The sequence below is a fragment of the Mobula hypostoma genome, chromosome 10 (genome assembly GCF_963921235.1).
Source record: "Mobula hypostoma chromosome 10, sMobHyp1.1, whole genome shotgun sequence".
Taxonomy (NCBI): domain Eukaryota; kingdom Metazoa; phylum Chordata; class Chondrichthyes; order Myliobatiformes; family Myliobatidae; genus Mobula; species Mobula hypostoma.
This window is the reverse complement of record NC_086106.1, coordinates 33,184,861-33,329,039: the sequence shown is the minus strand read 5'-3', so window position 1 is coordinate 33,329,039 and position 144,179 is coordinate 33,184,861. Positions and strand designations below refer to the sequence as shown.

Here is a 144,179-nt window from a genome sequence, read left to right as displayed (position 1 = left end):
ATCTAAGCCTCTAATGATATTGTGAACTTTTATCAAGTCTCCCCTCGGCATAACACTCTGGAGAAAACACCCCAAGTTTGTCCAACCTCTCTTTTATCACTCATATTCACTAATGCAGGCAGCATTTTTGTAAACCTGTTCTGAACCCTTTCCAAAATCTCCACCTTTCTTGTAAAGTCATTCTGAATTTGACACAAGTGCAGAGTACACAAAGCTTTATATCTGCAACGTGATTTCCTTATTCTTATAATCAGGGCCCCAATCAATGTAGGCAAGCATGCTATACATCTTATTTCCCGCACTCTCCACTTGTACGACAACTTTCAGTGAGCTCTGGACTTGGACCACCAAATCCCTCTGGATATCAATGCTGCTACCCTGCAGCCTAAATAACACACTCCTACCAATACGCTCTGTCATCTAGTAGTAGTCATAGTCATACTTTATTGATCCCGGGGGAAATGGGTTTTCGTTACAGTTACACCATAAATAATAAATAGTAATAAAACCATAAATAGTTAAATAGTAATATGTAAATTATGCCAGGAAATAAGTCCAGGACCAGCCTATTGGCTCAGGGTGTCTGACCCTCCAAGGGAGGAGTTGTAAAGTTTGATGGCCACAGGCAGGAATGACTTCCTATGATGCTCTGTGTTGCATCTCGGTGGAATGAGTCTCTGGCTGAATGTACTCCTGTGCCCGACCAGTACATTATGTAGTGGATGGGAGACTTTGTCCAAGATGGCATGCAACTTGGACAGCATCCTCTTTTCAGACACCACCGTCAGAGAGTCCAGTTCCATCCCTATGTGCAATCCAATTCCAGGTATGAATTATCAATTCACTATGGATCCCATGCTTCTTATTCTCTGGATCAGCCTGCCATAAGGGACCGTGTCAAATTCCTTACTAAAATCCAGGCAGACAACATGCACTGTCTAACTCTCATCAATCACCTTGGTCACTTCAAAAATCTTGAAGTTGGGAAGACACAAGAAGAGAATTCCAAATTTATTGCAAACTTTGTGCAAGACAATGTGGTTTCTCTAATTGTAAATTCTACCATAAGCAACTGACTAGAAGTTTTGATCATGTTCTGGCCTCAACTCTTCAATCCTTGTTTCAATCATTTAGTCAAAAGTTAAAAGGAAGCATTTGTAAGGTTTAGTGTGTTGAAATCAGAATGAGCCTGGGATGAATATAGAGGAAATAGGAGAGAACTTAAACAGGGAATCAGGAGGGCTAAAATAGGCCATGAAATGTCCTTGGCAAGTCAAATTAAAGAGAATACTGGGGCATTTCTTTCACATATTAAAAATAGGGTAATTCAAAGCGAAGGGGGGAATTTGTACCTGAAGGTACGGTGGGTGAGACACTAAGATGTGCAGGGAAATAAGATCAGGAAGTTAATGTTAATATCAAGAAGCAGAAGATATTAGGGTTCTTGAAGAACGCCAAGGAACAAGACTAGAGATTGTTGAGACTTTGATAGAGATCTTTTTACTTGCTTTAGCTGAAAGTGAGATCCCAGAAGACTGGAGCACAGGCGGTGTCGTTCCTCTATTTAAGAAAGGTGGTGGAAACAAACTAGGAGATACTAGGGCACCACGGTAGTGTTGTGGTTAGCGCAACACTATTACAGCTTGGGATGTTCTGGAGTTCCGAGTTCAATCCTAGCACAGTCGGTAAGGAGTTTGTACGTTCTCCCTGTTGTGATGGTGTTGGGTTTGCTACCACAAATTTCTAAACTGAAATGAAGACCTTAAGCCCTAATAAACATAAATAGCCACAAGTAGTCTCACTAAAGGGAGATTATAGTGTAACTACCCAATATACAATGTCTAATTTACTTCACTGTTTATGCTCCATGGCAAATTTAGCTGCCAGTGTCCACTATTCGAATGGTGGGTGCCCTTTCCCTACTAAGGAGAAGATGCTTCCAGTTAACAATATACAGAGTTTAAAACACGGTTCATTTATTTACAGTGATATACATTAATTCCATACATTCTTAAAGCATATTTAAAACTCAGAGGATTTCTATCTTATCTTCAATCATTGAATCATCTTGAATCTTGAAACATTATGAAGTATTTCCAAATTATAAACCATTTCCAAAGCACAAAACATAATGCATAAAGGATTTCTTAGACTCAAAGGATTTCCAAAACACAGTTACAATCCTATAGACCAAAAACACATACCAACAAGTTGCAGACAACAAGTCATTCATCGCAGAAACCGAAGCAGAAGAAATAGATTCCAATTCAAAGGTTCAAAGATCCAATTTAATGTCAGAGAAATGTATGCAATATACATCCTGAAATCCTTTTTCTTTGCAAACGTCCACGAAAACAGAGTGCCCCAAAGAATGAACGACAGCCAAACGTGAGAACCCCAAAGTACCTCCCCCCAGCTCTCCCCTCCCGCACGTGAGCGGCAGAGAGCAACAATACCCCTCCCCCCACCGTCAAAAAAAAAGCAAGAATTACACTCGAGCGTCAGCAAAGCAATAGCAAAAAACACAGATGTGCAGTTACCCCAAAGACTTTACGTTTCACACTGGCATTCAATATACCACAGGTTCTCTCTCTCCCTAATAAGGGAGAGGGAGGTGTCTCCATTTTTCAAAGCAAGCGGGGAGACATAACAAACAACTCGCTGGTTTACGATGTTAAAAGTCCGTTATCTCGCTTTTTTCGAGCTCTGTGCCTGAAGATCGCAAAGATCCTTGGTCGTCGGGCCCACAGCAGAAGATTTTCCGACTCCCCTGACGACACTCGGGTCTGCTGCCGTGACACCAACCCTCGATCCACCTGTCTCCAGAGCCCTGAGATCTTAGGCTTCTGAATTCGAACCAGACTCTCAGGCTGAACCCCTGGCATGCTGAACAATGGCCAGTCCTGAAACTCCGAGAACAGGTCCCATTCCTGTAAAGAACCGAAGTCAGCGTATAACACGAGGTCAGGGTTTTCAAAAGAACCCTGAAAGGGAAAAATAAAAGTATTAAAGATGGAAATAGAGCTGTTTCCAAAGATGCAAGCAAAGGAGTTGCCGTTTACCGCCATCTGAACTCCACCTCCGTCTTCACCCCTTGTTTCTTTCATGGCTTCTTAATGTTCTTTACCCTATTCCTAATGAGCTTGAACCACTCTCTACACTTATACCCTTTTCTCCCACTTGGGTGACTTAACAAGCATATGATATTTTGTCAGCTATCCTTTCAACACAAATGGCCTAAAAGCATTTTCTGGCGACACAGACCTCAGCTTAATGTTCCCAGGTCACAAATAATGCTGTAAAACTAACTTTCTTGAGCAAATCAGCTACATGCACATCAATTATTGATATGATAAACGATATTATCCATCTGTTCTGCAAGTTTCCTTGAACTAAGCAACTTAGAGTCAGCTTCTCCATCTGAAACAACCAAATTAAACAATCCATTTTCTTATAAACTACTCTCGAGCAGTAAAACAGATGCAGTAACTAGTGTTGTTCTACTTTCAGATAGCGTCTGCAAAATACAGAGCTTGTTTGCAAATCTGTGTTTTTAACTTCAAACTCATTACTGCTTTCTATTTAAGAACTGAAGACTGTCTTCCATTTATGTCCAGAACTTAAACAAACTGTTGTTGGAAGTTTACATACATTTTCTTTAGATTTTTCAAATTGCAGCTATTATTTAGAAAGCAAGGTTTGCAAAAAAAAACCCAAAACACCCATCACGCCCATGAACTATGTGGGTTTTCTCTGGGTGCTTTACCCCCACAGTCCAAAGACATGACATTTAGTAGGTTAACTGAAAATTGTAAATTGTCCTGTGATTAGGCTGGTGTTAAATAGGTGAGTTACTGGGTATCATAGAGTCATAGAAAAGTACAGTACAGACACAGGCCCTTAGGGCCATCTAGTCCTTGCTGACCCATTTAAACTGCCTACTCCCATTGATCTGCACTGGGATCATAGCTCTCCATGGTTTGTCCTACCGAAGTGCAACACTTCGCACTTGTCTGCATGAAATTCCATCTGCCATTTTTCAGCCCATTTTCCCAGCTGGAGCAGCTCATTGAGCAGGAAAAGTCTGTCCCATACTGTATCTCTAAATGAAAAATATAAAATTGTAGGGCGCTGAGTCTAGTTATGTAAATTGTTAGAAAAGATTTTAAAGACAGGATCTGGGAAAGCATGGACATATTAGGGATAGTCACTATAGATTTTTGGGAATAATCATTCTGACAAACTGGAGAAGCCAATGGGCACATGGACTACAATAAAGTCTTTGTAAATGTCCTTTACGGTAGGTTGATCCAGAGATGAAGGCAAATGGTATCCATGAAAATGGATAGGTTAGATTCAAAATTGTATTAACTATAAACGACAGAGGTCGTGTTGGAGGGGTGTTATTCTGACTGGAGGTCTGTGATGTGGTTGTTCTGCAAGATCAGTTCTTGGACTTCCGTTGGTTGTAATATACAGTATATGTAAATGATCTGGACCGCAATATAGGTAAGTTGACAGGCAAATTTGGAGATAACTTGAATATTTGCAGAGATTCAGATATTGAGGAAGGTTATCAAAGTATTCAGCAGGTTATAGGCCAATTGGAAAAATGGGCAGAGAAATAGCAGATGGAGCTTAAGTCAAAAGTGTGAGGTTTTATCCTTTGTAAGGTCAAATATCAGAGAAAAATATACAGTAAATGGCACAACCCTCAAGAAAATCAACATACAGATGAATATTGGGATTCATGTCTTTAGCTCTCTGACAGTGGCATCACAAGTAGATCAGATGGTAAAAATGGAAAAGGCATACATATATTCATCATTTGGGGTGTTGAGTATAAAAGAAGGGATGTTGTGTTGCAGCTGTATAAAACTTTGATTAGGTTACATGTAGAGTTTTGCATGCAGTTCTGATCATCGAAGAAGGTAGAGGCTTTGGAGAGGATACAGAAGAGGTTCATCACGATATTGTCTTGATTAGAGTATTTGCAAAGGGTAGAGTTTGGACAACTTGGATGGTTTTCTCTGGAGCATCAGAAGTGGATGAATGACTTGATGAAAGTACATAAAATTATGAAAGATGTAAATAGGGCAGATAAACTCAGGGTTTTCCCATGATCAAAATGTCAGCCAGTAGAGGGCATAGCTTTAATGTGAATCAAGGAAACTTAGAAAGAAATTTTGTCACTATTAAGTGCCAGCAACTTGGGTTCAATTCTGCTACTGTCTGTGGTTACAGTCTCCCCATGACCACACAGGTTCCCTCCCGTATTCCAAAGATGTATGGGTAAGGGTTGATAAGTTATGGGCATGCTATGTTGGTGCTTGAAACATGGTAACACTTGTAGACTGTGCTATTGTTGCAAACAACACATTTCACGGTATGTTGTGATGTACGTGTGACAAATAAAGCTTAACTTTTAAAGATGTTTTATCCTTTTAGGCTTTTTTTACACAGATGATAAGAGCCCAGAATGCACTGCCAGGGTAAGGTGTGGAAGCAGATACAATTAAAAACAACTAAAAGGCATTTAGACTGCCACATGAATGGACAGGAATTTCCCATGTACAAGCAGATGGGATTGATTAAAATTTGCTTGTTATGGGTTCTGTGTACTATGTGCTGTACTGGTCTATGTTCTATGTACTTACGTTGTGTTCTTGTGGCAGAGGCTCAGGTGGTGTTTGCAGATAATGACCTTTACCCAAGAGTGTTGGTAGCACAAGGACCTTGGCCCAAAGTATCAACAGTTTATTCCCCGCCATAGATGCTGCCTGACCTGCTGAGTTCCTCCAGCATTTTGTGAGTTTTGCTCAGGATTTCCAGCATCAGCAGAATCACAGGCAAGGTTTTTTTCTATGAATCTGTTCACCAACAGAGCAGTGACGTGTCAGGGTGCCTAAATGGTCAGAACTAAGGAAAGGAATCGAAGCACACAGCCCTATTAAATCACATTTTCTGGGAGTGAATTTGTTGCCTGTCACTTCCATGAGCAAATTAAATTTGAGATTAAGATCTTTTCTTGGTTCAAGTCTGACTGAAATCCCTCTGTTCTGTAGAATTTTGGATTCCTCCCTGATAAAAAGGGAGAGGAAGAATCTACATAGGGAGCCTGCTCCTGGTCGAAGCAGTTGGGTTTCTGTGTTGATCTCAAGAAAGTGTGTCACAGCTTTGGATAAAGTTCCAGGCTATGTACCTAGAAATGGAATTTCACTCTCATTTTCCATCTGTTGAAAGGAGCTGCCCTGGATCGAAGACACCACCACAACAAAACCAGCGATATCTGTCACGATAATGTACCAGAATCACATATGTGCTACAGATTAGTTCTGAAGCTAGTTCACTACACTATTGAAGATTGTCTTCCTCCAAATGAGATCTGTTTAGATTTCTGTTTCACCCTCTCCATTATTTTTGATCCAAAGACATTGTACTGCTAATATTCTTCTTCTGATCAGCTGCAACATTACCCTACCTCATTTCCCAGTGGTTGAGAGATTAATAAATATTTATTAATATTTGTCTGTCCCATGACTATGGGTCGCCTTGTGGCTCGTCTCTCCATTCTTTCCCCTTATCCCTCAGCATGACAACACCTCAAATACTCCGCTCTTCCCACATGTTCTTTACCTCACTGCACTCTGAGAATATTCCCACCGCTGCCTGTAAGGAATTTGTATGTTCTCTCCATGACTGCATAGTTTTCCTCCAATTTCCTCCCACAGTCTAAAGATGTACTGGTTGGTAAGTTAATTAGTCATTGTAAATTTTCCATGATTAGGCTTGGATTACAACAGGGGTTTGCTGGGCACTCTGGCTCAAATGGCTGGAGGAGCCTATTCTGTGCTGTAGCTCAATAAATTAAAATAAATCCTTGAACTGTTTCCTCTGTTTTCTTGTTCATCTCTCACCACAATGGAGTTTGCAGCAAAGTTTGTATATTAGCAGTTTGGTGCTGATAGGGTCTATCCATTGGAGCAGGATGAGAGAAATTGGTGCCTTGGTGCTGTATTTCACCTGGAAGAGGCTGCCAACATTGATTCTCTTACAATGCTGATGAAGTTGGATGATATTGTGAAGACAGAATTGGAAACGTCTCAAGGCGCCCTCTGTAAGTAGACAAATCTCACAGTGCATGGGACAGGGATCACTGCTGCCCATTAGACCATGAGCTTCAGCAAAGTTTGAGGTCTTGCTCTTTTTCTCCCATTTGTTCAGGTGCACAATGCCTGTGTTAGTCCTGAAAATGATGACCATCAATACCTGCTTTCCTTCAAGGTGGCTCCCAAGAAATAGAATGAAGATCACATTTTCCAGTGATATTTCATCGAACTTTACGGTCAGGGGCCGGTTGTTAAGTAGTGGCAGTACTTTTGCAGATGTCTGCTTTGTGGATTCTAAATATTCTGTTAAATGCTTCACTGAACAAGTTGGTGACAGCTTGAAGCTTGTCCTCTGTGCATTGTGCATATGTATGCGTCACCTGCTTATTGCAGATTGACAACCACTGTTGCAGGGATGTCGGTTCTAGTATTGGTTACCATCAACTGAAGGAGAAACTTACTGCATTTGGGTTTCCTTACTCCATCCTCATCTCTGTAGAGGTAATGTAACTGAATAGTTTCCCATTTCTTCTGCAGTTTCAATGCAGCTAAACAACTGTTGGGGGCAAGGTGCAGTGTTGATGCAAGAAGGATTACCGGTAAGTATTAGGGTGATAATGCAGCTTTAAGAACAGCTTGGTCTATTGGTTGTTCTCATAAGGTCAGATTGCTGGAATTCCCATTGCTTTCATGTAGTAACACTAGGCAAATGAAAGGTTACATCACATTGTGAGGTGGATAGTCTCAGGCTACAGTGAGGTTAGAACAGATAGGTTGTCATGGAATATAACCAAGGACGCTCATGTCAAAAGTAGAATTGTGGTTGAGGAGTTATTCAAAATTCTCCTTCCATTGAGCAATGATTGCCTTTCACTCCATGCTGTTCAGTTCTGATTTGGCTTTCAATGGCATGGATCCTTATGTTTATGGACTGTCAATGTCTTCATAGTGCTGAGGAATTTAAGTCAAGTCAAGTCAAGTTTATTGTCATTTCGACCATAAGCTGCTGGTACAGTACACAGTAAAAATGAAACAACCTTCCTCCAGGACCTCGGTGCTACATGAAACAACACAAAACTACACTAGACTATGTGAGACAACACAAGGCTACACTAGACTACATAAAACAACATAAAAACTGCAGTAGAATACAGACCTACACAGGACTACATAAAGTGCACAAAACAGTGCAGGGCAATACAATAATTAATAAACAAGATAATAGGCACAGTAGAGGACAAATTACAATATAATAATAAATAATGTGGATGTCAGTCTGGACTCTGAGTATTGGGGAGTCTGATGGCTTGGGGGAAGAAACTGTTGCACAGTCTGGTCGTGAGAGCCCGAATGCTCTCATACCATTGGAGCATAAGATATCAGAGAAGAATTGGGCTATTCAGCCCATCGAGTGTGTTCTACAATTCAATCATGACTGATTTATTTTCCCTCTCAACACCATTCTGCTGCATTCTCCTGTAACCTTTGATGTCCTTTCTAATCAAGAGCCTGTTACCCTCCACTTTAAATACACCCTTTGGCATGTCCTCCACAGCTGTCTGTGGCAGAGAAAACATCTCTGTTTTAAAGGGACGTCCTTATATTCTGAGGTTGTGCTCACTGGTCCTAGACTCTCCCAATGTTGGAAACATCTTCTCCACATCCATTATATCCAGACCTTTCAATATTTGAAACACGTAGAGGTCATTAGCAGGTTGTTGGTAGTCCTACTTGCTGTACCATTACCACTGTTCTTTAAATTTTAATTATAAGTTTCACCTCACCTTGCCTCCTGTGCAGCTTCTGAGTTTCTTTCAGCTGCAGTGAGGTTTCAAATCCAGGAGCACAATGTGTTGGCCGTTAATTTACTCTTGGTCATTCTCTTTAAACTGGGCCTTCAGCATTATCTTGCAACAATCTGACAAATTTGATTGTGGTAACACATAAAGGGGTGTTCTTTTTGCCTGGCACAAATAAAGTCAAGATCAGACTCCTCTTTAACCACTTCCTCCTTGTGGTCAAAGAGCTGCCCCTTGCATTGCAGTGTGAATTTACAAACAATAAAAAAAATCTGCAGATGCTGGAAATCTGAGAAACACATACAAAATGCTGGAGGAACTCGGCAGGCCAGGCAGCAACTATGTAAAGAATACAGTCAACGTTTTGGGACAAAGGGTCCTGCCGAAGGGTTTCGGCCTGAAATGTCAACTGTACTTTTTCCCATAGATGCTGCCTGGGTTGCTGAGTTCCTCCAGCATTTTGTGTGTTGCAGTGTGAATTCGATCTGTTTTCATGCACAGTAGGAATGATCTTCATTGTGCACCAACACAAAAATGAATGTAGAGTGCACCATCCAATATGACACATGCCTTTCTGGGCTCTGAACAGCCTATGACTTTGTAAGATAAGAGAGACTGGAGCAGCCTTCTCAATTTTTTTTTTCTGTTCCCATGAATAAAATCTCTGCCTTAAGTCTACTTCATTATATAGTACCAATTAACAATTAGCTGACTTAAGCAACAATTATTTTGTTCTCTTTTACACTTGTATGCTGGAATTAACGTTAAACAATCTTGAATTCATGATGTAGGAAGTTGTGATCTTAACCTATAGGTCCACTAAAGACACAATCTTACTACTAAAAGATTCTTACAAATGTAAGGAAGATGGAGGGATATGGTTATGGTGTAGGTAGGAAGGATTAGTGTTTGGGTGTTTTTTGATGTTTTAGCTGGTTTGGCACAACATAAAAATGGTCTGTTCCTGTGCTTTGCTCTTCTATGTTCTATGTATGATGTGTTGGGATTCATTAGTCAGGGGAATTGAGTTCGAGAGCTGTGAAGTAATGCTGCAGGTTCAGTTCTGGTTACCTCATTGTAGGAGGGATGTTGAAGCTTTAGAGAGGCTGCAAAGGAGATTTACCAGAATGATGCTTGGACTAGAGAGCATATCTTATGAGCAAAGGCTGAAAGAGCAGGGGCTTTTCTCTTTGGAGTGAAGGAGGATGATAGGTTGTTTGATAGAGATGTACAAGATAATAAGAGGTATAGATCAGGTGGACAGCCAGAGACTTTTTCCCAAGGTGAAAATGGTTACCACGTAGGAGCATAATTTTAAGATGATTGGGGGATGTCAGAGGCAAGTTTTTGTACACAAAGAACGCTGTGGGCATTGTAGAGTCAGTTATCATAGAAGCATTTAAGAAGCTTTTAGATAGGCAGGTGGTCACAGGAAAATAATGGACTTTGTTGAAGTGAAGAGTTAGATTGATCTTGTAGTAGGTTGAAAGTTTGGCACAACATTGTGGGCTGAAGGGCCTGTGCTATGATGTAATGTTTTATGTTCTCTGTCTCTTTCAAATCTCTCCCCTTTTCTTATTTTTGTGCCCTCTCATTTGTACTCCCTGGCCTTGAGGAAAAGACTATGACCTTTCACATTATAAGACCATTATCCATACTCCTTACGATTTTGTAAAATTCTGTGAGGTCATGCCTCTACCTTCTATACTCCAAAGATGCAGGATGGCAATATATAAGATTGTCAAACATCTCTAAAAAGCCTCCAATGTATTGGCCTCTACCATCACACCAGGAGGTGCATTCCAAGCATCCATGATTCTGAGTAAAAACTTAACCTCACATCCCCTTTGAACCTACCCCCTCTCACCTTCAATGCATGCCCATTGGTATTAGACATTTCAACCCTGAGAATAGATACGCTCTGTCCACTCTATGTTTCCTTCTCATAATGTTGTAAAGCTCTGTCAGATCTCTACTCAGTGTCCGGCGCTCCAGAGAAAACAACCCGTTTAAAACAGGCTGGTTAAACCACGCCCACCGCCCCCCCCCCCGTACCCTCTCTAAGGCATCAACTTCCTCCCTATAGTGTAGAGAGCAGAACTGTATGTAATACTCCAGCTGCAGCCTAACCAAACCTTTATAAAACTGCAATAAAGATCATGGCAAAGTTAAAGTAGATACTTAATGGTTGATTCAGATTTTCACTTTAACATTCCTTGCCAAAAATAAAACAGCTGGTGGAAGTCAGTGGGTCAAGCTGCATCACTGGAGCAAAAGGATTGTTTCTGCAGCTTGAGATTCCAGCATCGACAGTGTTCTCTCCATTCTAATTCCTATGTGCTCCTTCAGGTTTTGAATAAGATGCTTGTGTACTGATGAGGGATAATAAGCCCCCAACCTTCGAGTCCCAGAATCATTGATAAAACTCCAATTGGCAGGTCCTCACACTTTAAGAGGAAATATTCCAGGTGGATTATTGAAGTGATAGTACCTTAGTCTGTAGAAATTTAGTAGGTGGAAACATGAATATTGGCATTAAAGGTACCTCAGTGAACAAAGTGATATTGAATTCGACATATCTGCAGCATTCTGCATTGTAGACATTTAAAGGAAGAATTATTTGGAATAATGTTCCCATAAGATGATGTGGCGGTCTCTATTGTTGAATCTTGAATTCAGAATGGTAATTCCTGTATTATTTCTTCCAATCATTTAATGCAAATGAAGAGTGTGGCTTTGATACTGTACACCAGTTATCCCCAACCACCAGGCCACAAAGCATGTGCCACCGGGCCACGAGGAAACGATATGATTTGGCAATATGAAACGATATGAGTTAGCTGCAGCTTTCCTCATTCCCTGTCACGCACTGTTGAACTTGAACACCCCCCCCCCACTCCACCCCCATCGGTTGGTCCGCAAGAATATTGTCAATATTGAACCGGTCCATGGTGCAAAAAAAGGTTGGGGACTCCTGCTGTACACATTCTCTGCCTACTGGTTCAAAGAGGAAGTGTGGAAAAACTCTTCTCAACCAATACGTCTCAGTGGCAGAGTACATCAACAAATTTTAACATTATACACAACCCAGAAGGTGCAGACAGCCCGTTTTGCCAAGAAACACTAGCTACTGCACTTGACTCTATCCAGGTTCCACTGATTGATACACCATCTGACTTTTGATCTAACTGGTATTTTCTATTGCCATTTTTAAAATTAGTGAATATCTTGGCAAGGAATCTAACGTTGCTTGCTCAAGTGCATCTTGTTAAATACATTGCATTCTGCACATAATTCAAACCGAGCCTGAGATGAAATGGTTTCTCCCTTCCTGTGCTTGCAGGGCTCAGGCAATAAAACATCCAGGAATAACTGAGTGAATCTATGTGGAAGTAGATACATGGGATTGGAACATAGTGAGTTATCAAAATGCAGCTGGTATCTGTCTCCCTGAGACAGGAGAATGGAGTTTCTTAATTTTCTCCATTCTTGAACAATTGGACCAGAATTGACTCAATATAATCTAAAGTGTCTAGATTTTTGAACGAAATTACTTTGCACTATTTTGGTTAACCCAGTCATGGCTTTTAACGTAGACAGTCAGGAAACATTTCATGTGTTAGGTAAAAATTAACACAATGGGTGAATCTACACAATGTCATTTTAATTGTTAAAACAATACATTTTATCTGACAATAAGACTCACCCTTTGATGTCTTTAAACAACTTTTTCAATAGCACTGTCCGAAAGTGAATACTGTAATGAATTTTAAAATTAAGAACATTTGAATAAAGGTGACAATGATATTTAACACTAAATGGCTGAAGTGTGTTTTAAGCTGCGATAGAGATTTTGTGTTGTGATTAAGATGTGGGATAAATGAGTCCCAATCGGTATAGTTAATCTTAGATCCTGTTGCAATGCACAAATAGTTTTCCGAAAATTTTTGCCAATTAATCTTTCTTACAAGTAAGCAGTGTTCGTTGAATCCCTTATCCTCATTTGTTGGAAGGGGAAGTATGGAAATAAGCTGTTAAGGTATCATATACAGTGGATTCAGGTTAATTGATCCATCATTTAATTAGAGCAGCTGCTTATTTGAGCCAACTCTTAAAGAATAAAGACTATTTAAGGAAGTAGCCAGAATTCCCTTCATTTATTTGGGACACTGTGTCACTTAATTTGGGCAGAAGACTGTGCTGCTAACTAGCATCAGTCGTGGGCAATAGTGGCCATTAGACACTACACGGTGCTGAGAGTGAACACATTTTAAATAGCGTCAGTTGCAAGTATTTATGTTCAAAGTCAATTGTGTCTGTTTATGTCCAAAAAGCAGTGATTTCTGTCACTGATAGTTGGTGAGAAGAAAGCACTAAGACAATTCAGAACTGGTTTGCTCACTGTGATTTCAAGTATTCAAGCCTGGAGAAGCAAGAACAGATGGACAGTTTGCACCTGAACTGCAGGGGAACTAATAGCCTTGTGGGAAGGATTGCTAGTGACACTCTGGGGTGGTGAAACTAGAGTTGCAGGAGGGTGGGAACTAGAGTTCTCGGGCAGAAAGTGGAATGGTTTTGGGGAAGCAGGTTGTTAACCCCACATACAGAAACAGAAATTGAAAGGTCGAACTAAAGGACATGATGTAAGGAATCAGTAAGGCCGACGATCTTAGAGCATGGATCTGCATGTGAAATTATAACATTGTAGGCAAATGAGACTTGTTTGCAGGAGGGGCAGGACAGGCAGCTCAGTATTCCAGGAATCTGTTGCCTTTGACATGATAGAATTGCTGGGAGAGGGGTGTGGATTAGAGAAGGGGTGGGATTACTCTTTGGAGAAAATGCTCAGACAAGACAGATTGGAAGTCTCGTTTACTAAGGCTATTTTGGTGGAGGTGAGAAATAAAAAAGGGATGACCAGGTTAATAGGATTATATTATAGACAACCCAGTAGTCAGTGGATTTGGAAGAGCAAGTTTGTAGAGAGAGAGCTAGCAGGCAGTTACAAGAAAAATAAGGTTGCGTTAGTAGGTGATTTTAACTTTCCACTTTGAGAAGGGCTCCCATTCTGTGAAAGGGTTGGATGTGATGTTTTTTCAAGTGATTAGAGAAGTTTCCTAAACATATAGAGGTTCACATTTAGAGTGTGATACTAGATCTTATTAGGGAAAGAGATTTTGCAGATGACAAATGTGTACCGGTAACACTTCAGATCTGGTGATCCTGATTCCACTAATATCCAGAAAATTATGGAAAAGGACAGCTCTGGTCCTGAAGTTCAGCTTCTAAATTGGAGAAAGACCAATTTAGATTGCATCAGAAATGATTTGGCAAATTTGAATTAGGATAGGTTATTTTCTGGTAAAGGGATGCTTGATGAGTGGAAGGCCTTCAAAAATGAAATATTTAGAGTACAGAGATGAGAAGATCTGCAGATGCTGGAAATCCAAGCAACACAGACAAAATGCTGGAGGAACTCAGCAGTCCAGGTAGCATCTACGGGAAAAGAGTAAACAGTTAATGTTTTGGATTGAGACCTTTCAGTCCTGTCAGAATAAAAGGCAAAGCTATAGGTTTATGGAACTTTGTTTTGGAAAGATATTGAGACCCTGGTCAAGAAGGGGTACCGCAGGTATAGGCAGCAAGGAACAAATTAGGTACTTGAGTAAAAGAATTCCAAAAGACTTAAGAGGGAAATCAGGAGGGCTAAAAGAAAGCAGACAAATTGAAGGAAAATACCAAGGGCTTCTGTAGATATTTTTGAGAACAAAAGGATAACAGGGAACACAATTTATCCACTCGCAGATCAGAGTGGTCATCTATGCATGACACAGAATGAGATGGGGTGATATTAAATGAGTAGTTTGCATCTGTATCTAGTCAGGAGATAGATAATTTACAGAACTACAGCAAAATATCAGTGAATTCATGGACTGTATATGGATTGGAGGATGAGATGTTTGCCATCTTGAAGCAAATTGGAGTGGATAAATCCCCAGGGTCTGACAAGGTGTCCCCTTACACCCCTTAGAGGCTACAGCAGAAATCGCAGGATACCCAGAACAGGTATTGAAAACATCTTTTGCCATAGTTGCGGTGCCAGAGGACAGAGGATAGCTAATATTGTTCAATTAAGGTTCTAAGAATAAGATGGGAAATTATAGGCTGGTGAGTCAGACATCAGTAGTGAGTATTACATTATTCTAAGTATTCTAAGGGACCAGATACAAGTATTTGGATAGGCATGGCCTGATTAAACATAGTCAGCATGGCTTTATTCAAACTTCAAAGTAAAGTAAATGTATTATCAAAGTACATATATGACACCATATACAACCCCGAGATTCATTGTCTTCAGGCATACTCAATAACTCCATAGAACACTAACCAAAACAATATCACAGAAAGACCAAATCAACTCTGGTATTCAGCAAACTGTGCAAATACAAAAAGAAATATGTAATAATGATAAACAAACAATAAATATCAAGAACATGAGATGAAGTGCCCTTGAAAGAGAGCCAATAAGTTGTGGGAAGATTTCAGTGATGGGGGAAATGAAGTATCCACTTTGGTTCAAGAACCAGATGGTTGATAACTATTCCTGAACCTGGTGGTGTGTGTTCTGAGGCTCCTGTACCACCTTCCTGATGGCAGTGGAGAAGAAAGCATACCTGAATGGTGGGGGTCCCTGATAATGGATGTCCCAGTCCTGTGACTGCATTTCATGTAGATGTGCTCAATGGTGGGAAGGGTTTTACTCGTGATGGACTAGGCCATATCTACTACTTTTTGCAGGATTTTCTGTTCAAGGGCATTGGCGTTTCCATACCAGTCTGTGATGCTGCCAGTGAATGTTCTCTGCAGTACACATCTATAGAAATATGTGAAAGTTTTTACAAACGTAAGATGATGTGCCAAATCTTCACAAGCTCCTAAGAAAGTAGAGGTACTGCTGTGATTTCTTCATAATTGCATTTACTTGCTGGGCCCAGGACAGGTCCTCCAAAATAATAACACTACGGAATTGAAAGGTGCCGAATCTATCTACCTCTGATCCTCCAATGAGGACTGCCTTTTGGAAATCCCATTTCCTTCTCCTGAAGACAACAGTCAGCTCATTGGTCTTGCTGACATTGAGTCAGAAGTTGCTATTATGGCATCTCAACCCGATTTTAAATCTCCCTCCTATATACTGATTCATCTCCACCATTGGTTCAAGCTATGACAGTGGTATCATCAGCAAACTTGAATATGGCATAGGAGCTGTGCTAAGCCACACAGTCATATGTGTAAAGCGAGTAGAGCAGGGGGCTAAGCACACAGCTTTGTGGTGCACCTGTGCTGATGGATATGGTGGAGTAGGTGCTGTTGCCAATCCGAACTGGCTGGAGTCTGCAAGTGAGGAAATCGAAGACATGTGTGTGGTAGGTTATGTCTAACCAATATTATACAGCTTTTCAAGGAGGTTACCAGGAATGCTACTGAGGGAAAGGCAGCGAATAACAACATAGACAACTACATGGAGTTTAGCAAGGCCTTTGATAAAGTCCCATATGGGGTCTTTTCAAGAAGGCACTCAGGATGAGATTGGAACCTGAATTCCACATTGGCTTCATCGAGGACCCAGAAAAAGTTAGTAGATTGTTGCCTCTCTGACTGGAATCCTGTGACTACTGGTGTGCCGGATAGATCAGTGCCACACCATCATTGTTTGTCATCTATGTCACTGATCTGGATGATAAGGTGGTAAATTAGGTCAGTAAATTTGCAGATAGCACCAAGATTAGGGCATGGTGGATAGGGCAAGCAAGACTATCAAAGCTTGCAGTAGGATCTGGACCAGCTGAAAAAGTGGCCTGAAAAATTGCAGATGAAATTTAATGTAGACAAGTGTGATGTGTTATAAAGGACAGACTAGAGTAGGACCTTACACAGTGAACGGTAGGGCTCTGGGGAGTATGGTAGAATGAGGGATCTGGAAACACAGATCCATAATTCACTGAAATAGGCATTATAGGTAGATAGGGTTGTAAAGAGAGCTGTTGACGCATTGGCCTTCATAAATCAAAGTATTGAGGTCAGGAGTTGGGATGTTATTTTGAAGTGGCATACGATGTTGATGAAGCCTAACTTGGAGTAAGGTATGCAGTTCTGGTCACCGAGCCACAGGAAAGGCATCAACATGGAAAGAGTACGGAGATAATTTACAGGGCTATTACCTCAGTTAAACAGAAAGGTTAAATTGCTTAGGACTTTATTCCCTGGGGGGAGATTTGATAAAGCTATACAAAATAATGAAGGTTATAGATGAGGTAAGTGCAAGTAGGCCATTTCCACTGAGGCTAGGTGAGACTAGGTCCAGAGGTCATAGGTTAAGTGTGAAAGGTCAAAAAAATTAAGGAGGACCTGAAGGTGAACTTCTTCACTAACAGGGTGGTGAATGTGGTACAACCTGCCATCCGAGGTGGTGGATGTGAGTTTTATTTCAACATTTAACAGAAATTTGGGATAAGCGCATGAATGGGAGCCGTATGGAGGCCTATGGCCCAGGTACGGATCAGTGGGACTAAGCTGAATAGCAGTTTAACATGGATTAGATGGACTGAAGGCCCTGTTTCTAGACTGTAGTGCTCTATGACCATATATGCAGGGCTGAAGTGGTAAGGAAATCAGGTTCTGCAGTGCCTTGGTTAACAATTTGTCTGTTTAGATTACCTCCTCATAGAGGCAAGGATTAAATTCTTAATTGGCAGGATGGCTGTGGGAGGCAGATAATGTTATTCTGTAATGAGTAATATTTTGGCAGGGTGATGGTGCCCAGTGCACAAGATCAGTAAGTGTGGTTATTAAAAGAACAGTAGATATCATGAGCAGCTAGTCCATAAAGATGGATAGATAGGAAAACAATGTAACATGCCCAGTGGAAAAGTATTGAAGTGTTTATTTTTAATAAGGAGAGTTTAAGGGTAGTAGAAACTTGGCTTGAGGATAAATTTTGTGGCCACTGGAGTCTTGGTTGGGAGAGAGAGGCAGTACTAGATGTTTAATGGTTCAATGTTTTAGGGGTGGAAGCAATCAGATGAGGAGTACTATTGAACAACATCACAGATGCGTCTGGAAAGTACCAACAGAGCATTCATCCACTGAGCCTGCATGGGTAGAACTGAAATGAAAGTAAAGTCACTTGGGGAGACTATAGCTTAATGTACACCCACCCCATTGCCACTACAGCAGAGGAACTGATATGCAGGCAGAGTAGGGGGAGGGTTGTTGAAGTAGGTGCCTTCAACTACACCAACACTTCCAATTGTTCCTGGCACAAGGAATTTAGAATATTAGGTCATCCAAGAATTTATGGATAATCCAACTAGAGGGACCATACTGGATTTTGTACTCAGCAATAAGCCTGGCCAGGTGACCTTGCAATGGGAGTGCATTTAGGAAATTCAGATTTGTCATGTGTACATCAAAACATACAGTGAAATGCATCATTTTTGTTAATAACCAAGACACACAAGGATGTGCTAAGGGTAACCCAGAAGTGTCACCACAAACTCTGGTGCCAATATAGCATGTACAATGCTCAAACGAAAGTGGCCTCCACTCCTTGACCCCAAGCTTTCTGACATTGGGCTTCCTACCTCCAGTCTCCAGTTCAGGCTTGCAAAGTCAACCTTTTGGGCTATCAGCTCCTGAAATGCCAAACTCTGGCCTTCGACCTTTGGCCTTCCTCTGTATTTCACTGAACTCTATGTGAAGACTCTCAAGTCACAGGTCTAACCACTGGACCTTGACTGAACTGACCTCTACTATTGATGACCTTTGACCAGGGAGCACCTGCAGCTTCTACTTCTAGACTTGCACAGAGCTCCAATTATGGTGAGCTTGGGGGGTCGGGGGGGTGGTGGTCACCAGCTTTTATGACTCCCACCTGTATGTCCCCTGACTCATGGTTCAGCAATGTGGGGATTGCTGGACTTCGCAGTGCCTGTTGACCTGATCAGAACTCTGGATCATTAACCAACCAGTGAGCATTCCAACTTGAACTCTGAACACAGAGTCCAGACCCCGGCTAGAACTACCGATGTTGTCCATACGGATTTCTGTAACATGTTTGACAATGTCCCTCATGGGAGACTCATCCAGATTAAGATGCTTGAGCTCTACAGTGACTTAAATTTGGATTTAGAATTGGTTTGCTAGACAGTATAGTGGCCGATTGAACTTTTCTGGCTGGAGGTCCATGACAAATGCTGTTCCTCAGGGATCGCTACTGGGACCTCCACTGCCTGTGTAGATAACTTGGATGAAAACATGGAAGGCTAGGTTATGTGGGTAGTGTAGAGGGTTGTCAAAGGAAATAATGTATCCACTTAACTAGCTTTCTCTGGAAACTGTGGAGTCTAAACTCCCAGACTAGACTGCCTTGTGTGACCTTGACAAAAGGCCTTGCTAAAGTTCATAGACAAGCAACACACACGTTTCCTGCATCGGCAGATTTTCTCATCTTAGTCCATAGGTAACGTTTACTACCCCACTCCCATCGATCCTCTTACAAAGAAACAAATTTGAGACACTATTTTACATGCACAATTCTGTGCTGGCTGTGCCTAACTGAGCCATTTCTACCCAAATGCTGGTAGATCCTCTCCCTCAATCCCCTTCAGTAACTTCCCACCACTGATGTTGGGGTGTGTAGCCAGTAGCTTCCTGGTTTGTTTGTTATTCTTGAATAATGGTACACCATTAGCCAACCCCCAGCCCTTCACAACTTCACCTGTAGCTAAAGATGTTGCAAATATTTCTGCAAGAGCCTCTGCAATTTCTTCCCTCTCTGCCAACAAGGTCTGAGGATGCATGTCAGAATCATCTTTATTATCACTGACATATTTCATGAAATTTGTCATTGTGACAGCAGTACAGTGCAAAATACATGAAACAATTTTTATAAGTTACAAGATTAAAAAAATTAAAATCAGTGCAAAAAGGGAACAAAAATTGAGGTAGTGTCATGGTCCATTCATAAATCTGATGGCTCAGGGAAAGAATCAGTTCCTAAAATGTTGTGTGTGTGTGTCTTCAGGTTTCTGTACTTCCTCCCTAATGGTTGTAATGAGAAGAGTGGCTGTCCCAGATAGGAAAGGTCCTTAATGATGGAAGCAGCCTTCTTGAGACATTGTCTTCTGAAGATGCCCTTAATGATGGGAAGGCTGACGTCCTTGATGAAGAGTTTACAGCCCTCTGCAGCTTCTTCTTAACCTGTGCATGAGCACCTACATACCAGACAATGATGCTATCAGTTGGAATGCTCTCCACGATACATCTACTGAAATTTGCTGACCTTTGGTAACATACCAAATAACCTCAAACTTCCAATGAAATATAGCTCGTGTTGTGCCTTCTTCATCACTGTATCAATATGTTTGGTCCAGTGTTGATCTTCACAGATGCTGACAACCAGGAACTTGAAACTACTTACCCTTTCTACTGCTGACCCTCGATGAGGACCATTGTGCATTCCCCTTTCTGAAGTTCACAATCAATTCATTGATCTTACTGATGTTGAGTGCAAGGTTCTTGTTACGACACCTCTCAACCAGCTGATCTATCTTGCAACGGCACACCTCATCGTCACCATCTGAGATTCTGCCAATAACGTTGGTGAATCTATAGATGCTGTTTGAGTTGTGCCTAGTCACACTCCCATGAGTGTTGAGAAGTTAGAGCAGTAGGCAAAGCATGCTTCGTTGAGGTACTCCTGGTATGTGGTCAGGCCCTGGGGATTTATCAGCCTTAAAGTACTTTAGACCCCTATATTATCTTTGGTAATTTGTGTGTGGTCCAAGAGATCACTTATTCACCTCAGTTCCTTGGCTTCCTTAATTTTTTTCCACATTGAAAAATATTAAATATCTCACCCATCTCCAAATGCAGACAGCCATGGTGGTCTTCAAAGGAAATTATTCTCTCCCTAACCATTCTGATTGGCTACAAATCCCCTTTGGTCCTCCCTAAGGAAGCAATGTTCCAGGGGTGAGAAACTATTCCATACGAGGTGAGACTAGCATCAGTTTTCTGAATGGTCTATGAACATCACCTTGCAATTCCTCCTTTACACTAGTTACTTATTGTTATTGACAGTCATTTTTATGTTTGGAGGTCACATACAAGAGAAAAGTATACAGTGTAGGATATCAAAGTTCAAAGTAAATTTTATTTTCAGAGTACATATATATCACCACAACCCTGAGATTCTTTTTTTTCTGCGGGCATATTCAGCAAATCTATTGAACAGTAACTATAACAGAATCAATGAAAGATCAAGTAGAGCATAGAAGATAAATGTGAAATTGAAAAAAATAAATAAATGGCAATAAATAATGAGAACATAAAATAACTAGTCCACAAAGTAAGATAATTGGCCGTGGGAACATCTCAATAGATGAGTGTAGTAATTCCCTTTTGCACAGGAGCCTGATGGTTGTGGGGTAGTAGCTGTTCTTGAACCTGGTGGTGTGAGTCCTGAGGTTCTTGTACCACTACACAGCTGTAGAAGTTTGTCAAAGTTTTTGATGTCACGCCGAATCTCTGCAGACTCCCAAGGAAGTAGAAGTGCTGACACACTTTCTTTGCAATTACATTTATATGATGGGCCCAGGACAGGTCTTCTGAGATAATAACACGAAGGAATTTAAAGTCGCTAACCATCTCCACCTCTGATCCTCCAATGAGGATGGGCTCATGGACCTCTGGTTTCCCTCTCCTGAAAACTATAATCCTTTGGGTACAGGATACCAGTCTATAGCTCCATGAAAGGAACAAGGCAAGTGTGGAAAATTGTGCAGTATGCTTGCCTTTATTGGCTAGGGCTTTGAATATGAAAGTCCGGAAGTCATTGCCATTGTATAAAATATTAGGGTGCACTTAGACTAGAACTAGAAAACAAAAGCTAGGATGTCATACTGAAGCCTTATGAGGAATTATTCAGACTGCACTTGGAGTATAGTGAGCAGTTTTGGCCCCCTTATCTGAGAAAAGATATGCTAGGATTGGAGAGGGTCCAGAGGAGGGTCACAAGAATGACCCCAGGAATGAAAGGGTTAACATCTGAGGACCCAGGAAAGATATATGAAGGTTGTTTGATGGCTGTGGGTCTGTACTCATTGGAGTTTTGAAGAATGGGGAGGTGGGGGGGGTGTCTCATTGAAATCTATTGAATATTGAAAGGCCAAGATGGAGTGGATATGAAGAGGATGTTTCCCCATAATGGGGGAAGTCTTGGACCAGAGGGCTAAGCCTCAGAATAGAGAACATCCATTTAGAATAGAGATAGAAAATTTTTCTTTAGCTAGTGGATAGTGAATCTGTGGAATTCAGTGGCAGATGGCTGTGCAGGCCAAGTCAATTTTTAAGGTGGGGTTAAGTAGTTCTTGAGTAATCAGGGCATCAAAAGTTGTGGGGAGAAAGCAGGAGAGGGGGTTTGAGCAGAAAAATAAATCAGGAATGGCAAAGCAGTCTCAATGGGCCAAATGGCCTAATTCTGTTCCTATGTCTGATGTGTGTGCGTGTGCATGCACTTACATGTACTCCCTTTGAAGTTTCCTCCCGGCTTGCCTTAGACTATATTCTCTAGTTTTAAACATTCCTACTTGAGGAAGAGGGAGGAGAAGAAATGGTGATAAATCTCCATAGCAACACACACAAAATGCTGGAGGAACACAAAAGTGTCAGGCAATTCTCCTCGTCTATGTCACTCATGATTTTTTTTAACCTCCTCTGCCAACTCTTGGACTCGTAGTTTCCAGAGTAAATGTCGTGATCTCCTTACAACTTGTCAAAGCCATGCGCTGTGCACTTATTGTGGTCACTAGTCACATCAGAGAGGGAGTGGTAAAAGTGAAGGGAATAAGTTACGTATTTATGCTTATTTCGCAGCAGTTTGTAGCTTGGGGCTGGCGGAGGTCATAATTTGCTGATTGCTGAGATAATGCTCAATGATGCTTAATTGTATGTTTGCTAATTGTTAATAAGGAACTTGCTTTCAGAGCAATCAATGGAGCTGTGGGCACATCACACAAGTCCACACGTTCGCAGGCCAGTGGCAACTGTTTTGTTTGATTTGGGATCAGTTTTGCCGTTACATTTTGAAAGCAAAGATTTTGAAAGTTATATCCAAACAGATAGCAGCTTGTGGGAAGTACGACCCTTTTGTAGTGTGCGCTGTGTGTGTTTGAATTTGAAATACAGTTGAAGTAGTTAAATGTTGCTGTGTCCAACTGGGTCGGACTGAAAAGCTGTAGTGGTGCTTGGCCGAAGTATTCGACCCTTGGGTCTGTTTGAAATGCTGAAGAATTGAAATAATTGCTTCTATCGTTGAAAAGCTGAATTGAATTTGTCATTGTTTTGTCTCAGTGCGCACTTGGAAGACAAATTGAGTTCTGCCAGAAGCAGTGACCTTGAAGCGGAGGAAAACAATTAAACAAACATGCAATATTGTAGGTCATTGTCCTGGGAGAAATGAAAATATTTACAAGACAAAGACGAGGCTGTGACAACTGATAAGTTACGGGTTGCATATGTGCTGAGGACAGCATGTCTAATATGCATAGAGCAAGTTAGTAAGACATCCTGTGCCTCCAATAACACACTGGTACGCATTAACATGAAGGCTGATATAGCCCAGTTATACGCAAGACACAGATAGTGAGGGAAAAGCACGCCTTGAAGGAAAAGGTGGAACCGCTTCGGAGAAATCAGGAAGATCAGGCAGAGCAATTCAAAAGACAAATGGAGCAGCTTTGAAGAAGCCAGGAGCAACACGTCTCACCTAAAGCTTGTTTATTTGCCGGGAATTGATTCAGAAATTCAGCTGCTGGTAAGGATGAATGTGCCCAAGGTGTTTGAGCTCCTGCAGGTGATTTTAAGTGTTAATGACGGGCCCTATGCAATCAGAACAATTTTAGTCTGGACTATTAATGGAAAGGAGACTGTGATGGTGAAAGAGACTATGCTCAGACAGTGCTGAGATTTAATGCTTCTTGCTTCACTAGAATCTCATTTAAATCTAAGGGCACAACTTTTATTCCCTCAATGCTAGGTGAATCCTTGATTCATCCACATCCTGCAGTATTGAGTACCACAATCTTGCTGCTTCTTAAGAAGTCTTTTCCAAATTCTTTGTTGGATTTTTTGATAGCAGTTTTATCCATCAAGGCAAATGGGCCCTCTTCACCTGCCATCTCCTTATCACCAATCACCCATATTATTCCTGTTTACCAGAGATGGGTCTGTAACTTTTTATTTCCCGTGCTCTCCTCATTACAAATGTTGTGACTACCAGCCTCCACCACCAATTTTATTACTGCCTCTCATTGTTTCTTTTTCCACCCTTCCTTCTCCAATGTGAAAATGTTCTCTCTGCATTCAATTAATCAAAACCATAACATGGTGACCCTTGACCTGCTCTCAAGTGTTTAAGTGGCCCATGGATATAAAGGCAGCCTCTTCCATGGTCTAACTAACAGTTGGCTTCTGTTCCATATTTGGATAAACCCAGAGTTGATGGCAACCACAAACTTCTGTCAGAACTCAAATGGTAATTTATTAGCGAATGGATATTGCCTGATGTGATAAATCTGACAGCGCTGACTGCTTCTAGTAAGTTATTGAGTGCGCAGGACATCCTGGGACAGTTTTGTAAATTTTTGGGCATTTAGCAATTGCAGAAATTAGACTGCATCATTCTGCTTCTGATCTTGAACCTTTCAGTGTCCACTTGCAATATGGTTGATTTCTATCCTCCTTCCTCATCCCTTCATCTGCATGTATCAAAGATCGATTCAAATATGCTTATGTTTTAGCTGCCTATTAACATAGAACAGCTCAAGAACATGCCTTTTAGTCAGAGGTGTCTGCAGCAACTAAACACAGTTAAACTCCTATTTGCATTACCATACACTCCATTCCTTGTATATTTGTGCATCTAACTAACAGCCTCATAAACCCCAATATAATATCGGTTTCTACCACTACCCCCACACATCTCCTTTATTTTCCCCTCTGCCCTGAAATATATGTCCTCTTTGTTTTTGACACTTCTACCCTTGCTAAAAGATTCTGATTCAACTGTTCTATCCCTGTTTCAACTGTTGTGTACCCATAGATCTCAATCTATGCGCATTCACCTCAATACTGAATCCATTTATCATCAGAGAGCTTACTGTATCTATAAAAAGGTTCAAACACATTTTCCAGAATTGGTTTGTCATTAGATAGCAAAACACTAAAGAAAACATATAAACTATAGCTGCTTGAAATCTGAAAACACCACTGGATTCTGGACCTAAAATAGCAAGTGCTTCTTTTCACAGAACCTGCCCAATTAATCTGTTAAGGTTCTTTTCCAAACAGCCCAGAAAAAGGCCCTTTCTAGGACATGCTGAACAAGGTCCCCAACTAAGAAAGTACCATTTGCCCATGTTTGGCCCGTATCTCTTTCGACTTTTCCTATATGTACACCTGTGTGTTTTTTTAAAATGTAAATGCAACAATTACTTCCCGACGAAGGGTCTCGGCCCAAAATGTCGACTGTAACTCCTCCTAGAGATGCTGCCTGGCCTGCTGCGTTCACCAGCAACTTTGATGTATTTTGCTTGAATTTCCAGCATCTGCAGAATTCCTCGTGTTTAGAAACATAGAAACATAGAAAATAGGTGCAGGAGTAGGCCATTCGGCCCTTCGAGCCTGCACCGCCATTTATTATGATCATGGCTGATCATCCAACTCAGAACCCAGCCTTCCCTCCATACCCCCTGACCCCTGTAGCCACAAGGGCCATATCTAACTTCCTTTTAAACATAGCTAATGAACTGGCCTCAACAGTTTGCTGTGGCAGAGAATTCCACAGATTCACCACTCTCTGTGTGAAGAAGTTTTTCCTAACCTCGGTCCTAAAAGGCTTCCCCTCTATCCTCAAACTGTGACCCCTCGTTCTAGACCTCCCCAACATCGGGAACAATCTTCCCGCATCTAGCCTGTCCAATCCCTTTAGGATTTTATACGTTTCAATCAGATCCCCCCTCAATCTTCTAAATTCCAACGAGTACAAGCCCAGTTCATCCAGTCTTTCTTCATATGAAAGACCTGCCATCCCAGGAATCAATCTGGTGAACCTTCTTTGTACTCCCTCTATGGCAAAGATGTCTTTCCTCAGATTAGTATTTTTAAAATTACTTCCTCTGGCAGCTTACTTCATGTAAAGACCACCTTCTGGATGAAAAGGTTGCCCCTCAGTTTCTACTAAATCTTTCCCCTTTCACCTTGAACTTGTACCCTCTAATTCATGATTCCTCAACTCCGATGGGGGAAGATATTTTTATTATAATATTAATTTCATGATATTTTTAAACCTACTATAAGGTAACCCATCATTCCCCTGTTCCAGTGAATAATGCTCATCTTCTCCCTACAACTCAGTCCTTCTCATCCTGATCAACCTCCTCATGAATCTTTCATTTGTGTCATTCTAGCTTCAGCAGATAGGGTTCCATGTACAATTATGCACACTGATGATTATAGCTGTCAATGCTTTCATTCTGAACCAGAGTCATAGAGCTACAGACCAATTGGATATGAATACGGGTCCTTTGGCCCAATGAGTCTATAAGGACTCTGCTGCCCATTTTCCTGCATTTGGCCCAGGTTCCTCCAAGCCCTGCCTTTCCATCTACCTATCCAAGTGCTTCTTAAATGATACTGCTGTACCTGCCTCAACCACTTCCTCGGGCAACTCGTTCCATCACACCACCCACTGTGTGAGAAGTTTGTACCTCATTTTTTTTTTAAATCTTTCCCCTCTCCCACCCCCCCCAAACTATGCCTCTAGTTTTAGACTCTCGGGGAAAAGGCATTACTGTCCACCTCCATGCTTTTTCTAACATTTCTCTAAGATGACCCTTCATTCTCCTATATCTTCAGGAATAAAGATCTAGCTTGGCCAACATCTAACTTTTTCTAATCCTAGCATAATACTTTTACATTTTCTCTGCGTTCTTTTAATCTCACCTTTTTCTACAATAGGGCAAACAAATCTGTGTACAATACTCCAAGTGTGGACTCACTAACAACTTGTACAACTCCTCTACTTTATGCCCTGACTGATGAAGTGTGCTAAATGCCTCTCTCCACCACTTACTCTGTTTTTAAATGAGCAATGCACTTTCCTGCTTGGTCCCTCTGTTTCAGTACACTCCCTATTGCCCTGGTATAAATCCTACACTGGTAGGACTTTCCCAAATCACCTATGCTGCATTGAAAACACTCTTCAGACCACTTCCCTAACTGATCAAGACCACCCTACAATCTACAATAATCTCCTTCACTATCATCAACAACACCTCCTCCTAATTTCATTTCATCAGCAAACTTATTGATCAAAACTGGGAGTGTTTGTAATAGAGATGGGGTCCTTTGAATTTGTCCACAGATAGAAAAGCAGCTAAATAGTCTTATGGATCCCATCTTATCTACTCTGGAGATCTCCCATCCAACCTTATAGTTCCCTTACCACCACCACTGCTTGTTTCTACCTCCATCGCAAGATTCACAGACTTGACTGTCTGGGTGGGCCCATTGTTTCTGTCTGCTCCTGCCCCACTGAACTCATTGTTCCATAGCCCAACTCTTTTATTCCTCTTCATCCTTCCCTTCCACCTATGTACATCCAGAAGAGTTCACATGCTTTTGATGTCTGCAGCAACTTCCAATTCCCTGGCCCTGGTCACCTCATTTTCTCCATGGAAGACCAGTCACTTTACATCTCAATTCCCCCATCAAAAGGGCTTAAAGCTGTCCACTTCTTTCTCAACAACAGGCTCGACCAATTACCCTCCACCACAACCCTCCTCCATATGGCAGAATTGGTTCTCACCCTCAACAATTTCTCTTCGGGTTCTTCCCACTGTCTCCAATGCTAGGTGTAGCATGGGCACCCACATGAGTCCCAGCTATGCCTGCCTCTTCACTGGCTACATGGAACAGTCCATGTTCCAAGCCTTCTCTGGTACTGCTTCCCAACTCTTTCTGTGCTACATTAACAGTTGCTTTGATGCTGCTTTCTGCACCCAACGCTGAGCTCACCAATTTCATCAGCTATCAACTTTGCCTTCCACTTCCACCCTGCCCTTAAATTCATTTGATCCATCTCTGACACCTCTCTCCCCTTTCTCCATCTCCCTGTATCCATCTCTGGAGACAGACTGTCTATTAATATCTTGCATAAACCTATTGACTCTCACAGCTAACATGACTGTACATTCCCACCCTATCACTTGAAAAAATATTATTCCCTTTTCTCAGTTCCACCATCTCTGCCACATCTGTTCTCAGGATGAGGCTTTCCTTTGATAACATCTGAGAAATCTTCCTTCTTCAAAAGAACAAGACTTCCCCTCCTTTACCATTAATGCTGGCCTCACTAGCATCTTCCCCTTTCCTACACGTCTGCCCTTACTCCAGCTTCCCACCAACTTAACAGGAATAGAGAGTTTCCCTTGTCCTTGTCTAGCACCCCATGCCTCTCCATCCAGCACGTCATTCACAGCCACCTAACACATTTTTACCCCCCAACCCTCCACTTTCCACAGGGATCGCACTCTGTGATTCCTTTGTCCATTCGTCCCTCCGCACTGATCTTATCCCTGCAACTGGAAGAAGTGCTACACCTGCCCATTCATCTCATCTCTCGCCACCATTCAGGGTCCTAACAGATCTATCAAGTGAGGCAACACTTCATCTGCAAATCTGTTGGGGTCGTCTATTGTATCTGCATTGGTGAGGATAGGCATAGATTGGGGGACCACTTTGTCAAGCACCTCCACTCAATCTGAAAAAAAAAACGGATTTCCCAGTGGCCAACCATTTTAATTCCTATCCCCATTCCCATTCTGACATGTCAGTCCATAGCCTCTTCTTCTGCCATGATGAGGCCACTCTCAGGCTGGAGCAACACTTCATATTCCAACTAACCTGATGGCATGAACATCAGTTTCTCCAGCTTCCAATAGATTTCCCCTTCTGCTTTCCTCTTCTTCAATTTCTCACTCTGGCCTCTTACCTCTACTCCTCACCGGCCTATCACCTCCCTCGGTGCCTCTCCTCCTTCCTTTCTCCTCTTCTCTTTGAATCTTTCTTCTCCAGCCCTTTACCTTTTTTCACTTATCACCTCCAGCTTCTTTCTTCATCCACCCCACCCCCCACCATCCAACTTCTGGCTTGTCCTCCTTCCCCTCCCTCCACATTCTTACTCTGGTCTCTTCCCCCTTACTTTCTGGCCCTGAAAAAGGATCTCATCCCAAAACATCAACCATTAGTCATTTCCATAGATACCGCCTGCCCTTCTGAATTCCTCTAGCATTTTGGGCATGTTCCTTTGGATTTCCAGCACTGGCAGAATCTCTTGTTTAGCAAAAAGTGTAGACAAGTTTTAGTGCATTGTCTAAAGAGTGTATACTTTGAGTCAAGGGTCACCAGTCAGGCAGGAGCATTGGTCCAGTATTATATTCAAATTAATTTCTGCTCTGCCAGCTCATCTAAGCAAGAAGCCAGTAAGGAATGGCAAGTCATGCAAGTGAAATGAACATCCAGTGACCTATGAGGACCTAGGATGCTCCCCACGTTCCAGACAACCCCAGCAGCAAGCACTCAAGGGGTGTGAGATTGGCATTTGGAGCCAAAGGTACTTGGTCCATTTATGAGCTGAATGCTTTAAGGATAACATTATTGAGGATGTGGACATGCCACATACAGAAAGAAAACTGATGACTGCTAGTCATACAATAAAGAGTAGGCAATATATTCACAGACCATCTTTCCCTGCCAGGGCTCTTCTCCTAATTACTGGTAAGGAAAGTGCTTACCCAAAATTGCAGCCAGACCTCAGGTTGTAGCTCAAGTATTGTCTCAAATGAAAAGAGAATCTGACAAATGATAAACACAATGGACCAGTGCTCCTGCCTCACTGATGCCCCTTTACTCAAAGTATACACTCTTTAGACAATGCACTAAAACTTGTCTAGACTTTTTGCTAAACAAGAGATTCTGCCAATGCTGGAAATCCAGAGCAACACACACACAAAAGTGCCAGGAATCTCAGCCAGTCAGGGAGCATCTACAGAGGGGAATAAACAGTCAACATTACGGGTGGAGACCATACATCAGGACTTAACGTCAACTGTTTATTCCCCTCCACAGACATTGTCTGACCTGCGTTCCTCCAGCGTTTTGTGAGAGTTGCTCTGAATCAGATGAATGGTTGCCTTGTAATCTATTCACAGCAGTATCTTGTTCTGAACTTTCACTGCATTACTCAGCACCTCGCCAGCAATAGGACCTTGCCATTAGAATTAGAACAGCACTTGGTAGCAAGTTTGAATCTTCAGGGTATAAGTATCTACTTGCAAAGCAAATGAACGACAAGCATGAATAGCTTGCTGCTGGCAGCAATTCCTAGCCGAACATACATGAATATTGAAAACGCATTTGAAAAGGTATCAGAGCAAAGGTTGTTGTACAAAATCTAGGTTTATAATGTTGGGGTAACATACCTGCTTGGAGTGTATTCATGCATGGTGTCATGAATTGGATGTGGTAGGAACCAGAATTATTCACAGCCTATAGTGACGGCCTGATGAAATTAGTGTATTGACTCCAATATTTCCCCACAAAATGGGAAACCGAGCTGTTGAAAAAAGCACAAGTTCATGGAGAAGTACAACACAGAGGCAGGCCATTCAGCCCATCTTGTCCATGCCGAACCATTTAAACTGTCTATTGACATCAACCTACACTGGGACCAAGCGCTCCATATCCACAGAACAAGAACAATTTCCTATCACATGACAGATGCTTCACAACACACAACTAAATCACTCTGGCAACCAGCATTAGTGAAGCTGTTTACCATTTTCTTGGCACGAGTGGATGTTATAAAATAACTTCCATATATACTCTGAGATTCAAAAGGTTTTTACTAACTATAAATTATTCTATCACTGTTCTAAACCAAATGAAAATTCTTTGCTGAATTCTGCATCATACCATATTAGGGTATCCCCATTGAAGGATAGAGGGAAGGGGAGAACATGAAACAAAAAATCATGCAACGACTCTGGAATTCAGTGCGTGACACAAGTTAAAACTATGGTTATGGTGAAAGCATTAACTTGGGAACACTTTGGGAACCATGACCCTATTTATGCAAGTTTCAAGGTAGCAATGGAAAGAATAATATTGATCCTCCAGCTAAGGTCCTAAATTGGCTGATTTTGATAGCACAGGAGAGGACCTGGTGGAAGTTGACTGGAAGGAGATACTTGAGGGTAAAACAACCTCTGACAAGTGTTAGTCTTTTCAGAGCAACAGTTCAGGGTCAGCATGTTGTGGTTAGGGTGGCAGGAAATGATGATAATATTAGGGAATCTTACATAACAAATGTTTGAAGGTTTGAGCTGGAGGTAAAATAAGAACATTTGACAGGTATTGGCAACTACAATCAAGTGAGCCCCTGGGGAATGTAAAAATGTTGGGGCGTTCTCAAGAAATTTATTAGGACGGCAAGGTACATTAGTCTGGAGTAAGATGGGCATTATTATTTTTCATGACCTCATGTGGGAGAACCATATCTCCTTCATCAACAAAATAGTTTGGCAGAGGATATACTTGCGGCAATTGGTAAAATTCCATCTTCCCCAGAAGATACAGTTGCAGTTCTACACTGCCATCTTAGACAGCATCCTCACATCAGCCATGACTGTCTGGTTTGATGCAGCATCCTCTCAATATTCAAGAACATCAATGAACTGTCAGGTCAGCAGGAAAGGTCATTGGCCACAGTCGACCAGCACTGCAGGACTTGTACACGTCCAGCATAAAGAAGCGGCCGGGAAAAAAATATTGCAGACACCACTGAGCCCGCAAACTTCCTCCCCTCCCCCCCACCAAAGGTTCCCTTCTGGAAAGCCCGTAGGGCTATTAAAACAAAAACTTCACACCACCTTAAAATTTCCTTCCCCCAGGCAACTAATCTGATCAACCATTCTAATAAACCCCACTCTCATCTATCTATTGAACAGTCACTACACTGCAAACACCAAATCATTTTTTATAATGCTGTTTATATTATAAATACATAAAGGTATTTGTGCACATTTTATTCCATATTGTACTTTAACCTCTAATTGTATTTTTATATATAATGCTTTGTAGTTGTTGAATGCTGTTTTAATGCATGTTGCAGCCAACACAGCACAACAAATTTCCAATAACTGTAAATATATATGGTGAATAAAATTCCAGTAAACAACAGGTCTGTGAGCCTTACGTCATTGGTAGGGGAATTATTAGAGAAAATTCTAAGGGACAGTATGTTCATTTGGAAATAGAGGGACATTGAGAATAGTCAGCATGGCTTTGTGCAGGTGAAGTCCTGTTTCACTAATTTGGTTCCGTATTTGTTCTGAAGAGACACCCAGGGAGACTGATGAAGACGGGGCTAGCTATATACACACACACACACACACACACACACACAGCAAGATCCTGCAGGGTATGCCTCAGGATCTACTTGGGTAAGACACATGGGATCTAAGGGGAGTTGGCTGATCAGAATCAAAAAGTAAAAGGAGGAAGGGAGTAGTGGTAGAAATATTTTCTGACTGGTAGTCTGTTACTACAGATGCACCACAGAGACTGGTGTGGGAACCCATGCTGTTCGTGACATAGTTATGATGTGAATATCGCAGGAAAGATTCGTAAGTTTACGCATGATGTGAAAATTGTGGCACTGTCTGAGGCTATGGTGAGATACAGATGGTGGATGAGTTGGCAAAGAGGGCGTTAAAGAAAGAAAATGTGGAAATGCACATTAGTATCAGTAAAGCAGAGGTTAAGTGTGTAATCTGGGAAAAAGTCAACTGAATGTGGCAAGAAAGATGGGACAGGGAGGGGAAAGGGAGGCATTTATATCAAATACAAAAGAGTGTTGCAGGTACTAGGGTAGGTAATGGAAACACCCCTACATGTGCTGGAACCCATAGGAATTTTACCTGACCTCCCTGATTTGCAATTCTTGTAACTAACTGATGGACTTCATAAAGAACACCTTGCCGACTGTTTGTGTGAAAAGACCTTAAACTTGCTAGAACTGAGGATGAATCTGAACATATCAATACTTTGACTTGTCTGGCTTTCTGCACCCATTGCAACGCAACCAACACTGCCAGCATCTCCACTACGCAAGTGACCTACGCAGAATTCCCGTTGTTTGTGAGCATTTATACTTGTGCGATGGTGTACCTGCGTCGCTCGGCAATTCGCGCTCGTCACGCATGCGCAGTCACCTGCCCGCGCAAGGCTTCATGGTCATGGTAGTCTCGGGGTAAACAAGACGCGAACAACAGGAATTCTGCAGATGCTGGAAATTCAAGCAACACACATCAAAGTTGCTGGTGGACGCAGCAGGCCAGGCAGCATCTCTAGGAAGAGGTACAGTCGACGTTTCAGGCCGAGACCCTTCGTCAGGACTAACTGAAGAAAGAGTCTTTTTTCGTGCGAAATGAGTCCTGCATAATTTCGGAGCTCTGTAAAGCTTTATGGAAAGCATTACAGCCAGAGTTCCTTCCCTGCCCTTCGATGGGAAGCTATTGCAGCGTAGGATGACATGCGATGCTACCAAGCGGACCAATCACAGCTTCCTTCAGTTAGTCCTGACGAAGGGTCTCGGCCTGAAACGTCGACTGCGCCTCTTCCTATAGATTCTGCCTGGTCTGCTGCGTTCACCAGCAACTTTGATGTATGTTGCTTGAATTTCCAGCATCTGCAGAATTCCTGTTGTTTCCAATCACAGCTGTTGCGTTCTGCGTTGCCGCGACGTGCGGTTACATTTTGGGAGAGGTGCGCGTCGCAGCAACGCAAGCTCTCGCGTAGGGTTCCGCGTCTGCTTTGCGTAGTGTTTGCGGCGACGCGTTGACGCAGGCTTTACCAAACGCAAACGCCGAGACCCTTCGTCAAGACTAACTAAAGGAAGAGCTAGTAAGAGATTTGAAAGTGGGAGAGGTAGTAAGAGATTTGAAAGTCTCCCACTTTCAAATCTCTTACTAGCTCTTCCTTCAGTTAGTCCTGACGAAGGGTCTCGGCCTGAAACGTCGACTGTACCTCTTCCTAGAGATGCTGCCTGACCTGCTGCGTTCACCAGCAACTTTGATGTGTGTGGCACGTGGAGTGTTGTGTGCAGTTCCAGTCCTCTTGAAATGAATGCTAAGAGGTGCGATTTAATGGAGATACGCATACAAAATTGAGATGTATAGATAGTGTAAATGGATAAATGCAAGTAGGCTTCTATCAGTAAGGCTGGAATTAGAGGTCATAGGTTAAGGGTGAAATGTGAAATGTTTAAGGGGAACCTGAGGGGGAGCATCTTCACTCAGAGGGTGGCGAGTGTGGAACAAGCTGCTAGCACAAGTGGTAGATGTGGGATTTCAACATGGAACAGAAATTAGGATAGGTACATGGATGAGATAGGTATGGAGGGCTATGGTCCAGGACTGATGGGACTAGGCAGATTAAGAGTTTGGCATGAACTAGATGGGCCAAAGGGTCTCTTCCTGTGGTGCAATGTTCTATGATTCTGTGACCATAGGAAGTACACGACTGCACTGAAGAGTGCAGAGAAAATTCACCAGAATGTCGACTGGATTGAATTAATTTAGTTGTGGAGAGAGACTGGACAGCTAAGCTTGAGTTCTCTGAAGTAAAAGGAGACTGAATGATGACCAGATACCAAGTAAACAAGCTTATGAGAGGAATAGACAGGAAAAATAAGAACATAAAAACTAGGAGCAGGAGGAGGCCATCGGCCCATCGAGCCTGCCCCGCCATTCAATAAGATCATGGCTGATCTGTCCGTAAACTCAGTTCCATCGACCTGCCTTTTCCCCAAAACCCTTAATTCCCCTATGTAAAAATCTATCTGACTGTATCTTAAATATATTTAGTGAAGAAGCCTTAACTGCTTCCCTGGCCAGAGAATTCCATAGATTCACCACTCTCTGGGGAAAAACAGTTTTTCCTCATCTCTGTTCTAAATCTTCTCCCCTGAATCTTGAGGCAATGTCCCCAAGTTCTAGTCGCAGCTACCAATGGAAGCAACTTTCCTACTTCTATCTTATCTATCACTTTCAAAATGTTGTATGTTTCTATAAAGGTTCCCTCTTATTCTTCTGAATTCCAGAGAGCATAGTCCCAGGCCACTCAATCGCTCCTCATTAACCCCTTCATCTCTGAAATCAACCTGTTGAACCTCCTCTGCACTGCCTCCAAAGCCAGTATATCCTTCCTCAAGTATGGAGACAGACTGCACACAGTATTTCAGGTGCGGCCTCATCAGTACCCTGTATAGTTGCAGCATGACCTCCCTGCTCTTGAATTCAATCCCTCTAAGCAATGAAGACCAACATTCCGTTTGCCTTCTTAATAACCTGTTGTACCTGCAAGCCAACATCTTGCAATTCATGAACAAGCACTCCCAAGTCCCTCTGCACAACAGCATGCTGCAATCTTTCACCATTTAAATAATCTTCTCTTCTATTATTCCTTCCAAAGTGGGTGATCTCGCATTTACCAACATTGTATTCCATCTGCCAGACCACTTAACCTATCTATGTCCCTCTGCATACTCTCCACATCCTCTGTACAATTTGCTTTTCCACTCAGTTTAGTGTCATCAGCAAATTTTGCTACGCGACACTCAGTCCCCTCTTCCAAATCATCAATGTAAATGGTAAACAGCTGCGGGTCCAGCACCAACTCCTGTGATGCCCCACTCACCACTGACTGCCAACCAGAGAAACACCCATTTATACCAACTCCCTGCCTTCTATTGGTTAACCAATCCACTATCCATGCCAATACACTTCCTCCTTCTCCATGCATCCGTGTCTTATTTATAAGTCTCTTGTGCAGCACCTTATCTAACGCCTTCTGGAATTCCAAGTACACAACATCCACCTGTTCCCCTTTATCCACTGCACTCATTATGTTCTCAAAGAACTCCAGTAAGTTTGTCAAACAGGACCTGCCCTTTCTGAATCCATGCTGTCATCAAAAACTTTTACCACAATATTCTGTATACTGTGTGCATTCACATATAACACCTTCAGTCCAGTATTTATCAACCTTTTTGATTTTGTGTCCATGTTACACTGCAACTCATCCCACTGACTGCAATTTTGCCCCATCATCTGCCGCTTGTATACCAACTGCCCCATCCTCAGTCCCATCACTGTTTCCCATCCCCAGTCAAATTAGTTTAAACCCTCCCCAATAGCCCCAGCAAACCTGCCCAAGGAAATTGGTCCCCCTCGGGTTCAGGTGTAATCTGTCCTTTTTGTACAGATTGTACCTTCCCCAGAAGAGATCTCAATGATCTAGAAATCTGATGCCTTGCCCCCTGCACCAGTTCCCCAGCCACTCATTCATTGACAAATCATCCTAAGCTTACCCTCACTGGTGCGCAGCACAGGCAGCAATCTGGAGATTACTACACTGAAGGTCCTGCTTTTCAGCTTTCTACCCAACTTATTATGAGAGGCATAGATAGGAAAGGTCATGATTTTTTTTTAAACCACAATAGGGGTATCAAAAACAACAGGAATAAATTCAAGGTGGATGGAGAGAGTTTTTTTTAGGGAACCTGAGGCTTGCCCCACCCCACCCCCAAGAATGGCTGATTTCTGGAACACACTGCTAGAGGAGGTTATGGAGTCAGTTTATACACATTCACATAAATAAGCAGAGCATAGATGCTTATTTGTCCTGAAGAAGGGTCTCGGGCAAAATGTTGACTGTTTATTCATTTCCATAGATGTTGTCTGACCTGTTGAGTTCCACCAGCATGTTGTGTGCATGAAGTATTTAGGTACTGTGTGTTCCTAATGAAGGAAAATGCAATTATTGTACATGGTAAAAAGATTTGCCACATTTTCTGTGTTGTATAATTCTGTGAATCTATCACTTACAGACCTTAACCAATCAACAAGAGGGATTTACTAGAACAACAGCATCTATGGAAAAGAGTGAACAGTTGATGTTTTAGGATGAGACTCTTCATCAGGACTAGGGGAAAAAAGATAAGTCAGTAAGAAGGCAGGGGGGTGGAGGAATTAATACAAGATGGTAGGTGATAGGTGAAACCAGGAGAGAGGGAGGGGATGAAGTTAAGAGCTTTTCCATTTCCTGGTTTCACCTATTACCTACTCCCAACTCTATACTTCACCCCTCCCCCGGTTTCACCAATCACCTACCACCTTGTACTACTTCTTCCCCTCTCGCCATCAACTTCATCTAACTTCTCTTTTTTCCAACCCTGATGAAGGGTCTCGACCCAAAACGTCAACTCATTACTTTCCATAAATGCTGCTTGGCCTGCTGAGTTCCTCCAGCATTTTATATGTGTCGCTTTGGATTTCCAGCATCTGCAGATTTTCTCGTGTTTGTGGACAAGAGGGATTTTACAGCTATTGTGAATAATAATGAGTAAATAAGGCATGCAATCATTGCAGAATTGTCAGAAAATATTTCAATTTTTGAAATAAATTAGACACTTAGCGTCAATACCCTCAAAGCAAGCTTGTGAGATTCCTGAGAGTACAGAGACTAGACACTACAGATGCTGGAACACGGAAACATATAGCTCAGAAATCCATTTGACCCTTATACAATCTGTTTAGCAATCTAATCACGCTATGAATAATCATAATACATTTCCAAACTGGTAATTTGAATTCGGCTGAAAATTACTTTACAGATTAAGTTCAGTCGTTACTGCTTTATTTATAGTTTGCGGAATATTGCTGTAGCTAAACGCTTAAGAGATGGCGGCATAAGAACCCACAATTCTCTTCAGCACAGCAATGGTTCTATACAGTGCTCGTATACCTACTGCATGCTCACCAGGACCGCGGTGTAGAGCGATGATTTTTGTTTGTGCAGCGCAGAATTAGAAGCGGTAGCAGGAAAGGAGAACTACACCGACTCACCGTCTGGCTCTGATCAAAGGTCCGCTCTACTTCCCGGAGCCGAGTCTTCACACGTGGTCCTCTCTATTTCAATAGGGTTCCGTTTACGCCGCAGAGCATTCTGGGTAGTGATAACCACCATTTTAAGCGTAATAATTCATATATTCAAGTTTGATTTGCTACGCCGATATTTTAGGCGGGGCAACAGATTATGTTTAACTGCCCCGCACCGCCTCGCCATTCTTGTAATTGTTTTCTCTATTGAAATTTTTTTTCTCTATTTATATATACAGCGTGGAGAAGGCCATTCCGGCCCTTAAAGCCACGCCACCAGCAATCACCGATTTAACCCTAGCCTCTTCACGGGGCAATTTGAGGGGTTTTTTTTCACCTAACTCCCTAAATTCACTTTTCAGGGTCCCAAACCTTTCCCTACCTCCTCATTGGTGCCAACATGTGCCTCTATCTGCTAAGACTCCCCCTTTAAAATGTCATGGACCCCACCCGAGACGTCCTTGTCCCTGGCACCTGGGAGGCAATACCTGGGTGTCTCTTTCACGCCCACAGAATCTCGTGTCGTCTCCTCTAACCAAGGAATCCCTCATCACTACTGCAGTCCTCTTCTCTCTTGGATAGGTGGATCCAAGTGATAAGGGGTGATAGGCAAGAGAATTTAATAGAAATAGTGAACTATACAAGTGTCGTGTGAAATGTGATTGAATGTCAAGCACAATCCTTTGGAACCTTCACACAAGAGAGAGTCCATTAATTTGTTCTGACTGTGGGGATTCACTTGTTTGTCCCAAATATGCCCACCAATGAGTTTATATTGTGGAGAGATCATTCACTTGATCCAGCTATGGAGATTCACTTAATTATCCAACTTTTTAAAGACACCAACTTGTTTACACTGAAAAAAATCTAAACGCATAAACAGCATTTTTGAAGCACCAATACCTTGTACATCTGCTCCAAGCATGGGGCAGTAAATATAATAAAAATTAATTTGCACGGTTTTACCATTCATCTCATCCAGGACTGAACTAGCAAGCATGAAACTGGAGTATGCCCTCTTATTGTCAATATCTCTGGGATATTCTTAATACGTCAACTAAATCACCTTTACTATAAATATAATTTGGAAAATCTGCAAAACAACTGGTTGTTCAATGTGTAGATTGCAAATTGGAGAAATGGGACTGCTGGGATTGCTTTACTAGAAGCTAAATTGGATCCGATGGGCCAAATAATCTCTAATATCACAGTACATTTAGCTCTAGTGAGAGGGACATTTTATACCTTCAGTGACAGCAGGTTCTTACACAAGCAAATCTTGTGCCAGTTGAGAGAACCAGGAAGGCCAATGCAAATACAGGGAATACACTGAGATTCTGGGAAGATGTAAAACTACAATGAGTTCCTAACCGAATATGAAGCAGCAGACTTTAAACTTCCAGTTTAAAGTAATTTTGGTAATTATTCAGCAAAGATTTAATGCACCTCTGTAATAATACCAAGTCTACAATTTTATGGCACGTATAACCCCTTTCACATCACCAGTGTTATGGAAGTATGTTTGCTTTATATGGCTATAGAACAGTATTATGTTTTAATATATCCCCTTGGATGATATGCAATTCATACTTTTTATTTCTTGTGCATTATGAAATGGGTCCTTTCATTTGGTGTTTAGAAATCAAATTTCAGTGATAAGTCAGTCAAAAGCAGTCTTCCCCACCACAAGTCAGAAACTACTTCTTAAAGAAATTAGTGAAAATCAAGGTCTGTTATCATAAAAAGCTATTGTGGTAGACAGTCTCATTGAGAAATCTCCAAACAAGAGAGATAGAATTTGTCAGTTCATTATTTACAGTGATCTGTGTGTAAATTGAACAGTTGATATAATTAAATGGCAGAACTGGACAACCTGTTCATTTTGCTTTGCTTTTGATTTCAGTTCCCTGAGAGAATTTTCCAATCAGAGCTCCCACAATGGAGCCCATACCCAGACTGCTCCCTCTCAACGCAACAGAAGCCCATGTACTACCCTGGACAGCCTGAGGTGAGCTTGCATAACCAAAAAAAATTTCAAGCTCCCACAGTTATAAGGGTCCCTGGTTCATCTTTCCACAGATGCTGTGAAAGTGACTCTCTTCTAGCAATTTCTATTCTATTCCACATTCCAGCAGCTGCAGTTTTATTTGGGATCAATAAAAAGGCCTGGCCAGATACATTTGTGGTACATTTATCTCATATTTAGGAGGCCATTCAATGCACTGAGTCTATACCAGTTATCAGAGCAATCCCATCTCCCCACTTGTTTCCCTGCAACCACTTCTCTTAGAAACGTCGTCATCTCCACCCAGATTCTCCTATCACCCATCTATGTTAGGGGTAATTTACGGTCGCCAATTTACCTACTTTCTGCCAGCCAGTGGTGTAGTGGCATCCGCACTGGACTTTGAGGTGACTGGTCCCAGGTTCGAACCTGGCTGGCTCTTTGTACGTTTTCCACCTGGGCTGGGTTGAGCGTCGAGCTAGCAACTCGGCCTCGTTAAAAAAAAGACAAAACTGGTAAAGAAGCGGAAAGGTTGCCGCCGATGTGACACAAAGGCGCAGAAAGGAGCAACAACAACTTGCCTACTTTGGGATACAGGAGGAAATTAGAGTACCTGGGGGAAATCCACATGGAATGGATAAATTCCATGTGGCATTGCAGGCCAAAATCAAACACGGCTTGCTGGAGCCGTGAAGCAGCACTGCACCGTGCTGCCCCTTTTATTTTCGGATTTAAAGACTTTAAAGAGCTTTGCAACAAAATCAGTTTAATGTCAGTAACACAATGCATCATCACATATCCCCCAACTGGGAGCCTCCCATTTTATACTCCCACCCACCCTCCAGCATTGGTAAACACATCATTTTGACCTCTCAACACAGATCACAGTTCAGCAGCACGAGATAGGAGCCAATCCTTGTCAACTACCCCACCTATTGAACATGCACACAGCTACAAGTGGAACACGTCCAAAACTGCCAACGGGCACCATGTCACAGGCCAATGGTGTACGATCTGCCAGTAGGGTTGTGGATGGCAGAACACTCTGGCGAGGTCACTGCCCACTCATACCACACCTTCTTGGGATTGGCACACCTCCAGAAGCGGGCGCACACCATTTCCCCTGCCTTCACAGGAATGGGTTGCTTCAGGGGGAAGAGGATGGGGAACCAGGAGTACATGCCCGGGGAGTGAGTCTCTGGGCGGATGCTCAGCGTCACCTCCTTGTACAGGGTGGTCTCAAAGTAGCCGGCAAACCCGTGCAGCACAGTATTCAGCTTGATGTCAAACTCCAGGCACTTGTAGCGGTTGTTGTTGAAGACACCCCGGTTAGGGTGTGTGAAAGTGAAGCAGGGCTGAGGAGCAGCCAGCTGGTGGAAGTTGTGCAGTCGAACCACATAGGGCATTTCAAACTGAGCCTCCGGGTCGCGGTCCTTCTCTCTGCTGGCGCGCACCTCGTTGTAAAGCTTGGACGAGGAGATGGGAGCGAGGAAAGAGGTGTACTGGCTGGGTATGCTCACTCCGTCCTCCTTCAGGAACCTCTGCGCTCCATCCAAGCATTCTGGCGACAGCTCGTTGTCTCCAAAGGAGCCCAGCAACTCGCTAACGATGATGTCTGCCTTCACGGGCGCCTGCCAGTCCCTCATATCAGAGGAGACCACTGTCACCTGGTCCCCCCACTCCTCATACTTCCAGTTCTGAAGCGTGACGACAGCATTGATGTTCTTCTCAATGGCGAACACTTTAATCTTCCGGTCAGCCTGTCGGGCAGCTCGCAGAGAGGCATTGACCAGGGGGCCCCGGCCCGCTCCCAGAACCATCAGGATATGAACGTTTGTGTCCTTCTCACTCTCCGGGATCCTGTCCAGCAGACACCTGTAGACAGCCTGTTGGTACTGCGAGTATTTGATCGGGTCTTTCTCGAAAATCTCGTAGGTCTGAGACTCCAAGTTATCCATGAGGGGCTGTAACGGGCACTGCAGGTAGTCTTCGTATCCCTTGGCGTAGGTTTCGTACGAGTTGGGCGGGGGTCGGTGCTGGTTGAGATATTCGAGGTACTGCAGGTAAGAGCGGAACTCCTTATCCGAGTGACGGTTTGACCCGGTGATCACGAACTGCACCTCCAGCTTGAAGAACCGGTAGACCAGGTTCTGATGCATCTTGGACAGGACGGGGAAGCCCTTCTTGTTGGTCAGGAAGATGCTGGTGGGCAGCACGGCCGCCTTGATGGGCTCCCCGAGCCAGCGGTCGATGACAGCGTCGGACGGCAGATCTGGCCCGACCTCGAGGGCCAGCGCGATCCTCTTGTTGTAGTCGCACAAGGAGCGGAAATGGTGCCACCACAGCCAGGTCGTCTCCTCCTCGCTGCAGTCCTCCGAGCGCACCACCGGGTCATTCTCTACTAGGTCCTCCCGCATGTCCTCCCAGGAGATGAGCGGCACCCGGATCCAGAAGATCGTGGAGTGGTGTCCGGTCAGCAAGTGGTTGATCAGCACCCTTGCCAGGTTACTGTTGTTCATCTGCCGCAGCGGCAGTAGGAACGCGGGGACACCGAGGTAGGCCGCAAAGTTCAGCTCCTGCAGCAGGGCCTCTTCCGAGTTTCTCCTCACCTGCTCGTCCTCTGAGTCCGCCTGTATCCATGGCGACAGCTTGCCCACGATGAGCGTGTTCCAGTCCCGGCCAGACAGCAACAGATCGGAGCGGGTCAGGGCCGCCGGCCGGTCCTTAGCCGGCCCCGCGCAGAACTCCCGCCTGAAGCGGGGGTGCACGATGGGCATGCAGAGGAAATCGAATCCCTGCCCACCCGCTGTACCTAGGCTCTCCCCGACGTCTGGAACTGCATTCACATCGCGACCACTCGACACACGCGCCCCTGCCGCCATCTTCACCCGGAGGAGTTGCTCGGTGGCCTAGTCCGCCAATAAACAGCGGGGGTCGGCTCAAACCCTACCAATCAACGACGAGAGATGCAGTCTCCACCAGTCAATGGCAGACAATGGATAACCCAGTCATCGGCGGCGGGCGACAGGCTCCACCAATCAGCGACGGGCAGCTGCGACCTTCGTCAATCAACAACGAGCGAAAGGCTCTTAGCCAATCAGCGTCGTCCTCAAGGAATAACTCCCTCCCAGTAACATGAAAAGAGCAGAAACGGCGGACGCCGGATCCGAGAAAAGGCAGTAAATACCGGAGACGGTCATCAGTACAGGCAATAACTTTGAGAAGAGGATCGGCATCATGGAGAATATAGCACAGATTGGCCCTTCGTCCCATTTTCCTGTGTCTGGTCTATATCCTTTTCTATTCATGTATCTGCGCAAATCTTTTAAAACCTGTAATTGTACCCGGCGCTGCAGCTTTCTCTGGCAGCCCATCCAGCAACCTCTGTGAGAAAAAGCTGCTCCCCGTCGCCTTTTTAAACTTTTCCCCTCTTACATTAAACTTATGTCCCTTTATCTTTGAGGGAACTGTTCTGGGGAAAATAGCATTTAACTGAAGTCCTCCAATCCTGGTAACATTCTTGTGAATCTTCTCCGGAAATTTTCTAACCTTTCCAATAGCTGAATGACCCAAACTACACAGAAAACTCCAAGTGTGGTCGCCAATGACTTGTCCGGTTGCAACATGAAGTCCCATTGCCTGTACAGTACTCAGTGGCCTGATCAATGGAGGCAGGCATGCCAAATGCCTTCTTCTCCGACCAGCATTAGACAATCTTGAATCTTGTCCACGCTGGCCACAATGCTTGCTCTTATTTGCCTGCATTCGACCCATACTTCTCTATGCTTTCCTACTTCTCCAAGTGCCCTTTAAACATTGTAATTAAATCTGCATACACCACTTCCTCTGGCAAATGGTCCCATCAAACCAGTCCCCTCCATATGAAAAACCTACCTTCCAGATCTACTTTAAAAATATCCCTCCTCATCTTACGCAGGTGCCTCCTAGTTCTGGCCTCACGGTTGGACAATGACTCTCGATTAACAGATGGATCCATGAGGCAGATGACCTGTTTCAAGGCACCTGAGGCCCTTCAGATACACTGCACCCAAGTCCTGTTTTTTCTCTGCCCTGTTCATCAGTCAGCCAGTTATGCTTACCCCAGTGATGACATCCTACTCCCTCAAAGCCCAATCCAACCCTTGAGATCCAAATCACAGCCCTTCCTGATGCTCATGGGCTCCTACTCCCACCCCAGGGCACATGTTATTAAGCTTAATCATGTAAGGCCTAGAACCACAGTGAATGGGTGCCTTGGACATCAGCCACAATACCATTTTGCAGCAAAGAATGTCAAGAGAGAAACATATGTGGTTCCTCAGATATCCAAAAGAGTATGGATCCAATAAACTAACAATAATTCCAGCTAAATGTTCAGCGGACTCAGAGAGAGGAAAGGGACACCAAAGGACTCTCACCTAGGACTGGAGGTGAAAGTATCCCTATTCCACCCTCACTTGTGGCTGGATGAAACTCGCCATAGAATGAAAGGCTGAGACTAGCCCAGAAGAATAGCTGATGGCCCTAAGGGAGAAAAAGATTCAGACAGAGGTGTGAAGTTAGAAATGTCTTCATAGCAAACAGGTCATTAATTAGTCTTCCCGTGAAATCAGAACTTGACCTAGAACCTTGGCATAAAGATGATGTGTTGATAAAATATCAAAGTATTAATCATCATTCTAATGAGGGAATCATCAACCGTAGCAAAAACAAGTGAAAGAACAAATACGATTAACAGCAGAAATACTTTTAACGGAAAGCTTGCTGGTGAATCAATAGACTGCAGTACTGAGCAAATCCCTTCCCACACATAGAACGGTGTAGCACAGGAACAGGCCTGGAGCTCACAATATAAGCAGGATATCAAATTCACTTCTACCTGCACATGATCTATATCTCACCATTCCCTGCATATTAAGGGACCCGCCCAAAAGCCTCTTGAACATCACTGTTATATCTACTTCCATTACCAACCCTGGCAGCATCAGGTTTAATATGACTGGCATACATGTATCATGAGATTTGTTGTTTTGTGGCAAAAGTACATTCCAGCATATAACAATAATAAAATAAACTATAAATTACAATAAGTATATATAAAAATTACATTAAATAAATAGTGCAAAGAAAGAGAAAAAAAGTGAGGTAGTGTTCATGGGTTCATTGTCCACTCAGAAATCAGATGGGGGAGGGGAAGAAGATGCCCCTGAAATGTCGAGAGTGTGTCTTCAGTCTCCTGTACCTCTTCTTTGATGGCAGCAATGAGGAGAGGGCATGTCCTGGGTGATGGGGGTCCCAAATGATGGATGCCTCCTTTTTGAGGCATTGTCTTTTGAAGGGGTCCTCAAAGTTGAGAAACCTAGTGCCCATCATGGAGTTTTTTTTTTGATACTGTATAGTGGCCCCTCCATACCAGGCAACCAGTTCAAGTGCTCTCTATGGAAGTGATACTGTATAGTGGCCCCTCCATACCAGGCAACCAGTTCAAGTGCTTCTGTGGAAATTTGTGAATGTCTTTGGTGACATATGAAGTTTCCCCAGACTCCTGGTAAAATATAGCCACTGTTGTGCATTCTTTGTAATTGTATCAATATGTTGGGCCCAGAATAGATCTCCAGAGATGCTGTCACCCAGGTACTTGAAACTTCTTACCCTTTCCACTGTTGATCCCTCAATGAAGAACTGATATCTAGTGTGTGTTCCTTCGACTCCCCTTCCCAAAGTCCACAATCAATTCCTTGGTCTTACTGACATTGAGTGCAAGGTTGTTATTGTGACAGCAACCAGCTGATCTATCTTGCTCCTATACACCTCCATGTCAATATCTGAAATCCAGACAACAAACACTGCATACAAAATCCTGCCAGGAAATCGTCTCTTATCATAAATGCATGTCCTCTGGTATTTGACAGGAAAAAGATTCTGACTGGCTTTCTCATCTATGTCTCTCATGGAATTAGGAACTTCTGTCTGGTCTCCCCTCAGTCTCAGATGCTCCAGAGAAAACAATCCAAGTTTGCCCAATCTCTTTTGATAACTCCCTTTAATCCATGTGGCATACCAGTGAACCCCTTCTATATCCTCTCCAGAGCCTCCACATCCTTCCTAATGGGGCAACCAGAACTACACAGAAAATTACATTCCAGGTTCAGCCTAATTAATGTCTCATACAGTTGAAACACGACTTCCTGACTCTTCCACCAGTGTGCTGACTTATGAAGGTAACCATGCTATACACATATTTTACCACTTTATCTGCTTATGTTGTTACTTTCAGGAAGCTATGGTCTTGGACAACAAGATCCCTCTGTACATCAATAGTGTTCAGCGTCCTGTTGTTAACTGTATACTCTCACCTTATACTTAACCTGGCAAAGTCCAATACCAAGCACTTGCCCAGGATAAATTCCGCCTGTCATTTCTCCACCCATTATCTCTAACTGATATGTATCCTTTGACAACGTTCTTTACTGTATGCAACTCCTCCAGTTGTTGTGTCATCAGTAAATTTACCACCCAACCCATTTCATCCAAGTCATTCATTACAAACAACAGAGACTCCAACACTGATTCCCATGGAATGACACTGCTCACAGACCTCAGTCTGAATGTCACCCACCCACCACTAACCTTTAGGCAAGCAAGTTCTGATTCAATCCACCAAGTTACCATGAATCCCATATATCTAAATCCTCCAGATCAGCCTACCTTGATGGACTATGTACAGTGCAATCCACTGTCCTACCCTCAACAAACACTTTTGTCACCTCAAAAATAGTCAATCAAATTTGTCAGACATGACCTGCTTCAGCCATGCTGACTGTCCCTAATTAGCCCATGCTTTTCCAAATGTGACTGAATTCTGACCCTAAGAATCCTCTCCAATAACTTCCCTTGCACTGCTGTTGCTCACCGGCCTATAATTCCTTAGATTATCCATATTTCCCTTCTAAAACAAAGGAAGAACAGTGGTTATTCTCCAGTACTCTGGGACCTCACCTGTGCCTAGAAAGGATACAAAAGTCTTCCTGACGGCCCCTGTAATCTTCTCTCTCTTGCCACTCTCAATAACCTGAGATAGATCCCATCGGGCCTTGGAGACTTATCCACCTTAATGTTTTTCACAAGACCAAATACCACCTCCTTCTTATTCTCAGAATGACCTACGACACAAATATAGATGAGCTGATCCCATTATCCTCCATGTCCTTCTCCTTGGTACATACAGATGCAAAGTATTCATTAAATACCTCACCCACATCCTCGTGCCCCAAGCATAAATTCCTTCCTTTTCCCTTGAGTAGTCCTACCCTCTCCCAAGTTATCCTCTTGCTTTTAATGCATGTAAGATGCCCTGGGTTCTGCTTAACCTTACTCATCAAGGATATTTCATGTCTCCTTTTGGCCCTCCAAAATCCGTGCTCGAGTTCTCGCTTGCTTCCTTTGTATTCCTCAAAGACCCTGACTGACTTCAGCTTCCTAAATCTTACATATGCTTCCATTTACTTTTGACTAACTGGAACGTGCTTCTCCTGAACCGTGGTCAGCCGGATTTGAACCAACTCCGACATTCCTGATGTGGACTTGCTCAATAGCAGCTATTCCCAATTTATTCTCTCTAGCTTCTGCCTAATAATATTACGATTTACCCTCCCAACTTTCTTCTGTGGTGCAGACTTACCTTTACTTTTAACTATCTTAAAATTAAAGAGACGTGATCATTGCTTCCCAGGTCTCTCACTGAAATGCCAGTCACGCGACTAAGCTCATTTCCCAAAACAAGTTTCTGCAATGTCCATTTTCTAACCAGACTATTCACAGTTTTAGGAAACGCTTGTGAATGCACAACAAATTCCACCCCTTCTAGTCCTTTGGTACTAAGGAATTCCCTCAATATTAAAGTCACCTACTTCTGCAATGCTGCTGTCTTTATATCTTTCATAACCTGTCAACATGTCTGTCTCTGTACCTCCTGGTGATTATTGCGTGGCCTATATTACAACCCATCAGTCTGATGTCACCTTTCCCACTTTTGAGCTCCACCCACAACTATCAAAAGACCCCCCCCCCAAATTTAGTATAATCAGCAAACTTGTTAGTCATGCCAAGGACATTCATATCCAAGCCATTTACATAATTCACTGACCCATGAGGTACCTCACTGGAATGCTGCACCAGGAGTAATCTAGAGATCACTACCCTCCAGGTCCTGCATTTTCATTTCTTGCCCAACTCCCTATACTCAGTCTGCAGGTACAAAGGGAATGATGAGATATGGGTTTAGCATACAAAAATGACACTGAGAGACTGTAAACGGTCAACCATTATTGAATGGTAGTACAGTAACGAGGGGCTGAATGGCCCACGCCTCTGTTTGTTTTGATCTTAATGTTTTCACTAAGGAGCTGTTGGCATGTGGCCAAGTGGTTAAGGCATTGCTCTAGTGATCTGAAGGTCGCTAGTTCGAGCCTTGGCTGAGGCAGCATGTTGTATCCTTGAGCAAGGCACTTAACCACACATTGCTCTGCGACGACACCAGTGCCAAGCTGTATGGGTCCTAATGCCCTTCCCTTGGACAACATCGGTGGTGTGGAGAGGGGAGACTTGCAGCATGGGCAACTTCCGGTCTTCCATACAACCCTGCCCAGGCCTGTGCCCTGGAAACCTCCCAAGGCATAAATCCATGGTCTCACGAGACTAACGGATGCCTATAAAAGATGGGAACATGCCCTTCCTGCCCAACAAGCCCACAGTGCACCATTACACCCAGGGGATCAATTAATCCACTAACGGATGCCTATTATTAAGGAGCTGTTGGATGGGGTGATTACATGAGTAGTTTCAACACTAAGAGAGTTATAAGGTGTGATCATCATTCTCCATCAGCATTTTGCAAATGATTATTATCCTTCCTTAACAGTAATCTGTGCAATCTCACCTTTCACTGCAGACAGAGGGGGAGCAGATGAATGCAGATGCAGAATTGCAAACACTAAGCATTGACCATTCTTCCCTCCACAAATACTGGCAGACCTACTGTTTCTTTCTCTGTCCAAGCAGTACTACGGCCAATAACCTCAGCTGAACCAGGTGTGAATCCTAGCCCTCCCCAATGCTGCGTCGGGGTCCTGCGATGTGCCACTGATGCTAGTGTGGGGAGGCCAGTGCTGGGCAGGCCAGGGGGAGCACTGCGATGGCTCACTTGGGTGCGGGCACCATCTGCTCCTTGGTGTTGGCAGACCACCTGGATCCATGTACTCTCTCACAATCTCCTGTGAGAAAATCTTTTAAAATTCATTCCACATTCTCTCCCGATTCAGCAAGGGGTATTCATAAATGTATTTGCAAACAAAAGGAGGCACTATACGTGTGCTAGGCCACATGAAATCACTTTATTAAGAGTTATATAAAACATACCATACAGAAAGAAAAATAAATGATTAATGAAGCAGTAGTACAGAGACAAAATAATACTTATCCACTTAATGAACTGATCTGCAAAATGACAGAGGGAACACAGATATGACAAACTTTCATCTCTCTCTCCCTCACCACCTCTAACCCAGCGACCCAGCCTGAGAAACTTCCCTCTTGCATAAAGAAATTGCTCTTTTTTATACCCTTCATAACACCTTGCACTATCATTTGCCCATGACAAGGCACCAACTGGTACCTGCACATGTACAATGATCGGTCCTTCCCCAAACAAACATGTATTCATCATTATCTATTCTCAAGGCTGTAGACTTGTACTCCTTTCCTCAAAACATTCGCATTTTTAAGCTAACACAGTTTTGTCCCAGAAACTACCATTTTATCTTAGCATATCCCAAGGGGGAATCAAATTTAACTCTTTCCTTAAGACCATAAGACATAGGAACAGAATTAGGCCATTCAGCCTATCAAGTCTGCTCTGCCATTCAGTTGTGGCTGATTTACTATCCTTCTCTACCCCATTTTCCTGCCTTCCCACCAAAAACTCAGACACACTTACTAATTAAAACCTGTCTACCTCCACTGTAAATAGACTGACAGATTTGGCCTCACAGCTGACTGTGGCAATGAACTTTACAGCGTGCCAATCACTGGCTATATTCCTCCTCATCTCTTTTCTAAAGGGATGTCCTTCAATTCTGAGCCTGGGCCCTCTGGTCCTAGACCCTCCCACTACAGGAAACATCTGCTCCGCATCTACTCTATCTAGGTCTTTCAATATTCGATAGGCTTCAGTGAGATTCTCACCCCCCCACCGACCCATTCTTCCAAACTCCAGTGAGTACAAGCCCAGAGCCGTCAAACGTTCCTCATAAGTTAACCATTTCAGTACCAAATCATTGTCGTGACCCTCCTCTGGATCCTGTCCAGTGCCAGCACATCCTTACTTAGATAAACTTCGAACACTCCTGCTGCTGAATGTGGCGGAAAGTGTGGTCTCCCTCCCTCCTTATATAGTTGCCCAGTTCTCCTCAGTAGGAGACTTCTCTCTGACAACAAACTGGGTAGTTGACCTTGAAACTTGTGTAGCCTAATTTAAATAAAGGGGGCACAAAGCTTTCATCAGATTCACCAGAAGGTGATGAGAGAGACAGCCTCCAGCAATGGCCCCAAAAGGTGAGTTGCCAAAGGACTGGAGGATACTTTATTTAAGAAGGATGTCTTTACTTAAGAAGGATGCCAAAGAAGATCTGGGAACTATAGACAAGTAAGCCTATTATCAGTGCAAGATGCGTTACTGGAGAAGACACTGAGCACCCAGATAGACATGCATTTGGAAATACAGGGGTCAATTATGCATAGCATTGCTTTGTCTGTGGGAGATCATATTTCATGAATTTGATTGAATTGTTTGGAGTAAATGACCAAGAAGGTCGATGATAGCATGATGGTAGATGTGGTATGTATGGACTTCAGTAAGGCCTTTAATAAGGACCTGCATGGCAGGTTGCTATGGAAAATTGGATTAGATGATATGTAGATCACAATTGGCTTGATGGTTGGAAGCAGATGGAAATGGTGGAAGGTTGTTTTTCAGACTGGAGGCCTTGACTAGTGGTGTGCCTCAGGGGTCAGTGATAGGCCCATTGTTATTTGTCATTTATATCAAAAATTTGAATGAGAATGTACAAGGCACAGTTAGTAAGCTTGCAGATGACACTATGGTAGGTGTCATTGTCAACAGTGAAGATAGCTATCTAGAATTACAGTGGAATCTTGATTAGCTGTGTAAGTGGGCTGAGGAAGAGCAAATGGAGATTAATTCACATAAATACAAAGAGTTACGTTTTGGCAGGACAAATCAGGGTAGGACTTTCACAGTAATTGTATTGGAGAGTTGTAGAATATAGGAACCTTGGAGTGCAAGTACATGCTTTCCTGAAGGTAGCATCACCAAGTAGATAAGAAGGTTAAGAAGGCATTTGCCATGCAGGCAAATGTTAACAAGTTGGGATGTTATTGTTGTGATTGTACAAAACTTTGGTGAGGCTTCTTTTGGAATACTCTGTTCAGTTTTAGTCACCCTGCTCTAGAAGCAATATCATTAGACTAGAAAGAGTGCAGAACAGACTTATGAAGATGTCGCTAGGACTCAAAAGACTGAGATGCAGAGAAAGGTTGAGCAGGCCAGGACATTATTCATTAGAGCGTAGGAGGAGGAGTAACATTATGGAGGTGTATAAAATCATGAAGGTTATAGATGACTATTTCATGCAGTGTTTTTCCCAGGGGTGGGGAATCAAGAATCAGAGGGTATTGCTTTAAGGTGAAGGCAAAAAATGTAATAGGAACCTAAGATACAACTTTTTCACCCAGAGGGTCATGAGTACAGTGGATTGGATCATTGGTTAATTGGAGTAGCAACATATTTGGGACAACTGTTAAAGAACAAAAGCAAATCAAGAAATTAGCCGGGCTTCCCTTCTTGTTCAGGACGCAATGCTGCTTAATTGAGACAGGAGACCGTTGCCAACCAGTTCTGACTAGAGTTAGTCACCTGAACTTGTATGGTCACTGTGCTTGGAGTGAAAAGTTTTTAAATAATGTCAGTTATGTGTGTTTGTGTTTAAAAGCAGTGATTTCTGTCACTGATAGTTGGCAAGAAATAAGCAGCAAGACAATTCAGAACTGTTTTGTTCACTGTGGTCTCAAGTCTTCATGCTTGGAGATGCTAAAAATGACCAGGACTGAAAATGAAATAATTTCACAACCTCAACAAGTTAGGAACTTAGAGTAATTTGAAGTGATTGAAAATCATCTTAAATGTTACAATGAAAATGAAGATTAGGAGGATGATATAATTAAAAGCATAGTTTGAAGGTAGCCCATTATCTCCACTAAGTGCCTGTGCTGAATTTGTTCATATACAATTAATCTAAAGAACCTGGCAGTGTACACTGGATGAATTCCTCTATCGATAAATGTTAGGAACTAATTCACAGTTTTATAGTACTGTAGTCATATTGGTAGAGTTCTAATTTGTTCTGAACTTTATTCAAATATATAATTTGTTACTCAGTTAAGTGGTAGTTTGCCTTTTTTATAACTCTTTCCATGAACCTTCAGCTAATTGGGGCAACTGCTTAATTGGGCCAAAGTGTACTGGTCCCAATGTGTCCCTGTTAACCGGAATCTACTGTATATGGAATGAATTGTCAGTGGAAGTGGTTGAGGCAGGTATATTAATAACATTTAAAAAGTACTGGAATGGAAAGTGCTGAGGGATATGGACCAAATGCAGGCAAATAGGACTAGTCTGGATGGACATCTTGTTTGGAATGAATCAGTTGGGCTGAAGGACCTGTTTCCATAAGACCATAAGATATAGAGAGTGTGGCGTGTGGCCAAGTGGTTAGGGCGTTGGAATAGCAATCTGAAGGTCGTGGGTTCAAGCCTCAGCCAAGGCAGCGTGTGTGTCCTTGAGCAAGGCTCTTAACCACACGATGCTCCAGTCTACCCAGCTGAGAATGAGTCCTGGCAAAAATGCTGGGGGTTAACCTTGCGATAGACTGGCGTCCTACCTGGGTGGGGGGAGTCACTTCACGCCACAGAAACAGGCATAAGCACTGGCCTGATGGGCCACAAGGCTCGTGACAGACTTAAATAAGATATAAAGGCAGAATTAGGCATTTTACCCATCGAGTCTGCCTCACCCTTTCATCATGGCTGATCTCAGCCCCATAAAACCATGAGATGTAGGAACAGAATTAGGCCATCCTGAGCTGCTGCTGCACTTACTTAACCTGTTCCACATGAGACAGCCCATCAATGCCATCCCTCAAAAGTTCCTGTCAGGCTCCAAAAACTGGTGTGGTGCCCAAGCAGACGGCTTTCTCCAAGTTCAAGTACGGGGAATGTACTGGTGAACACTCAGTCTGATGCGAACAAGAGCAAGGAATCAGCACTCCGGAGGGTAGTGTTCACCAGGGTGCCAGTGGATCACAGCAAGAGAAGGGCCACTGAGGTTACTGGAATGGTTTGTGCTGTGAGCACATTCCCAGCTACCTTATATGTAGCTCTTTATGCATGTGTAATAATCTTTAATAATATAATAACTTAATATTTATAATATTACTGTTACCATCAGGAAGGAGATACAGAAGCCTGAAGACACACACTCAGTGATTCAGGAACAGCTTCTTCCCCTCTGCCATCCGATTCCTGAATGGACTTTGAAGCCTTGCACACTACCTCACTCTTTTTTTAATATACAGGATTTCTGTTTTTGCACATTCTTAAATAATCTATTCAATATACATAATTGATTTACTCGTTTATTTATCATTATATTTTATTTTATTTTTTTCTCTCTCTGCTGTACCATGTATTGCATTGAACTGCTGCTGCTAAGTTAACAAATTTCACGTCACATGCTGGTGATAATAAATGTGATTCTGATTCAGAGTCTGATAATATTGTACAAAATATATTCATGGTTTTCTGACAGCTGATGAGTCTTTCATGTTGATCTTTTTACTGCACAGATCATATTATAAACCCCCCGTACTCCTGTTACTGCTACACTACCACCAAGAACAGTTACCATGCCATCCCATGCCCACAGTTTGGAAAATCTGATCGCCTGGCTGTACTTCTACTTCCTGAGTATTGGCAGATACTGAAGACTGCAGCACCTACAGAACTACTTTCAGCCGGTGCACTGGACAGTATTGAGGGATTTATCTTTGCTACAGTTGGCAGTGACTTCATTAAAACCAGCATGGATGAGTGTGTCCCGATGAGAACATACTGTACGTACCCAAATCAAAAGCTGCAGATGAGCCAGAAGGTTCATAGTCTACTGAGGGTTAGATGTGCAGCATTCAAGTCTGGTGATCCAGGACTATACAGGAAGGCCAAGTATGGAGGGCTACCTTAAGAGCAAAAGAACAATTACAGGCAGAATCAGATGCGGGGTTTGCAGGGCATTGCCTTTTACAAAACGAAACCTAATGTCATGAAGAGCAGTGATACTTCATTCCCAGATGAGCTCAACAACCCTTCATGCAAACTTTGAAAGGGAGAATGAAACTACAGCACCCAGTGACCCTGTGATCTGTATCCTGGAGGCTCATGCCAGATCATCTTTCAAGAAAGTGAACCCTAGCAAGGCCACAGGCCCCAGTGGAGTACCAGGAAGGGCTATGAAAACTTGCGCCAAACAACTAGCAGGTGTGTTCAAAGACATTTTCACTCTCTCATTGCTACAGTCAGAAGTTAGCACTGCTTCAAAAGAGCAACAATTATACCAGTGCCCAAGAAGAGCAGGGTGAGCTGCCTTAGTGACTATCATCCAGTAGTTCTCACATCAATGGTGATGAAGTGCTTGGAAAGGTGGTTATGGCTAGAATCAACTCCTGCCTCAGCAAGGACCTGGACCCACAGCAATTTGCTTATCACCACAATAGACCTACAGTGGAAGTGATCTCATTGGCTCTTCTCAAGACCTTGGATCACCTGGACAATACTAATGCTTACGCCAGGCTACTGTTTGTTGACAACAGCTCAATGTTTAACACAATCATTCCTACAGTTCTGATCAAAAAGCTCCAAAACCTGGGCCTCTATACCACCCTCTTCAATTGGATCCTCAGCTTCCTCACCAGAAGACTACCATCCGTGCAGATCAGAAGTAACACCTCCACCTCACTGATAATCAACTCTGGCGCATCTCAAGGATGTGTGCTTAGCTCACTGCTCTTCTCTCGCTACACCCATGACTATGTGGCTAGGCACAGCTCAAGTGCCATCTGTTTGCTGACAACATAATTATTGTTGGCAGAATTTCAGAAGGTATTCAGGAGTGAGATAGATCAGCTGATGGAATGGTATTGCAGTAACAACCTTGCCCGCAACATCAGTAAGAACAAACAATTGATTGTGGATGTCAGGAAGAGTAAGATGTGGGAAGACACACCAGTCCTCATCGAGGAATCAGAAGTGGAGAGAGTGAGCAATTTCAAGTTCCTGGGTGTCAACATCTCTGAGGATCTATCCTGGGCTCAATATTGATGCAGTTACAGAGAAGGCACGACAGCAGCTCTATTTCAATACGAGTTTGTGGAGATTTGGTATGTCACCAAAGACACTCACAAATTTCTACAGATGTACTGTGGAGAACATTCTAACTGGCTGCGTCACCAACTGGCATGGGGGGAGGGGCTACTGCGCAGGATCAAAGGAAGCCGTAGAAAGTTGTGAACTTGGTCAGCTCCATCATGGGCACTAGCCTCCCCAACACTCAAGTCACCTTTAAGGAACGATGCCTCAATACGGCAACATCCATCATTAAGGAACCCCCCACCCCATCACCCAGGACGTTCCCTCTTCCCAATGCTACCGTCAGAGAGGAGGTACAGGAGCCTGAATGCACACACGCACTGATTCAGGAATAGCTCCTTCCCCTCTGTGATCAGATTTCTGAATGGACACTGAACCCATGAACGCTACCTCACTACTATTTTTCTCTTTTTGCACTTAACCTTTTTAATATACAATGTATATACGTATTGTAATTCACAGTTTTTATTATGTATTGCAATGTATTGTTGCTGAATACAGTAACAACATATGCCAGTAATATTAAACCTGATTCTAATTCCCATCTCTCTTATTAGAGTATAAGACATATGTAGGAACAGAAGCAGGCCATTTGGCCCATTGGATTTACTTTGCCATTCGATCATGGGTGATTTATTATCCCTCTCAACAACATTCTCCTGGTTTCTCACCATAACCTTTGACACCCTTACTAAACCAGAACCTGTTAACCTCCATTTTAAATATACCCACTGACTTGGCCTCCATAGCCACATGTAGCCATGAATTCCACAGATTCACCACCTTGAAGAAATTACTCATCATCTGTTTTTAAGGGACATCCTTGTATTCCGAGGCTGTGCTCTCTGGTCTTAGACTCCCCCACCATTGAAAACATTCTTCCCATGTTGACCTTTCAATATTTGATAGATTTCAATGAGATTCACCCCTTATTGCTCTAAACTTCAGCAAGTACAGGCCTAGACCTATCAAATGCTCCTCATACGTTATTCTGATCAATGGTTATGCTGGTTACATGGTCAATTGACCACTGTAAAATTACCTTTTGCATGGGTGCCAGTGGGACATTCATGGTACAATTTATGGGTATGTAAGAAAGTGGGTGAGAGAAATAAGCAGGGGAATTAGGATTGATGTGATTGCTGTAAGAGCTGCATAGACTGATGGACCGAATTGTCAAACTTGACATAAAGTATAAAACAGTCAAGGGGGTTTCAATCTCAGATCTACAGAGGTACATCCCAACTTCAGAGAACAATCATCATAGTTCTGGGACTATAAAGCAACATTCCAGCCCTGCAGTTCCAGAGGTAATTCCAGGCCCAGTGTGGATAAGCGTTCCTATTCCACAAATAAAGATAATCGTTCAGACTCAAGGACTGCAGAAAGGTATTCAACTATGGGACTGTACAGAAACATTCCAAATTTCTAAATATTAGGGCACTATTCGAACACAAACTTGTAAAGTGGCTTTTCATTGCGCTCCAACATCAGGACTGTAGTGGCGAATTCCAAAATCTCTACTGGAGATAAACTTTCCAAATCTGGAACTGTGGAGTTTCAGGGTGGTTGAGGACAATGCTATCTAACAATAGAACAGTCAAATTCTGATACAGTAGACAGACATTCCATGTCCGGGACATTAGTGGTATTCCCGAACCACGCGACGATGGAGGGACATTCCAACTCAAATATTTAAAAATCACTTTTTATTAATTTAGTAACCGTGCAAAGAAAGTGACCGCGAGAATTGATTAATGGCGGTAGCAATACCCAGAATTCCCTGGACATTGGACATTGGACATTCCCATCCACGGCAAATGACAGCGCCTGATGAGTGCGCATGCTCTCCATGAGCCTCGGTTCATGCTGATACCGCATGCGTCAAAGCTCCTGCGGGTGAGCCGGACGCCGTGGGAACGGGAGAAGTCAGCGGGTGATGCCGGGTAGGGGGGCGGGGGAGGGGCTGCACCATACATTTAGTGACGAAGGGGATTTACCGTCTATTCGGCCGATGCCGCGGCTCTGATCCGAGCACAAAGCAGCGCGCTCGGTGTTTCTGAGGCCCACACCCGCCACACTAAGGGACAGTAGGCCGCACTGCGCACGCTCGTTTCAAACACACTCTTCGGCCACGAGACCCCCGCTTTTTGGCGCGTTGCCCCCCTCCCCGTCTGCAGGAAATAGGCCATTGTCCAGCCCGCCAGGCATCCTGGGTATGGTCCCTCGCCATTTTCGAGACGACTGGCCAGCGTTAAAAATAAGTTTTTAGGGTCCATGTTGACACATCAGCTGATACCAATTTTACTGCTTTTCCCTAGATAGATTTTTTTTTAATATAGTATATCTGCCTTTTCGGCATAACTATTAAATCTAAACAACAGGAATTCTGCAGATGCTGGAAATTCAAGCAACACACATCAAAGTTGCTGGTGAACGCAGCAGGCCAGGCAGCATCCACAGGAAGAGGCGCAGTCGACGCCCCAGGCCGAGACCCCGCTTTCAAATCCCTTACTCACTCTTCCTTCGGTTGGTCCTGGCGAGGGGTCTCGGCCTGGGGCGTCGACTGCGCCTCTTCCTGTGGATGCTGCCTGGCCTGCTGCGTTCACCAGCAACTTTGATGTGTGTAACTATTAAATCTGCTGAGAACTTATTTAAAGTGCTGTTCTCCCTGCTGGAAATTCAGACTGAAAAATAATATTGTCCCTACATCTTCTGATTTCGTCGTCAATTACCTTAAAACACAACATTAAGTACCGCATAACTTCACCCTCTAACCTCATTTGTTCCAGGCTGAATAATTGTAGCTTCTCCAATTTCTCCTGATAACTGATTTCAGGTATTGTTGTGAATTTCTCTTACAGGCAGGCTTTAAACAACTTCATAAAGTTAAGCAGAGCAATACAATTGAGGCCAAATTAATATTGACGTGAGACTAGCTGCTGGAATCGGATGCAAATAATGAGCTGCTAAAGGAGCTCAGTGTCTGTGGAAAGAAATGGGCAGTCACTGCTTGGGATCAAAACCCTTCATCTGGACTGAAAGTCTAAATGAGAGACTTCCTCCAGCAGCTTGCTTTTTGCTCATGATCAATATTCTTGTGTAAGGCTTTGACCATAAGATATAGGAGCAGAATTAGGCCATTAGGTTCATTGAGTCTGGTCTGCCTCTCCATAAGCTAATGTTGAGACTTCTGTCATAGTAACAGAGAACAGGAACAGGAGTAGGTTATTCAGGCTTTAAATCTGCTGCAGTTAAGAGGACCAGAACCTGCTCCTACCTTCACCCTTTATCTTTAAAACATATATTTACTTCCTTGAAAATGTTCAATGACTTGGCCTCGACTGCCTTCTCTGCAGTGGATAATTTCCCTCTTGGTGAAGAACTTTCCCTTGATTTGAATTTCCAATGTGCTTCCTCATTTCCTGAGTTGGTAACTGGAAGGTTCTGGAATCTGTGGCCACCAGGACCATCCTCCCTGTACCTTACCTGTCTGGTTCTGTTACAATTTCATAGGATTCTGTAAGTTGTGCTCTGATTCTGATATAAGCCCTGAATACAGTCCTGCCATCTAAGGAATCAAGCTGGCAAACCTTTGTTATACCTAGTCCATGGCAGCAAAATCTTCTGATGAGGAGACCAGAACTCCAGATGGGATCTCAGCTCTTCTGACCCCTATATAGCCATGACAATACATCCATATTCTAGTACTCAAATTCTCTTGCAATAAAGGCCAATAAAACATTTTTGTGCATTACTGCCCAATGTTATTTATAGATTTCTATTTGGGTGATTAGATCAATAAATTGATTGAAGCAAACCCCATGTGGTGCATAAGGAATTGAGTAACTATTACAGTCATTCAATCTGGGTTAAATTACCAAGTTCTGTAACGTGAATCATCTCTTTCATTGATTATTTGCCAACTTAAAATCATGGCCTAATTTCTGTATCTCTTCAGAGCCCCTGGACCTCGCCTGGCATCATAATGTTGACAAGTATGGATTAATTGCTTAGAAGCCAGCAGGAAGAAAGCTCAGGGAGAGGCAGCACTGTGCTGGAGTAGTCAACTACACGTGAGTCGCTTTGAATCTCTGAACAGCGATCTACTGTTTCTGGTTCGTTTACAGGGTGCAATACAGCTAGCACCATTGCCCAACCCAATTCTTGATTATTAGTGGCATAAACTCTATCTTTCAACAATGCACTCTCTGTAGAGATGAGACCTTTCTATTGCTGTTCTTGATGTCAGTACCACTTGCAAGGCGAACAGTAACGTTGTTCTCAAATAGCCTTTGAAAAGTTGGTGACTGCTGACAGAACTGCAGTTTATGTGCTGAAAGTACTCTCACGTTGCTGCTCCTGATTACACTGGACAACCATTTCTTTCAGAAGTGTCGCTTTCTCAGAATTGTCTTTTGTTTATGATAGACCACTTGAAGCTATAATTTCAGACTACTTGCATCACATGGGAATTTGGAGAGACAAGAAATTACCTTTTATTGAATATAATTTGATTAATTGCATAATTGTTCTGATGCGTTGCAATAGTTCAACTGAGCTTGATGATTTTCATCTGTACTCGGTGTCTGAGGCCTCTTGCTTAAGTGTCCAACAATAATCAGCCAGCATTGATGAATTCCAGTTGCCCTGATACTGTTTCTCCATGACCGCAATATCGTAGTGAAATATTTCACCATGATTATCACTGACTGCATCAAGACTTTAGGGAAGAAGTCTAAATGGAAATCCAGAAAATGAATTTTTAGTGACTTTGTTTTGTATGCTTGAAGCATGTTGTCAGCCATGTAGTTTGGTGCACTATAGTTGCCAAGAAAAGTTTCAATAACACCTTTGAATGCCTTCAATACAATTTTCTCCAGTCCCATTAAAAGTTCTTTGAACTGATTACCTGTTTGATTTGTGAATCAGCAAAAATGCCTTCCTTAATCTTGGCATCAGTTATTCTGACTTGAGTATAGGTAATTTTTTTAAAAATAGTGCATGATGGGGAAATTTCATGGTGATTTTCATGATCAGCAGCCCAAAATCCACAAGGTACACCCAAAAGTATTTAGGAAGCAATATATTTATTAGCCGGTATTATAAAAACAGGAATGAAGATAATCAAGCTGTTCAAGTAGGAGTGCTGTGGGATTAGGATGAGAGATGGGAAGCACTGATATTTTCATTCAGCTACTTCACTCTTTTAGCTGGAGTCTGCAGGCAAGGAAGTTTCTGTCTGAGAATGTGTATAAAATCTGCCTTCTCCCCCAACCCCACTCTTCTGTTGTATTTTCTCTGCCAGAGCCCAGATGTTGGTGTAGGTCGGGATTAGCTGATGATTCCCTTTCCCAAAGGAGAATAATGAACCAACTGAGTTGCCATGGTTTTCTAGCACAAGCCCCACAACTCAGCATATTCATAAAGTTCAATTTTGCAACCTACCTTTGCTTATTTTGTGGGTTCTCACTCATCTTTTTTTCCCGTATTTTATCCATTGAAAGCATTTCACAGGATATTAAAAAAGGAGAATCCTCAGATGGAAAATTCAGACGAAGCATCAGGTCAAGACCCGGACAAATCGTGTGAATCATGCAGCCCCAAAGCTCTTCAGCGTCTGGAAATGGAAGTGAGAAGGTCCATTCTGGTGGGCAAGAAGACATTTTTGTGCTCTGTGTGTGGGAGGGGCTTCACCCGTTCATACACCCTGCTGAGACACCAGCGAATTCACACCGGGGAGAAGCCGTATTCGTGCTCCATGTGTGGGAAAGGATTCACGCAGTCAACCCACCTCATCGCACACCAACTTGTCCACACTGACCAAAAACCTATTCAGTGTTCCGATTGTAAGAAGAGTTTCAAAAGCAGGGCTCATCTGCTGAAACACCAGCACGTACACAGTGAGGAGAGGCCCTTTGCCTGCTCTGCATGTGGAAAGGGATTCACTTCTGCATCCAACCTCACTGCGCACCAGCTCGTTCACACCGATCAGAGACCTTTTAAATGCTTGGACTGTAAGAAGAGCTTTAAAAAGAGAAGCCACTTGCTGAAACACCAAAAAACTCACACTGGGGAGAGGCCATTTATCTGCACCGTGTGTGGGAAAGGATTCACCCAGTCATCCAACCTGACAGCACACCAACTGGTTCACACTGATGAAAAACCTTACACATGTTTTGAATGTGTAAGGGGCTTTAAGAGTAAACAGGAACTACTGAAACACCAGCGCACTCACAATGGAGAGAGGCGCTTCACCTGCTCTCAGTGCGGGAAGGGATTCACTGTATCCGCTGACCTGCAAAGGCACCAGCGAGTTCACACCGGAGAGAAACCATTCAACTGCACACACTGTGGAAAAAAGTTCCGATGTTCGACCAACCTTATCAGGCACCAGCGAGTCCACACGGGAGAGAGGCCCTTCTCCTGCTTGGAGTGCGGGAAAAGATTCACTCTGTCATCCTACCTGCTGAGACACCAACTGATTCACACTGGGGAGAAGCCCTTCGCTTGCTCTTTATGTGGGAAGGGATTCACTCAGTCATCCAGCCTGCTGCGACACCAGCAAGTTCACAAGTGACTGCAGCGTTGTATTTGACTGTACCGCTGTTGTTATTCGCACCCAGGACAAAATGCCTTTTGTCCTGAGAGTCCGGGTTTGTTCCAGTTACTTGTTTATGTCGTTGCTGTAAGTGGGGACTTGTTTTGATAACATCGTTGGACACATTTGTACAATATCTTCAACTCAATGTGTTTGAAATTTTTTATCTGTTAGCATCTCCGAAAGTGTTGATCAAACTGTACTGCATTTGTACTGATTTGCATGTTATATGTAATGGTACCTCTATGAAAGAAGAGGGGAAATGGATTAATTGAATCCCTTTGTATAAGAGGTTTTATTTGATCTGAGACTGTGCAGTCAGCTTACATAATACAGGTAAAAATTAGCATTAGTGACACAGTAATTAAATCAATATTGGAAACTTTTAAAAACTAATACTTCTAAAATGGTAGCAAACTATTAGTTTAAACATGTCAGGAAAAAAGAACACACGGATCAAACACTAAAATGAAAGCAAAACACTGCGACCTTTATAGACTCCAGTCTCCGATGCCACAGGGGACAGAAGATCATGAGAAGGAGCAGTGAAAATCTCCAAAACATAAATTGGTTTATTATTGTTGCCTGTACAAAGGGGCAGTGAAGAATTTTGTTTTGCCTGCTATCCATACTGATGATTTCATTTCAACATTGCATTGATCTGTACAAGGGAAACAAGTGTTACAGGGAACATTTAATGCAGCTGGACAAAAGGTGCAAGTCCATAATAAGATAGATTGTATGATCGAACACTCCATTTTACTGTGCTAACAGTCAATAGTGGGAAAGAGCTTGAAGAAGGGTCAGGAAATCAAGTGAGAATGTGGTGGTTGGGGGAGAAACGATAGTGAGGGAAATTAATGCTGTCCTGTGTAGCAAAGTCCAAAAGTTCGGGTACCAACGACAGAAGAGGACAAGGAAGTCTGTGTGGGAAGGAACTGGCCACCAAATTACAACACATTAGTTAATAATCCCTGTATCAGTCCCTGAGCTATGTACAATTTGACTTTAGGCATATGAGAGAAATGTTGCTGCCCTGATCAAACCACATTTGAAATATCATCAAAGTTGCTGGTGAACGCAGCAGGCCAAGCAGCATCTGTAGGAAGAGGTGCAGTCGACGTTTCAGGCCGAGACCCTTCGTTAGTCCTGACGAAGGGTCTCGGCCTGAAACGTCAACTGCACCCCTTCCTACAGATGCTGCTTGGCCTGCTGCGTTCACCAGCAACTTTGATGTATGTTGCTTGAATTTCCAGCATCTGCAGAATTCCTGTTGTTTGGAATATCATGTTCATTTCTGGTCATTTCATTACAGAAAGGATGTGGAAGTTTTAGAGATGGTGCAGAGGAGATTTATCAGGATAAGAGAGCATGTCCTCTGAGGAGTGTTTCTCCTTGGAGCAAAGGAGGAGAAGAAGCAACTTGATAGAGGTGTACCAGATGATAAGAGGCATAGATCAAGTCAATAGCCAGAGTTAATCTGAGGGGCATAATTTTAAGGAGGAGAGTACGGGGGGGGGGATGTCAGAGGTAAGATTTTTATATGAAGAGGGGTGGGTATATGCCCTGCCAGTGGTGGGGTGGTAGAGGTACATGCATTAGGGACATTTAAAAAATCTTAGATAGGCACATGAATGGCAGAAAAATGGAGGTTGTTTCGGAGGGAAGGGTTAGATTTATTTTAGAGTAGGTTATAAGGCCAGCACCACATTGTGGCCGGAAGGGGTTGTACTGCGCTGTAGTGTTCTATGTTTGAGCAATTAATACGCGGCAGTAGTTTTGTAGAAGGTGGGTTCTGGTTTGTGCAGCTCTGATATCAGTTCTGGGAAGCGCAGATGGGTGACATACATCCAGACTGTGCTGAGATCAGTCTTCTCATAACTTCGCAGAGCTAGGGAGGTAGGGAGGGTTTAAAACAAGTAGTGGAGGAAAGCGGATTAAAGTTCGGCAAATGAGCTTGAATAGCACAGAAGGCTTGAGCAGAGGATACTAATATGGCAATGATAACCTGACCTGAAGGGATCTGCAGTACAAATCTAAAATTAACTCAGTGGGCAGGACTAGAGATGACAGAAATAATAAAAGCACAAAACTGTAGGTTTCACATCTGTGTGCGAGAAATACTTGAAACAAACAGATGTACTGACAACACAAACAGGAGCAAACAAGTATGGTCTGACAGTCAGGAAGTCAGGATAATTACAATCACATTTTAATGCTCCTCTGTAAATTATTGGAGGTGTGGGCTGAAAACTCACTGGGATTTGTTGGACTTCTTTCGAGGGTCTCAAGAGAAGTGGCACAGATGGTGTTGGTGTTATGGTATTAACTTCTCAAAATTGTGTAGATTTTTCCATTTCATTGGACATACAAATTTAGCTCATTGAAAAAGGAATGGAGACAGAAAGCAGGATTCCACATGGCAGTTAACATCTGATGTGGGAAAATAGTTAGCAACTATAACTACTATAAGATTTACAAAAGTCCAAGTAATTGGGCCAAGCCAGTATAGTTCCAAGAAGTGGAATGAATATTTTTCCAAGTTAGTGGAGCCTTGTGAAGTAAGCACAAGAGATTTCTGCAGATACTGGAAATCCAGAGCAACACGTTGCTGGAGGGACTCAGTAGGCTGGGCAACATCTATGGAGAGAAGTAAACAAGTCAACTTTTCGGGCGGCGACCCTTCAGTAGGACTGGGAAGAAAGGAAGAAGAAGCCAGAATAAGGTGAGGGAAAGAAAGGGAGTACAAGATGGAAGGTGATTGGTGAAGCCATGTGAGGGAGTGGAAGAGGAACGATGAATTGAGAAGTATCGAGGTGACAGATGGGAAAGATAAAAGGCTGAAGAAGGAGGAATCTGATAGGAGTTGAGCGAGGACAATGGGAGAAAAGGAAGGGGGGGCACCAGAGGGGGGTGATAGACAGGTGAAAAGGGGAGGTAGAATGGGGTATGGAAAATGAGATAGATAGGTAGATACTTTATTGATCCCAAAGGAAATTACGGTGACACAGTAGCATTACAAGTGCACAGATATACAAATATTAGAAGAGAAGTAAGAAAGAATAAAACATGTTACCTCAAACAGTTTAAGAGGAGGGTGTCGTCACTTCCCCAGCTATAGGTTGACTCATTATAGGCCTAATGGCTGAGGTTAAGAATGACCTGATATAGTCCTCGTTGGAGCAGTGCACTTGTCTTAGTCTATTGCTAAAAGTGCTCCTCTGTTCAGCCAAGGTGGCGTGCAGAAGGTGAGAAATATTGTCCAGAACTGCCAGGATTTTTTGTAGTGACCTTTGTTCTACCACAGCCTCCAGTGTGTCCAGTTTGACTCCTATAACACAGCCATCCTTTCCAATCAGTTTATTGAGCCTGTTGGCATCACTTGTGTTGATGCCATTGCCCTAGCACACCACTACATAGAAGATAGTGCGGATGACAACAGACTGGTAGAACGTGTGAAGGAGAGGCATGCGTACTCCAGAGGACCTCAGTCTTCTCAGGAAGCAGAGGCTCTGTGTTGGTGCTCCACTCAAGTCTGTCATCCAGGTGCTTGTAGGTCCTCACCATATCCACATCCTCACCATCAGTAGTAACAGAGAGCAGTGCAGGCTTAGTCTTTCTAAGGTCCATCATCATCTCCCGTTGTTGGAAAGAAATTGTCGGAAGTTAGAGAAATCATGTTGGAGGCTATCCAGGAGGAAAATGAAGTGTTGCTCCTCCAGCCTGAGAGTGGCTCCATCATGCTAGGAGAGGAGGCCATGGACTGACAGGTCAGAATGGGAAGGGGGAGTGAAATTAAGAGGGGGAAAAGAGCAAAGGTGCTCAAAAATGCAGTCCCCCAATCTACATCGGGTCTCACCAATATAAAGGAGGCCACATTGGAAGCACTGGATACAGTAGATGACCCCATCAGGTTTTACCTCACCTGAAGGGACTGTTTGGGGCCCTGAAAGCTGGCGAGGGAGGAGATGAATGGGCTGGTGAGCACTTGTTCCACTTGTAGGGATAAATACCTGGGGTGAGATCAGTGAGGAGTGAAGAATTGCCAAGGGAACCAGAGAGAGCATAATCCCTGGGGAAAGCGGACTGTGGAGGGGAGATAAAGATGTGTTAGGTGGTAGGATACCGTTGAAGATGGTGGAAGTTGCAGAGAATAATTTTCAGGATGCAGAGGCTCACGAGGTGCTTGGTAAGGACAAGAGGAACTCTATTCTTTGCTCAGGCAGTGGGAAGATGGAATGAGGGCAGATATCCCAGAAATGGTGAAGAAGTGGATGAGAGCAGTGTCAATGGTAAAGGAAAGGGAAACTTCTTCTTTGAAGAAGGAAGACATCTCAGATGTTATTGAAACAAAAGCTTCATCCTGAGAAAAGAGACGACAGAGACAGAGAAAATCAGAAAAGGGATTAGTATTTTTACAAGTGACAGGATGGAAAGAGGTGTGGTCTAGGTTGCTGTGTGTGTCAGTAGGTTTCTAAAAGATATCAGTAGATATCTTTCTCCAGAGAGATTGAGAAAGGGGAGACAGATGTCAGAGAAGCAAGTGAATTTAAGGGCAGGATGGAAGTGGAAGGCAAAGCTGGTGAAATTGACGAGCTCAGCATGGGTGTAGGAAGCAACACCAATGCAGTCCTTGATGTAGCAGAGAAGTAATTGGGGACATTACTTGAGAAGGCTTGGAGCAGGCTTTATTTTTTGAAGTAACCAATGATTAAATCTGCTGATAACACTGGGAGGAAAGTGAGTTGTGTGGGGGGGATATAGGTAAGATAGGATCAAGGGAAATAGGTAGGTTAAGTGAAATCAGTAAAGTAATTGACAAATGGAACATAATATGGAAAAATGTGAGATTAATCATTTTGCAGGGGAAAAATTATGGTATCAGTTTCTTCTCTAAATGGCACAAGATGGTGGAGCCCAGAGATGCTGAGAGATCTGTGTATCATAATGAATGTCTTGCCAAAGGCAATATGCACATATAAAATATCGTGAAAACTAGTGATATTAATACTTATGATGAGGAGAATTAAGTACAAATGTAGGAAAGTAATATGTTTTGTAGTATAGGGCATTGGTGAAACAATATCTGGAGTACTTACAAAAGGAAATAAATGCATTCTAAGTTTTATTAAACTGACATCTAGAATATGGCAATTGACCCCATGAGGACGAGTTGGACAGGCTTATTTCAGCTGAAGTTTGGAAAGCTGAGACTTGATAGAAGCATAAGGAGGTGACAATGTCATGACGGTGTGAATGTGGAAAGAATGGGGGCAGCCAGGCCCAGAGTCACAGTTTCAAATTTATGACTGATAGGTGAACTATAGTTCTCTCAGTCTTTGGAATTCTTTCTCCAAGGGAGCAGAGCCTATAATATTGTTTATAAGGCAAAGGAAGATTGATACCTGATAGGCAATGTGTGAAAGGTTGCCCATAGTGGGTAGGATTGCAGATTATAATCAGATCAACTATGACCTGATTGAATGAGAGTGCAGGCTCAGAGCTGAGTGGCCTACCTTACTCCTAATTCTTAACTCTGTGTGGGAGCTCTTCTCACAGTCAGATGAAATGATTTTCAATCACTTTTAAACTATTTGTGAGTCGCACTGAATCTTAAACAATGTCTGCCTTTGGGTGGCTCTGGAAGCATTTTCTCCATATTAACATCTTCGATCCACTTGCTTTTACAAACATCTCTGCTTTTTATCTGTCTTCTATCATCACTGTCTTTTGTCCCCTATTTCTTGAAATGAAGTAAATCTGAGATAGTTAGGGACATCAGGAGCCAACCACTGGAGATAGATAAATCCCTGCCTGTGAGCCACTCGGCTACACAGTGTGGTTTCTGACCCATTTCCAATCCATGAGTTGTTTCTTTTCCATCTACAGGCCAGACGTCTGACTAGTGAATACCAAATTTTTACTTAAACTCTTAAGTCTTCTTTTTCTGGAAATTGTTCATGATCTGTAATGTAGATGCAGTATGCATTTTGTAAGTAACTGATCATGAGAAAATTTTTAGTGGTACTTAAAAGCATAAAGACCATTTGTGCTAGCAACAATAAATTAATACAAGTAATTTTGGGAGTATTGGTCCACAAGTCTAGCTTCAAGAATACTCTTGCCCCTTGGAGTAAGAACAATGAAGAATTATTTGGAACAATGTTCCCATAAGATGATGTGGCAATCTCTATTGTTGAATCCTGAATTCAGAATGGTAGTTCCTGTATTATTTGTTGCAATTATTTGATGCAAATGAAGAGTGTGGCTTTGATACTGTACACATTCTCTGCCTATAGGTTCAAAGAGGAAGTGTGGAAAAACACCTCTCAACCAATACGTCTCAGTGGCAGAGTACATCAACAAATTTTAACATTATACACAACCCAGAAGATGCAGACAACCCATTTTGCCAAGAAACTCTAGCTACTACATTTGACTATCCAGATTCCACTGACTGATACACCATCTGACTTTTGATTGCCCTTTTTAAAATTAGTGAATATCTTTGCAAGGAAACTAACGTTGCTTGCTCAAGTGCATCTTGATATATCCATTGCATTCTGCACATAATTCAAACTGAGCCTGAGATGAAATGGTTTTTCCATTCCTGTGCTTGCAGGGCTCAGGCAATAAAACATCCAGGAATAACTGAGTGAATCTATGTGGAAGTAGATACATGGGATTGGAACATAGTGAGTTATCAAAATGCAGCTGGTATCTGTCTCCCTGAGACAGGGGAATGGAGTTTCTTGATTTTCTCCATTCTTGAACAAGAGGACCAAAATTGAACTATGCCTTAACCATTCGACCTGGCTGGTGGCGTAGTGGCATCAGTGCTGGACTGTGGTGTGGGAGGTCCCGAGTTCAAATCCAGCCGGCTCCCCTGCATGCTTTTTATCCGTGCTGGGTTAAGAGCTGGTGATCTCTTTGAAAAACTCATCCAGCAGAAGGCAATGGCAAACCACTGCTGTAACTTGCCTCGTATGCGATTTCCCACTACGTCAGAGCGGCGTGGGAGAAGTCGTCCGCTCACTGGAAAACTTCCGGATGCGACGTACCTTTCCTTTTATCCTTATGATAATAAGAGACCATTAGGCCCTTTGAGTCTATGCCAGCTCTCAGAGCAATCCCATTCCCCAATTATTTCTTTCCTGTCACCTGTTCTCCACAAGTATTTGTCAGTTCCCCTGTCCACCCCCAAGATTTTACCACTCACTGACATATCAGGAGCAGTAAGATCATAAGACATTGGAGCAGAATTAGGCCCTTGGGCCAATCTGCGCCATTCAATCATCTATTAATTATCCCTCTCAACCCTATTCTCCTGCCTTCTCCCCGGAACTCTTGACGCTGTTACTAACCACCTGCATTTTAAGTTTTGTAGCCTGGGAAAATACACTCAGGACAACAAATACTTTTTTTGGGTTATTAATTCCTTTATCTGTTTCAAATTTTTTAATGCAGAAAGAGGATATCAAAAATAAAAACAACAAAATGAGTTTGAAAAAGAAAACCATTCCCACTGTTACAGCCTCAGCCTAATTTTGGCCCACGCACTAGTTACGTATGCAGTATGAAAATAAAAAAAATAACAAAATATACAAAACCAATATGACAGTAGCAATTCTAAAAGACAATACAAACAATATTAGAATATTGCCAACTATCTGCCTTGTACATAACATCAAAAAAAATGCTTTTCATCTTATCTAAGATGCACACATGTGCTTAACTTCCAGACACATACAGCCTGGACCCTGAAACAAACTCTCCTCACTCATGTTACCTGAGCAGAGGTTAACACATTCACATTACTTCTTTACATTCAGATTAGGTTATGGAATGACCTAGTAATGAATTAGGTTGTGGTAAGACAGAAATAAACCTTTACAATACAATATATTGTCTAAGTGCATAAGGTTGCGATACTCAACACAAGAGGTGGATAAATCAAATGAAGATTCATTTAAGGTGGGCAAGCATGAGGAATAAAAGTTCTGCTGTTAGAATTCAATAAGACTCAAGTGAAGCAAGAAACAGGGCGTATACCAGTACTGTAAATTAGAGTGTAACAGGTAGACAGGCCACTGAAGTAAGTATTTGCATGTATTCAGTGGTTAGGGCAGTGAATATAAGGGTCAGGACATCCTGCTGCAGCCATACAAGACATTGGAAAAACCATGCTTGGAATAGTAGATCATAAGACATAGGAGTATGTCTTTTGGCTGATTTATTATCCCTCTCAACCCCATTCTCCTGCCTTCTCCCCGTAACATTTGATGACCTGAATAATCAAGAACCTGTCAACTTCCACTTTAAATGTATCCAATGACTTGGCCTCCAAAGCCAATTGTAGCAATGAATTCCACACATTCGCCTCCCTCTAGGTAAAAGAATTCCTTTTAATCTCATTAGGAGACCACTGCTATCTTCTCTCTTTTTGTCAACCTCCCTCCCTCTCTCTCTCACACAGACACCTTTATAATTCTGACACTAGTGAACCCATGCCTTTTAAATCCCCTGCATTATTTCAGTAAAGATTGTTACAGCAATCAATTTGCCACATTTTGTCATTGCTAATATTTCACATCAGATGGTATGATTCTCATAAAATAGTATCAGTCTCATTCTCATAAGATAGTGAGCCTCAGGTGAGTGTTAGTGAAACTATTGGAGAGGATACTGTGCCTCCTAGAGTTTAAAGACTGAGTTATGTAACTAATTTAATCTCTGTTCTGAAGGGATTTAGCTGTCTGTAATCACTATCTAGAGCACTGAGTTCCCCTTCCTTCCCAACCAAGGAGGAGATACTTCCAGCTAATGACACAGATTAAACATGGGTAATTATTTTAAATTGTGCATTTATTTGAGGAGTAATTCTAACATAGATCATATTTCTCCAAAGGATTTCCAAAATCAAGTATGATTCTTAAAAAAGTAGAAAACCATACCAATGAGTTGCAGATGAACGTGTTACTTGCCACAAAAAGGAGGCTCTGGGAAGAGATTCTTCTTGTGTGGACTCTGTCTGCGTCTCTAATTCCTCCCCACCCCTACTGCCTTCTAATATTTATATCTAATTCCTCCCCACCCCTACTGCCTTTTAATATTTATATTTAATTCCTCCCCACCCCTACTGCCTTCTAATATTTATATCTAATTCCTTCCCACCCCTACTGCCTTCTAATATTTATATCTAATTCCTCCCCACCCCTACTGCCTTCTAATATTTATATCTAATTCCTTCCCACCCTTACTGCCTTCTAATATTTATATCTAATTCCTCCCCACCCCTACTGCCTTCTAATATTTATATCTAATTCCTTCCCACCCCTACTGCCTTCTAATATTTATATCTAATTCCTTCCCACCCTTACTGCCTTCTAATATTTATATCTAATTCCTCCCCACCCCTACTGCCTTCTAATATTTATATCTAATTCCTCCCCACCCCTACTGCCTTTTAATATTTATATCTAATTCCTCCCCACCCCTACTGCCTTCTAATATTTATATCTAATTCCTTCCCACCCCTACTGCCTTCTAATATTTATATCTAATTCCTCCCCACCCCTACTGCCTTCTAATATTTATATCTAATTCCTTCCCACCCTTACTGCCTTCTAATATTTATATCTAATTCCTCCCCACCCCTACTGCCTTCTAATATTTATATCTAATTCCTTCCCACCCCTACTGCCTTCTAATATTTATATCTAATTCCTTCCCACCCTTACTGCCTTCTAATATTTATATCTAATTCCTCCCCACCCCTACTGCCTTCTAATATTTATATCTAATTCCTTCCCACCCTTACTGCCTTCTAATATTTATATCTAATTCCTCCCCACCCCTACTGCCTTCTAATATTTATATATTTTTTTCTGCCAGTCATCCAGTGGCAAAGAGGGTTGCATGTGGTATTTTCACACTTGTGTTGCAGCTTGTTAATAGCACAGGAGCCAGAGCCAAGGGATTATGTGATTACAATCCAAACTCATAATTTAGACAAAGGAAACTCGATGTCAGACTCATTCAAGCAGTGTTGATCTGCATCGAGTCACACAGCACAAAAGTTGGTTCCATGGTCATTCTTCTTATTCTTAAGCCCATCACCCCTACTAGGGCCTAGGCCGCTGACAGCAGCTTGCCAGGATCCCCTGAACTGGGCCAATCTTTCAAGTTTTCCCAAGTGTAGTCCATCTTCTGGTGTAACCTTCCTCTCCTAGGGGTCAGGACTTTGGAGCTTCTGTTGGTGTTTCTCTAGCACTGGGTTTTTATGGGATTGGATTGCTGGCCCTATGTCCACCCTTCTCCTTGCGCAGCTGGGCTTGGGACCATCCATGGCAGAGTTCCACTGTGGTGGGGCAGGGGAGGGGAGAGGGAGGGAGGGAACGTCGACTCAGACCATGAGGGGCCTGCGTCAGGCATTTTCATGCCTTACAAGCCACAGATTGGAAGTCTCAGTGGGGCACCACTCCTCGCACAGACACTAGAGCAATGTGTGGTTAAGTGCCTTGCTCAAGGACACAAACACTCTGCCACAGCTGAGGCTCGAACTAGCGACCTTCAGATCACTGGACGAATGCCTTAACCACTTGGCCACATGTCCATTGTGGCTATGCTGACTATCAAACACCCATCTATACTAATCCCACTTACCTTCACTTGGTCATCAGTTCCCTATGTTGGGATCACTCAAGTGCTTGTCTAAATGTTGTGAGTGTCTGTCTAGTTGTAAGTTGTCACAACAGCGCCTCTTTCATCTCAGACAGTTAAAGAAGTTTTGTGTGGCCACCCAGATTCTAAGAACTTTCTGTAGAGGCATGACTGAGAGCATCCTGACTGGCTGTGCCACTGCCGGGTATGGGAACTGTACCTCCCTCAATCGCAGGACTCTGCAGAGAGTGGTGCGGACAGCCCGGCACATCTGGAAATGTGAACTTCCCACTGTTCGGGACATTTACAAAGACAGGTGTGTAAAAAGGACCTGAAAGATCATTGGAGACCTGAGTCACCCCAACCACAAAACTGTTCCAGCTGCTACCATCCAGGAAATGGTGCAACAGCATAAAAGCCAGGACCAACAGGCTCCGGGACAGCTTCTTCCACCAGGCCATCAGAATGATTAATTCATCCTGACGCTACTCTGTTACTGTGTTATATTGACTATCCTGTTATACATATTATAAATTACTATAATTGCACATTTGAACGGAGACCTAACGTAAAAATTTTTACTCCTCATGTATTTGAAGGATGTAACAAAGTCAATTCAACTCCTCTACCTTTTCAGAAATTGCATTCCAGAATGCAGCCACCAGGTTTGTGAAAAATTTACTCAAATAAAAATTCCAGAATAAAGGAGCCTTCTATTCACAAATATCATAATCCGAACCTCCTGCTCTTAACATTAAACCGATGTCTTCTAGTTTCAGACACCTTTGTTATGCGGTAAAATCTCTGCCTTCAAGAGAAACACTGTTCAAAGACAATTGTTGCTCTGTACCCATTGCTTCCTTCTTGAACAGCAGCTCAAAGCCTAGAAAGATCATTGGAGACATTGAGAAAGCTCTTCTGAAGATTACTTGCATTTTTCTATCTTGTTCTCACTTCCATATGAGGGAGGGATAAATTGAGAAGCTTGGGATGGGAATATTGAAGCTTGCTTACTCAATGAACTAGAGGGCAAAGGTTTAAGATGAGAGGGGAAGGGTTTAATGGGAGCTTGAGGGGCCAATTATTTTACAGAAAGGGTGGTATCTATGTAGAATAAGCTGCCAGAAGTGGTTGAAGCAGGTACAAGAATAAATTTTATTATAAGAGAGTTGAGCAGGTATATGGATTGGGAAGATTGAACAGGGTCCAATCCTTGCAGGGTGTGGGAAGATTAAAGGAAGTAACCTGTGTTTAATTTATTTATTTAGAGACACAACATGGAACAAACCCTTCTGACCCTCCCCCACCCCTGAGCCATGCTGCCCAGCAACCAACTGATTTAACCCTAGCCTAATCACAGGACAATATACAATGACCAATTAACCAAACTGGTACTTCTTTTGGACTATAGTAGGAAACCCACACGCACACAGAAGAACGTACAAACTTTGTTACAGAGGGCACTGGAATTGAATTCCAAACTCCCAACGCCCCGAGCTGTAATGGCATCACACTAACTGTTACAGTACCGTGGTCCCCTAACTGGAGGAATCACAAACATTCATCAGCAGAAGATATCGCTGAGGGCATTTTGGGAGGGCACTACCCCTAAAATGATACTGTAACCAAGACCCAGATAATGTCTCTAAATCAGCGGTCTGGTTGGCCCCTTGATCTTCCTTTTGACACTTCTAACAAGTCTAACCACAGAGTTAAGGCAAAGTTAGCCCTGTGTCCACTTGGAATCCTACCAGTTGTATCTTACACTATTTAATAGCTCTTTTTTTTGTCCATCTCTTGTTGCCTACATAGCATGCCTCAATCCTACTTATTTTGCCATAATGATCTCTTATATTTCCCATAGCTCAATGATCCAGCTGATGGAGCCTCTGCCCTCCAGGAATCTGGATTCAATACTGACATCCAGTGCTGACTGCGTGGAGTTTGCACGTTTTCCTTGTGATTATGTGGGTTTCCTCCAGCTGCTGAAGGTTCCTCCAATGCCCCAAAGGTGAATGGGTCGGTAGGTTAATTTGTTATTGTAAATTGCCCCTAGTGCCTCGGTGAGTAGATTACACCATAAGATATAAGAATTAGGCCATTTGGCCCATCAAATTTGCTCCACTATTTCATCATGGCTGATCCATTTTCCTTTCCAGCCCCAATCTCCTGCCTTCTCCCTGCATCCCATCATGCCCTGACTAATCAAGAATCCATTGTTATGTGACCACTGTTTCATTTACTGTGAGTGTCACTTTAAAGCGCCTGGATGAGGCGGGACTATGACATCAGTATAACAGGCTACGATGGACCGCTGGGATTTTCAGAGTAAGAGAAGAGAGAGAGAGCGTAAGAGGAGAGAGAGAGGGGGAAGAGAGAGAGGATTTTGGCCCACAAGCTGCCGGCAGGGGCTTGTTGTACAATGGATAAAGTCTGATACTGTCCCATACCCAAAAGATTGGGTTGATTAATGGCACTCCATGCACATTGGATTTGTGACTGTCATTTCGTATAATCCGAATGTGGATTCTTGTTGGAGTATCCTATGGCGTCCACTGTTGTTAACCCTTACCTGGATTCGGGTGTGTTATGTGGTAACGACTTGGAAGAAGGGATATTCCGTGACTGTCACTTTAGAACATAGAACACAGCACATTACAGGCCCCTCGGCCCACAATGTTGTGCCGACCCTCAAGCTCTGCCTCCCATATAACCCCCCACCTTAAATTCCTCCATATACCTGTCTAGTAGTCTCTTAAACTTCACTAGTGTATCTGCCTCCACCACTGACTCAGGCAGTGCATTCGACGCACCAACCACTCTCTGAGTGAAAAACCTTCCTCTAATATCCCCCTTGAACTTCCCACCCCTTACCTTAAAGCCATGTCCTCTTGTATTGAGCAGTGGTGCCCTGGGGAAGAGGCGCTGGCTATCCACTCTATCTATTCCTCTTATTATCTTGTACACCTCTATCATGTCTCCTCTCATCCTCCTTCTCTCCAAAGAGTAAAGCCCTAGCTCCCTTAATCTCTGATCATAATGCATACTCTCTAAACCAGGCAGCATCCTGGTAAATCTCCTCTGTACCCTTTCCAATGCTTCCACATCCTTCCTATAGTGAGGCGATCAGAACTGGACACAGTACTCCAATTGTGGCCTAACTGGAGTTCTATAGAGCTGCATCATCACTTTGGGATATCTCTACGTGGATTTTGGAATGACTCGACGGATAAGATCTTCGGCAACTGCTACTTCGTTTCCCAGCGTGGAACGTGTGGAATTTCTTCGTGACCGCCTTCACTCTACATTTTAACGCGGAGTTACAAATCTCTCCCCTCATTTATTTCCGTGGATTACTGAACCTTTCTACTTTGCCATCTTAATCTTAAGACATTAAGAACTGTTCCTAAGCTTGACAGTTTGGGAGCCACACACAGGCATAACACTGTTAACTTCTGTTTATCTCGTTTAATTTTCTATATTCTGAGTAGATACTAATAAAGATAGTGGTTTTAGCATTAAAACCTGACTTAGTTTGTAATCTATTGCTGCTGGTGCATAGCACTATCAACCTTTGCCTTAAATATATGTAAAGACTTGGCCTCCACAGATGCCTGTGGCGACAGATTCACCACTCTCTGGCTAAAGAAATTCCTGCTCATCTGCATTCTAAAGGGACGTCCCTCTATTCTGGGGCTGTGTCCTCTGGTCTTAAGACTCTCTCACCATAGGAAGCATCCATTCAATTGATGCCTTTAAATGTTCGATAGGTTCCAAAGTGGTCACCTCTCATTCTTCCGAGTTCCACGGATTACAGGCCCAGAGCCATTAAATGCTCTTCATATGACAAGCCATTCAAGCCAGAATCATTTTCATAAACCTCCTTTCAACCCTCTCAGTATATCCTTACTTAGATAAGGGCATAAAACTGTGTACAATACTCCAAGTGAGGCCTCACCAGTGCTTTATAAAGTCTCAACAATACATCCTTGTTTCTATGCTCTAGTCCTCTTGAAATGAATGCTAACATCACATTTGCCTTCCTCACCACAGACTCCACTTGCAAATTAACTTTTAGGGAATCCTGCACAAGGACTCCCAAGTCTCTTTGCACCTCAGATTTCTGAAATTTCTCTCCACTTAGATAATAGTCTATTTATTTATTCTACCGAAGTGTATGACTATACGCTTCCTGACACTGTATTCCATTTGCCACTTCTTTACCCATTCTCCTAATCTGTCTAAGTTCTTCAGTGGCCTCTCTACTTCCTCAAAACTACCTACCACTCCACTTATCTTCGTATTATGCGCAAACTTTGCTATAGAGCCTTCAATTTCGTCATCCGTCATCGACATATAATGTAAAAAGTGATCCCAATACAGCCTTGTAGATTACCACTAGTCCCCGACAGTCAACCCAAAAAGGCTCCCTTTATTCCCACTCTTCACCTACTGCTAATCAGCCACTGCTTTCTGCTAGTCTCTTTCCTGTAATACGTAACGGGCTTACAGCTTGTTACTCAGCCTCACGTGTGGCACCTTGTCAAAGGCCTTCTGAAAATCCAAGTACATAACACCCACCGATTCTCCTTTGTCTATATCCTGCTTGTTACTTCTTCAAAAGAATTCCAAGATTTGTTAGGCAAGATTTTCCCTTAAGGAAACCATGCTAACTGCAGCCAATCTTATCATTTGCCTCCAAGTACTTTGAAACCACAACCTTAACTGCTTCCCAACTACGGAGATGAGACTATAATTTCCTTTCTTCTGCCTCTCTCCCTTCTTGAAGGAGTGACATTTGCAATTTTTCATCCCTCTGGAATCATGTCAGAATCAGTTGATTCTTGAAAAGTCATTACTAATGCCTCCACAATCTCTTCAGCCACTTCTTTCAGAACCCTGGGGTATATGCCATCTAGTCCAGGACACTTATCTACCTTAAGACCTTTCAGTTTCCCAGGAATCTTCTCCCTAATAATGGCAACTTCACACACTTCTGCATCCTGACACTCTTGAACTTCCAGCATACTGCTAGTGTTTTGTGCAGTGAAGACTGATGCAAAATACTTACTCAGTTCATCCATTTCTTTGTCCCTCATTACTACTCCTCCAGCATCTTTTACCAATGTTCCAATATCCACTCTCAGATCTCTTTTACACTTAACATATCTGAAAAAACTTCAATATTGTTGGCTCGCTTACCTTCATATTCCATCTTTTCCTTTTTAATTACTTTTTTAGTTGCCTTCTGGTGTTTTTTTTAATATAAAAGCTTTCTAATCCTCTAACTTCCCACTAATTTGCTCTATTATATTCCCTCTTTGGCTTTTATGTTGCTATGACTTCTCTTGTTAGCCACGGTTGTGTCATCTTGCCTTTAGAATACTTATTTCTCTTTGGGATGTAGATATTCCACACCTTCCAAATCACCTCCTGGGAATTCCAGCCATTGCTGCTCTGCCGTCCTCCTTGCAAGTGTTCTTTTCCAAACAATGCTGGACAGCTCCTCTCTCATGCAAATGTAATTTCCTTTTACTCCACATCTGACTTTAGCTTTTTCTTCTCAAATTGCAGGGTGAATTCTATCATATTATGATCACTGGTCTCTAAGGGTTCCCTTACCTTAAGCTGTCCAGTCAATTCTGGTGCATTGCACAACACCAATCCAGAATAGCTGATCCCCTAGTGGGCTCAACCAGGAGCTGCTCTGAAAAGCATCTCATAGGCATTCCAGAAATTCCCTCTCCTGTAATCTAGCACCAACCTGATTTCCCCAATCTACCTGCATATTGAAATCTCCCATGACTATTGAAATATTGCTTTTTTGGCATGCGTTTTCTATCTCCCATTGAAATTTGTAGACCATATCCTTACTACTGTTTGGGATATGCATATGACTCCCATCAGGGTCTTTTTACCCATGCAGTTCCTTAGCTCTATCCACAACGATTCATCTTTCTGACCCTACGTCACCTCTTTCTAATGATTTGATTTCATTTTTTTTACCAACAGAGCCACACCGCCCCCTCTGTCTACCTGCCTGTCCTTTCAAAACAATGTGACTCCTTGGATGTTAAGCTCCCAGCTATCCTCTTCTTTCAGCTATGATTCAGTGATGCCCACAACATCATACATGCCAATCTGTAAACTGTGGTACAAGTTCACCATGTTTATTCTGTATACTGCACGCATTCAAATATAACACCTTCAGCCCTGTATTCACCCTTTTCGATTTTGTCCACCTTTTACATTGCAACTCATCTTGTTCACTGCAAATTTGCCCTATCGTCAGCCTTTCCTTGCTAGCAGTCTCGCTACACATTGCCTCTGTTTGTAAACAAACTACCTCAGCTTCAAGACTATCAGTCCAGTTCCCATCTCCCTGCCAAATTAGTTTAAACCATCCTGAACAACTCTAGCAAGGGTATAGGTCCCTTTTGTACAGGTCTTACCTTCCCCAGAAGATATCCCAATGATCCATAAATCTGCCAGTTCTTCAGCCAGGCATTCACCTGCCAAATCACCTATTCTTACCCTCAATGACACGTGGCATGGGAAGCAATCCAGAGATGACTATCCTGGAGGTCCTGTATTTCAGCTTTCTTCCCAGATCTCCCTTTCAGCTTTCTACCCAAGGTCTCTCTTCAGGATCTCCTCACCTTTTCTATCTCTGTCTTTGGTGCCGATATTTATGAAGACCTCTGGCTGCTTCCCCTCCCTCTTTAGATGGGGTTGCAGCAAAGTAAAAATGCAATTAGTATAAACGGATGTTCGATGGTCAGCTTGGACGCGATGCACCAAAGCCCCAGTTCCATACCAGAACACTAGGACTGCCCTCAGCACTCACACTGAATTTGAAAAATGTACATTTGTTCTGTTTATAACCTTGTTAACAACAGAACTGGGTCATTTAAAGATCTTTACCTTGTTAATGAATTAAAAGCGTGACACTCAGAGGTGGATATACTCAGCTTTAATCCACTAATCATCCACCTTTCTCTTTAACAATTATTCGTGAGCTGAATTCATTTACTTACAAGTGCATGTTACCTGAGCAAAACAATGACCCTTTTTAAAATTCATTTATCTCATTGGAATGTAATTAGAAACACCGATTATATTCTTTCTCTTTCTTAAACTTAACCCTGAATCAGCAACACATTAATATCTGACATCCTAACAAAGCAAACATTTCATTCTCACAAGTCACTGGTGAATTTTCTGGTGTTTTCGCAAGGTGGATGTACGAGCGAAGCCCTTTCCACATTCAGTGCAAGTGAAAGGCTTTTCCCCAGTGTGAGTACGTTGGTGGTACATCAGATCTCTTCTGGTTTTAAAGCTCTTCTCACAGTCAGAACATTTATAAGGCCTGTTTTCATTGTGAACACGACTGTGTGAAGTGAGGTTTGTTGAGCATGTGAAGCATTTCCCACACACAGAGCAACTGAAAGGCTTCTCTTTGGTGTGAATTCGTTGGTGGATCAGAAGTTGAGATGAACTAGTGAATCCCTTTCCACAAACTGAGCAGATGAATGGTCTCTCGGTTGTGTGAAGTCGCTGGTGGCTAAGATGGTGAGATGATTTATTGAATCCTTTCCCACACAGAGAACAGACAAATGGCTTCTCTCCTGTGTGACGACGCTTGTGATCAGTGAGATGTGAAGAGCAAGTGAATCCCTTCCCACACTCAGAACAGGTGAATGGTTTCTCCCCGGTATGAACTCGTTGGTGCTCAATCAGGTTGGATGAAGACCGGAACTTCTTTCCACACTGAGAGCAACTGAATGGTTTCTCATTGGTGTGAAGCCGCTGGTGCACTACGAGGCTGACGGACTGAGCAAACCCCTTCCCACACTCTGGGCAGATGAAGGGCCTCTCCCCAGTGTGACTGCGTCGATGAATTTCCAGCTGAGAAGGCGAATTGTAACCCTTTCCACAGTCCCCACATTTCCAGGGCTTCTTCCTGCTGCAAGTATCTTTGTGTTTCTCCATGATGAATGATCAGTTCACATCACAGTGACACACACAGGGCTTTTCTCCATTCAGTGGGTAGTGTTTTCTCAGGAGTGTAAATGTTAAAACTCCTTCCCCCACGCCTGCACTAGAACACTCTTCTGTGGTCCTGAAACTTCTCCAATCACATTGATATTTAAAATGTTTTCTCAGTGGCAACATAGACATACATTTTGTCCTTCCACAATTAACACGATGATACTCAGATCCCAATGAAATTCAGAGGGGTGATGTTGCATTTGAAGCTTCACCATTTGTTAATTCTCCTCTTCCAACACCTGTAAAAACAATTTTAACATGACTAGTAACTCAAAATATGCAGGCTGAGACCATAAAAAATAGCCTGCCATATACACTAGAATTTGTCCGCCACAATTTTTAAGATCAACGTGAATGCTACATTTACCCCCAACCCAAAGTATACACTGCTATTATAACCTGCCTGCTTCCTTCTTATCCAGTCCTGATGCAAGACCTCGGCCCAAATGTTGACTGTTAATTCCTCTCCACAGATGCTGCCTAACTTGCTGAGTTCCTCCAGTATTGTGTGTGTGTTGCTCTGTTATCACAAGGACCAATCTTGACCACTTCTTGATATTTTATTGCTATGATAACCTGATTTACGGACTTTTTACAAACTGGATGGAATCATCATTTAGTTATTTATTAATCTTTTAGGATCTGGACATGGTCTGGCCTCACAGAAACCACCAGCGGTAAGCAACCTTCCAGGATTGTTGCAGTTCTACTAGGAAACGCTGGGGTTTAGTAGTGGTTGGGGTGCAGACAGAAGGGCAAGATTATTAAAGAGAAAGCTGACCAAAGATCTCAGTCCACGTAAGCAAATAGCATCAAAGAATTGTGTCCAAGCAGAGAACATTATAGCCCTTTGGCCCACGATGTTGTGCCGACCTTGTACCGTACTCTCAGAGCGTGACTGTCAATCAAATAAACGGACCAATTGGCTTCTACTCTGCTCTCTGGCTAACCGCCAAGATAGCCGCACATGCGCAGTACTGTGAGCCGGTTAACACCTCCCCCACCCCCGTTCACCTGGCAGCGGGAGCTAAACGCGCACCCCCCCCCAGTGAACAGTCCCCAGCAAATCTTTGAACGCTAATCCTAGTCCTTGCGTTTAGATCAGATGTTTCAATAACACCCACCCCACTTCATCCACAAGCTGCACTCCTTCCCGCCCCTAACATTCTCCTACCAGCTGGCTGGGCAGCATCCACTGTTTACTTTTTTTTCTCCCCACAGACGCTGTCTGGCCTTCTGAGCTCCTCCAGCATTTTATGTGTATTACTTTAATTTTCAGCACCGGCGGATTTTCTCTTATTGTGATTGTCCTACCAGTTCCGGAATCGCTACGTCGTCCGCAGGCCGCCTCAGTCGCTTTTACTGCGCATGCTCAGACCGGCGCACTGGGTTCCTGCGGCCGCTTTGGCTAATCGGTCATAGTTCCACCCGCAAAGACCTCTGGGTATATTTGGGGCCATTGGGTTGTGAAGTGTGCAATTTAGTTTGGGATGGGAAGAGTAATAAATTAATAAATTCCACAAGAAAACGGAATCACTTTAGTAAAATAGAGAACGAGTAAATGCAAATGATCTAATGTATAATTATGTAACCCTCTGTTCCTACAGTGCTTTTTGTATTGCCGCAGATTCCAGTATTTGAACTCTAGAACGTCCATGATGTATTTGTGTATGTGTTGTTACAAGAATCACCCCTTGCAATAATGGTCAGTGAGGCACAGAGAATCTGTAGTTACCGACAAGTAACTTTTATTGTTTCAACTAAAAGCACGTGGGTTCACGAACCGTCTCGTGTGCACCCTACTAGAATTCCCTGACAGTCAATGAAGAGAGAAGGATATTACCCGGGAAAGGAATCGGCGCTGGCCAGGCATTCCTCGTGGTCCCGCTCTCCACGTATCCGTGGGGTCCTCCTTATCCGTAATGGTTGATCTCTGGCTGCTGGAGAGTTATCGCCCCTGCGTATTTGGAGCTCCTGAGTCTTATACTGTTCCTCATCAGTTGAACCATTGGATCTCCACCCCATTGGCTCAAGGCCACCTGACCTACCTGGGTCAGCTTCTTAATGGTCATTGTACAGGCTACAGCCAATATTGTTTGATGGCTCTGCCCACCCCTGCCTTGTGTATTTGTGTCTTTACACCCTGACTGGTCCGCACCAGTTAAATGAGGCAACCCAGAGTCTAACGAGATTACCGATTGCAGGTCTGGCATTTTACAAAACAAGTAGCTACTGCACTGAGAATGGTCTCAGGTATATTGCTCTGATTAGATTGTCCCAGAGCAAGGATCTGTTCAGAGTCCAAGCCCTTTACATAACAAATGGCTATTTGTTTGAGAATGGTCTCAGGTTTAGCAGATCATTACCAGAAGCTTCCTGTGTCCACATTCAGTTGCTCTGATTAGATTATCTGAGAGCAAGAAACTGTTCAGAGTCCACAAAATGGGGGAAACAAATACAACTGGATCTGCTTCCCCTGTACTTGATCAGACTGCAGTTTCTCCTGGCCAACAATGCATAGGTATACATGTATAAACATATATACATGTATGTATACTGTGTGTGTGTGTGTGTGTGTGTGTGCGTATGTGTGTGGACATGTACATAATTAATATTCGTCAGGCTAGTAACTATTGCAGAAAGCTGGTCTTCATGGTATCTGTACCCTGGGTATGTATGCCCACGATACTTGAAAGCTGGAATCTGGAGCTAAAATCTACAATGCTGGGCCAAGAGCGGGTCAAGCTGTATGTGTGGAAAGAAAGGAATCATCAACATTTTAAATCGAAACATCAGGATTGAAATTGTCGATGGAGTATAAAACATGTGAGGTTGATAGGTGGACCAAATGGGAGAGAGGATGATAGGCAGATGGAACCAGCTGAGGTGAGGGTGAGGAGAAAGAGGCTGGGAGCAGTTAGGTGGTGACAGACAAGGCAACAAAAAGACACAACCTTCTAGGAGTGAGGAAGGAGGGTAAAGGTGGAGATGAAGGCTGGAAGATGTTAGGTGGAGGCAGAAGATATACGTGTGCTGGGCTTTGATAATTAAGGTAAGTCATAAGTGAAAAGTATAAGAGAGGGCTGATGGGCAGCTGGAACCACGTTGGGGAGGGTATAGGAGGCATCATGGGAAAAGTGTAGGTGCATTGTGTGTGATGTGGGAAGTATACAACTCAGCAGTAAGTAAGCCAAACTCCACTTCAGTTGAACACGGGAGTCAGGATATGGCATCAGCTACAGGTGCTTTATTGGGCAGCACTTACTCATGCAATTGAATAGAGCAAAACTGAGAGAGAACTAGAAAAATACCGTAACTACCTAATGCAGCAAACTTATAATGATTGAGTCACAGACACATTCCCAAGAAATTAAGAATGCGTAAAACTGGTCTTACATATAAAATATCCAAAAATTACACACAACACAAGTAAACAAAGTTTTAAAGTATGCGAGAAGATTAATTTCATGTAAGCATTCTTTAGATTACCAAGACCGGTCAAACACTATACTGATAATCAGGAATAAACTTGTATATAATATTAATGCAAAATATTGTTGAGATTCCATTCTCTCTTATGAATTCCAAATAATGGATTACACAAACAAAAGAAAGACAATGCAGGATTATGTATGTACTGTATATATTTCAGTATGACTGAAAATCTCTACTATAAACAAATTGGCTGCCCCCCCGCCCCACCCTGAAGTGGTCCAACAGAGTTTCAAAGTTAAAGTCTGCAGGGCTATAATTTAAAATATAGCCAATGATGTGGCTGTAACCTGTGTCTCCTCCATTTCTGAAATATCTGCACTCACCCCATCTTCCCTGCCGCTTTAACAGGGGTAGAGTACCTCTTGTCATTACCTACCACCCCATGAGCTTCTAGATTCAACACATCATTCTCCACAACTTCCACCATCTCCAAAGAAATCCTACCACTGAACATATTTTTACCTCTCCCCCTCTCTCCACCTTCTGTAGGGGTTGCTCCCTCTGTGATTTCCTCATCTGTTCATTCCTCCCGGCACTTATCCTTACAAGCAGCCAAAGTGCTACACCTGCCCATTCACCTCCATCCAAGGCCCCAAACAGTCCTTCCAGGTGAGGCAACCCTTCACCTGCATATCTGCTGGAGCTGTCTATTGTGTCTGGTGCTCCCGATGTGGCCTCCTCGACATCGGTGATACCCATCGTAAATTGAGGACTGCTTTGTCGAGTACCTCTGCTCTTTCAACTTCCCAGTGGCCAAACATTCTAATTCCAATTCCCATTCCTGTTCCGACATGTTGACCCATGGCCTCTTGTTCCAAGATGAGGCTACCCTCAGGATGGAGGAGCAACACGTTATATTCCATCTGGGTAGCCTCATGATTATCGATTTCTCCTTCTGGTTAAAAAAAATGTTTCCCTCCCCCTCCCCTCTTCTTCTGTTCCACACTCTGGCCTCTTCTTGCCTACCTATCACCTCACCTCTCCCTGGGTCCCCCCCACCCCTTCCCTTTCTCCTGTGGTCCACTCTCCTTTCCTATTGAACTCCTTCACCTCCAGCCCTTTTATCTTTCCTAAGCAATACACATAAAGTGCTGAAGGAACTCAGTGTCTATGGAAATTAATAAGCAGTCAACGTTTCTGTCTGAGATCCTTCTTCGGGACTGAGAAGGAAGGAGCAATACACCAGAGTAAACAGGTGGCTTGAGGGTAAGGAGGCTAGCTAGAAGGTGATGGGAGAAGCCAGGTTGGTTGGAAATTTCAATGGCTGGAGAAGAAGGAGTCTGAAAGGAGAATGGACCATAGGTGAAATGGGAAGTGATAGGCAGGTGAGAGTGGGGAACTGAGAAAGAAGGGAGTGGGGGAGGGGAGGTGTAGGGGGAAGGGGAATTTCTTTACCAGAAGGAGAAATCAATATTCATGCCACCAGGTTGCAGGCTACCCAGACAGATTATAAACTGTTGCACCTCCACCCTGAGGATGGCTGGCTTGCTGAGTTCCTCCAATGTTTTATATGGTGCTTTGAATTTACAGCATCTGCAGACTTTCCCACCCACCTGACTTTGCCTGTCACCTTCTAACTAGTCCCCTTCCCCTCCCTAACCTTTTTATTCTTACCCCTTCTTTTCCAGTCCTGAAGAATGGTCTCGGTCTGAAACGTCGGCTGTTAATTCATTTCTATAGATGCTGCCTGGCCTGCTGAAGTCCTGCAGCATGTTGTGTGTGTTTCAAAATAAAAGCCTGAATAGCAGGGGTGATGTGTGGATAGGAACAGTGGGAAGAGGACAAAACTGGATGAAAGAGGAATTGAGGGGTGTGTGGAAAAAATGACAAGGAGACCTAGATGCATCAGAGTTGGGTGAGTTAATTTGATGCTGGAAGTTTCAATATTGATTCCACTCGGAGCATCTAAGCAGAATATGAGATGATTTACAAATTAGTGACATAGTCTATGCTTGTTCTCACCAATGTAGAAGAATGTATCAAGAGCACAAAATGCACCAGGTGAGGTTGTAGGTGATGCATGTGAATCACTGCCTCATCTGGAAGGGCTATTTAGATTCTAGCTGTTGATGAGGAAGGAGGTGTGGGGAACAAGTTTCGCACCTCCTGCGCTTGCAGAAGAAACATTCCATGTGGCGTGGAGTTTTGGGTTGGGAGGGATGAGCAAGCAGACCAGGGAATCAAGAAGAGAATGGTTTCTGCAGAAAGCAATAAAGGGTGTGGAGCAGAAAATGTGACTGGTGGTGGGGATTGCAACTGCATTTGGTGCTCTATGTGACTTTCACGTCAGTGTCCTCAAGTGTAGACAAAGTGAGCAATTAGTGGAGCACGTGTCTGTTTGCACTGGCCACCCTCAGCTAATATACAGCACCTCACTGGCCACCCTCATCTAATATACAGCACCTCACTGGCCACCCTCATCTAATATACAGTACCTCACTGGCCCTCAGCTAATATACAGTACCTCACTGGCCACCCTCAGCTAATATACAGCACCTCACTGGCCACCCTCATCTAATATACAGCACCTCACTGGCCACCCTCATCTAATATACGGTACCTCACTGGCCCTCAGCTAATATACAGTACCTCACTGGCCACCCTCAGCTAATATACAGCACCTCACTGGCCACCCTCAGCTAATATACAGCACCTCACTGGCCACCCTCATCTAATATACAGCACCTCACTGGCCACCCTCAGCTAATATACAGCACCTCACTGGCCACCCTCAGCTAATATACAGCACCTCACTGGCCACCCTCAGCTCCACCTCACTGGCCACCCTCAGCTAATATACAGCACCTCACTGGCCACCCTCAGCTAATATACAGTACCTCACTGGCCACCCTCAGCTAATATACAGCACCTCACTGGCCACCCTCAGTTAATATACAGCACCTCACTGGCCACCCTCAGCTAATATACAGCACCTCACTGCCACCCTCATCTAATATACAGCAACTCACTGGCCACCCTCAGCTAATATACAGCAACTCACTGGCCACCCTCATCTAATATACAGCAACTCACTGGCCACCCTCAGCTAATATACAGCACCTCACTGGCCACCCTCAGCTAATATACAACACCTCACTGGCCACCCTCATCTAATATACAGTACCTCACTGGCCCTCAGCTAATATACAGTACCTGACTGGCCACCCTCAGCTAATATACAGCACCTCACTGGCCACCCTCAGCTAATATACAGCACCTCACTGGCCACCCTCAGCTAATATACAGCACCTCACTGGCCACCCTCAGCTCCACCTCACTGGCCACCCTCAGCTAATATACAGTACCTCACTGGCCACCCTCAGCTAATATACAGCACCTCACTGGCCACCCTCAGCTAATATACAGCACCTCACTGGCCACCCTCAGTTAATATACAGCACCTCACTGGCCACCCTCAGCTAATATACAGCACCTCACTGGCCACCCTCATCTAATATACAGTACCTCACTGGCCACCCTCAGCTAATATACAGCAACTCACTGGCCACCCTCATCTCATTTACAGTACCTCACTGGCCACCCTCATCTAATATACAGTACCTCACTGGCCACCCTCAGCTAATATACAGCTCCTCACTGGCCACCCTCAGCTAATACACAGCACCTCACTGGCCACCCTCAGCTAATATACAGTACCTCACTGGCCACCCTCAGCTAATATACAGTACTTCACTGGCCACCATCAGCTAATATACAGCACCTCACTGGCCACCCTCAGCTAATATACAGCACCTCACTGGCCACCCTCATCTAATATACAGTACCTCACTGGCCACCCTCATCTAATATACAGCACCTCACTGGCCACCCTCAGCTAATACACAGCACCTCACTGGCCACCCTCAGCTAATATACCTCACTGCTGCTGAAAAGACTAATTTTCCTGACACTTATACCCTGTGTAGGTATATCTATGACAATCAACTTTATCTTGAACTTGAGCTCACAGTAGCTTCTCATTTCATCTCCTTTCCTGTTCCTTCCCATGCTGTACTGTCCATCCTTGGCTTCCTCCACTGCCAGGGCTGAAGACCAACACCTCATATTCTGAACAACACACACAAAATGCCGGAGGTACTCAGCTGGCCAGGCAGCATCTGTGGAAATGAATAAACAGTCGATGTTTTGGGCCGAGTGGAAAGGAAGGGGGAAGATGCCAGAATAAAGAGGTTGGGGAAAGGAAAGGCAGTCAAGCTAGATATGGTGATATGTAAAGTCAGGAGGGTGGGAAAGGTAAAGGGCAGGAGAAGAAGGAATCTGATAGGAAAAGAGAATGGATCATAGGAGAAAGGGGATTGGTGATATGCAGGTGAGGAGAAGAGGTAAGAGGCCAGAGTGGGGAAGAGAAGAAGAGGGAAGCAACGGGGAAAAATACCAGAAGGAGAAATCAATGTTCACCCCATCAAGTTGGAGACAACCTGGATGGAATGTGAGGTGTTGCACCTTCACCCTTTGAGTGGCCTCATTGTAGCAAAAGAGGAGTCTATAGGCCAACATGTTGGAACAGGAATGGGGGAAAGGAATTTAAATGATTGGCCACCAGGAAATACCACTTTTTGCGAATGGAATGGAGGTGCTCGACAATGCAGTCCTCCAAATAATGTTGGGAATCACCAGTGTAGAGAAGTCTACATCAGGAGCAGTGGATACAATTGACAACCCCAACAGATCTGTAGGTGAAGTATTGCCGCACCTGTAAGGACCATGTGGGGCCTTGAATGGAGGTGAGCGAGGATGTGAATGGGCAGGAGTAGCATTTCTCTTGCTTGTAGCGATATGTGCCAGGAGAGAGATTAGTGGAGAGGGTCAAATGGACAAGGGAATCGTGGAAGTAGTGTTTCCTGCAGAAAGCAGAGTGTGTGGGGGCGGGGGGGGGTGGTGTAGAGGTGAAGATGAGTTTATGTAGGATCCTGTTGAAGATGGTGGACGTTGTGGAGAATGATGTGTTGGATGCAGAAGCTCATGGGGTAATAGGAGAGGACAAGAGGAACTATATCTCTGTTAAGGAGAAGGACCTCATATTATGTCCAGTGAGAGCATTGAATGTTCCAGTTTCAGGTAACCCTTATCTCTGTACTGTATTACCCTCCCATCGCCGCTTCCCCCAGATCCACTTATGTCCTCCAGCCCTCAAGCCTCTCTACCCAGTGTTTCACTCCCTCCACTCCCCCACCAGCTTCTATCTACCCTTAGAAATGACTTGGATGAAGGCGCCAAAGGTATAGTGGCTAAGTTTGCCGATGATTCAGGTTGGTGGGAATATAAATCCTGGAGAGGTTACAAAGGTGTATAAATAGCTTAAGTGAATGAAGACCTAGCAAGTAAAATATAAAGTGAAAATGTGAAATCGTCTGTGTCTGCAGGAAAAATAACAAGGCAGCATGTTACCTGAATTCTGGGGTATTTGGATATACCAGTGCATGGTTTACAAATGTCTAGTTATCAGTTGTAGCAAGTAGAACAGAGAACATGGAACATTACTGTGGGTATATTTAAGGCAGAGGTTAAAATATTCTTGATTAGTCAGGGCGTGAAGGGATATGGGGAGAAGGCAGGAGATTGGGGCTGAGATGGAAATTGATCAGCCATGATGAAATGGTGGAGCAGATTCGATGTGCCAAATGGCCTAATCCTGCTCCTGTAACTTATGGTCTTTGGAATTAGGATAGAATTAAGTTTTAAGAATTAATGTTTAAGTGCAATAAAATCAGATTTATTTTGTAGCAACTGGAATTTGGATTGCTTTATTTAAGTATGTAAGGAGCAAGTAATATTTGTGTTTGTATATTCTCTTTCATGAATTTAGGATGTCTCAATTCAGTTTTACATTAAAAAAATGCAGATGCGATAGGACCTTTTAAGAGACTGCTGGACAGGTACATGGAGCTCAGAAAAATAGAGGGCTATGGGAAACCTTAGGTAATTTCTAAGGTAAGGACATGTTTGGCACAGCTTTGTGGGTCAAAGGGCCTGTATTGCGCTGTACGTTTTCTATGTTTCTATTACAGTACGGTACAGACCCTTTGGCCCATAATGTTGTGCCAGTCTTTTAACTTACACTAAGATCAATCTCATCCTTTCCTTCATTTTTCTATCATCCATGTGCCTATCTAAGAGTTTCTTAGTTTCCCCGAATGCATCTGCCAATATCACCACCCCTGGCAGGACATCCAACGCACTAGCCACTCTGTGTAAAACTAAACCTCTGACATACCCTCTCTACGTTCCTCCAATCACCTTAAAATTATGCTCCCTTGTATTAGTCATCTCTGCCCAAGGGAAAAATGTCTCTGGCTATCCACTCGATCGATGCCTCTTATTTTGTACACCACTATCAAGTAATTAGGAAAGCTAACAGAATGTAATGGTGTATTGCTCAGGGAATTGAATACAATATAGAGGATTTTATTTATTTATTTACTGTGATTCAGTGTGAAATAGGCCCTTCTGCCCTTTATTGTGTTCGAATGTATGTAGCATTGACAAAACCTGCATTGGTCTCCTCATTTGAGAAGGATGGTAATGTTGGAAGCAGTTTGACTTGCTTTTTCATTTCAATGCCCAGAATGGACAAGTTGTGCAATAAGGAATGCTTGGCTATCTGGGCTTGTACTTGCTGGTTTAGAGTGGTGAGAAGTGATGATTAATACACATTATGTATGGGTGACTCCTGGTAACATTGACATGCAGAGGGTATTTCCTCTTATGGGCAAATCTAGAACTAGAAAGTCATTGTTTAAAATTATGAGATTGTTCACTTAAGATAAAGATAAGACAATTTTGTTTCCTGAGATTTATGAGTCTTTAGAAATCTTCCTTCAAGGACAGTGGAAGTAGAGTGTTTGGACATTTTCTGGCAAAGCAAAACAGTTTCTTAATAAGCAAGGGAGTACAATTTTTCTGTTGGTAGATGGGAATGCAGAGACGGAGCTGCAGTCAGAGCAGCCTTGATTTTATTAAACAATAGGTCAGGCTTGAGGAGCTGACTGTCTTACTCCTGATCCTGTTTGTATGACCTTGTTGAACAGTGGAGCAGGTTTGAGGTCCCTTAAGATTTTTCCTTGATCTTTTCATGTGGTCTTTAGTTATTCCTTCCTAAAAATGTGCTGGGTTTCGCTTTTCAAGTACTAACTTGTAGCTTTGGTTACTGAATGTTTACAATCTTTTTTTTTTACAAACTCTAGTTCACATCTATTATTCTGAGAATAATACTGGAATAGATGCTTGTGGGTTTAACAAGTTGGCAATGTTTCTGAAAGGAGAAAATAGATGAAAGTACCAAAGATATAAGGCAGACATATTCACTTAATATGCAGCTGTGCCTTGGGGTTCAATATAAAGGTTCTCTCTCCTCAAGATTCGAGATTCAAGTTTATTTATCACATGTACATTGAAACATATATTGAAATATGCTGTTTCATTAACAACCACAAGTGTGTCACCACAGTACCTGATGGTATTAAGTGTACGTGTTTTAGACACCTAAGCTGAAGTCTTATCTGCTATAAGTGTCGACTAGTATGCTCACTTTTGGGAGGTTATACTGTATCAATCTAAATTTCAAAGTTTAATTTACTTAGCTACGTTAGAGGATTTTCCAGTCGGGTTTTAGCTGACACTATTTCAGGTCCAAGGAGAAGCCTGCAGTTAAGAAAGGAGATTAACCACAGTTATTCTGCTTTAAATGAAGCATGTTTTATATTGTGTAAATTCCAACAGTGATTAGAATGGTACAAAAAAGATTTCCAAATTACAAATACAAACTAGAAAACTTAACACAGAGTTGCAGAGTTGTGCAGCTGTTGCTGTGTTTTATGGTATCATTGGTTTTAATAAGGTCAACATAGATACTGTAGTATTGTTCCTATTGATCACATCAAATGGATGGGCAGAGCGTATAAATTAGAAGTTTAAGTAGCCTTTCCACTGTGCTCAAAAGCACTATATTGAGGAATAAGGATTTTCAAGCTTGGACAGGTTTTTACTGCGGAGGCATGGTCAGACAGACACAGACAGAGCAGTGTAGCAGTTAGCATAATGCTATTACAGCGCCAGGTCCCTAAGTTAAATTGCGCGGCTGCCTGTAAGAAGTTTGTACGTTGCCCTGTGACCGCATGGGTCTCCTCCAGGTGCTCTGGTTTCTCTCCACATTCTGACAAAGATTAAAGGGTTAATGATTGGTCACGTGGGTGTAATTGAGCGGCATAGGCTCAATAGACAGGAAGAACCTGATACCGTGCTGTGTCTCTAAATAAGAACACAAGCACACACAGAGCCTTGCTCAAAGTTATTTTAGAGTCATTGTACACATATGTCACCACATAGTACCCTCAGGTTTCTTGCAGACATTCACAGTAGAACAAAGAATCAGTGAAAAACTACACACAATTCAACCATGTGGAAAAGACGACAAACTATGCAAATACAAAAAAAGAAATCAAACAAATAAATAACTAACGCTGAGAGAATTCTAAATTAATAAATAACACCACATCAGGTTTCATCAATTTGTCCTGAGCACAACATGACACAAGTCAGATGAGGGGATGTCAAATGCTCAGCTGAAGTGTGGGTCAAAACAAATCTGGAACCAGAGGGTCTGAGCCAAAGGATGTTGCTCGAAATAAATCAATCAATATCTTTGGCAACTGCCGAAAGGTGAGGATTGGTTTGCTGCTGGACTCTTCACCATGGGGGACATAGAAAGCAGATAGTCCTTCAGTTGCACCACACCAGCCACTCAGGGGGTTTGATCTGTGGGTGTTTGTGTGGAGTTTGCACATTCTATCGGTCACCACCTGGGTTTCCCTAGATGCACTGGTTTCCTCAAACATCTTACAGGCAGACTGGCAGGTTAGTTGGCCTCTGTTTATTACCTCCAAGTAAAGGTGCATGGCAGCAGAAGGGGTGTGAGATTGTGATGAACATGTCTGAGAGAACGGGCTGCAAGAAAATATGTGGGTGTGTAAGACTCATGCGAATGCTGAATAGCCTCCTCCTTTGTTATAAGCAAGTTCACTCGTGCTTTCTATCACTCTCTCCCATTCGGCTATTGGAAAGTATTACTGCACTGAAGGGGCTACATTCACTGATTGATAGGTTCCTAGAGGTGATCATGGCCTGGAGCCTGGAGAAAAGCTGATCCAAGCTCTCACATGAATCAGGTTAATTTAAAACAACTTCAGACTTTTTATGTGGGCTTATCACTGGATGTATACACAGGAGCTTGCAGGCTCTAATTCACACTTCACATTTGGTGCCTGCTGGGGTCTTTTGATCTGCTCTCACCATGCTCGCATGCCAGCTTTGAATGTAAACAGTATCTGAACAAAAGAAATAGGAGCAGGAGTCGGCCTTTTGGCCCATTGAGCCTACTCCGCCATTCAATAAGATCGTGGCTGATCTGACCATCGACTCATCTCTACCTGCCTGCCTTTTCCCCAAAACCCTTAATTCCCCTACTATGCAAACATCTATCCAAACTTGTCTTAAATACATTTACTGAGGTAGCCTCCACTGCTTCATTGGGCAGAGAATTCCACAGATTCACCACTCTCTGGGAAAAATAATTCCTCCTCATCTCCATCCTAAATCTACTTCCCCGAACCTTAAGGCTATGTCCCCTAGTTCTAGTCTCATCTACCAGTGGAAACAACTTTCCTGCATCTATCTTATGTAACCCTTTCATAATTTTATATGATTCTATAAGATTTCGTCTTTCTGAATTCTAGCAAGTACAGTTCCAGGCAACTTAATCTCTCCTCATAGCCTAACCCCCTCATGTCTGGAATCAATCTGGTGAACCTCCTCTGCTCCGCCTCCAAAGCCAGTATATCCTTCCTCAACTAAGTAGACCAGAACTGCATGCAATACTTCAGATGCAGCTTCACGTACCCTATACAGTTGCAGCATAACCCCCCGCTCTTAAATTCAATGTCTCTAACAATGAAGGCCAGCATTCCATTTGCCTTCTTGATAGCCTGCTTCATCTCCAAGTCAACCTTTTGCGATTCATGCACAAGCACTCCCAAGTCCTTCTGCACAGTAGCTTGCTGCAATCTTTTACCATTTAAATAATAATCTGGCCTTCCATGTTTCCTTCCAAAGAGGGTGACCTCACATTTATCAACATAGCATTTTATCTGCCAGACCTTTTCCCACTCACTTAACCTATCTATGTCTCTCTGCAGACTCCTCGTATCTTCTGCATAATTTGCTTCTGCACTCAATTTAGTGTCATCAGTAAACTTAGATACACTACAGTCGGTCCCCTCTTCCAGATCATTAATGATATTGTGAACAGTTGCAGGCCCAGAATCGACCCCTGAGGCACACCGCTCACCACTGATTGCCAACCAGAGAAACACCCATGTATCCCAACTCTCTGCTTTCTATTGGCTAATCAATCTTCTATCAATGCTAATACATCATCCCCAACTCTATGCATCCTTACCTTATGGATAAGTCTTTTATGTGGCACCTTATCGAACGGTTTCTGGAAATCCAGGTAAATAACGTCCATCTGTTCCCCTCTATCCACTGCACTTGTTATATCCTCAGAGAACTCCAGTAAGTTTGTCAAACAGGATTTGCCCTTGCTGAATCCATGCTGCATCTGCCTGATGGATCCATTTCTTGCCAGATGTCTCGCTATTTCTTCTTTAATGATAGCTTCAAGCATTTTCCCAACTACAGATGTTAAACTAACTGACCTGTAGTTACCTGCTTTTGCCTACATCATTTTTTGAACAGTGGCGTGACATTCGCCGTCTTCTAATCCACCAGAACCTGCCCACAGACCAGAGAATTTTAGTTTATTTTCTTTCCTTATTCCCTTTCTTTATTAATTGCTTGATGGTTCTTTGTTACTTTTTGAAATTTTCCCAGTCTTCCAGTTTCCCACTACTCTTGGAGGCTTTCTATTCACAAGCTTTTAGTTTGACACCTTCTTTAATTTCCTTAGTTATCCAAGACTGGCTCTCCCCACCCTTATTGTCCTTGCTTTTAACTGGAATATACTTTTGTTGAGCACCGTGAAAAATCTCTTTGACAGTCTTCCACTGCTCCTCAATAGTCCCACCATATAGCCTGTGTTCCCAGACTACTTTTGCACCCTCCATTTGTATGGGAAACTCAGTCATACTGTGATCACTCTTTCCAAGAGGATCCCTAACTACAAGATCACTAATTTTACCTTTCTCATTGCACAGGACCAGATCTAAGATAACACATTCTCTTGTAGGTTAAGTAACACGCTGTTCAAGAAAGCCATCATTTATGCATTCAATGAAGTCCTCCACAAGACTGTCTCGACCAACTTGATTCACCCAATCTATGTGCAAGTTAGTCTCCCATGATAACTGCTGTTCCATTCTTACGTGCCTGAGATATTTCTGTTTATTGCCTGTGCCACTGTAATGTTATTATTTGGTGGCTGATCGACAACTCCCACCAGTGATTTTTTTTTCCCTTACTGTTCCTAATCTCTACCTAGGTGGACTCAACGTTCTGCTCCTTAGATCTTATATCGTCTCTCACTGTCGCATTGATCTCATCCTTACAGCGCTACCCCACCTCCCTTACCTTCCTGCCTATCATACCGTATAACCTGATATCCTTGGATATTTAATTCCCAATCTTGACTTAGCTGAGAGGTCACTTTGAGCTGAGCTGTAAATCATCTACAAGATGTCAGCTCAGCTGAAATCATCTACATCTCGTCGATTAAATCATTCGTCCCACCTAAGGTGACTTAGCACGTCAACCAAGAGAAACTCTTACAGGAGTGGAGGATGATGACGTCTGCAGTCCTTCTGGTGACTTTGGCTTCACCAAGACCAACAGGGTCGGATTCTTCTGCAACTGGGACTCTCCTCGCAGGTTCTCTTCAGGGAACCCCCGTTCTTTGAGGAGCATTTCCTTCTGCTCCTGACTCTGCTGAATTTCCCTGCGCAGCTGCCTAGAGAGATAGCGAGATTTTCAATAGCAAGCCATTGCACCAATATGAACAATGCCCTGTGCCACCCCTTCAATGTTCCAACCGTCTGCCCAGTAGGGCCAGCACGCTCAGCTGTTCCAGAGGGAGCAGTACTGGGGGCAAGAATCACCCACCAGTCTAACATTGAGGGGGGTGGGGTGCTCTTTGACATAGGAATGGGAAGTGTACCTGACCTTGCACTCAACGTCAGTAAGACCAAAGAACTGATTGCAGACCTCAAAGGGTAAGACGAGGGAACACACATCAGTCCTCACAGAGGGATCAGAAGTGGAGAGAGTGAGCAATTTCATGTTCCTGGTGTCAACATCTCTGAGGATATCGATGCAGTTGCAAAGAAGGCACAACATCGGCTGTATATCATGAGGAGGCTGAGGTGATTTAGTATGTCTGCAAAGACACTTGCAAATCTCAACAGATGTACCATGGAGAGCATTCTAATCGGCTGCATCACCATCTGGTATGGTGGGGGGGTGGGCACTGCACAGGACCAAAAGGAGCTACAGAAAGTTGTGAACTCAGTCAGCTCCATCATGAGCACTAACCTCCCCAGCATCCCGGGCATCTTCAAGGAGCGATGCCTCAAAAAGACGGCCGCCACCATCAAGGACCCCCATCGCCCAGGACATGCCCTCTTCTCACTGCAACCATCAGCGGGGAGGTACAGGAGCCTGAAGGCACAAACTCTAACAACTCAGGATCAGCTCCTTCCCCTCAGTCATCAGGTTTCTGAATGGACAATGAAACCATGAACACGAGATCGCTACTTTTCTCCCCCTCTTTTTGCACTACTTCATTAATTTAACTATTATATATATATACAGTAATTCACAGTTGTGATTATGTATCACATTGTACTGCTACCACGTAACAACAAGTTTCACGATGTACCCCAGTGATATGAACCAAATTCTGATTCTGTTCCGTATCACCAGTGATGAATCATCACACTTGATCAGAATCAGGTTTCACATCATTGACATATATTGGGAAAGTTGTTGTGAAACTTGCGACATAAAAACACTGTAAGTTGCAATAGGAAACATACTAAAAATTAAACTAAATGAGTAGTGCAAAAAGACGGCAAGAAACAGTGAGGTGGTGTTCCTGGGCTCAATGTCCATTCTGAAATCCGGTGGCACAGGGGAAGAAGCTGTTCCTGAATCGTTGACTGTGGGTCTTCAGGCTGCTGTACCTCCTCCCTGATGGTAGCAATGAGAAGAGGGCATGTCCTGGGTGGTGGGGGTCCTTAATGATGGTAAGAATATATAGCTGTGGAGGGAGAGAACACAGAACCTGACAGTACAGTACAGGCCCTTCACCCCACAATGTGGTGCTAATCTTTAACCTACTTTAAGGTCAATTTAACCTTTCCCTTCCACAGAGCCCTCCATTCTTCTATCGTCCATGTGCCTATCTAAGAGTCTCTTTAATGTCCCTAATGTGTCTGCCTCTACCACCACCCCTGGCAAGGTGTTCCATGCACTCACTACTCTCTGTGTGAAGAATTTACCTCTGACATCCCCCCTATACTTTCCTCCAATTACCTTAAAATGATGCCCCCCTTCCCCATTAGCCACTTCCAACCTGGGAAAAAGTCTCTGACTGCCCATTTGATCTATGCCTTTTTCATCTCCTTCATCAAGTCACCTCTCACCCTCCTTCGCTCCAAGGAGAAAAGCCCTAACTCGTTCACCCATTCCCATAAAGACATGCTCTCTGATCTGGGCAGCCTGATACAGCCTGTCAGAATGTTTGACATGGTACGTCTATAGAAGTTTGAGTGTTTTAGATGACAAACCAAATCTCCTCAAACTCCTAATGAAATATAGTTGCTGTTTTCCCATCCTTATAGTTGCATTGATATTTCGGGATCAGGTCAGATTCTCAGAGATCTTGACACCCGGGAACCTGAAATTGCTCAGTCTCTCCACTTCTGATCCTCTATGAGGATTGGTTCATGTTCCCTCATCTTACCCTTCCTGAAGTCCACAATTGACTCTTCTGTCTTACTGATATTGAGTGCAAGGTTTTTGCTGCAATATCACTCAACTAGCTGGTATATCTCACTCCTGTACGCCCTCTCATCTCCACCTGAGATTCTACCAACAATCGTCGTATCATCAGAAAATTTATAGACGGCATCTGATCTGTACCTAGCCACAAAGTCATGGCTATAGAGAGAGTGGAGCAGTGGGCTAAGCACACACCCCTGAGGTGCGCCAGTGCTGATCGTCAATGAGGAGGAGATATTATCAGCAATCCACTTAGATTGTGGTCTTCTGGTTAGGAAGTCGATGATCCAATTCCAGAGGGAGGTACAGAGGCCCAGGTTCTGGAGTTTATCAATCAGGACTATGGGAGTGATGGTGTTAAACGCTGAGCAATAGTCAACAAACAGCATCTTGACATGGTATTTGGATTGTCCAGATGATCTAAGGCTATGTGAAGAGCCATTGAGATTCCATCTGCCATAAACCTATTGTGGCAATAGGTAAATTGCATTGGGTCCAGGTCCTTGCTGAGGCAGGAGTTGATTCTAACCATGACCAACCTCCCAAAGCCTTTCATCACCGTAGATGTGAGTACTACTGCATGGTGGTCAATAAGCAGCATACACTACTCTTCTTAGGCACTGGTATAATTGTTGCCTTTCTGAAGCAGGTAGGATCTTCCGCCAATAGCAATGAGAGGTTGAAAATATCCTTGAATATTGCCGCCAGTTGGTGGGCAGAGGTTTTCAGAGCTTTACCAGGTACTCCATCAGGGCCTGCAGCCTTGTGAGAGTTCACCCTCCTGAAAGACAGCCTGACATTGGCCTTCAAGACAGAGATCTCAGGGTCACTGGGTGCAGCACGGATCTTCACAGCTGTAGTTATATTCTCCCTTTCAAAGTAGGCATAAAGATCATTGAGCTTACAATTCTTTTGTAAAAAATCCTCTTCATGTATGTATCAGGGTACTGAGACCAAGTCAACACGTAAAGACTCCACTCTCTAAATCCTTAACTTTAATAATGTCATAGCTGATATTCCTCAGCAAAAGGGGTACCAGAATTATTGTCAGACTGTAACTACAACTTGTGTACATTTTGTTTATTATCTTGGTCTACACCAAACCAGAGAGTAGTGAATCTGTGGAATTCATTGCCACAGGCGGCTGTAGAGGCCAAGTCATTGGGTATATTTAAGGCAGAGGTTGATAGATTCTTGATGAGTCAGGGCATGAAGGGATACGGGGAGAAGGCAGGAGATTGTGGCTGAGAGGGAAATAGATCAGTCACGGTGAAATGGCAAAGCAGACTCAATGGCCTAATTTTGCTCCTATATCTTATGGTCTTATGCTCTTGTGGTACACATCAGTAAACCAGGAATTCCTGAACAAGTTCCTTAAGCCTGTCTTTAGCTGGAGTTCAGATGTTTGTAGTACAGTTGTATCAGCAGTTAACAGGCTCCTGTAAAATCAGCAGTCTGCTATTTAAATGCAGACACTACCAATTTGTTATAAACTGCCTTACTTTAAATGAGAATACCTAGTTTAAAATTTAAAACTGTTATTCAAACTGGTGATACTTTCATTTCTAAACTGGGAAATTGATCTTGCTAACCACAAGACATTCTGTAGATGTTGAAATCCAGAGCAACACACTCAAAATGCTGGAGGAGCTCTTCAGGTCTGACAGCAGCTATAGAAATGAATAAACTGTTGATGTTTCAGGCTGAGACCTTTCATCAGGACTGGAAAGGAAGGGAGAAGAAACCAGAATAAGAAGGTGGAGGAGGGGAAGGTAGGAGGTGATAGGTGAAATTAGGAGAGTGGGGAAGAGGGGAGTTGAAGTAAAAACCTGGGAGGTGATAAATGGAAAAAGTAAAGGGTTGGAGAAGAAGAAATCTGATAGGAGTGGGGAGGGGTACCAGGGAGAGATGATAGGCAGGTAAGGAGAAGAGAAAAGGTAAGAGGATGCCAGATTGGTGAATTAAAGCAGAGGGCAAGGGGTCTTTCAATCAGGACCAGAGCCTTCATTTCTGTGATGGAGAGAGTGGCTAGGCTATACTTTGTATGTGATTCAGCTTTAATCTATATTAATTCACCTTCTTATCAAAATAGGTCAAAGGGCCATTTTTCCTTGAGGATTGGTCCCTGAGAAACTGGTCCAGGCTGCACCTGTTCCAGTTATACAGTTCTGCCCCAGAACATCCATTTTGAACTTCAGCTGGGCAATTGTGAACTTTCTGGTACAAAAGGCAAAAATCTGTAATTAAGTTTCGAAACAAAGCTAATTTATTTGACAGCATAAATATCATCAAGCCCATTACAAGGTTCTTGATATCTGCAGAAATAAACCCTGTGTCTCAGAGTGAATTGGCTTAATACTGATTAGGAATAAGAGTAGAATTTAGCAGTCCAGTTTGATGAACAGTTGTTTCATCTGATGGTATCACAGTTCGAGTTGGATCTCATAGTGATAAACATGGAAAACGGCCATTCAGCCTGGCGAGTTAGTCCCATCTGCCCACTTTTGACCCATAACTCTTTAAACCTCTCCTGTCCATGTACTTACCTAGACAGCTTTTAAATATTGCCCACCTTAAAATTCTGAGGCTCATTTGAAATATGTAGCACCCTTTCTGGGAAGAAGCTGCCTCTGAGATTTATTTTCAAGTTCTTGCCTCTAATCTTAAACCTATGCCTTCTTGTTTTTAGCACACCCTCCCTGGGGGGGAAATACTGTGTGTTCATCCTGTACTATCACTCATGATCTTGTATTCTCCTGTTTTACCCCTCAATTCCAAGGATTAATGTCTTAGACTACACATCCTCTCCTAGTAACATGCTGGTACTGTAAATCTGTTCCGCACTTTTTATAATTTAATAACATCTTTCCTATAACAGGGTGACCAAAACTCTACACAATACTGTACTACAAGAGCAGCTTTAACAATGTTTTTCATAACTGGAACGTAGCTTCCCAATTCCTGTACTCAGCCCCCTGACTGATGAATGCCAGTGTGCCAGATGTCCTCTTTATCACCCTATCTACCTGAGACGTTGCTTTCAGCAATGTACACACTTTCACTCCTAGGTCCCTCTGTCCCTTAACATGCCCCAGGATCTGACGATCCACTCAAAAAATCCTGCCTTGTTTGTTTTGATCTTCCAGAATACAACCTGTCACATTTACCTGGATCAGAAACCATTTACCACTTCTCGGCCCACTTACCCAGCTGATGAAAATCCCCCTCTAATTTTTTTTTTCATACCGTTCTACACTGTCGATAGCACCAGCTATTTAATTGGAATTATAATTGTTTATTATTTTCACATGTACTGAACTACAGTGAAAAGCTCACCTCGCATATCCTTAATACAGACCGATTCATTACACAGTGCATCTGCAAACTTACCAAACATGTCTTGTACGTTCACATCCAACTTGTTTATGTAAATTACAAACCACAAAGGTCCGAGCACTGACCACTGTGGCACTTCTGGACATAGGTCTCCAGTCCAAAAAATGGCCCTTGACCATCACCTTCTGCTTCAACCACTGAGCCAATTATGATTCCAATTGATAGTCTCTCTCTGGATCTCATGCAATCAAATTTCTACACTAGCCAGCCATGAGAAACCTAGTCAAAATCTTTACAGGAAACATCAACTACCCTATCCTCTCCGTTACCTCCAAGTGATTTGTCAGACACAAAGCCATAGTGACTGTGCTGAATCAGAGCTTGTCGTCAAATATTGATAGATCCTGTCCCTCAGAATCCCCTCCATCTATTTACTCACCATCAATGTGAGAATCGCTAGCCTGTAGTTTCCCGTTTTGTTTTACTATTTGTTTTAAACAATAGGGCCAAATTAGTGTCTTGATAGTCCTCCAGAGCCTCACGTGTGGCGTCAAAGGTTACAGGAAGAAGGCAGGAGAATGATGCCGAGAGGGATAATAAATCAGCCATGATGGAATGACAGACTCAATGGGCTGAATAGCCTAATTCTGCTCCTATGTCTTTTGGTCTTATGAATAGATGTCTGCCAACATTGTATGTTTAAAAAGGGAAGAAGGGAGAAACCAAGAAATTACAGGCCTGCAGGTCCAAACTTGCTAACAGAATATTGGAAGCATTCTTGGGCACATAAGCATTGGGGAAGAAGAGGTCATGCTAAGTATGCTAGCATGAATTGAAGACTGCTAAAGCACAAGATAAAGGGTTGGAACAGTCGGATGTGTTCCACGTATTTTTGCACTACCTTACTTCCCATTTTTCTATTTTCTATGTATGAGTTATAATTTAAAATTTTAATATTTACTAATTTTTACTATTTTTAATATTTAATATTTGTAATCCAGGGAGTGTGAAGCACAGAATCAAATATCGCTGTGATGATTGTACGTTCTAGTACCAATTGTTTGGCGACAATAAAGTATAAAGTATATTAGGATGTAACAAGTGGAGAGGCCCAATAATCAATCTTTGCTCTTCAATTATTTACAAATTACATTAAAAACCGGAGGAGGGGACACACTGTGAGGTGTTCAGCTCTGCAGATTACTGTATGTGGGAGAGCATATTGCGGTGCCAGTATTAGAACTCTGAGCTGATATAAACAGGATTAAAACTTAATAAATGGAGTTTAATGTGGCAAAGAACAAGACCATGCACCTTGGTAAAAGGAATCAAAAGGCAGTCTGTTCTCCAAGTGGGAGACTTTGCAGATGAGGGATCTACATGTTGTTGTATATAAAGCACAAATAAATTACAGGCTTGGTTAAGAGAGAAAATTATATTTTGCCCTTCATTGCAAGAGGGTTGCAGTTTAGGAATAGAGAGGTATTGTTACAATTCTACACGGTACTAATAAGACCACACCTGGGGTACTGTACACAGTTTTAGTTTCCTTACTTGCAAAAAGATAGATTGGTATTGGAGGCAGAACAAAAGAGATTCACTAGCCAATTCATGAGATGAGAGGGTGGTCCAATTAACTGCAAATAAACTTTGATCTATATTCTTTGGAGTTTAGAAGAATGGGGACAATTTTATTAAAACATACACGAGTTATAGGGAGCATGAGAAGTTTAGACGTTGAAATATTGTCAGTAGATACAGGATTGGGGACAGCCATTTAAAACTAAGTTGTGTAAGAAATGTTTCCTGCAAAGTATGGTGAATCTCTGGAACTCTTCTCTCTAGAGTGATGGAGACAGCAACATTAGGACTATTTTAAAAAGACGTAGGTTAATTTTAGAAACTGAGAGCCAGAGGAAACTTTCACAGGAGATGAGGCCTGGGCAGATCAGCCATGATCTCATTGAATGATGGAGCAGGCTTAAAGGCCGGGTGGGTTAACTGCTCCTATTTTCTTATATTCATATGTATTGAGAAAGGCACAGATTAATAGGGGACTGTCAGACTGAAACTTTTTAAAGGGATGATTGTTCTTGACTAATTTGATTGAACTCATTTAGGAGGGAGCAAGATCGCCAAAAGAGAATTTGACCATAAGACACAGGAGCAGAATTAGGCCATTTGCCCCATCAAGTCTGCTCCATTTACTATCCCTCTCAACCTCATTCTCCTGCCTACTCTCCGTAACCTTTGATGCGCTTACTAATCAAGAACCTGTTGACCTCTGCTTTAAATATACCCAATGACTAGGCCTCCACAACATGGTAGGCTGATCAAGAGAAGTAAAAGCTCTTGCAACTGAAGCAAGATTGGCGGACTAGCTCGAAGACAGGGCTCAGTGGCAGAAAACAAAATGCAATGGTTGAAGGGTGATTTTTGTAACTGAAAGCCTATTAGCAGTGTGTTCAGTACTTAACCCGTTCTTATTTGTAACGTAACTGATTTAACCCCAGAGCAGAGCATTGATAGTGCTGAAAACCTTGCCGGCCGGTTAATAGGAAATGTTTGCACATCAGGAAAATACTGACAGTCTGTCAGTTGGGCAAGAGGAGGGCAAATTAAATTTAATCCTGGGGAGTGTGTGGTAATGCACTGGAAAGGTGCAACAGGTCAAGGGAATATACAGTTAGTGACCATATCTGACCCACCTTAGAGGAAGTGTGATTTCCTTCAGTTCTGATTAGTCATTTTGAAAGACTGGGAGTTTAATTGGTCTCAGCTGAGAATGGGCGGAAATATTTGTTAATTTCCTCCAGTAAAAGTTTGCAGCCCTTGAGTTCTCTTGGGTCTCATGATCACCTTTCCAAGACCATGAGGCTCTTGCCCCATTCTTCCCTCCCACTCATTTCCCTTGTCACTGCAAGGCTTCACAACTTTATTTGCATTTTCTGTCTAACAGTGAGCTGAACACTATTGTCAGCGCCTCCCCATCACTTAACTTCTTCCCCCCAACAGAAATCTCAGTTGTTTTCGCTACTCCAACCTCAGCCCAATTGGTTGCTGAATACTTCATCTCTGTCTTTGTTCCATTGCTATTGTTCCCAGGCATGGGCTCCCACCTTCACCCTTTGTGAACTTCAGCTCACTCCAAACCCTTCTGCTGCATCAGAATTTGCATCAGGTTACAATTACCAACATTGCTTACTTCTTTGACAATGCTCCTTTACTCATTTTACAATGACCATTGCTCACTTACTGCACACCTTGCAGTAGCACATGCAGCACCCGTAAACAGTAAACATTACAGTTTACTGTACTTTACTAGCTACGTTTAGAATTTTATTTTATTAACTTATTTATGGTATAATATTTTGGTTTAGGTGTTGTGTGCATTATACGTTGTGTGGGTCCAGAGGAACGTTGTTTCGTTTGGTTGTATATATGTACATTCAGATGAAAATAACCTTGAAATTGAACTTGACTTGAACCATAACAGTCTTTCATGCTGGAGACACTAAAATGAGGCCTAGATGGTTGCCTCAAAATAACATACCCAAATTTATTTGAGAAAACACAATAAGGAAGCATTTGGCAAATAAGCTACATGGGGAGAGCCAGAATGTGAGTTAAGATCTGGGATGGGCTCCTTACCCTCTATAGTCTGTGTCTTCTTTGGGTTAACTTAATTCCCACCTTGGTTCATCACTGCAGCAGCTCAGCCAGTTTCATGTACTGAGCACTGAAGTTGGCACGTCACATCCATGCTGATGGAAAGTGGTTGGTTGGGGAAATCAGCAGCTCTCATGGTGAATAAGTGCAGGAAGATCATATGTAATCCTGGAACAGAAAGGTAATTTTACCTAAAGGCTCAGCATTAATAGGACCTGATCAAATTCTTATGCCAATAAAGATAACTGAATGTTGATCTGATCACCAGAAGGGAGGCAGAAATCTGGAATGCTTCCCTATCCCAAATATAATGGTCCAGCAGACTGGAGGGGTTGGATAGCCTTTTCCCTCTCCTACTCCTATAACACACTTGAGAAAGCTCAATAGACCTTAGAATCTGTTCGATGGAAAACCAAAGTCAGAGTAAACAGGGTTTCCTCTCTGATCCCATAATACTGTTCCTCAATATCCAGCACCATTAGCGCACACAGTGCGTGGAGTTAGAATTTCAGACAAGTGAGGAATTGCCAACCATTTGATACTTTTACAAATACTTCAACTCTTGCTCAGGGAGAATTATGACCTTACTTTACTTTCAGGGCATTGGACATTAGATTTCCTCCTGTGCCTCATATAAATGTGCTCGTTTTTGAAATCTAATTCCATTGCCCAGTCCCAGTTGTTCTGCAAATTCCTTTCTGTTAAACAGAGTTCTATTTCCTTCCTGAAAGTTATGAAAGAATCTGCATCTTCCACTCTCTCATGCCTGGTATCCCAGATCACAACTGGCCTAATCATTTAGCTTTTCCCCAGCTACAATACCTGATGTCATTGTTTTGAACTCAGATTGCAGAGCACAAAATGTGTTGAAGGCATAATACCTTCTACACTATATTTTACTGCATAATATTAATTTTTCATTGCATGTTCGATGTGCATGTGATAAATAAATCTGAACAAAATCTGCGGCTTTCCATTTGGGTCCCACCGTATTAACACACGGTGGTATCTGTGTATATGCAACAGCATCAGAATTACCCACATCTGTCCAGCTTACCTTCAGCATGAAACGAATACGAAACCTTCCTTCACAGCAGACACATTACCATTTGGAGATACACTTATGGCATAATCATCTGTGGGGATGTATGACTAGATACTAGGAAACTACCATATAGATTTTGCTTAAGTGAACTATGTTTTACTTTGACAGCCCAGTTAGCCGAAGTTTAATGGAAATTGTTAAAAAGGTATGAAAAAGACAAACTGTAGCGGTGTGCTACACACAGCGCTAGAATAACCACACGGAGTCGGTGAGTTGGAGTTGCGATGAAGGAGGTTTATTCAGACTTCGCGGCCTTCTTTAAAACCTTCCCATTCCCGCCCTCCCTAGGGCGGGATTGCTGTGGGGAATGCATATTCCCAGACTCTTTCCGCGCGCGGGATTTTCCCCCTGCTGGTGAAGATGGCCTGGCGCCCTTTTTGGGGCCGACCCTCTGCCTGCGTGCGCTGTTTCGTGAGCCGGTTCGTGTGTGTCAGAAAGTGGGTCGCCACATAACCCCGCCCCCAGAACCGGCGATACCTCCCCCAATGTCCACAGTCTGGATCGGCCTCTGTTTGGGGGTCTGCCCCTGCGCCGCGGTGCCTGAGTCTGGACCGGCTGCGCCAAGTCCACATGGGCCGGTTTGAGTCGGTGCACCGTGAAAACCTCCTCTCTCCCCCCAATGTCCAGCACGAACGTGGACCCGTTGTTCCTGGTCACCTTAAACGGCCCCTCGTAGGCCCGCTGTAGCGGTGCCCGGTGTCCGCCCCGTCGTACAAAAAGAAACTTACAGTTCTGCAGGTCTTTGGGTACGCAGGTCGGGCTCTGTCCGTGCTGTGAAGTGGGGATGGGGGCCAGGTTACCGAGCCTCTCCCGTAGTCTGTCCAGGTTCTTCCTCTTGCCCCCTTGGGGCTGGTATGAACTCTCCTGGGACTACCAGGGGTGCGCCGTACACCAACTCGGCCGACGAGGTGTGCAGATCCTCCTTGGGCGCCGTGCGGATTCCGAGCAGGACCCAGGGAAGCTCATCCACCCAGTTAGGCCCCTCCAGGCGGGCCATGAGAGCCGATTTTAGGTGATGGTGGAAGCGCTCAACTAGTCCGTTCGACTGTGGGTGGTAGGCAGTTGTGTGGTGTAGCTGAGATCCTAAAAGTCTGGCCATACCTGACCACAGACTGGAGGTGAACTGGGCACCCCTGTCGGAGGTAATGTGGGCCGGTACCCCGAAGCGGGCTACCCAGGTTGCGATCAGTGCTCGGGCGCAGGATTCGAAGGTGGTGTCGGTGAGCGGGACTGCCTCTGGCCATCTGGTGAATCAGTCTATCATAGTTAGGAGGTACCGCGCTCCTCGTGACACTGGCAGGGGCCCCACGATATCCACATGGATGTGGTCAAACCTCCGGCGGGTTGGTTCGAACTGCTGCGGTGGAGCCTTGGTGTGCTGCTGCACCTTGGCCGTTTGGCACTGCATGCACGTTTTGGCCCATTCACTGACCTGTTTATGCAGCCCATGCCACACGAACCTGTTGGCGACCGGCTGGACGGTTGTCCTGATGGAGGGGTGCGCTAAGTTGTGAATGGACTGGAAAACCCACCGGCGCCAGGCTGCTGGGACGACGGGGTGGGGTTGGCCGGTAGCTACGTCACATAGTAGGGTCCTCTCACCTGGGCCTACGGGGAGGTCTTGGAGCTGCAAACCGGAGACTGCAGTCCTGTAACTGGGGATCTCAGCGTCTGCCTGCTGTGCCTCTGCCAGCGCTGCATAGTCCACCCCCTGGGACAGGGCCTGTATGGTAGGTCTGGATAGTGCGTCCGCCACGACGTTGTCGTTTCCCGAGACATGCCGGATGTCCGTCGTGTACTCGGAGATGTAGGACAGATGTTGCTGCTGGCGGGACGACCAGGGGTCGGACACCTTCATGAACGCAAAGGTAAGCGGTTTGTGGTCTGTGAACGCGGCGAAGGGCCTACCTTCTAAGAAGTACCTGAAATGCCGGATTGCCAAGTATAGTGCCAATAGCTCCCGGTCGAAAGCACTGTATTTGAGTTCAGGTGGTCGTAGGTGTTTGCTGAAGAACGCCAGGGATTGCCAGCGACCCTCGATGAGTTGTTCCAGCACTCCACCGACCGCTGTGTTGGATGCGTCCACCGTCAGGGCAGTAGGAACGTCCATTCTGGGGTGCACTAGCATCGCGGCATTTGCCAAGGCCTCTTTGGTTTTTACGAAAGCGGTTGCGGCCTCTTCGTCCCAGGTAATGTCCTTGCCCTTACCCGACATTAGAGTGAACAGGGGTCGTATGGTTCGGGCTGCTGAGGGGAGGAAACGGTGGTAGAAATTCACCATACCCACGAATTCCTGCGGGCCTTTGATTGTGTTGGGTCGGGGGAAGTTGCGGACCGCGTCTACCTTGGCGGGCAGCGGAGTTGCCCCGTCTTTAGTAATCCTGTGGCCCAGGAAGTCGATGGTGTCGAGTCCGAACTGGCATTTAACAACAGGAATTCTGCAGATGCTGGAAATTCAAGCAACACACATCAAAGTTGCTGGTGAACGCAGCAGGCCAGGCAGCATCTATAGGAAGAGGCGCAGTCGACGTTTCAGGCCAAGACCCTTCGTCAGGACTAACTGAAGGAAGAGTGAGTAAGGGATTTGAAAGCTGGAGGGGGAGGGGGAGATGCAAAATGATAGGAGAAGACAGGAGGGGGAGGGATGGAGCCGAGAGCTGGACAGGTGATAGGCAAAAGGGGATACGAGAGGATCATGGGACAGGAGGTCCGGGAAGAAAGACGGGGGCGGGGGGTTGACCCAGAGGATGGGCAAGAGGTATATTCAGAGGGACAGAGGGAGAAAAAGGAGAGTGAGAGAAAGAATGTGTGCATAAAAAAGAGTAACAGATGGGGTACGAGGGGGAGGTGGGGCCTAGCGGAAGTTAGAGAAGTCAATGTTCATGCCATCAGGTTGGAGGCTACCCTGTGAGTCGACTGGGGTGATATACTGCGTCCGGTGCTCCCGATGTGGCCTTTTATATATTGGTGAGACCCGACGCAGACTGGGAGATCGCTTTGCTGAACATCTACGCTCTGTCCGCCAGAGAAAGCAGGATCTCCCAGTGGCCACACATTTTAATTTCACATCCCATTCCCATTCTGACATGTCTATCCACGGCCTCCTCTACTGTAAAGATGAAGCCACACTCAGGTTGGAGGAACAACACCTTATATTCCGTCTGGGTAGCCTCCAACCTGATGGCATGAACATTGACTTCTCTAACTTCCGCTAGGCCCCACCTCCCCCTCGTACCTCATCTGTTACTCTTTTTTATGCACACATTCTTTCTCTCACTCTCCTTTTTCTCCCTCTGTCCCTCTGAATATACCTCTTGCCCATCCTCTGGGTCAACCCCCCCCGCCCCCCCGTCTTTCTTCCCGGAACTCCTGTCCCATGATCCTCTCGTATCCCCTTTTGCCTATCACCTGTCCAGCTCTCGGCTCTATCCTTCCCCCTCCTGTCTTCTCCTATCATTTTGCATCTCCCCCTCCCCCTCCAGCTTTCAAATCCCTTACTCACTCTTCCTTCAGTTAGTCCTGACGAAGGGTCTCGGCCTGAAACGTCGACTGCGCCTCTTCCTATAGATGCTGCCTGGCCGAACTGGCATTTGGCCGGGTTGATTGTAAGGCCGAATTCGCTCAGGCGGGAGTAGAGCTGGCGGAGGTGGGACAGATGTTCCTGCCGACTACTGCTGGCTATGAGGATGTCGTCCAAATAGATGAATGCAAAGTCCAGGTCGCGTCCCAGCGCGTCCATTAGCCGCTGGAACGTCTGTGCGGCGTTCTTTAGACCAAACGGCATTTGGAGGAATTCGAAAAGTCCGAACGGGGTGATAAGTGCTGTTTTGGGGATGTCGTCCGGATGTACAGGGATTTGATGGTATCCCCGGACGAGGTCTACCTTGGAAAAGATCCTTGCGCCATGTAGGTTTGCTGCAAAGTCTTGAATGTGCGGCACAGGGTAGCGGTCTGGCGTTGTAGCATCGTTCAGTCTGCGGTAGTCACCGCATGGTCTCCAGCCCCCCGTTGCCTTGGGCACCATGTGCAGGGGGGATCCCCATGGGCTGTCGGACCGTCGTATGATCCCCAATTCCTCCATCTTCTTGAACTCCTCCTTCGCCAGTCGGAGCTTGTCCAGGGGAAGCCTTCGAGCACGGGCGTGGAGGGGTGGTCCCTGGGTCGGGATGTGGTGCTGTACTCCGTGTTTGGGCATGGCTGCCGTGAACTGCGGTGTCAGTACTGATGGGAAATCCGCCAGGACCCTGATGAATTCATCGTCGGACAGCGTGATGGAGTCCAGGTGTGGGGCTGGCAACTGTGCTTCACCCAGGGAGAACGTTTGAAAAGTCTTGGCGTGGACTAATCGCTTCCCTTGCAGGTCGACCAGCAGGCTGTGGGCTCGCAGAAAATCTGCCCCCAGCAGTGGTTGGGCCACGGCGGCCAGTGTGAAGTCCCACGTGAACCGGCTGGAGCTGAACTGTAGCCGCACCGTGCGGGTGCCGTAGGTTCGTATTGTGCTGCCATTAGCGGCCCTCAGGGTGGGTCCCGGTTCTCTGTTGCGGGTGTCGTAACTCGTTGGAGGTAAGACGCTGATCTCCGCTCCGGTGTCGACCAAAAAGCGGCGTCCCGACTGCTTGTCCCAGACGTACAGGAGGCTGTCCTGATTGCCAGCCACCGTAGCCATCAGCGGCGGCTGGCCCTGGCGTTTCCTGGGAATATGCAGGGTGGTCTGCAGTGGCGGGCCTCTGTGCCCCACCGCTGGTGGTAGAAACACCATTGTTCGTTGGGCTCCTCACTCCCGTCGCCGGGTTTTGTAGGCTCTGCTGCCGGGCCCGGTCTGGTCTGTCGTTGGGCACGCGGCTTGGTGATCTGTGCGACGGATGCCCCTCTCTCTTTCCTGGCATTCCACAGCACATCTGCTCGGGCCGCCACCTTCCGGGGGTCGCTGAAATCTGCGTCGGACAGCAGCAGGCGTATATCCTTGGGCAGTTGCTCTAGGAACGCCTGCTCAAACATGAGGCAGGGTTTGTGTCCTTCAGCCAGGGCCAGCATCTCGTTCATTAATGCTGACGGCGGCCTGTCTCCCAAACCATCCAGGTGCATTAAGCGGCGTGCTCGTTCGCGCCGTGAGAGTCCGAAAGTCCTTATGAGCAGGGCTTTGAATGCTGTGTATTTGCCGTCCTCCGAGGTCAACTGTATAATCTCCTCAACTTGTGCAGCAGTCTCCTGGTCGAGAGAGCTCAGCACGTAGTAGTAGCGAGTGGACTCCGAGGTTATCTGCCGAATGTGGAATTGTGCTTCTGCTTGTTCGAACCATAATTGGAATCACAGCGTCCAGAAGCTTGGCAGTTTTAACGAAACTGCGTGAACAGATACAACGTCGGTCATCTCTGGTCCAAATATCGTTTGGGCCGTCGGGGTCACCAATTGTAGCGGTGTGCTACACACAGCGCTAGAATAACCACACGGAGTCGGTGAGTTGGAGTTGCGATGAAAGAGGTTTATTCAGACTTCGCGGCCTGCTTTAAAGCCTTCCCGTTCCCGCCCTCCCTGGGGCGGGACTGCTGTGGGGAATGCATATTCCCAGACCCTTTCCGCGCCCGGGATTTTCCTCCTGCTGGTGAAGATGGCCTGGCGCCCTTTTTGGGGCCGGCCCTCTGCCTGCGCGTGCTGTTGTGAGCCGGTTCGTGTGTGCCAGAAAGTGGGTCGCCACAAAACTACCATTTAACTAACAAATTGTTTTCTTAAATGAAACATAGAACAAATTAGAATGCTACCAACACTACAACAGTGCATTAGTACCTAATCAATACACACAAAATGCTGGAGGAACTCAGCAGGTCAGGTAGCATCCATGGAAAAGAGTAAACAGTCGATGTTTTGGACCAAGACCCTTCCTCAGGACCTAGTAATTTCTGCTGTTAGTTCCTAATAGTTATTGACAGAGGAATTCATCCAGTTTTCGCTGCCTTTTATGGGTGTCCAGGGAGGGGTAGCACCTCTGGAGAAGTGTCTTTCATGTCTACTTTAGTGCAGCTCACTCAACTTTGGTCCTCTCTGGACACTCAGCTCCAAGTAGCTGTATGCATGTTATAGCAACCACACCCTGGTCCACAGATTCAACAGGTGGGTTAAACTAGGTGAGGGTAGCCAGCAGGCCTCATAGCCCGGTGGAATAGGGACATGCCTGTCCCACATGTGAAGTCAACTCCGGCGAACTGGGCAGATGAGATCAACAGTGTGATCCAACAGGCAGGAAGGTGGTTCTATCACGCTCCATGTCATGACATGGCACTAAGTAGTCATGGTCATCCAGTGCAAACAAGGAAGTTCACAGTTTGTGATGACTACTTGTACCACTAGATCCAAAATTCTGTGGTCCACAGAGTGAAATGTCCCAGTGTAAAGGCGTTCCCACACTCAAAACTCTACCACACATGTTTCACTGTCAATAGGCATTCAACATGCTACTGTGTTCTTTTGATTGACTGTAAATGAACAAAATTAGTGCGGGTAATGGACTGCCTTCATGCAATGCTTTCAATGTTTGCATCCTCCAGATGATGAGGGGTTCAGGCTGAAACGTTGATTGTTTATTCTTTTCCCACAGATGCTGCCTGACCTGCTGAGTTTCTCCAGCACTTTGTGTGTGTTGCTCTGGATTTCCAGCAACTGCAGATTTTCCCACCCTGCTACTTGTAACTCTATCTCCGGAGACAGTTTATCCACCGATGTGTATTATAAACCAATGGACGCTCACAGCTACCTGGACTATACTGTACCTCGTCCTACCCTGCTACTTGTAAAAACGCCATCTCCTTCTCTCAATTCCTCCATCTCCACTATATCTGCTCTCAGGTTGAGGCTTTTCATTCTGCAACGAAAGAGATGTCTTCCTTTTTCAAAGAAAGGGGCTTCCCTTCTTCCGCCATCAACACTGCCCTCAACCGCATCTCTTACATTTCACGCCTGTCTGCTCTTATCCCATCCTCCCGCCACTCTACCAAGGATAGGTTTCCTCTTGTCCTCACCTACCACCCCACCAGCCTCCGCATCCAGCACATAATTCTCTGAAACCTCCACCACCTCCAACTGGATCCCACCACCAAACACATCTTTCCCTCCCCCCCCCCACTTTCTGCTTTCCCCACGTGACTCCCTTGTCCATTCGTTCCTCCCCACTGATCTCCCTCCTGGCACAAGTGCTATACTTGCTCCTACACCTCCTCGCTCACTACCATTCAGGGCTCCGAACAGTCCTTCCAGGTGAGGTGAGTTCGGTGCTCCCAATGTGGCCTCCTGTATATCAGTGAGACCTAACATAAATTGGGAGACCATTTCGCCAAGTATCTATGCTCCGTCCGCCAGAACAAACGTGATCTCCCAGTGGCCACCCATTTTAATTCCACTTACCATTCCCATTTCGATAAGTCCTTCCATGGCTTCCTCCACTGTCGGGATAAGATCACACTTAGGTTGGAGGAACAACACTTTATATTCCGTTTGGGTAGCCTCCAACCTGATGACATGAAGATCGATTTCTCAGACTTCCAGTAATGCCTTGCCCACCTTCGCCATTTCCCATCCCCTTGTCCCTCTCTCATGTTATCTCCTTGCCTGCCCATTGCCTCTCTCTGGTGCTCCTCCACCCCCCCCCCTCCTTTTTACTTTCTTCCCATGGCCTTCTGTCTTTCACCAATCAACCTCCTAGCTTTTTGCTTCATCGCTCCCCCTCCAAGTTTCACCTATTGCCTGCTGTTTGTCTCTCTCCCTCCCTCTACCTTTCTAATCTACTCCTCAGCTTTTTATCTCCAGTCCTGCTGAAGGGTTTCGGCCCGAAACGTCAACTGTACTTTTTTTCCATAGACGCTGCCTGGTCCACTGAGTTCCTCCAGCATTTTGTGTGTGTTGCTCGGATTTCCAGCATCTGCAGATTTTTCTCTTGTTTGTGCATCCTCCAAAACTTTATTTTAATTGAAATAATAAAGATGATTGTCGATACCTTCAAACTTTTCGTAGTTTCTTACTTGAAGTAGTGAAATTGTTTCATTTTCACTGCCTGCTGTTTCTCGCATCTTCAAGCCTGAATACTTGAAAACAGAGTGGGCAGAACGATTCTGAAGCATCTGTGTAAACAATCTTCTGTTGTGTTTAATTTACCCTGAAGACAAGTTGATGCAATGATGTGAAGTGATGACATGAAGAGAAATATCTTCTTGTTGCTTCTTTAGTGCCTTTAAAGAGTATGATATTCTTTGCCAATAATGTATTATTTTTTAATTGCAAGCCACCGCACATTGATCTTCAAAGTTGCTTGAATTTCCAGCATCTGCAGAATTCCTGTTGTTTGCACATTGATCTTTACACTTTTAAATGTAGTTCCTAGAGCTATCTTCCCTGTCATATCTTCATGCCTCCCATTCTTTAGATATAAGGATTTAACTACATTACTTTCATAACCAACATTAAATCTGATTAAGTCATTCTTTCCTCAAGTTTTTATGACAAGATTATTAATGAATCTTATGTCATTTTAGAATACCGGACCTAAATTGGCTTTTCCATCATGAATTCCTCATTTTATTTCATTTTTAAAACCACTTCATATACATTCCATAAAGGAGGCCTTTTCTCCCTTGCTAATTTAACTTGACCATAAATGAGCCCTGGGAAATTATACAATCCATTATACACACAACTAATTTTATGATTTTATGCTGAACTTTGCAACTGTTATTCTGTGTACAGCAATAACTCATGTAAGTGTTTGATTTGTTACTTGTCTCTATACCTCATTCTAATTCTACGACACAATCTGTTAAGCCAAGTACTTTCTCACTACTAAACAATCTCATCTCTTATTAATAGTGCTTTCCTTCTTCCTTTTCCTTTGCATTTGTCCTTCCCAAATATCTAATGTCCTTGAAAATTCAGGTTCAGATTTAGGTTACTCGACAGTAACACTTATGCAACAGCAAATAGATCTGACCCATGTAATTCTATTTTGTCTCACTAACTCGCATGACTAGGTGTAAATACATTTAAGTACATCATGCTTCATTTTACCCTTTCTAGATTTCCCCACACTTTAACATTGATTCAATTTACAAATTAGCATTTTCTGACTAAGTCATAAAATATGACAATGGTGCAGCAGTTATATTAACAAGCAAGTAGTCCGAAGAGTCAAAAATTACCCATAGAATCAGTCATACATCATGGAGTCTCATAACATAGAACTGGACATCAGACACTGACCATGCTCAATGTTAAAAACTTGCCACACAAATCACCTTTATACTTGCTCCCTCTCATTTTAACTGAATGTCTTCGAGTAGCCTGTGGAGAAGATTCTGACTCTACCCAATCTATGACTTTCATTAGCTTTGATTAGGTCACTGCACATCCTCTGAAGCACCAGAGTATGTCCAACCTCTCCTTATAGTTTAGATGCATTAATCCTAGCAGCTTCATGGTACATCTCAACTGCATCCATCAGATTCCTCTCCAGTAGCCTCCCTACTACAAAGGTAAGACACACCAGCCTTTAAGTTGCTGGGTTATCCATATTTCCCTTCTTGAAAAAAAGGAAAAGCATCGGTTACACTCCAGACCTTCACTGTTGCTGGTGAGGGTAAAATCTTCATTATGGTTTCTGTAACTTGCTCCCTTGTGTATTGTGTCATTGAATATATCCATGAGGCCATTGGACATCCAATTTGATGCTCTATTAAAGACCCAGCACCACCTACATCCGACTTCCCCGGAAATTAGCTTGCCCCGTGCTGCCCTCACTAATCTCCATGTCTTTCTCCAAGCTAAATACTGGTACAAAATACTCAATTATTACCTCACCCATATTCACTAACTCTAAGCTTACTTTCTCCCCCTTATCCTTAAGTAGTCCTCCTTAGTTATTCTCTTGTTTGTAATACAAGTATAAAATGCCTTGGGATTCTCTTTAATCCTATTTTCCAAGTATTTTTATGACTCCCTTTGGCATTGTTGATCCTCTGATGGTGCTCCTTCCTGCAGACTCTATATTCTTCAGGGGTCTTGTCTTATCTTAGATTTCTTAAACTTACACATGTTTTATTGTTTGTGAAAAAGTTCATTACTTCTCTTGTTGTCCAAGTTCACATTACATTTCCATCCCTGAGCATCCTCCTTATTGCTACATGCTGGCCATGAACTCTAATCACCAGGTCTTGAAGGAACTCCCATGTGTCAGATAAAAATTTGCCCAGCAACTGTTGCTCCCAGATAGCCCCCCACCCCACTTATTACCTGTCTAATAATGCTGTAATTTCCCCTTTCCCAATATTATACTTTCTGTAAGGTCTGGACTTATCTGCAGGGGTTGTGATCATTATTCCAAAACTATTCTCCCAATGAAAGGCCAAGCACTTCCCAGGCTCATTTGGTAAAACAAAACCCAGTATTGTTCCTCCCCTAGTTTTTTCTTAAAGTTATTCATTTATAGGATGTGGGCGTCGCCAGCTAAACCAGCATTTATTGCCCATCCCCAGTTGCCCTTGAGAAGGTGGTGATGAGCTGCCTTCTTGAAACGCTGCAGTCCCTGAGGTGTAGGTATATCCACAGTGCTGTTAGGGAGGGAATTCCATGACTTTGACCCAGTGACAATGAAGGAATGGTGATATGTTTCCAAGTCAGGATGGTGAGTGATTTGGAGGGGGATTTCCAAGTGCTGGTGTTCCCAGGTATCTGCTGTTCTCGTCTTTGTAGATAGCAGTGGTCGTGGGTCTGGAAGGTGCTGCCTTAGGGACCTTGGTGTGTTGTTGCAGTGCACCTTGTAGATAGTGCACACTGCCACAAATATTCATTGATGGTGGAGGCATTGGATGCTTGTGGAAAGGGTTCCGTCAAGTGGGCTACCTTGTACTGGATGGTGTCGAGCTTTTTGAGTGTTGATGGAGCTGCACTCATCCAGTCGAGTGGTGAGTATTCTATTACACTCCTGACCTGAGCCTTGTAGATGGTGGACAGGCTTTGGGGAGTCAGGATGTGAGTTACACGCCACAGCATTCCGAGCCTTTCACCTGCTCTGGTAGCCACGGTGTTTATATGGCTAGACCAGTTCAATATCCTGTCAATGGTAACCCCCAGGATATGGGGATTCAGTTGGTAGTAGTTGGACTATCCAGTGACAGTTTCAATCAACCATTTGAATACAGTGAAGAACTTCTACCCCATCTGAGTCTCTTGTATTAAGGAAATTTCAGTCAATATTGGGGGAGTTAATGTCACTCATTATGACAACCCCTTTACTGTTACATCTTTCCATAATGTGTCTATATAACTTTCCCAATCTTGCTTATTGCTATTAGCAGGTGGATGATATTACCCTATCTGTATGATTACATCATTCTTATTTTTGAACTCTACCTGGATAAACCGTCCATTTTTCCTGCTCTGACTGCACCTGTGACGCTCCCCTTGCAATGCAGTTCTTCCACCTCTTTTAAAATTCTCTGTATCTTCTATCAAGAATTGAAATGCAGGAAAGTTGAGCTGCTGGTGCTGTCCCTTTCACAACCAAGTTTCCATAATGGCCGCAAATCTACAATTTCACGCACTGATCCACGCTCTACGTTCATCTGTCTTAACTATGCAGCAGCAGCACCAGCGCTGATAGGACGAGGCGACAGCACAGGCTGCGACTGTGGCAGGTGTTTCTCAGGGGAGCTATCCACTACAACTGAGACCACTCAAGCAGTTAAGAGAATGACACAATGAAATCGCCATTAGAAGTAACCACATTCATAATGTATGTATATTATCGTGTAATGGAAGGAACTGACATGACACCATACAGGGACAAATGGTTTATAGCATAACATCCCTTTATGCAAGTAAAGGCAAGATGAATAGAAGACAGACTGTCATGGTCCGGTCCGTGAAGTCCGTATTCTGGTTCACGGTCCGGTCCATTGACCGTTGCTCCAGGTTTTCTTATCTACCCTGTTTCTGGTCTTGTTGAGCTAATTGAGGCAGCTGATGCTTGTTGGGGCTGGCTGCATAAATACCTTCAGAGACCCAGGTGGGGCTGCTGGACTGTTGTTGTCCTTACTCCTTATATCCCTTGCTCTGCCTTCTGTTTCCTCACCTGAGGCCCTGCCTTGTCATGCCAGTAACTCTCGCCTTGCCTGAAGTTCTTGTCTTGTCTTGCTTCGCCAGAAGCCTTGCCTTGTCTTGCTGGTAACTCTCGCCTCACCTGAAGTTCTCGTCTCGCCTTGCATTGCCTGAAGCCTTGCCTTGTCTTGTTGGTAACTCTCACCTCATCTCACCTGCAGTCTTGTCCTGGAGCCACCCTATACCTAGCTCCCTTCTTGTCCCTTGCCTCCACCCAGGTAAGCCAGGCCATCTTGCCATCACCTGGGATTGGTTCTGTCCCTTCCTGTCCCTTGTCTCCGTCGGGTAAGCCAGGCCATATTGCCGTTACCTGTGGTTGGTTCTGTCCCTTCCCATCCCATGCCTCCATCGGGTGGTGAACCGTGCCCTGCCCAGGAGGACCCTGCCTAGCCTCAAGCCTGAAGACTCCAGCCTCCTGCCTAGCCTGCAGCCTGAAGACTCCAGCCTCCTGCCTAGCCTGCAGCCTGAAGACTCCAGCCTCCTGCCTAGCCTGCAGCCTGAAGACTCCAGCCTCCTGCCTAGCCTGCAGCCTGAGGACTCCAGCCTCCTGCCTAGCCTGCAGCCTGAAGACTCCAGCCTCCTGCCTAGCCTGCAGCCTGAGGACTCCAGCCTCCTGCCTAGCCTGCAGCCTGAAGACTCCAGTCTCCTGCCTAGCCTGCAGCCTGAAGACTCCAGCCTCCTGCCTAGCCTGCAGCCTGAAGACTCCAGCCTCCTGCCTAGCCTGCAGCCTGAAGACTCCAGCCTCCTGCCTAGCCTGCAGCCTGAAGACTCCAGCCTCCTGCCTAGCCTGCAGCCTGAGGACTCCAGCCTCCTGCCTAGCCTGCAGCCTGAAGACTCCAGCCTCCTGCCTAGCCTGCAGCCTGAGGACTCCAGCCTCCTGCCTAGCCTGCAGCCTGAAGACTCCAGTCTCCTGCCTAGCCTGCAGCCTGAAGACTCCAGCCTCCTGCCTAGCCTGCAGCCTGAAGACTCCAGCCTCCTGCCTAGCCTGCAGCCTGAAGACTCCAGCCTCCTGCCTAGCCTGCAGCCTGAAGGCTCCAGCCTCCTGCCTAGCCTGCAGCCTGAAGACTCCAGCCTCCTGCCTAGCCTGCAGCCTGAAGACTCCAGCCTCCTGCCTAGCCTGCCGAGCCGAGCCAAGTCTCCAGCCTCTCGCCTCCTGCCAAGCCTCGCCTCTAGCCTCAAACCTGAAGACTCCAGCCTCGTCCTGCCTGCCTGCCAAGCCTTGTCCTTGCCTTGTTCTGGAGTCCGAGCCAGAGGCAAGACCCAGGTACTGGGTCCTTGTCCAGTCTCTGGCTCAGAGTCCAAGCCCAGGCTCCTAGCTCTTTTGTCCAGTCCTGTTCCAGGTTCCTGGTTTTCCTGTCCTTGTCCTTGCCATTGCCCTGTATCCTAGTCCTGTCCCTGGTACTTCAGTGTCTGTGTCTTGCACTTGGGTCCTTTCCGACCACCACCTTATGACACAGACATAAAGTGACAGGAACTTAATCCCTATAGACATGTTAAACCGAATAAAACACAGTTACACAAGAATCAGAAAGAAACCAACCGAAAGACCACGACAATACTATGCAAGAAAATACTGAAGATACAACGCACTGAAGCACTCACGAAAATACTGTTATTTCAACTGCTTCACAATTGGACGGTAACAGCAACAACACAGATGGAGAGCCTTCACAGAATGCTGATGACGAAGCTAAGCTCACAGGCAAAATTATCCTAATATTTAACACCACATTAGCAGAATATATGAGCATTGACCTAACAAAAAGATCATACATATCAAAACAAAACTTCTGATCAAGATGGCTTCTGCCTACAATGCTCTTTTGGTCTACCTCTTCTTGAAACCTTATGACCTCTACCTTTGTTTTTCATATTGAATACTATTCTGGAACTCTTGGAGCCAGTGATTTGCAGTTTGCAGATTGTTTGGGACTCTGCAGTCTCCAAGAGGATTCCGAGAAGCAGAGACAGCGTGCGGGAACCTCGTGGCGAGAAGGCTGCAGGACGGCTGTGGGGCACAAGCCAATGTTCGATTCCATTTCGCCGATTAAAGTGACGAGGGGGATTGAAACATCAAGGCGAATGCGGAAGGTGAGCGCCAGCTGCCAGCCTTTTTATTGCTGGTGAGATCGCTCTGCTACGGAGAGGGAAAGGTCTGCTGCTGTGACGGAGAGTGTTGCCCGGGTTTTGGATATAGACATTTTTCAGTCTTATAACTTTTTATATTCTGTGCTTTTTGCCTGAGTTTCCTCTCTTTTGTGTGCAGGAGAGGGGGATTTGCGGACCGATGTGCCCGTTTCTTTTTTTTTTGTACAGGGAGGAGGGATATGGGGATTGATGAGAATCATGCCGTTCTTTTCTTTCTTGCATTCATGGCTATTGGGAAAAGAATTTCAGAGCTGTGTAATTTGGTAATAAATTAACCTTTGAAAATATGTCATCAAAATTTGTTGAAGTTCTTGCTACTCTGAACAAGATTATAGTTCTACAACATTTTGGAAAACTTGAAACATTTGAAGAACTACACACAATAACAGCTGTGTAGTATTAACAGCAATGCAGTGCAATGGCTCCAAAATAGAGGTACTCATTAATAGAAACTCAAAACTAAGCAATGGAATGAGAACACCGAAAAGGCAGAAGAGATTAAAAACAAAATTGAAACCTAAAGAATAGAAATAGCCTGCCTAATGAAGTATAAAATGAATAACCTGAACAAGAAAGTTAAGAGAAAATCTAAGGAAATACAAGGTCTTTACAAGATACGATCAACCTGACAAAAGTATTGTAGAATTTATAAATACACTATAGCAAAAGCTTGGTGCATAAAAAAGCCAGGCTAAATAGATACATGAAATGCACCAGACAAGGAAAACAGAATTATATGTTTAGAAACAACGAAAAAGGTTTACACAGGACATTGAAACTACAAGTAAATTCGATGCACCAATGTCACCAACCCTAGCACAGAATTACCAACAAACACAGTGATAATGAAATTGTAGTCTAGTATCTGGTCAAACAGGGAAATGCACAGCAAGAAGCAAGCTGGATTAGGGAAGGAAAGCAACATACACATATGATTGAAGAAATGCAGACACCTGAAGTTACAATGGATATGCTGAAACAGGTTATAAAAATACCCACACCTGATAATATTCATAAATACTGGTATAAAAATTTACTTACCCTTCTTTATACATTAATGCATATCAACAATTTTCGTAAATATCCTGAAAACGTGCCTGAATTTTTGACCAAAGGTAAAGCACATCTTAACTGAAGGGAAAATCACAAATGATCCATCAAATTATCATCTAATTACTTGTTTACAAACTGTAAATTAAGTAGTAATATCATGCATCTCACATCTAATCACCACTTACTTAGATAACCACAATATAGTTAGAGAAGAGCTGAAAGGATGTCATGAGGGGTATGAAAGGATGTAAAGAACAACTGATATAGATTCTACAGTTCTAAACAAGCCCAGCAGAAAAACAGAAATCTTTCGTGTTGCTATATTGTCTACCAAAAGGGGCTACCATGAATGTGGGGTTCTGTCCCACATTCATGGCCAATAGAATTTCTTAATATATATAAGCTACATCCAGTTCCTTCAACATCTGAAGAAGTATATATATACTCCTTCATCAGCGAAGCTAAAACAATTAATTCAAATAGTAGAACTATTCTCAAAAGATATAAACATGCACTTTGGACTGGATAAATGCAGAGCATTAAATATAAAAGAAGGCGCAGTAGAGCTAATAGAATAAAAAACAGAGCAGCAGGATACAGTACAACCAGTGGGTGAATATGAAACATAAGTATCTGGGATATAAACAAGCAAAGAAAGTAGATCATAGCATGATAAAAGAAAAACATTTGACGGAATTTACTTCATGGCTTAAGAAAATCCACCAAACAGCACTGAACAGTAAAAATATATCAAAGGCAATAAACACTTTCACAGGAAACAGTTGAGGCCAGTTCATTGGCTATATTTAAGAGGGAGTTAGATATGGTCCTTGTGGCTAAAGGGATCAGGGGGTATGGAGAGAAGGCAGATACAGGGTTCTGAGTTGCATGATCAGCCATGATCATACTGAATGGTGGTGCAGGCTCGAAGGGCCGAATGGCCTACTCCTGCACCTATTTTCAATGTTTTCTATGTGCCCATGTAAATGTGTTCTTCTGGCATAATATATTGGACCAGGCGGTTCATACAAATAAATGTCAAAAATACATAATAAAAGACCAGAGACGGGTGAATCTGTGGAATTCTCTGCCCAATTAAGCAGTGGAGACTACCTCAATAATATATTTAAGACAGGGTTGGATAGATTTTTGCACAGATGGGGAATGAAGGGTTACGGGGAATAGGCAGGTAGTTGGAGATGAGTCCATGGTCAGGTCAGCCATGATCTTATTGAATGGCGGAGCAGGCTCGAATGGACGTATGGCCTACTCCTACTTCTATTTCTTATGTTATCCCTTAAGGGACATAACATAACATAACTTATGAAAATAAGAATAAAATCTACAAATGAATTATGCATAATTAGACAAAGTAAAGTGCACAAATTTAAACATGTTCTCCTAGAATCATAATTACACATAGGTTTTCTGTCTCCGCTAACAGTTTCTTGTTTAAAATATTCAATTTTTCTTTGAATAAAATACCCATAGGACACAGTCCTTGTCTCCATCCATACAAGGAATCAGATACTTGTTTTCCCCAGTTCCCAGACATACCTTATCAGCGGGGCAGCTTGGCGACTCCGGGGATTTCTTCACTCCTTCAACCTTTTGGCACTCCTTTCCAGTTTTATTCTTCATCTCCATAGGGACCAATTTCCACACATTCCTCATAAATTTTACTACTACTACTTCCTGTCCTCCTTTAATCTATTTACCTGGTCCAGCAAAGAAAAGACAGTCACCAATAAACTCTTCTTCGGTATCGATTTTAACCAACGTTTCAATGACAAACTCTGCCATCTTTATCAGGGACGACACTTGGGCTTGTCTCGTCCGGTGGTATTTCCTGCATACTGTGATCATCCGTCCCTCCTGATGGACTGCCCTACTTGGTCTTGCGGATCCCATTCTTCTGACTCGATTATGGGCCAGGATCGCAGGGGAGGTCTGTGTGTGGGGGGGGGGGTGGGGGCGGGGGAGGTGCTGGTGGATTCAAAGCGGATCTGACAACAGGGTTGCGGGGGGGTGTAACTCTCAATGTGGATCTTTGGAGATGTGTAAGGTTACCAGTGATTTACATGGAGTGAACTAGATTGACATATTTGCACAGGAAATACCTACTGTATTCCATTTAATTTATCCGATAGAAAGATTATAGAAAGTTGGGAGCTTTGTACAGAAACAACGAGATGGAGGTAACTGCAAATCACTACTTGGTGATGGAATTATCAAACGACCCTCAGTTACTCCATCTTTCGTTCCGTTTTGTAGGGATTTTGCTCCACTACGCTAATTTGTCGGAGAAATTTTAAAATAAATTTCGACACCAGACCTAACGTGGCTAATCTTTTATTTTAGCATGATGCCATGGAAAATCCACATGTGTGGAACTCTGTAATAGGGAAACCATCTTGGGTTTATAGTAGGAGACAAGTGAGCGAAACCACTCCCCTCCCCCTCACCATTTGCAAGACAAAGAGTTCATTTCTGTCTCATTCATCTACCCTTGTCTTGTTTATATAATTGTCTTATCACTCTAAGGAGTAGATGTGGCCAGCACAATGATCTTTGTTAGTAGACTTGCAACTTAATTGGGAGCATACAGGGTATACACAAGGCCACGAAGCATCTTCTAACGCACGGCTCCTTTAACCCTATATTCGATTATTTTTCCACAAACGGCCTCCTACAAACTTATTGGTGCTACGGTTTCATTCGGTTATTTTTTTTTGGAGAGACCATGTCCTCAAATTATGTAGCTTAATATTTTGAAAATTATGACAGTTTGCCCTTAAAATTCTTCTACATTGAATTCAATGAATTTGATTGACCAAGAAACTCTGACAACCGATCAATTACACAATGAAAGAAAAACATGTGATTGAAACCCAAGCAGAACGACTGATCTGGACTTCCAAACTCAAAAGTTACCCCTGAAAGAAAATGTTCATTTTCCTTCACTTAAGTGCCAGAACTGAATAAAGAAAGCCTAATTTGTGTCATATCAGATTTCTGGTTAATCCTACTCCCAGATCTTGGCACAAAACGTTGCTAGTAACAATATGTCAGACAAAAATGTTTTAAGTATGCTCGTTTCATACTTCCATCACCAAGTAGTGATTTCCAGTTACCTCCATCTCGTTGTTTCTGTACAAAGCTCCCAACTTTCTATAATCCTTCTATCGGATAAATTAAATGGAATACAGTCGGCATTTTCTGTGCAAATATGTCAATCTAGTTCACTCCATGTAAATCACTAGCAATCTTACACATCTCCAAAGATCCACATTGAGAGCAAATAAAGGACTTAGTTAGTCTACCCACCAAAATATTTTCTTATATTTCTATAAATTAATCAAAGCTTCGCGTTTTAAATATTTCAATAATCAGTTTCAGTGGATGTGTGATCTATTTTGGAATTCCACTCTGAATTTTCTCCTAGTTGCCATTGATGGAAAAACAACGGGTGAAAACACCGGCACCTTTGAAGAAGTGAGAGAACGGAAGGTCGCTACAATATGAGATAAGAGTGCAGACTGAGCCGGGAGATAAACAATTAAAGGAAGTGTGTCATGAAGCACAGCGCTGCGCAAAATGTGATGGAAAATCATTTCATTTCTGCGTCATAACTTTAATAATCAGTTTCAGCGGGTATGTGATTCCATTTTTGAACTCCCCTCTGAATTTACTTTGAGTTCCCGCGTAAATACACGTGTTCGTGCAACAGCTCAGAAGCAGCAACGCGTTCGCGCTTTCTTGCAGAATAGACCCCGATGCATAGCTACCTTTCGTAAATTGGACGTACAAGAAATTAGCAACATGTGCCATCCATAGTACAACGAAACTTCCGGAAATACTGAAGAGTAAAATTATTGACCTCTTCCTGCTCTCCATCTCGGGATCACTCTGATTCTCCCCGTTACTCTGCACCCGGAGTCTCTTACGCGCTTTATTAGCCGCTAGAATATTTCTGATGGTCAGAACATTGAGAATTAATAACAAGAGGAAAGGAATGCAGGGATTTATGACTTTGTCTAGGGTGTCATAGACTCTCCATAAAACATTGGTGTAGTAGTTTGGCCTCAGTGCGCAATACCAGGGGACACCATCAATTATGTATAAAGGTTTGTATACGAAGTAAAATGGTATATTTTTCACGCAGCTCACTGCGGAGATCGACGCTATTCCGACAACCGCCACTCTCTCGGTGCAGTACCGCGCTTTCAGTTTTTGACAACTAATGGCTATAAAGCGGTTAAAGGTGAAGGCGACCGTTAACCAGACGGAACTGTCTCTTGTTGCATAGTTCAGAGCGATCTTGATGCAACAGACTGGAGTAATAGAGAGGAAGGCGACGGGAAAGTAAAGAGCACTGATCCGGTTTAAAATCACCGCCGTGATAATAACCAGGGTGTCCGCCACCGCCATACCGAGCAGGTACCAAGTGACGCATCGGGAAAGACCGCACCTTCCGCGGAACAGGATCACAATCGTCGCCAAATTACCTAATTTCAACAAAAAGTAGGAAATAAATATTTTAATTACTGAGCAGGCAGCACAGACAAATTAGAATCTACACTTATCACTGCCTCGGTAAAGCAGATAGCATTATCAAAAATCCCCCACCCCCTCCCAGGACGTTCTATCTATTCTCCACCCGTCCCCCTACCACCACCACCACCGCCCATCAGGCAGAAATGACATAATCCCGAATGGAAGTACCACCATGCTTAAAGACAGCTACCGTTCCACTGTTATAAGATTATTGGACAATCCCATATTACGGAAAGATTGCCTCTTGACCACACAATACACTTCGTAATAGCTTTGCACCTTATTGTCTGTCTGCACTATACTCTCTGTTCCTGTAATAATTTACTACTGTTATTGCTTTCCCTCAATACACTGTTGCAATGCAACGATCTGTAGGAATGACATGCAGATCAAGGTTTCCATTGTACCTCGACACCTGTGTTAGTAGTATCCCAATTCAATTCAATCAGTTTTACAACAAATATTAATCAAGAGGTAGAAACGATTCAGTTGTTCTGGATGTTTAGGGAACTCGACGGTTAAATACTAATCAAATATTTAGAATAACACACCAGCATCGGAAAACGCTTTTAACTGAATGAAAAATAATCTCAGAACATCGATGTCTCATTGAACTATCCTAGTTAGAAATTCTAATTCTCATGGCCGAGGAGGAAACTAAACGCAGTAATGACAGTAATCCTGAAACCATGCTCTGGGTAGCTTAATCTAAAGTACATGAAACAATGTGCTTGCGGGTAAAATTGGCCACAAATTAGAAGACATGGGGATTCTGAAGTTCTATGTAATTTTAATTTGCTGGTTCATGAAAACAATCTTCGGAGGAAACTTTTCATAATATATATAGAGTCGGAGAGTCATAGAAAAGCACAGCACAGAACCAGTGTTTTCGGTCCATGAAGTCTCTACCCAACCATTTAAAATGCGCACCCCCGTCGGCTGCACCGGGACCACAGCTTTCCATACCCGTACCATCCAAACTTCACTTAAACGCTGAAATACAGCTGGAATGCACCACTTGCTCTGGCAGCTCGTTCCATGCTCTCAAGACCCCATGTTTACATAAAACTTTTCACCTTTCACCCTTAACCCATGACCTCTAGCTGTAGGCCCACCCAATCTCAGTGGAAAAAAGCCTGCTTGCATTTACCCTATCTATACCTCTCCTAATTTTGTATACCTCTGTCAAATCTCTCAATTTTCTACCTTCCAAGGAAAAATGTCCTAACCTATTTAATCTTTCCTCATAACTCGTGCCCAGCAGACCCGGCAACATCCTTGTAAATTTTCTCTGCACTCTTTTAATCTTATTTACATCTTTCCTGTAAGCAGGTGACCAACACTGCACACAATAATCCAAATTAGGCCTCACCAATGTCTTATATGATTTCAACATAATAATCCCACCTCCTCTACTTAATACATTATTTATAAGGGCCAATATGCCGAAAGGTTTCTTTACGACTCTATCTACCTGTGATGCTACTTTCAAAGAATTATGGACCTGTATTCCCAGATCTCCTTGTTCTACCGTACTCCTCAGTGCCCTACTGTTCACTGTGTAACACCAACACTCGTTGATCCTAGCGAAGTGCAACACTTCGTACTTGTCTGCATTAAGTTCCATCTGCTATTTTTAGCCCATTGTCCAGCTGGTCCAGATCTCGCTGCTAGCCGTGATAGCCTCCCTCACAGTCTACGGCACTCCCAATCTTGGTGTCATTCGCAAATCTGCTGAACCAGTTAACCACATTATCATCCAGACCGTTGATATAGATGACAAACAACACCGGGCCCAGTGCCGATCCCTGCAGCACTCACAGACCTCTAGTCAGAGAGGCAACCAACTACCATCACTTTCCAGCTTCTTCCACAAATCCAATTTCTAATCCACTTTACTACCTCCTCTTCAATGTTGAACGACTGAACCTTCTCGACCAAACTCCCACGCAAGACCTCATCAAAGACCTTGCTAAAATCCAGGTACACAACATCCACTGTCTTGTCTTCATCAACTTTCCTGTTAACATTCTTGAAAAACACCTTAAGGTTGGTTAGACATGACCTACCACTCAGACGCTATGCAGACCATCCTTAACCAGGACGTGTCTTTCCAAATACTCATATCTGGCCCTTAAGAATATCTTACAATAACTTTCCAACTACTGATGTCAGGCTCATCGGCCTATAATTTCCTGGTTTATTTATAGAGCCTTTATAGAGCCTTTCTTAAACAGCTGAACAACATTAGCTACCCTCCAAACCTCTGGCACCTCCACTGTTGCTAAAAATGATTTAAATATTTCTGCCAGGGTCCGGCAATTTCGCACTTGCCTCCTGAAGGGTCTGAGGCAACACTTAGTCAGGCCCTGGGGACTTATTCACCCTAATTTGCCTCAGGACAGCAAACACCTCCTCTTCAGTAATCTGTATAGGGTTCATGAAGTTGAAGCCGCTCTGCCTCACTTCTATACCCTCTGTGTCCATCTCCTGAGTAAATCACCATGCCAAAAAAAATTAAGATCTCCCCCATCTCTCTTGGCTCCACATATGGACCTTCCACTTTATAAATTGTAGAAACTTGGCAAATTGAGACAACAGCTTTGACTAGATAGCTCCACAGGCAACGAAACGTATATAGATATGCTCTGGCCAGACAATTGCCAAGAGTAGAGACCCAGTCGAAACTTAGATGCACAAAACATTACTTCTCGGTGAACTTTACCTGGAACTCCAACTGTTGCCAGTACAGGATAGTAAATGGAGAAGAAAGGTCCCGTCGCATGTCCGTGCATTTTGTTGTTCGAATCAAATGCGTGTTTTCCAGGTTCACGTAAATGTCTAACGCTTCTGATAGACATGCGATCTTTTTTATAGTGTTTGAAATCCCAGATTGACAATTAAGCTGCTTCAAAAGGAGGGGAGTTCATACGTTACTTACGCTCGTTAAACAAACATGATTCATGTCCATATTCGCACATTTTCCACTGCATATGCTGTTTTAAAATTAACCAGCAAAAGAGTATGAATCAGTTTTCTCCGAGAGCTCAGAATATGCAATTTGATTCTAATATGTAATCGAAACTGACAACTATCATTTCCCGCTCACAGATTATCGATAGTTTAGGTGGCAACAGTCTTTCTCTTGAAGCGCTACTGCTCGCCTGATAATCTCTCGCTCAGACTGTGCTCTGATGCAGTTCGGTTATAATAAACACAAGAGCTTCTGCAGATGCTGGTAATCCAGAGAAACACACATACAAAATGCTGAAACAACTCAACAGGCCAGGCAGCATCGACGGAAAGGAATAAAAAATCAACGTTTCCGGCCAAGACCTTTCATCAAGACTACTTTCACGGGTGCACGAATGCATACAGACATAAACGAACTCGGCTACACATTTTACCTACATCGGCATTCCCACTCATAAGCCTCTATATGGGTGTACTGCCTCACCTTCTCTTACACTCTCCCACCGAGTCCTCTGCCTCAGGCACCAATTATAAACAGCTTTATTCTTCCTTTCTCACTAAAAATCATGCTCGGGTCTTTCCACCCACTATGTCTACCCCACTTTGCATCTCTGTTTAATTATATCCTTGTCATGGGGGGGCATTGGTGGTGACCCAAATTCTGCCAAATTCAGTGGCAGACACTGAAGTTCTAGGAACAGGACTAGATTTGGCAAGAAAGCAAGGGAAATGGCGAAGAAAGGATGCTGGACATTGACACAGGCCCTGGACGAGACTAGGATGCAGGGCCTGGGCTAGGACATGGGCATGGCTAGGCTACAGGACTGGACGTGAGACTCCTGGACAGGATGAGGGAACTCTAGCACCGGAAGAGGGAACTCCAGCACAGGCCTGGGCAAGGCATATGAACAGGACAAGAACACAAAGCCTTGACTTGGTCTTGGGAGATAGGAACCTCGGAGCCTTGGACTAGGAACTCGGGAAACACGGAGCCTTGGACTTGGGCACAGGAACATGGAACACAGAGCCGGGACTTCTCCTTGGGAGCAGGACGTAGGGCTGGGACTCGTACAAAGCACACAGAGCCAGGACTCCCTCCTTGGGAACAGGACCAAGGGCCGGGGCTCTTTCTGTACACAGTACACTGAACACGAAGAGACTGTTCTTCACTCAGGGTAGCGGCAAACGATCGGACCTACCTAGCGAAGGTGAGGACACAAACAGACAATTCCAAACAACAACAGACTGTTCCTTATCTTGACACCGCAAGGCCCCAGTCTTGTTCTAGCAGTTGAACCTTCGTGTTTCCCGTGCTCAAGTCCAAGGCTCTGTGTTTCCCATGCTCAAGTCCAAGGCTCCATGGTTCCTGTCTCCCAAGTCCAAGGCTCCGATGTTCCTGTCTCCCAAGTCCAAGACTCCGAGGTTCCTGTCTCCCAAGTCCAAGTCAAGGCTTCGTGTTCTCATCCTGTCCATGTGTCTCCTCCTGTCCATGTGTCTCGCCCAGCCCAGGAGTACCTCGCCCAGCCCTGTGCTGGAGTTCCCTCGTTCAGTGCTGGAGTTCCCTTGTCCTGTCCAGGAGTCTCATGTCCTGTCCTGTAGCCATGTCTTGTCCTAGCCTAAACCTGGATTCCACTTCCGAGTCAAGACCCATGTTCCAGGTCCTTGTCCAGGCTCTAGTTCCGGAGTACTGTGTCCCTAGTCTAGGCTCCTTGTTCCTAGTTCCTTGTCCAGGTTACGTGTTTCTTGTCCATGTTCTAGCCTAGGCCCTGAATCCTAGTCTTGTCCAGGGCCTGTGTCAATGTCCAGCGTCCTTTCTTCCCCACTCCCCTTGCTTTCTTGCCAAACCTAGTCCTGTTCCTAGAACTGCAGTGTCTCTGTCTTGCATTTGGGTCCGCTCCCAGCGCCCTCTTATGACAACTGTCTAGTCTGGATGCCTCCTCCATCTCCTCAGAATGCATTCTTCAGATTTCACCAACTGAAAAACAATCCTCTTAAATCCGCCTGAACCTCCTACTTCTCTCCTTATATCTATCGCTTGTTTTAGACACATCAATGAGAGGGAAAATATTCTGACTATATACCCGGCCCAAGCCAACTCATAATTTACATATCTCTATTACAACATCCCTCATCTTCCAGAGCTCGAAAGAAAACAAATTCAGCCCTTCCAATCCCTATTTATAACAAAAAGGACTCAGAATTAGATTTATTTGTTACGTGTACATCCAAACATGCAGAGAAATACGTCGTTTCTGATAACAAACAACACATCTAAGGACGTGCTGGTGGCTACAGATTCTGGCGCTAACATAGCATGCCCATCATGAACAGAAGAAAACAGAACAAGGCAAACGACAAAACAACAACAGCAAAATATGTCCCATTCCTCCCTGCTTCACGCACACACTAAGTCCTCTAATCCCAGGAGAGGCCATCTTCATCCTTCAGCCTTCAGCGGACATCCAGACTTTGGGCTTTCGACTTCCCGGTGAGCCACAAATCACAGCCAGATCAAAACTATGTGGATTACTAAACTTATTGACTTTTATAAACATACTTTTTCAGAAATTCAAGTATAGCTGAGAACTTGAGTGTGTACACGGTCCAAATGCGAGGAATAATAACAGAAATTGAAAGAAAACAAAGTGATTCGCATCCTATTTTAGTGTTGTAGAACTATGGAATGTGATGTTGGAATATAATGGCATTTAAAAAAAAACATTAGATTTTAAGCTCCAGAGATGCAGTTCCACAATATTCTGTTTAGGTTCCTGGATGCGGATATAAAGAGGAAGAAGAAGAAGGAAGAGGAGGAGGAGGAGAAGGAGGAGGAGGAGGAGGAGGAGGAGGAGGAGGAGGAGGAGGAGAAGGAGGTGGAAGAGAAGAAGGTGGTGGAGGAGGAGGAGGAAGACAACAACGCAGGAATAAGCTATTCAGTCCACACAGTTGTGCTGAACCAGATAAAAAAAAACAAATCAAAAACTTCCAAATACTAATCCCTCCTACCTACACCATGTCTATAACCCTCCGACTTCTTACATCAAGCTGCTTATCCAAACGTTTCTTAAACCTTCTAATATACTTGCCTCTACCACCATACCAGGCAGTGCATTCCAGGCATCCACAATTCCCTGAGTAAAAAATTTACCGTCACATCCCCCTTGAACCTCCCTCCTTTCACTTTCAATGCATGTCCTCTGGTATTAGACATTTCAACCCTAGGAAACAGACGCTTTCTGTCCACTCTATCTCTGCCTCTCATAATCTTGTAAAAGTCTATCAGATTTCCCCTCAACTCCCGACGTTCCAGCGAAAACAACCCAAGTTTATCCAGACTCTCGTGATAGACATGCCCTCTAAACCAGGCAGCATCCTGGTGAACATCCACTGCACCCTCTTTAAATCCTGAGCATCCTTTTTATAGTGGGCGACTTTCCTATAGCTGTACACAGTACTCCAGATTTGGCATAACCAAATAGTTTTACAAAGTTTCAAGAAGAAGAAGAAGATAAACAAGGCAAAAAATGTTTATGTGATCTCTGGGCTTAAAATTTGTCGATCTGTGCGAAGTAGACTTTCTCGTATGTGATGTATGAAGGGCAATATTCAACTTCCCATGTTATGTGTAAAATAGAAGGGTAATATTCAGCAGCACAGACAGGTTTTTAACTCACTTACTGTCATTTGCAAAAAATAGGTCTATCTATCAAATGCAAAAATACAGAATGTATGGTGATATCCAAAAAGGAGAATCCTATCTGCAGGCTGAGAATAACCGGGGAAGACATAAAACAAGCACAGAACTTTTGCTACTTAGGAAGCTGGGTGACATCAGATGGCAGGTTAGACTTGCACAACAAAAGAGGAATAGGGATGGCAAAAGACACTTTTACGAGAATGAGGATTATACTGACAAATACTAAACTAGGCATGACAACTCGCCTCAGAGTACTGAAATGTTAGGTTTATCCAGTTATGTTATATGGCTCAGAATGTTGGACAATATCTAGTAACATGAGGAAACACATTGTAACAGCAGAGATGTGTTTTTTGATGAAGATGCAAAGAATATCATGGACGAAGTGAATATGTAACGAGGATATCATGAACAGAGCAAACACAAAAAGAGAAATAAAGTATCAAATCATGAAAAGGCAACGTAACTTCATTGGACATGTGATTAGGAAGGAGGAGTTAGAATGCACGGTAATCATGGGAAAGATTGAAGAGAAGAAAGCAAGAGGAAGACAAAGACAAATTATGATGTAGTCAGCAGCCAGAGAGCTGGAAATGAATACTAATGAATTGATCCACTTGACCCAAAACAGGAGTGTGTGGGCCATGGCAGTCAAAGCTCAAACTGGGCATGGCAGCTGATGATGATGCTTCTCATTTAATATCCTTTTTGGTATTCCTTTTCATAGCAGGAAGAAGCCCCTCCTCATTAGCGGAAAGGAAGTAGAGAAGGCAAGTAGCTTTAAACTCCTTGGCATTAACGCATCAGATAATCTGTCCTAGAGCGGAGCATAAGTGTCATCACAAAGAACGTACAAAGGCATCTCTAGTTTCCTAGAAGTTTATGTAGGTTCGCCTCGTCACCAAAACAAATTGATAAACATCCATAGCTGCACAGAAGAGAATATCGTAACTGTTGCATCATGTCCTTGAATGGATGCACCTATGTCCTAAAACGTAAAGTCCACAGAAGGTGATCGACACATCCCAGACCATCACCAGCAAGGCCTTCCCCACCATTGAATACATCTATATGGAACTGCCACTTTGCTCATTCTCCCAATTCGTCTGCCTATCTGTAGACTTCCTGCTTCCTCAACACTACCTACCCCACCACTTACCTTTGAATCGTTTGCAAATATGGCCACAAAGCCATCAATTCCATCATTCAAATCATTGAGATATAACATGAAAAAAGTGGCCCTTACACCGACCCCTAGGGAACACCAGCAGTCGCCGACAACGAAGCAGGAAAGCTTCTCTTTATTCTCACTCTTTGCTTCCTTCTATTCGTGCTATTATCTCCCCTGCATTACCATGCGATTTTGCATTGTACGACAGCCTGATGTGCGGCACCTTGTCAAAGACCATCTGATAATCCAACTAAAATATCCACTGACTCTTCTTTGTTTATCCTGCTTGTTATTTCCTCAAAGAATTCCAAAAGATTTATCCTGTAAGATTCCCCTTTAAGAGACCATTCTGACTTTGGCTTATTTTATGATGTGCCTCCAAGTACCTGGAAGTCTTATCCTTAACAATCAACTGCAACATCATCCCAACCAGTGAATTCAGGCTATCTGGCTTATATTTTCTTTTCTGATGCCTGCCTCACTTCTCCGAGTGGAATGACATTTGCAATATTCCAAAAAAAAGTCTACCGGAACTATTCTAGAACCTAGTGATTCTTGAAATATCATTATTGCACCAATTCCTCAGCAGCATATTCGTTTGCCAAATTGTGCTCCTTTTACACTCTCTGGTGTGTAGCACAGGCAACACTCAAGGGATACTGTATGTTCACTGAACTTCCTGCTTTTAAGCTTTCTACCGAACAATTTCTTGAGGACCTCCTTCCTTTTTCTTATCCACGTCGTTGGACCAATATTTACCACGAATTCCGGCCACTCCCCCTCCCAGTGCCATGGATATGATCTGAGAGATCCCTGACCCCGGCATCTGCGAGGTAGCACACCATCCCGGTGTCTCTTTCACGTTCACAGATTATTCAGTGGGCTCCTGTAACTATGGAACTTCACTCTGCTGCTCCACTTTCGCTTCTGAGCCACAGAGCCAGACTTAATGCCAGAAACTCAGTCGCTGCGGTTTCCCCTGGTAGGTCGCCCCTCCCCAGCAGCATCCAAAGCGGTATACTTGTTATTCAGGAGAACTACCAGAAGTTACTCGGCACTGGCTGATTATTTCCCCGCGCCCCCCTTGACAAAGTCACCCAGATGCCTACCTCCTGCAACTTAGGCAAGATTACCTCTGTGTAGCTCTTATCTATCACCTGCTCATTCTACCGGATAAGGCAAACGTATTCGAGTGGCAGATCCTTTTCCTTAACATGGTCTCTAAGGAACCCTCCTCTATTCCCCACTCTGACCTTGTACTTCTTCTTACCATCCTAATACTTCCTCTGGGTCCCCTCCTTCTTGCCTTTTTCCTATTGTCCACTCTCAGATTCCTTCTTCTCCAGTTCTTGACCTTTCCCACCCACCTGGCTGCCCCTCCTCTCGCCCTGTAATTCAGGCAACTTCCCTTCCCTCTCAATCCTGAAGGAGGGCCTCGGCCCAAATCGTGGACTGTTTACTCTTTTCTATAGGTATTGCCCAACGTACTGAGTTCATCCAGCATTTTGTGTGTATATATAGATGTAGTTTGCAATTCCTTACACACTGTTGAACAAGGACCGCCCAAAGATGATGCAACATACCCAGTTGAGTAGAGGTCAGGGAAACAGTCAGTGTCAGAATGAGTGCTATAAAGAGAAAACCCAACATTGCCCTCTGTGTGCAACTCGAGGATAGCATGTGGTGGGTGATGTATGAGTGCGATTTCCTTAACTGTGATATATAATGATTGAAAAAAAAATCCCTGAGACGTCACATTCTTATCTAGTTTGCTTCAGTCTTAGACATGGTGTAGTAAGCAGAATATAATCCTAACTTCAGGGGTATGTTACGTATCTTTGTTCATGCACAATTACATGGGACTGTTAAGCATTTCAAGCTACTTTTGATTCAATGTCATGCCATCTTTTTAACTCAACTACCTTAAATCGACCATCTTATCAATTTAATAACGATTTCAAGTGCATTAGCCGATTGATTTGTAATACAGCTTACCATTATTTATATTTTTAGCATGATCTAGAGATAAGAAAATTCACATCTAGCGGAAAGTTCTCTGAGGCTCCTGACCTTCATTGAACAAAACAGCAGGTCGGGAATTCCAGTCGGGAATTTCTGCTGACTTTTAGACCTTTTAGAAAGGAGATGAGGAGGAATTTCTATAGCCAGAGAGTGGCGAATCTGTGGAATTCGTTTCCACAGATGGCTGCAGAGGCCGCCATTGATTATAGTTAAGGTAGAGGTTGATAGATTCTTGATTAGTCAGAGCATGAAACAAGTAGTGAGATCATGGAAACTGTACAGATTGAAAAGGAGGAGGTGCTTGCTATCTTGAAGCAAATTAAAGTGGATAAATCCCCAGGACCTGACAGGGTATTCCCTCGGACCTTGAAGGAGATTAGTGTTGAAATTGCAGGGGCCCTGGCAGATATATTTAAAATGTCGGTGTCTACAGGTGAGGTGCCGGAGGATTGGAGAATAGCTCATGTTGTTCTGTTGTTTAAAAAAGGATCGAAAAGTAATCAGGGAAATTATAGGCCGGTAAGTTTGACGTCAGTAGTGGGTAAGTTATTGGAGGGAGTACTAAGAGACAGAATCCACAAGCATTTGGATAGACAGGGACTTATTAGGGAGAGTCAACATGGCTTTGTGCGTGGTAGGTCATGTTTGACCAATTTATTGGAGTTTTTCGAGGAGGTTACCAGGAAAGTGGATAAAGAGAAGGCAGTGGATGTTGTCTACATGGACTTCAGTAAGGCCTTTGACAAGGTCCCGCATGGGAGGTTAGTTAGGAAATTCATTTGCTCGGTATACATGGAGAGGTGGTAAATTGGATTAGACATTGGCTCAATGGAAGAAGCCAGAGAGTGGTGGTAGAGAATTGCTTCTCTGAGTGGAGGCCTGTGACTAGTGGTGTACCACAGGGATCAGTGCTGGGTCCATTGTTATTTGTCATCTATATCAATGATCTAGATGATAATGTGGTAAATTGGATCCGCAAATTTGCTGATAATACAAAGATTGGAGGTGTAGTGGACAGTGAGGAAAGTTTTCAGAGCCTGCAGAGGGACTTGGACCAGCTGAAAAAATGGGCTGAGAAATGGCAGATGGAGTTTAACATGGACAAGTGTGAGGTATTGCACGTTGGAAGGACTAACCAAGGTAGAACATACAGGGTTAATGGTAAGGCACTGAGGAGTGCAGTAGAACAGAGGGATCTGGGTATACAGATACAAAATTCCCTAAAAGTAGTGTCACAGGTAGGTAGGGTCGTAAAGAGAGCTTTTGGTACATTAACCTTTATTAATCAAAGTATTGAGTATAAGAGCTGGAATGTTATGATGAGGTTGAATAAGGCATTGGTGAGGCCGAATCTGGAGTATTGTGTTCAGTTTTGGTCACCAAATTACAGGAAGGATATTAATAAGGTTGAAAGAGTGCAGAGTGTTACACCAGTCATTGAAAGTGGGCATGCAGGTACAGCAGGTGGTGAAAAAGGCGAATGGTATGCTGGCATTTATAGCGAGAGGATTCGAGTACAGGAGCAGGGAGGTACTACTGCAGTTGTACAAGGCCTTGGTGAGACCACACCTGGAGTATTGTGTGCAGTTTTGGTCCCCTAATCTGAGGAAAGACATCTTTGCCATAGAGGGAGTACAAAGAAGGTTCACCAGATTGATTCCTGGGATGGCAGGACTTTCATATGAAGAAAGACTGGATGAACTGGGCTTGTACTCGTTGGAATTTAGAAGATTGAGGGGGGATCTGATTGAAACGTATAAGATCCTAAAGGGATTGGACGGGCTAGATGCAGGAAGATTGTTCCCGATGTTGGGGAAGTCCAGAACGAGGGGCCACAGTTTGAGGATAGAGGGGAAGCCTTTTAGGACCGAGATTAGGAAAAACTTCTTCACACAGAGAGTGGTGAATCTGTGGAATTCTCTGCCACAGGAAACTGTTGAGGCCAGTTCATTGGCTATATTTAAGAGGGAGTTAGATATGGCCCTTGTGGCTACGGGGGTCAGGGGGTATGGAGGGAAGGCTGGGGCGGGGTTCTGAGTTGGATGATCAGCCATGATCATAATAAATGGCGGTGCAGGCTCGAAGGGCCGAATGGCCTACTCCTGCACCTATTTTCTATGTTTCTATGTTTCTATGTACCCCGTAACTGGGTTGCCAAACCAGCAGAAACAGATCACTCAGTTGGAGTCTGGATTACTGGAACTAAGAAAGTTTTATTAAAGAAATAAGCAACACAGTACTCAGATAGTAAGGATATAAATGCAACAGGTTAGCAATGAATAAACACACATGTACACAGATCCAGGATAATAGGATCAATCAAGCTCTATCATCGTCCAGGAGTAAATGACCAGTTTCAAAGTGACGCAAAGTTCAGTTCAATTGAGTTCAGTTCAGTTCACAGTAATCACTGTCGTGGGAGAGAGAGAGAGAGAGAGAGAGAGCGAATGAATATTCAAATCGGATTCCAAACAGACCTTCGATATTCCTCACAGTCAGCTTTCGGGCGAGCCCTTTGTAATGAATTCTGAGGTCACTGACTGTGACCCCTCCGTTTCAGATATGATCGTTCCTCTGCAGTGAACCTGGCACCCAGGCAAGGGTGGACACACACTAGGTTCCCGCCGATCGTACCTTTCCACCCTCTGCGTCTATGGCTTGGTCCCGCGACCAGCCCTCCAAAACTCCCACCGACTTGTGGGAGGCGCACCGCTTCCAGGGTCTCGTTACCTCGTTGTGTCGTGTGTGTGCTGCCTCAGCAAACCTGTCCCTTTTTATCCCCCTGCTGGGGTATCGCCTGTGCATCACACTTCAAACAGTTCAGGGTTCAAAAAGGAGCCGACCTTGACAATTCCCAGACCGCTGTCTCCTTCCGTTAAACTCTCCCATCTCTTCATTAACATTTCCAAATGCTGTTCCATTGTCTTTCTTATCTCTCTTTCTCCTGAAGACAGGTGGCAGATCAACTGTTGATCCCACTGGTGCCAGCACAGGACAGTTAACATCTTAGTCTATGTGTACTTTTTGTAATCCTCTTTCGTCACAAGAGAAGGTTTACAAGGATGTTGCCGGGACTTGAGAAACTCAGTTACAGAGAAAGGTTGAATAGGTTAGGACTTTATTCCCTGGAGCATAGAAGAATGAGGGGAGATTTGATAGAGGTATATAAAATTATAATGGGTCTAGATAGAGTGAATGCAAGCAGCCTTTTTCCACTGACACAAGGGGAGAAAAAAAACAGAGGGCATGGGTTAAGGGTGAGGGGGGGAAGTTTAAAGGGAACAATGGGGGGGGGCTTCTTCACACAGAGGGTGGTGGGAGTATGGAATGAGCTGCCAGACGAGGTGGTAAATGCTGGTTCTTTTTTAACATTTAAGAATAAATTGGACAGATACATGGATGGGAGGTGTATGGAGGGATATGGTCCATGTGCAGGTCAGTTGGACTAGGCAGAAAATGGTTCGGCACAGCTAAGAAGAGCCAAAAGGCCTGTTTCTGTGCTGTAGTTTTTCTATGGTTTCTATGGTTTCTATGAAGGGATACGAGGAAAAGGCAGGAAGTTGGGGCTGAGAGGGAAAATGGATCAGCCTTGACAAAGTGGCGGAGCAGACTCGACGGCCTGATTATGTTCCCATATCTTATGGTGTCATGTCTTATTGGGTTATTAGACAACTGGTAAAGGCCAATAAAAGAAATTAACTGTAAACGAAGCAACGATTGCTGGAGTGGACAGAGTTAGAATGGGCGACGGAGGTTATGGCTCAAGAGGCTTTGGTGGGAAGAGTCAGAAGCCAAAGTCCCGGACTCTGTTTTGGAGTGGCCATTGTGTGAGAGGGCCAGTGCAGCTGTCTGACGTTTGGGGCATTGGTTCGAAAGGGTTCAGATCAGAGGCACAGCTAAGTATCAGGGTAAGAATAAATAAGGTTTTGTAACACCACAAGCGCCCAGTAGGTGGCGCTGACACCTCTAAGCGAAATGATGTCATCTGTCTGGGTGGAGATCCTCACCTATAATCACTGGGAGGAATCTCAATTGGATTTATAAGACACACTTGAGACTGCTTGAGAGGTGCTTAAGGCTGTTGGCTGTGTCTATCAGTTGCTCAGTCTTGATACTCGCTCTGTTTGTTAGAACCAACTGCTTGAGTTATTCATTCTCTGTGGATTTACTTATCTGTGTTTGTACTGTAAACAGACTTGCCTGGGATCTAGCCTGTGGAACCATCCCTGTATTTTGTGGAATGTCTTGCCGGATTTTCTCCTGAAGCTTTGGTGAGACAGCTTACCTGAAACCTTTTTGTTATATTCTCTGGAATTCCTAAATTGCCTGTGCATTCTGGCTGGATTCTGAACAAGTTATGTAGCAAGACAGTTGTGCTGACTGCTTCTGACTGCTGAAGTAAAATTTGGAGATATTTGACCAACACTGCCGCTGTTTCTGTCTGCATTTGTGCTCAGAGCCACCCCCTGCTTCCCTTACAGGTTTATCAATATAGTAGTAAAATAAGAAGTCACCAAGTTCAAGTTAATTGTCAGAATCAGGTTTATTATCACCGGCATGTGTTAGGAAATTTGTTAACTGAGCAGCAGTAGCACAATGCAATACATAATAATATAGAAGGATAAAAATAGGTAAATCAATTACAGTATATATGTATATTAAAAAGATAAATTAAAAATATAAAAGTGAGAGATAATGTTTCATGGATTCAATGTCCATTTAGGAATTGGATGGCTGAGGAGAAGAAGCTGTTGCTGAATTACTGAGTGTGTGCCTTCAGGCTTCTGTACCTCCTACCTGACGCTAAAAGTGAGAAGAGAGCATGTCCTGGGTGATGGGGGTCCTTAATAAAGGACGCCCCTTTTCTGAAGCTCCTCTCCTGGAAGATGACTTAGATACTAAGGAGGCTAGTATCCAAGATGGAGCTGACTAATTTTACAACTTTCTATAGCTTTTTTCTGTCCTGTGCAACAGCCCCCATCCCACAATCCCTCACCTCCATACCAGACGGTGATGCAGCCTGTCAGAATGCACCACATGGTACATCTATAGACACTTTCAGGTGACAAACCAAATCTCCTAATGAAATATAGCTGCTGACCTGCCTTCTTTATTACTGCATCAAAATGTTCGGACCAGCTTAGATCTTCCGAGATCTTGACACCCAGGAGCGTCAAACTGCTCACTCTTTCAACTTTTGATCCCTCTATGAAGATTGATTTGTGTTCCCTCGTCTTACGCTTCCTGGTCCACAATCAGCTCTTTCATCTTACTGACGTTGAGTGCCAGGTTGTTGCTGTGACACCACTCAACTGGCTGATATATCCCGCTCCTGTACGCCATATCCTCTCCATCTGAGATTCGACCAACAAGGGTTGTATCATCAGCAAATTTGTGGATGATATTTTAGCTCTACCTAGCCATACAGCCATGTTTATAGAGGAAGTAGAGCAGTGGGCTAAGCACACACCCCTGAGGTGCACTAGTGTTAATCGTCAGCGAGGGGGAGATATTGCTACTGATCCACACAGATTGTTGTCTTCCGGTTAGGAAGTCGAGGTGCAGAGAGAGGTACAGGGGTCCATGTCCTGTAGTTTATCGATCAGGAATGTGGGAATGATGTTGTTAAACGCTGAGCTGTCTTCATAAACAGTATCCTGACACAGGTTTGTATTGTCCAGGTGAACTGGGACCGTGTGAAAAGCCATTGAGATTGCTTCTGCCGTAGAGCTATTGCGGTGATAGGCAAATTACAGTGGGTCCAGGTCCTTGCTAAGACAGGAGTTGGTTCTCGTCATGATCAATCTCTCAAAGCATTTAATCACCGTAGATGTGACCATAGTCATTAAGACAGTACACACTACTCTTCTTAGGCACTGGTATAATTGCTGGGTTTTTGAAGCAGGTGGGAACTTCCGACCGTGGCAGTGTGAGGTTGAAAATGTCCTTGAATACTCCCGCCAGTTGGTTGGCGCGATTTCGGAGCTTTACGTGGTATTCCATAGGGGCCTGTCAACTTGCGAGAATTCAACCTCCTGAAAGACGGCCTAACATTCACCTCCTAGGCAGAGGTCACAGGGTCACTGGGTGCAGCAGGGATCTTTACAGTTATAGTTATATTCTCCCTTTTAAAGCGGGCATAGAAGGTGTTGAGTTCATCTGGCAATGAAGCTGTCATGGTCCGGTCCGTGAAGTCCGCATTCCTGTTGGTGGTCTGGTCCATCGATCCTTATTCCAGGTTTTCGGTTTTCCCTTGTTCTCTTGGTGTCTTAATTGAGGCACATGATTCTCATTTTGGGCTGGTTACATAAACAGCTCCTGGGTTCAGCTTCAGTTGCTGGACTGTTCTTCTCCCTTCCCTTCACCTTCCTCCTGAAGCTTTGACTGAACCTTTTGACTGAAGACATGTCTGCAACCTCGTCTGTGACCTCGCCTGTGTCGTTGTCAAGTTCTACCACCGGAGTAAGACCGGAGCCTTGCTGTGTCTAGATGAGGAACTGTCTATCGTTGTTTGGAACTGTCTCTTTGTGTCCATGCCTTCGCTAGGTAGGTCCGGGCATTTGCCGCTACTTTGTGTTGAGAACTGTCTCGTTTTATTCAGCATTCTGTGTATGAGTCCCAGTCCTACGTCCTCTTCCCAAGGAGGGGTCCCAGCTCTGTGTTCTGCTTACCTGTCTCCCAAGACCAAGGCTCTGTGTTCCAGTCTCCCAAGTCCAAGTCTTAGCTTCATGTCCTCATCCAGTTCTGGTTCCGCGTCCAGCCCAGGAGTCCCGCGTCCTGCTGCCACGTCCAGTCCTATTGCCTTGCCACATCTCCGTCTTGTCCTCGCCTAGATCCGGAGTCTGAGCCAGAGTCAAGACCCAGGTTCCGGAACCTGTCCAGTCTCTGGCTCGGAGTCCTTGTTCAGGTTCCAAGTTCCTAGTCTCGTCCAGAGCCTGTGTCTTGTCCAGCGTCGTTTCTTCCCCACTTCCCTTGCTTGCTTGACACACCTAGTCTTGTTCCTAGTACTTCAGCATCTGTGTCTTGCATTTGGGTCCACTCCCAGCTCACCCCACCCCCCATGACAGAAGCATCGCGGCCATTCATGCTCTTGGTCTTCGCTTTGCAGAGGTAGGGTCCTGCAAACTTTGCCAGAGAGGACGTGCATTCGATGTCGCCTCCCTCCTTGGTTAGAATTGCTTCTTCGCTCTTGAAGTAACCCTTTGCAAGCCATACCTGGTTTTCTTGTACGGAACTGGATCACCAGATTTAAACGCCACATATCTAGCTCTCATAAAACGACGAACCTCCTGGTTCGTCCACAGCTTTGGTTTGGGAAGGTACTGCAAATTTCCGTCGGCACGTACTCATCCACACAGGTTTTAATGAAATCGGTAACAGCAGCATACTCATCCAGATTTGAAGTTGATTCCCCGAATAAAGCCCAGTCCATCGATTCAAAGCAGTCCTGTAGCCCTCCTATGTTTTCCTTTTCCATACCTTCTTGGTCTTAACTACTTGTGCGACTGTCTTCAGTCTCTGCCTATACTCAGGGAGTAGAACTACAGCCAGGTGATCAGACTTTCCGCAGTGTGGGCATGTGATAGCATGGTAGGCATTGTTGATGGTGGTGAAACAGTGGTCCAGGGTGCTGTTTCCTCTGGTACTGCAAGTAATTTGCAGATAGCAATTACTTCATGACTTTTTCAAGCTGGCCTGGTTAAAACCCCGCCAAATTGATGGTGAAGGCATCTGAAATGCCCGGTTCGCTGCCCCTGCTACTGCACGATTGAGAATCTCCGGAGGGAAGGCCCCAAAATCCCCAGCTTTGCCTGCTGCTGGCAACCGAGGCTGGGGTCGAAGTGTTCAGTAGAGAAGGTGCTCGGTACTCGGTGTCGG

The 144,179-nt window shown here is 43.8% G+C and overlaps 3 protein-coding genes across 10 annotated transcripts; 1 reads left to right on the top strand and 2 right to left on the bottom strand.

Annotated features, from left to right (window-relative positions):
- The first annotated feature begins 23,624 nt into the window (after positions 1-23,624).
- LOC134352828 (gastrula zinc finger protein XlCGF8.2DB-like) lies at positions 23,625-114,519 on the top strand. Of its 6 annotated transcripts, XM_063060315.1 has the most exons (4): positions 57,500-57,540; positions 58,387-58,433; positions 59,556-59,670; positions 61,102-63,263. In XM_063060315.1, exon 4 carries the CDS (start codon positions 61,137-61,139, stop codon positions 62,172-62,174), a length of 1,038 nt encoding a protein of 345 aa, XP_062916385.1. In that variant the 5' UTR covers positions 57,500-57,540; positions 58,387-58,433; positions 59,556-59,670; positions 61,102-61,136; the 3' UTR covers positions 62,175-63,263. The 6 variants fall into 6 exon arrangements, 5 of the variants coding, with proteins under 5 accessions (XP_062916384.1, XP_062916383.1, XP_062916381.1 ...); XM_063060314.1 differs by lacking the exons at positions 57,500-57,540; positions 58,387-58,433 and adding an exon at positions 23,625-23,786; XM_063060313.1 differs by lacking the exons at positions 57,500-57,540; positions 58,387-58,433 and adding an exon at positions 57,453-57,493.
- prmt5 (protein arginine methyltransferase 5) lies at positions 40,616-42,975 on the bottom strand. The gene has a single exon (XM_063061297.1). The coding sequence runs from the start codon at positions 42,919-42,921 to the stop codon at positions 41,032-41,034; it is 1,890 nt and encodes a 629-aa protein (XP_062917367.1). The 5' UTR covers positions 42,922-42,975; the 3' UTR covers positions 40,616-41,031.
- Positions 79,353-82,285, bottom strand: LOC134352832 (zinc finger protein 239-like). Of its 3 annotated transcripts, none has more exons than XM_063060321.1 (2): positions 82,224-82,285; positions 79,353-81,148 (listed from the first exon to the last, which is right to left on the bottom strand). In XM_063060321.1, exon 2 carries the CDS (start codon positions 80,847-80,849, stop codon positions 80,064-80,066), a length of 786 nt encoding a protein of 261 aa, XP_062916391.1. In that variant the 5' UTR covers positions 80,850-81,148; positions 82,224-82,285; the 3' UTR covers positions 79,353-80,063. The 3 variants fall into 3 exon arrangements, with proteins under 3 accessions (XP_062916391.1, XP_062916392.1, XP_062916393.1); XM_063060322.1 differs by lacking the exon at positions 82,224-82,285 and adding an exon at positions 82,084-82,217; XM_063060323.1 differs by lacking the exon at positions 82,224-82,285 and adding an exon at positions 81,691-81,771.
- Positions 114,520-144,179: the final 29,660 nt, after the last annotated feature.

Coding starts and splice junctions, on each gene's coding strand:
- LOC134352828 (XM_063060314.1), top strand. CDS start 61,137: ATGGAAAATTCAGACGAAGCATCAGGTCAAGACCCGGACAAATCGTGT.
- LOC134352832 (XM_063060321.1), bottom strand. CDS start 80,849: ATGGAGAAACACAAAGATACTTGCAGCAGGAAGAAGCCCTGGAAATGT.
- prmt5 (XM_063061297.1), bottom strand. CDS start 42,921: ATGGCGGCAGGGGCGCGTGTGTCGAGTGGTCGCGATGTGAATGCAGTT.